Below are 121,896 nucleotides of genomic sequence, written 5' to 3'. Positions count from 1 at the left end.
GGGATGTAATTCACACTGGAGCGAGTATGATGATTTCAGATAACACTCATAGAAAATGAGTGGCAGCCTCATCAGTAATACTGTTTCTGGGCCATGGCAGCCATCTTGCAGTGGTAATGGAGTGAACAGAGATTGTAAGAAAACTGTCTCAACAATGTCGGGATCACCTACGCCTCCACGAAGCCTAGATCCCGCCCACGGGATTATGTTCAGCATACAACCAAAATTTAAAATGATATTAAGATTTTAGTTTGCAATATAAATAGGTTTGCCATCAATAAACATTTATATCAAAACATTCAAGCTATATTTTTGCTTTCAATAAAATAAAGGCACAAATTGTACATACATTATGATGAAGGGAAAATAAGTTGAGAACCAATGAGTAGGCAACCACTGGATTGCAAATGTGACATGCAACACCCGTGTTCTGATTTGAGAGCCCATTTACTACGAAGGCCTGACACTGTTAATTGGCAAGACAGTTCCAATTTAAGCAACAAACTGAATGAGTTGTCAATTTGTTTGGGTATAAATAGCAATAGTATATTATATATGTATTATATTTAAAAAATCTATTGGTCTAAATGCATCTCTTCTATTAACTAATTTATAACAAGCAAAATAAATCAAAACAGTATCTCCAGTTCTGAAAACGCATTAGTTTATTTAAAATATTTTTATGAAAATTTGGCTAATATCTGAGCACACCTCCTTCATATGTCTCGAAAACCATGTAGCGTGATTCCAAAATGATGGGCAAGACTTAATGTTTGTCTAGAATTAATGTCCTATACCAAGTGCATCAGATGCAAAAAGGGAAAAGCCTTTCTAAAAATATCTGTGGGGAAAATATTGGCAAATGTATTTAATTAAAATGTATGAATTTAAATCCGCAAACAAACCAGTTTAAATGGCAAAAGGATAAGATGTTCAGTATATCTATCCTCTGTAGAACATAGGGTTCTTTGTGAATTGTTTAATGCCAGTAGTGTTGCAATACCAATCAATTTGGCAATTAGCCTAGTCCTACTAAAAAAAAAAGACACGGCTTCAATACCCTGGTGGAGATTTAAAGCCCACAATTCAAGTGCTAATACAGTATCTCCATTCTTATTGAACACACACATACTGCGAAAGGCCAAATTCATACCATTTTCAAAGTTATTGCATGCTGTTGCGTATAAGGTGTTGCCGTACATCTAAAAACATGCTTGCTTTAGCTTTAGTCAATGCATTTAAGCTTTAGAGGTTAAAACCACATCAACATCGCAAGGCCACCTACTCTTTCTTTTATAAGGTACTCTGTAAGAGCGTTCAATTTATTATCAAGAGGCTGTAACTTTGTTGATTATTAATTGCACATACAGCCCGGGATACTTTGAAGCATTATGCGGTTTGTTCATTCCTCATCGTGAGTGCCCTGTGGTCCTGCCTTACAGTCGGAAAGAGGACAAAAACTAATAGCAGCATATATGCCCAAACACCGGCCACTCTCTCTGAAAATAATTACTAGATTTCTATTATCATTCAGTTATTAATTGAACAAACCTGGACCAGATTTAAGGGATAGAATTATAGATTAATGCTGGTCCTATTTTGGCAAATTCAAAGATCGGTAGATTGATATCCATAGCTGCGTGGACACACATCTCAATAGAATGGTCCTCTTCTTAACACAAAATTTAGAGGATGCTTCAGGAGCAGGTGTCAGAGCCCAGCCACCATGAGGGGCTGTCTATTGGTCAGTTTCCTGTGACTGCACTGGTCACATGTTCTCCATGGTAACTGTTGGATGTCAGGCTCCTCTTTGGCTTGTGAATGATGCATGACTCACCACCTTTGGCTCTGGAAGCCTACACTGAGGCTGCTTTGATGTTTATCTCGCTGTCATACCAAGGGCATGGCGGGTTTCATTTTACATTATTGGTGTCAGCTGACAACCAGCTCAGACCAACATACCTGATGAGTTGTCTCCCAAACCATTTACTTTTTTTTTTGTTTATTTTGAATTTTGTTAAAAGTCCCTTTTCATATCCAAAACCGATCTTTATCCCTTGAATTACTGGGCTCACAGAGAACATAAAATTGTTACAGAGGTGAGATGAGTTTTGACATTTCTTTCTTGTGTTTCATCGTCACTTCATCAGTACTGAATCTTTGGCGGACCTGGGAGAAATTAACACCTGTCAGGTCATGGGTGGCAAATATCTGTCAATGAGCCTATTGGAAGGAAATGTAAGGAAACATGAGGTGGAAGTTAAGATCAGACTGGTCCTGGCCTTAAGGCCTTAACAGTGTTTCTGAGGAACAGGGATTCAATCATGATGCTTATGTATGCCACACTCTTTCCTATGTGCCAAGTCTGTGGATGGAGTGTCAGGCAGTCTGTCAGGGCAAAGGGAGGTGGGTGGTTCTGTTGGCCTATTTCTGTCTGATGAGAGCTCTGTAGATACTGAAGCCCAAGACTGTCACCACAGCGGCCCCAAGCGTCACTCTCAGCCAGAAGGAGGTGCTGCTCATGTCTGCGCCATTCAGGTGTCTATCAAAGCAGAGAAAGAAGCAGAGGTATCCACGGATGAGCAGATAGCTAGACGTTAGGCTAGCATTTTACATTTTAGCCACTGAAAGATGGTATTGTGTACCAAAATATGAATTATCCATTACATTTCAACATGATGCTAAGAGAAGAAAGACAAACAAAATGCTTTCCATCCATCAATATGACCCTGTGATGGTTTCAGGAGTGTACACGGCATTAAATATTAAGCCTGACACGGGTCAAAAACATAAATAAACATAAGAAACAGCATGGCCATAATTATCTGCACGAGGGTTGATGGTAACCGAGGGACCTACGGGAACATGGCGGCCCAGGCCAGCTTGGAGTAGATCGACGTGCTGGAGGGGTGGAAACCGGTACAGGAGAAGGTGAAGGGGGGTGGCAGCCCATGCTTGTAGCAGAACTCTGAAGGGGAGATCCCGTGCTGTTGCCTCTGCTCAGGGAGGTCTGCCTTGGAGGCCACCACCACACAGGGAATGCTGCTGTCCATATAATGCTGCTGCAGGCAGAACGGGGGGAAAGCAAGGAAACCAGGCTTCAGACAGCTGGGTGGATTAATAATGCAAGGCGGTGGAATGTGTTCATTAATAGGCTGCTGGTCTGATTAAGCCTAGAGTCTCAGTATTCTCCCGTCATCCAAAGGGATGCTTAAATGCAATACTCTGCAAGCATTTTGCAAATTAATCTTTCATGTCTACTGCATGGCAGGTGGTAAAATAATTGACAAGCCTCTCCCTATGTAACGAAGGTCATGCTGTAGCAAGACCGGAGCATACCTGTGGTAAGTGTCTATCGCTCGTACTCTTTGCCTAAATGCTACTCGTTTTGTACTCCATGTCATACCACAGGTCAATTCACAGGAAACTGAAGAAAATAAAAGAACCCCGTCCCTTAATATATACACTATCCAAACTTATCTATATTTTGGTCAAAGTGCTTGGCTGCAATACTATGAATGGTCAGAAGCTACAGCAATATGAGGGAATGTGTGCCTTTTAGGTGTTATAAGCATATCAAAATCAACTCCTAAATTAAATAAAATGGTGAGTTTTATGAAATAAAGTGAAGGGGTCTGATCAGTCTATTTACGCATGTGTGCATATTGACACATTTCAATCATGATCAATGCCCACGTCTCATTGGCTTCAATTAACATCACATTTTCAAGGAACACATTATTGACATATGGATGGAGCTGCTTTTGGACCTAAACCCCCTTGCCGCATGGGCAGCCCTTCTCACTGTAGACCGTTCCCACCCTTAAAGGCTCACCTTGTAGGCGCTGGCACAGTAGCTGAAGGACGTGGGATCACTAACATCATACATGAGACAGGCCACATCGCATGCTGTACCAGAGACCTTGAGGAACTCTGTGTCCACGTCCACCTCGTAGAGCTGACGAGACAGACAGGGGGAGAGCCTGAGGTGATATCTGGGATTCCACATGGGCCAGGGAAGCCATCACACTTTACTATCATGCTGCACGACAATACTCACGATCAGAAACTTCTCCTGGTTGTTGACTTGAACAGTGTTTATGGCATAGTAGGACAAGGCACCAGAATGACTACGTGGTTCCTAAAATGATAACATGAAAATGAAGTCATTTCACTTTTCCGAGTTTGGTGCTGAGATAAGCATGCCTGGGTTTTAAAATTTTTTAAATTATTTATTTAACTCAGTTGTGATACCCAAGGCTATTCTTTGAAGGCAAGAGGCGTTTTGATATTTCTTGCCTTTTGTCATCACATCACCTGAACCTGGATGTGAACAGGCTTGGAGGTCTGCTTCCGATTTTTGCTGAAATGTTTTTGTGCCCAGCAAAACCAGGAAATGTGACTCAAAAAAGCAAAAGAATACCATGCCTCATAAATACATGAATACATTATCCAAAGTTTTACACTGTTGTGAAAACAAACCAACAAACAAACAAAGCATGGCACATTGCTGCCACCTACAGCTGAGCTAGAACGAAAACTAAGCTAAAGACATTGTGGACCTACAATATTTTTGTGCATTGCAATGATAAAGCTTCTCCAAATTTTATGGAGAAGAGGAATTCTCATAATTACCTAATTTAATTGTTTATCAAATTATACCTAGATCTCTGAAGATGGAGACATGTCGACTCATCAATATTCAGTAGATTCCCTTGATTGACAGTCTTTGTACAGAAACACTATAATAAATCTAGCGTCACTTCTGGTACCAATTATCAGGAAGAGACTAGATTTTCAACTATTGTGGATAGTTTTATATCCCCTTATCCCCAGAAAGTTAAAAACAATGAAGAGCCAGGGCAGTATATGGTTGGTGCCTTGCATGGCAGCCAATCGCCGTTGGTGTGAGTGTGTGTATGAATGGGTGAATGAGAAGCATCAATTGTACAGCTCTTTGGATAAAGGTGCTATATAAATGCCAACCATTTACTATGCAGAATGAACTGAGTAAATTACCGATAAAGTGTGGCCCAGGAAGTTCTGCAGGAAGGCAGTCTTGCCCGCGCCGTGAGGTCCAATCACATTACAGAGAAACACAGTGCGCTGGGTCTGCCTCTTCTCTAGGTCCGTGGCTTTCTCCCGTGTCACTGCAGAAAGCCACACCACAACATCCACTTTGAGCATAGCCACAGTATAAACGAGATTTAACAGTTGCGCAAAACGGGTTAACATAAAGGCTGAACCTGAACCATGCATCAACAACTGAGAGAAGAAAAAGCATCCCAAAAAGCAAACCTCATCCTTCTGGCCAAGTGTGCATTGTGCCTAATGAAACAAACAGTCCCACCCCTTCCTGTGCCTGGAGGACTACCAGCAAAACCTCTTCTTGGGTTATTGGTGAATGCGCGGAGCAAAAAAAAAAGAAATAACGAATTGAGGGTTCATTGAGGAAGGTCTCCCCCTACTGGCCCAACCACACCACTTGCTGCAGACCAGTGTGTAAAGATGCGGTGAAACACCAGGGCAAGTTAACCATGGTAACCAAAGTACAAATTCCAAATACATAAACCCATAACATATTGATAACAGTGTAGTTTGCACTAAAGGATAGGTAAAGATGTGACACTAGATGCGTTATCACTGGTTTGGTGCTTTTATAATTTTTTTCTTTAGCAAAGTATTAGAAATCCACTTCACTGGGGCTGCTATATTAGCACAGATAGCTACTTGCTTACTTTTCGAAGCAGCCTAATAAAAATAAAAACAGTTGTTGACTTGCTGATTTGAAGGACGCTGAGGTTTGCCTTATTTGCCAAGACACATTGTAATGAAATGAAAAATGCTTACAGGCTGCAAACAGTGCATCTTGCTTCTATAAGCCACTGTGCTTATGATATTACTATGTCGGTAGCTACAGTGCCCTCAATAATGTTTGAGACAAAGACTCATCATTTATTTATTTGCCTCTGTACTCCACAATTTGATATTTGTAAAAAAAAAAAAAAAAAAAAAACAGTGGTTACAGTGCACATTGTCGGATTTTAATACATTTCACCATGCCAAACTTCCCTGCTGCTGCCAGATATGCAGTAGATACAAAAATATTGTTTCTTGTGAACATTTTTTCCATTGAGTTCAACAGAAAAATATGTCAGGAGAGACAATTATTTTTATATCTACTGCATATCTGGCAGCAGCATGATGGTTTAAGGCTCATTTGATACCTTGGACCCTTGATGACTTAAAGCCATTTAGTCAACAAATGTGTTCCATACTGTATCCGCATAATTTACAGCTGAATCTTGTCCCACCTCCCAATTTGCATTGAGATCTGTTCAAATGCAAAGAGTTTTAGTATTGCTTGTAGGACAACCTGAAAATACGATATCCAGACACCAATGATGACGATGATAGGTCACAGACATCAGGAAGTCATTGCATGCAAAGGATATGCAACAAAATACTAAACTTGACTACTTTCATTTACACAACATTGCTGTGTCCCAAATATTATGGTGCCCTGAAATGGGGTGACTCCCATAATCACTGCTGTATTTCTACATGGTGAAACCAAAAGGTTTTTTGGTGAAACCAAAAACTGTGCACTTTAACCATGTGATTTTTTTTATGACAAACCTCAAATTGTGGAGTAATAAGTAAATGATGGGTCTTTGTCCCAAACATTATGGAGGGCACTGTATATAATGAATGCAAGAAGCAAGATCGTTACTTTACAAAGGTAAGCTATATAAGCTAGCATGATGCACATGTCTTCTGGACAGGCACATCACATCCCAGCCATTTCATGATGGCTAAGCAAAATAGTTTTATTTTTTAATTGAAATTAAAAAGCACTTATGAAACATAAGTTTCATTTATGAAACCGAAAGTACTGTTTGTTATTGAATCTTCTTGACAAAATTAGTTGCCGCCTAATTTTCTTAGAAACTCAAGTGATAAGTATTTTCGAATAGAAGCCTCAGAAAAAAGACAAGACCTTTACTGGTAAACCAGTATTACATCTTGGCCAAAAAAATTTTGGGCTGAGCCGTTTGGCTGCTGGCTACAGCAGGGATTTATGATTGGTCCACCGCTGAAGGTCGTCTCCGGGCCAGGATTACACATACTTACTCACAGGGGGATCAATGCCCTGCCGCCACCTCAGCACGTGTGTGTCTAACCCGCTCACCTGTGTCTAACCCGCTCACCTTTTCAATGCGGGTTTCTGCCTGCACATTCAGGGCATTAGCGCTGACGGGAGCTCTGCTACGTCACCTTCTCTCAATCCCCCCCAAGCGCTCAGCGCTGCAGCTTCCGTCTTAACCCAGAAACCCTGATCTGTGTCAGTGGCAGGGACTGATCTGCTCTCAAAGCCATTTTCCTGCTGCGAACACCAGCAGCACCGTGCAGGACATTGCAGAAAAACGCAGATCGTCTTACTCAATGGAACCTGCCCTTCGATGAGGATCAGTTCCTTTACTTCTTTTCATACCAGATAAGACTAGTTCTTCATCAGTGCTTTCAGTCTCAGCTTAGAAATCTCAAAATAAAGGAAACGCCACATTTCTGTATTGGCAGACCTACACGCACACACACACACACATACAGACACACATACATACGCACGCACGCACACATACATACATGCACGCAAGCACATACACACACACACACACACACACACACACACACAGACACACAGACACACAGACACACAGACACACAGACACACAGACACACAGACACAGACACACACATGCATGGCTTACCTGTTACTGCTGCAGTCTGAGACTCCTGCTCAGCAATGACAGGGTAGCCCAAGTAAGCCAAGAACTCTAGGCAGCGATGGATGTCCAGGTATGTGGTCAGTCTGCAGGACCATAATACAGACGGTCAAAAAGGAACAGCCCGTCACAATCGAACCCAAGATGGGGGGAGACCACAGTAGAGTCGGAAAGAGCACATGAAACAACGCATATGTTACAGTAGCGTGAGACGGGTGAGCGCGACTCATGCCCCAGTGGTCATACTCACGCCCAATGACACATGTATCCATGCAGCGTTATGAAGCCTTCCTCGTTGACGGGCACGGCCGTGTGCGCGTCCGCACCCAAGGGCATGTTGGGAAAGACACTGAAAAGATTCTTCAGCTCGGCGTGAGAGAGGGCTGAATCTTTGTCCTGGGGGAGACCGAGAGGGAAGAAAATTTTAAATTCAGCAACCCAACATAAAAGTGCTTCTATTTTCCCTAGCATTTTAATACATTTCACTGAGACTCCAGAGGATTCACACATGTGGCCCTACTCCAACACTGCAGCATTATTATGATAAAATAAGCCTGGGAGAAATTAAAATAAACCGTGTGGTTAAGCCACCGCCACTCACCTCGTCGTACTTTTCAAACAGCCTCTGAAGGAACTGGAAGCCCAGATGATTGAGCTCTGTGGAGCAGCCCACTGGAACATGCAGCCTGACAGACAAACACATGTAAATCACTCCAGCCACTGAAGGACAGCCACTGGATGCTGCTGGACTGCATCGGCTATTAGGCTTTTTAAATACATCAGACCACTGGACTTTCACATGGCATAAACGGCTGCACGTGAGCATGTGGTTGAAGCAGACGACTAAGGAGCAGTTTGCTGAAATGTAATTTCAGGACATTAGAAATAAGAATACTATAAAAGGGATAATTACAGAGTGCTGGTAAATGTAAGGAAGGTCTGCTGTGACGGCGTAATTAAGAGCACTGGAAACTATAAGAGAGGGCTCTGGTTTTTGGGACAGTCTACCCTCCTTCTGTATTTTTGGTTTATTCATACAGATAGAAAGCAGAGAGAGAAAACGACAGAGAAGGGACCACAGCTGAGAAATTGCCATTGCGTGGATTGGGGAATCACATATATAACTGAGTCGGCTGTGCTAAGCACTGCCCCACTGGTTGCACTAAAGAGGGCTTTTCTGACTGTACCATTAGAGAGCGCTGGTAACAGTTAGAGTAAAAGAGATCGGTTCTGACTGTGCAGACATACTGAGGGTGGAGGTAGTCATCTGTCAGCTCCAACGTGTCATCGTAGCCAAATTTCCTCAGGATGGTCCAGGTGGTCTCGTGTCGGCCCCGCTGAATGAACAGCGTGTTGAGGAACAGGAAGCCTGGGGAACAGGGAAAAGAGCTTCTAACACTCGTCACATATTAGCCCGGACAACATGCCCCAGACACACTGGTACTCACATCCAGTTAACATTAATATTATTATAAAGTTTTGGGCAATAGTGCCAGAGATATTTTCATTAACTAGATGTCCGTATTATCCCTGTGTTGTTCTTACCATTAAGTGTCAGGCCGTTGTCCTGCACTCCGTCACTAGTGTTCTTCCACACCACCGTTTTCACGTCCTCCAGAGCCTGCGGGGCCAGCGGGTTCCCAAAACACAATTTCTGAAGAAGGGCAAAGACCAGAGAAAAGCAAGAGAACATGCTGAATTTCATCTGCCCTTTGAGTGTGAAACTCACAATTCCATTAATCCAACAGCTACTCTGGTTAGTATCAGACACCTAAAGTATGAGAATTCTGCAGCTGAACAGCTTTTCACAGGTTTTTGAAATATGCTCTAATCCTGACAGCAGGTATGCATTCGTCGTCACCTGAAAGCAGTTGAGTTCGTTGTCACTGAGGATCCTGTCATTGTCTTGGTCGGAGATGGTGAAGATTCGACTGAGGGCTCGAACACACATGGGCCTCAGCTGAAATGTAAAAAATAACAACAGATGCAAATACCATACTGTGCAGTGAAGCTGTGAAATTACCACAGACATCAGCACCAGTAGTGGGATACCTTCCTCTAGTACCACAGTGAATGCTAAAGGATCTCCAATAGAGGCACCCTCTCAGCTCACCTGTTTGTCTTCAGGGTCGTAGAGTGGGGCAGTTGGATGCAGCACGGCTTTCTGAGCATAGTAGAACAGTTCGGAGATGTTTTTCAAGTTCTTGGCCGAACACTACAGAGGAGGAAGGACCTATGAGTTAGACAGTTGTGCCCATTATACAAAGAACTGGAGCATCAAAATGGAAACTCTACTATTTGTAAAGACCAACTACTTTCCTTTTCCCAACAGTAGCAGAGGCAAGGAACAGATTTCCACCAGAAGAGCGAGCCACAAATCTCATTTGCCAGAAAAAAGATAGGAGCGCCATTTGCTAAAAGTAGATTTCCAAAATAAAAATACGAAATCACAATCACCACATCTAGAAACATGATTGTGCAGGTCACTGTGGGATTCTAGGGTGGATTGGAAGTCTTTCAGGCAGCAGAAAGGGCGTTTCTCAGAAACGAAGGTGCCTATTGTACATCTTACAATGGGAGAAGGAGAAGCAGGTAGTTAATGGTGTGAGGGCAGGAGGTAGGCCTCACCTCCACACAGGTCTCGATCTCTGAGAACTGGTTCATTATGGGCAGGATGGACTCCATGGAGCTCCCACAGCGAAGGTCTGACTTGTTCCCCACCAGGATGATCGGGACCCTGCTGGACCACAGCACCCGGGGATACTCATTCACAGCGGCAAATTCTGACCTAACAGCTTCCATTCACCTAAAATCATTCACCTAATCCTCATCAAGAAAGCTTAGATGTTTAGAACCCCAGAAATCCAAATTACCAAGACAATCTTGAAGCAAGGTGCACTACCTTAATATTATTTAAAGTACTGTAAATGGTTCATTAGATTGTTGTTGGAGATAAAGTTTCAGAAAAAGAAAAAAAAAACTTTATGAAGTCTAAATGTTAAACCAAGCCTGCCACAATGTGACCCATCTCAATAATCAGCTACCATAAAGACAGGGACAATCACCCTTTATATGTAAAGCAAAGTAAATTCTCCAGGTACGTACTTGCTTCCCTTCTCTGCGCCACCATTCACTAAAGGGATCCATTTTGTTCGGATCTGGAAGTTCACACATTAAATTGATTTGCCAAGAATAAAACAAATAGCATCATTGCATAGGAAAGCACCGTATTAGTTGCCTTCATAAAAGTTCAGTCACTGTGTTCAATTGATAATATATGACAACCAAATTTTCATACCAGATAAGAGCAGTTAATGGGACATATGAACTGGATAGGCTGCATCCTGCCTGCAGTCAGGAGAGTGGGCAGTGGGAGATACCTTATCAATGCTTTCCTCTTGAGTGACGTCGTACACCACACACACCACGTTGGCCTGCAGGACAGAAAGGATTAACCTGCCGTTTTCCATTATTACATATTTACACGTGCTTCCTTTCAATGTTCCACACTGTCCAGCACAGTCACATAAGTATACAGTGGCTTCATAAAGAATTCAGACCACTTCACTTTTTATACCCTTTATTGTGTTGTAGATTTAATTTCAAATGAATAAAATAGCCGTTTTTGCCCATCAATCTACACTAAATAACGCATAATAACAAAGTAAAAACATGGTTTAGACATTTTTTCAAATGCATTAAAAATCAAAAACTATTTTTTAACTTAAGCAGACAGTAGCCACCAAGGTTACAAAGCTTGAGCGGGTGCGATATTTCAATGTCATAAATCTCTCAGTACAAGAAAATGAGTCTAAGGACTGCTAGTTCAAATGACCTTGTATTTTCACTAGGATAACCTGTACAAATAATGAAAAAATGGCTTCATTTTGTACTTGCAGAATTGTGTGATTTTACTCATTTAAATCTTCTACCTACATAGATACCTGCAGCCCTCATGATGTCTAAAGGTCACTGCTCAGTTTATCAAAGCTGACTGTGTCCTCCCACTTCACAGTTCATTTAAAGTCTTATCATGTTTCAGCGTATGAAAACGAGATGTAGTTTAGTCTGTTCCCTGTATCTCCCCTGCAGCCAGACACTGAATGCTGGGCCAATCGGCAGGTTCTAACATGGACAGGGAGTGATGGAGGCCACATGAGGGCCAGAGTAACTAGTGTACTGACATAACAGCAGCAGCTGGCCCACAAAGCCCACACTTAATCCCCTCTGACCAATCTCCAAAAATATTGTGCGATTCTAAATCTGGCACCATGAACAAATTCATAAATATGACCACACAGATTCAATGACTCAGAAATTACAATGCACAGCCATTAATATATACATAAAAACATGAGACTGCTCCCAACCTGTGTTGAGATTAATAAGCACAGATGCAGTATTAACATTGAGGATTTTGAGGGCAAAATGTGGGATTCCACAGTTCTACCGCCAATGCTACTTCACAGCACTCAGTGCACTTGGATGTGATTCACAGTGTAAAGCAAGACACATGAGACCATTAGAAATATGACCCTACTGTACGCACGCACATTGTGAAGCTGCTATTCACTGACAGGTGTAGGAACTCTTACCTTGACAATTTCTTGTTGCAGCACCTCATCGGTCTGCTCACTCTCTGTAAGGCAACAGCACACTTCTCAGGCTCAGCACAAACACACTGTCCCATACAACAGTTACACCCACAGTGTATACACTGCCACAGCTGCACAGACAGAGCACTGTAGACAGCGTGCAAATAGATCTTTATTTGAATTATGTGAATTAGGCCCGTGTGACAGCATGCCGATCAAGTGCTCATGTGAACACCCTCAGTTTCACTACAGTGCCCCTGTACACTCAGTGACCACTTTATTGCAAGCATTTAATCAGCCAATCATGTGGCCGCAATGCATAAAAGAATGCACATGTGGACAAGAGGTCCAGCTGTTTCAGACCAAATGTCAGTATGGGAAAGAAATGTGATCAAAGTGACTTTGTGGAATGATTGTTGGTGCCAGACAGGGTGGTTTGAGTATCTTAAAAAAAGCTGATCTCCTGGGATGGTCACACACAACAGACTATAGAGAAAAGGAAAAAAAAAACATCCAGTGAGCAGCAGTTCTGCAGATAGAAAGGCATTGTTAATGAGAGAGGTCAGAGGAGAGAGGCCAGACTGGTCAAAGCTGACAGGAAGGTGACAGTGATGCAAATAACCACACATTACAACAGGGGTATGCAGAAGAGCATCTCTGAACACTCAACGCGTCAAACCTGTAAGTGAATAGGCTACAGCAGCGGAAGACTTAAGTCTAAGAAAAATGTCTTATAAATACCTAATAAAGTGCTCAGTGAGTGCACCAGCACGCTCATGCTGTGTTTGCTGCGTGGTGAGCGGATCAGTCTGCCAAGCAATGCCTCACCTGAGTAGTCGACAATGTGTGTGGGCACCTTCTCGGGAGTGACGTCGGCAGGGATGGTGATTTCCTCAGCACGCGGGGGAACCTAGTTGCAACAGACGTGTTACAGACTGCAAGGTTACAGTGAAAAGCACAGCAATTGTGTACTACCAAGATGGGTGTGTACTTCCAGATGAGTGGAACATGACTGTGCAGTCATGTGCAGACTTGTGCATATTTATCAGATAGTTGAAAAATAGTTTCAAAGAGTTTATTTTTATGAATTGCTGCATTTATTTCACTTGCAACTGATGTGAACAGTAGGTAACAAAACACTTACTTCATGGAAAAGGATCTTAACAAATTGGATTGAAATAACGTAAATAGCATTGCTCAGATAACACCCATTGAAAATGAATTCAATTTTCCATCTGACAAGGATACAACTGGAAAATATCTTGTCCACGTGGGGGGGGGGGGGGATTTGTATATGGATTAACAGTTGGCTGCCCTACAGACTACGCCCTACATCCAGCTGCAAGTTGAGTAGCAGCATTTCTCAATTCAAGAGGAATACTGTAACCCATAAAAAGCATGTCATTCTTGAATTAAGTGATCCAGGCATAAAGTATACAGGCAATGTGATACAAACAGAGGGAAAAAGGCTTGGCTTGTTAAGGGAACAGTGTTAGTAATGTGGCTACTGACCTGTTCAGGAAACTCCTCCCCAACCAGAGACATTATCAATGATGTCTTTCCCACCTTGGCTAGAGTGAGACGGAGGAAAGGATGAAGGGCAGGGTTAAAATACATTGTAAAGGCAGGAGGTTTCTCTGGAGCTACATGCTACGTTTAACAATGACAACAGGGCTGGAAACAGCAATGAGGGGTGACCAACTTAACCGTTGTTGGGGACACAACATCCATTAACAGAAATCTGCATCAAAATGCATAATAGCCCACTTCTGCGTTAAAGCTACTGGTCACTAAATACACCGAAACTAAAGCTCTGTGGTTTCAACACAATTTAACCTGTTGCGAGAGAATTGATCCCACAACCAAAGCGCAATTAGCCATGAGGAAGAAGTAGCCTAACTAAGTTAACTTCACTAGTACAGACAGGTAGCTACAGCAAGAAAACTGGTTAAGAAACCACCCTTCCCAAGGCTATAATAGTAGCTGCCGTGTTATAATAACGCAAAACAGAATAACATTAATGTTGAAATGACCAACGGCGAGAATAACACACAATAAACGACTTGTCGATATCGCCACCTACTAGACATGATCTGCCCAATGTTACTCGCTAGCGAAAGTTCTTGCAATGAAACAAGTAACTTATCGCATTTACATTTTACATTTATATGATAGCATTTACACAACAATACATTATTTTGAAGCAAGTAACGTTATTTGAGAATGAGCCATCATAATACAAGGAAACTGGAGCAACACTACTCAGGTAGCTAGCTACCTAGCCTAGATCGATTGAATAGCTTGCTTGCGGACACTGACAGCCATTATATACTATATATCGATTATTCCCTCGCGTTAGCTAGCTAAAGTCACTAATCTATCAACAAGTTCGAGCGACCAAACTACTGATAACCGTCTGGAGATAAACAAAAATAACATTAAGTTAGCTAGCTAGGTAGAACAGTTAGTTTAACTCATCTGCCTGGTCACCGTTTCATAAAACTATGTAACAGTTAGCTAGCTAACCGCTACATAGCTGTAGCCTCTACAGTGTAACAGCTGGCTAGCGACAAGCTAACGTGCACATTGTCGTCAGAAGTTCACACAACCTTCAGGAACCTCTCCATCTTAGATATGCTCGACAAAACATTATAGACCAATTTAGCTAGCTTATCAACGTTTTAAATAACTTAAGTTAGCTAGCTCGTGATATTAACGTTAAGTTAACGGTACAGCACATGCGTTTAGCTAAAAGGGTTCAATTAACGTTAGGCTAGCTAATCGCGAAATAGCTCCCTAGCCACGAATCAAGTGTATGCAAAACGATAAGTATAATTATTTTTGAAATTAAAAATTATTGCATCTTTATTTTGTTTCAGCATCACTAGGCAGCTATAATCTTCGATGGCTGGTGTGGACCCAGTTGAAGTTTTGGCATAACATCACAGTTACGTTAGACTGCAAAAGACGATGCACTTACGTTCCCCCAATAACAATATCCTGACATCTCGCTTCATGTTTCGGACACCCAGGCTAAATGCCTACGTTCACTTGAGACTTTAAAGATTTTGATCCTGTAATACTGTCATTAATAAGTCCTGTGTTTATGCTTCTCATTGACCCATTCCGGCTCCAGCTGCTCACACCAAGGAGAAAAGCTCAAACCGCTTCCGGTGTCTATGGCTAGCGCCGTCTGCCGTCCACACACTTCATTTCAGTATAGCAACCGACATGTAGTCGCATGTAGCGCTGCAAAATCCGATTGGCAGATCGTGGAGTATTCCCTATATAGGCTTATTATTACTCATTATTCATGTTACAGATATGCCAATGCATATGGTCAGAAAATGACTATACATTGTGTAGAACAGGTAATCGACAGTCTGTATTCATTTAAAAAAAAAAAAACTTTAATAAAAACATCAGCACAACATTTCTACGATTGTGACCAAAACTGGTACATGTTCTTCTCCAGCTATAAGCAAACGTATACATACATTCATAATTAAAAGATTTATCCATCTCTCTGGTCAGAAAAGATATGAGTTTGGAAATGTGGAATCAATTTTGTCCCCAACACTGAAAACTACACTACACTCGAGTCCCAACACCAGTTCTATCTAATGTAAACTACAACAAATTCCAAGGAGGGGGCAGGTGTTGATAGTGATATGTCAGAGAAAGATTCTTAAGTAATAGTATAAGAACCATGGAGACAGAATGTTATCAAGACCCAAATATCTGGTGGATCAGGAGAAATAAAATTCATGACATAAAATTAAAAATATAAATAAAATGTGCAACAAATAATTGTAAAAAAATCCTTCACAGAACCCACAAAACGGGCATTTTCTTTGTCCAAACCTATAAACAAGAACTACATAAAAACTAGAAGTCTAAATTCAAATACATCCATATATTCACCAGCTTTAGCTCCACCATACAGATGAATGGCTGGGCAGTCTCACACATAGGATAAGGTGATTTAATATAGCTCAGATAAGATGCAGTTCTCCTGTGGTCTGGATGCTGCAGTCAGATGAGGCTCATTGGAGCTCTTTGCCTAAAGCCCATGCACCTCCCACAACAGGATCTCATTGTAGGCTGATGTGAAAAGGTACTTCCCTGACGGGGAGAACCGACACACTTGCAAAGAGTCACTGTGGGTGGAAAAGTCCTGGAACTTTCCACTAGTGGACTTGATAAGCTTCAACAGGCGTTCTGGGGAGAGAAGAGGGCATGAATGAGAACAAATATAGCACACGGTATAAACCAACACATCACTGAAAACAAATATAGCACACAGTATAAACCAACACATCACGGAAAGCAAATACAGCGCACTACAATCCAAAACATCACTGAGAAGAAATAAAGCACAAAGTATAAGCCAAAATATTACTGTGAACAAATGAAGCAGTGCATATTACACAAGACATTACTGAGAAGAAATGTAGTACACTGTACACAGCACATCACTGAGAACATAGTACATCTGTATGTAGAACACTAAATACACCAACATGTCACTGACCATGGGAAGAGGAAGTGGGCTTACCGTTAGAACCAACAGCAACAAGACAACCTACTGAGGAGAGGCCCAGGCATGTTGCCCAATGAGACAAAGCAATCTTCTTAATCACCTGTGGCAAGAAGAACTGTGAGTAAAATATTAACAGGGTACAGCGACAAATCTCAAAGGGCCAGATTTACGTACATGAAGCTCGCAGCGCAAAATGCAGCCTGATGAGAGTGTTGGTGCAGTTGCTGTCTGCTTGAAATTAACATCTTATTTACGAAGGCTACAGCTCATAACTCAATCAGCAAATGGGACGAAGCACATTTTGTGAATGAGGCAGATCTTAAACAGTGCAGTTAAAATGCGTGTTTAGTGCATTGAATATCTTCTTGTATATCCATGTAAAAGCATATCCAGCGCAGGACAAAATGTGTACGTATTCCAGCTGTGGTGGCTATTGTCTTTTCCATGACATATTATATTTCTCCCAGAGAAATGTGAATGGCTGGTTGTTTGTCACAGAAGTCTTTCCCCATTCCTTTTCTGTGGTTGTTTAGGAGGATAACTCATCAAAACAACTCCGTTTTTATTATTTTAGTATTGCCAGTCGAGAATGCTCTGTTTCTAACAATGTTCTATTAAAAGCAATGGTCTTTGTGCAATGGAAAAAAGTGATTCAAAAGAGCATATCAATGCATTCAGCCTACACATATAAGTGGCAATGCTTTTTTGAAACTTTACACACTTGTTACTGTCACTGTGCTTGAGCACGTAATTTCAGTAATTTCCCACAGCTTTGCATGAGATATTGGTTAATTGAATAAATTATTTTCTAAATATTTTCTATGACAAACATCCAGCCTTAAGTATTGCTTCGCTGCAATCAATAATTAATATTTAATATTAATAATCTGTTTGATGTCTTATTGGAGTTGAAATAGCGTGTTTTTTGTAAAAGATATTATTTTATTGCAAAATAATTTAAAGATTCTGAAAATCGTCGAAAAGGCCTAGTAAATCTGGCCCAAAGTATGGTCATTGGCCACTGCCCAATGTTATGACAGCTGCGAGAAACATCTGTAAGAACATCCAGTTTTACAGTCACAATATCATAGCTTGCAGTCAAAAGTATTAGCTTTTATACCTATCAATGGTCCTAATAGTTTAAAATGAATTCCATGACATGAATTTACAAGCTCAATTTGATAATTGTGAAACTGAGGCCCTGAAAACATGGTAGCTGACATACGTTCACACTGCTATTCCTGAAGTAAAACCTACAGTATTGCCCAAGGTTTTCTCTTAAGGGTGGGGGTGTTACGACCTCTGTTGTATATTTGTGCACATCTGTCTCTGCTGCAGTCTCATTTTCTTCCGGGTTGTCATCAGATTGGCCATGGATTGTGATTACTTATTTTTGACCATTGTCTCGTACAATTCAACCCCAATTCTCGTCTAGCCCTTCTTGGATTATTTGTTTGACCATTGTCTAGTTTGATTGGACGGATTCTCAACCAGCCCTTGCAGTTTGTTTGTCCAGTGGATTTTGTTTGACTCAATTCTACCCAAATTATCATTCTGCCCCTCTGCTTGCCATACAGTGACTCTATTAAGAGCATTCCTAGCTGAATTATTATTTTTGAAGGTGATTCTGGTTGTCATTTTAAATCTCTGTTGGGGGTATGCTACTCTTGGCCTGCAGATTAAGTGTCACACCCAGCAAGCCTTTGAAGACTAGCTAGGCTTCAGCTAGTTTTCTTTAGATAGTTAAGTACTGTTGTTGCTCGTTGGTAAGCGACAGTCATTACCATTACCCATTCTACACTCATTTCCCTCATTCCTTTTCCTGTTATGGTCTAACCTAGACATAACAACGACTCAGTTTCTCTGTAACAATGGACAATTGACAAGGATAAAAATATAAATAGTTAGTTATCAATTCTTACGGTGTTCATCCACTGTACCACTAAATATATTATCTGTGCTTCTGAGCAACCATATTATGGTTGCATATGCTCATGGGCATAAGTATGTAATGCGTGAAAACATGACCTTATAGCTAGTTAACAATAACATAGTTGTAAATTAGTTGTAAATTATAGTAAGTGCTCTGAGCAATCAAGCTGGGCTGTTATCAAAGATTTTCATCTAGCTATTCCTCAGGCAGTTTAGGTTTATCCATGTACCATGTACAACTAGCACAGCTATGAAGAGAGTAATTCTCATGAACACAATTCTATTCGCCATGCTTCCTTGAAGCTGAATGGAGAAGCGTGTGTAAAAAGAAACAGTTCCCCTGTGGAAAAGTTGCCCTGTTTTAATTCTGGCATCAATCAAAGGTCCGGGTTTCTTGCAGATTTCTGAAAGACCATTGTCACCGGCATTGCCACATTAAGAGTGGTCTCACACTACTTGCATTTATTGTGTCTGGGCTGATGCCACGTGTGAGACAAAGTTACATCTGTTGAAGAACAACCCAAATTACCTGTTTTTTGGACATGCTATAGAATGACATTTCCTTCTCTACTCCATATCCTGTGTACAGCAATATACTTGATTCACTGGGGTAGAAAGCAGCCAGGCTGGGTGGCAGGCTGTCCGGTGCCTTTCACAAAGAACAAAAGAGGTGTGCTGGGGAGATATACAGTCACTTCAAACTATCTCAATGAATAAATAAAACCTACGGCTTAAAATAGATAAATATGTAAAAGAGCTGTTAATAGTTGATTTTTTTCAGAGCTACCTCAGGGCTGGAAGGGGCTGGGAAGGTGAGCCAATCCAGAAGCTCACACTTGTCCTTCGTCCAATCAGACGCCCAGATACTGACACGTCTGTCTGCACTGGCTGCCAACCACATCTCATTTCCTTCAAGTCCAAATTCTATGCACTGCATCACAAAAAAAGAAAAAAAAGAAAGTGCAATTACTCCTGCTCGTTTAAATCATCCCATGCTTCAAAACGCAGGAGTGAGACAGTGGTCTAGGTCTGACCTTCTTCTTGACGCACTGAATGGTGCTGATGGGCACACCCTTGTGGTCGCTGATGATGCGAAGGGTCATCCCGGTGAGGGGGCTGCTGATGGCCATCAGGCCATCCTTACCCCCTGAGAGAAGCACCTGGCCTGTGGGAGAGGGGCCAGACAGTGCCCTTGTGAGGAGGCCAGCAGCAGCACATTTGTATCTGTGGGCATTGTGGTGCTCCCTTATGTAAAGCTCTCTCATTGTTTCTGCCTATGGCACATCAGCCTCACACACAATTTAACAGTCATGTGTTTTTCAATCTCGCATCGGCCAAAAATAAAAAAGGGATGCACAAACCAGTAGTCTCGACTACCATTTCCCTGTGTAAATTCTCTGGGCCATGGTTTACAAAAAAAATCTGATTGGCTCAGATTACAAGTAATGTCGGTTGGGTGACCTTCAGCTGGTTCTCCCTTGATTAGATAAGTAGGCAGGAGTTCCCACCTGTGCAAAGCACTAATTTGTAATCTTGCAGGAGATTAGAGCTAGAATTTCTGAAATTCTCAAGTGATGTTAGCACTGGCATGTCAGTAGTAGTCCATGCCAGCTAGCATTAAGGCAAGAAATAACTCACCACGTGAATATTTTGAAATCTTAAAATGAGTCTGCAAATTTGCACCACATATCCAGCTAAAGACCAACAGAAGCAAACAGTGCTCTCACCAGCTGCAGAGTACTGCACGGCCGTGACGGACACGGGGTGGGGGTGGAGCTTCAGCTCCATCTCAGAGGTGGCCAATCGGAAGATGCGCAGAGTCCCATCACTGTACCCAGCGGCGATAAACTGGCCTCCTTTGGAAGAGCCAAGCTCTGGGCTCCAGCAGATGCACTGGCAGCTCTGCACAGCACACAGAATTGTGATACACACAGAGTCCAGGGGGATATGTACATATCTACAGGACATCTAATATGTGTATCCATCTAATATGTATATCTATCTCATTGAGCACTTTATTAGGTATTTATTAGACCTATTTTTTTTGTTATTGGTCTTCTGCTGCTGTCGCCTATCCACTTACAGGTTTCATATCTTTGATGTTTGCTGTTGTCTGTTCAGAGATGCTTTTCTGCATACCACTGTTGTAAAGCATGGTTACTTGCATTACTGTCACCTTCCTTTGACTAGTCTGGCCCTTCTCCTCTGACCTCTCTTATTAACAGCGTGTTTTTGCCTGCAGAACTGCTACTGGATGTTTTTGGTTTTTCGCTCTAGAGACTGTTGTGTATGAAATACTCAATACTCAAACCACCCTGCCTGGCACCAACAATCATTCCACAGTCAGAGTCACTCGGATCACAATTCCTCCCCTTCTGACCTTTGGTCTGAAAAACAGCTGAACCTCTTGACCACATCTGCATGCTTTTATGCATTAGGTGCTGCCACATGAGGTTGTACTGGTATACAGGTCTACCTAATAAAGTGCACAGTGAGTGTATATGTAATACGTTCATATCTGATATGTAATATGTTCTGTGATATTGCCAGTGGCCACTGAGCGGTGGCTGCCCCTCACCTGGGTGAGAACCTGGAACTGCACCAGCAGCTCGTTGCTGGGTGCGGACCACACCCGCACACTGCCGTCCTCCCCACACGTGGCGAAGCTGCTCTCGTCTGGGCTGAAGAGGACATCGTTCACCTGGACATGCAGAGACACACAGCTATCAGAGGCGTGCTCAACATTTACATCCTCCTGAACTTCCATCCAGAAAATTTCAGACACACTATTACACCGTATTGTACAGCTATGGGCATGCAGAAATCCGTCATGATAATTCCCTAAGTCTCGCTCAGTAACAAACGTCAGCAGAGTCGAGCAGTGAGGGTCTCAGTGAATCAGTGGCCGTGTGTGCAGCAGTGCGTGTGGGGTGGTCTCACCCGTAGTGTTCAGCAGTGTGTGGGGTGGTCTCACCCGTAGAGTGTTCAGCAGTGTGTGTGGGGTGGTCTCACCCGTAGTGTGCAGCAGTGTGTGTGGGGTGGTCTCACCCGTAGTGTGCAGCAGTGCGTGTGGGGTGGTCTCACCCGTAGAGTGTTCAGCAGTGTGTGTGGGGTGGTCTCACTCGTAGTGTGCAGCAGTGTGTGTGGGGTGGTCTCACCTGTAGAGTGTGCAGCAGTGTGTGTGTGGGGTGGTCTCACCCGTAGTGTGCAGCAGTGTGTGGAGTGGTCTCACCTGTAGAGTGTGCAGCAGTGTGTGTGTGGGATGGTCTCACCCATAGAGAGTGCAGCAGTGTGTGGGGTGGTCTCACCCGTAGTGTGCAGCAGTGCGTGTGGAGTGGTCTCACCCGTAGAGTGTTCAGCAGGGTGTGTGGGGTGGTCTCACCCGTAGGGTGTGCAGCAGTGTGTGTGGGGTGGTCTCACCCGTAGTGTGCAGCAGTGTGTGTGGGGTACAGCTCACCTGGCTTTTGTGGCCGCTGATGAGGCGGATGCTGGTGTTCTCCACCCAGTTGATGTACCAGAGGGTGCCCGCGGTGGTGCCCACGATGCCCATGTCCATGACGTCATCGAAGGCTGCGCTCACCACCGTGCCATCCAGGGTTATCTCCTGCTCCAGCAGCACCAGAGCACTGCAGGCAGGAGAGGAGAAGACCAGAGGCTGGAGGACGTCTCCTACTTTACAATGGATACGGGTAATCCCCTACTGTTCACAAGGTTCAAAGGAAAATGTATACTTACTGACACAGGGATAGAAATTCTACTGAAGTACTCTCAGAACAAATTATGTTTTTATTAGCTAACCTCCCCAAAGAGCAGCAAAATAAGTGTATCAACCATGTCAATACAGGCAAACACTGACCAGTGAGAACGAAAATAGCAGATGCCACAGGAAGCACAAAAGCATGCAAACACAGTGAAAACTGAGATTTAGTGAAATTAATTAAGTAAAATCATCCTCCTGATTTTAACAGGCTCTTATAGGTGGAGTGTGGATGAGTACAGAGCGCTCCCTGAAAATATGAAAATGCTTTGTGCACCTGTCCTCTGAGCTCTGCACCCCAGGCCTCATGGCCTGCACCGCTGCCACTGCCCACAGTCGGATCCTCTTGGTGTTGCTGCCCGTGAGCAGGCGGTTGTCTCTGCACAACAGGATCCCTGAAACACACAAGCACTCGCACTGCCACAACAGGATCCCTGAAACACACGAGCACTCGCACTGCCACAACAGGATCCCTGAAACACACGAGCACTCGCACTGCCACAACAGGATCCCTGAAACACACGAGCACTCGCACTGCCACAACAGGATCCCTGAAACACACGAGCACTCGCACTGCCACAACAGGATCCCTGAAACACACGAGCACTCGCACTGCCACAACAGGATCCCTGAAACACACGAGCACTCGCACTGCCACAACAGGATCCCTGAAACACACGAGCACTCGCACTGCCACAACAGGATCCCTGAAACACACGAGCACTCGCACTGCCACAACAGGATCCCTGAAACACACGAGCACTCGCACTGCCACAACAGGATCCCTGAAACACACGAGCACTCGCACTGCCACAACAGGATCCCTGAAACACACGAGCACTAGCACTGCCACAACAGGATCCCTGAAACACACGAGCACTCGCACTGCCACAACAGGATCCCTGAAACACACGAGCACTCGCACTGCCACAACAGGATCCCTGAAACACACAAGCACTCGCACTGCCACAACAGGATCCCTGAAACACACGAGCACTCGCACTGCCACAACAGGATCCCTGAAACACACGAGCACTCGCACTGCCACAACAGGATCCCTGAAACACACTCGCACTCTCACTGCCACAACAGGATCCCTGAAACACACTCGCACTAGCACTGCCACAACAGGATCCCTGAAACACACGAGCACTCGCACTGCCACAACAGGATCCCTGAAACACACAAGCACTCGCACTGCCACAACAGGATCCCTGAAACACACGAGCACTCGCACTGCCACAACAGGATCCCTGAAACACACGAGCACTCGCACTGCCACAACAGGATCCCTGAAACACACTCGCACTCTCACTGCCACAACAGGATCCCTGAAACACACTCGCACTCTCACTGCCACAACAGGATCCCTGAAACACACTCGCACTCTCACTGCCACAACAGGATCCCTGAAACACACGAGCACTCGCACTGCCACAACAGCAACACCCGCAATACGCTGTGCCAGACCTGATTCAATGCGTAACTGTCTTGGATTCAGATGCGTTTCTATGCTTTACTGAGCTTGTCTTGTATTGGAGCCTATTAAATACTCTCAAAAAGTGCAAGCCCAGCCTTCTGGTCTTCTTGGTTGGTTCAAGTGCTCCAGGCAAGATCAATCGAGCACAGAAAAGTATTTGAATCAAAAACAATTACGTATTTGACCAACGTGTGCGCTGTGGGCAAACTTACATTACCACCACCTTACTGCACGCACGCTCAGCAAATGTAACTTGTCTTCTTGTCTCGTCTCTGTCCCTGGTTATAGGTTTGCACTTTGCACTTTGATGTGCATCGCTCTGGATAAGAGCGTCTGCCAAATGCCTATAATGTAATCTATTGTAATGTAATGTCTTCAAATGTAACTTATGTCTCATGTCTGTTGGACTACTGGTTTTACAGCTATGAAAACACTGTCCATATGGAAGAGGCCCAACTGACTAACAGTTGTCGTATGTGTTTAAAGCACCCATTGGTGGTATGGTCGGCGCGCACAGGGCGGTCTGACTGACCGATCTCGCCCTCGTCAGCCTCCCAGGTCATGAAGCAGCGCTGGGTGGGGCAGTCCCAGGCGCAGACACGCCCACTGTTGGTGCCCGTGAACAGGATGCCATTGGCGTTGTAGCACAGTGAGGTCAACTCTACCTCCCCCACCTCCTCCGGCACAGCTGCTGTCTGCACCTGCAGAGGAGACACGCCGTCCTCACAATCCCGCGCCTCCCAATCCCGTGCCTCACAACAGAAACTAGGGCTGAACTATTCATCCATTTCACATCGTAAAAGCAACGTTTTTTTTAAAGAATTACATTTGTATGGTTTTGCACTTTGTTGTACGTGGCTCTGGATAAGATATAGATGCCTATAATGTAATATAATGCTGTATTTAGGTTAATTCAGGAGTGCTTATTAAGTTGTCCATCTGGAGAAAAAGTGAGGTTAGCGACCCAATCGACAAGAATAACGCAAAATAAAACATAATGCTGTTGCTTTAGTGGCTAAGGTACATGACTGGGACCAGGAAGGTTGGTGGTTCAAGCCCTGGTGTCGCCACAAAAATATCTGCACAGCTGTTGAGCTGGGCCATAACCCCAAATTGCTCCAGGGGGGATTGTTCTAATCAACTGTAAGTCGCTTTAGATAAAAGCGTCAGATAAATAACTGTAATGTAATGTAATGTAATGTTGAATAATGAGCTGTTGGCACTGGTCACCCGTAGCTGCGCGTCCGGGCCTTTGGGCTCGATGAGGCAGAAGAGGGCTCCAGAGCTGCCCACGCAGGCCAGCTGGCTGGAGGAGACGGGGCTGAAGCCCAGGTCCTGGAGCGGCTGCTGGAGGCTGACGCTGGACAGCAGCTGGTACGTCCTGGTGCTCCACAGCGCCACCCCCGGGTCTGTGTAGTCTCCTGCGCCAAGACAAAAGACAACATTTCTTTTCAGCGCGTTAGAAGAAAAACCGTGCCGAAACTATAGAGGTTAAGAATAACGGTTTGGCCAACTCACCATGCAGCCCACAGGTGCTGGAGACATGCAAAAGCCGAAGATAAGACAAGAACTCCGCAAAACTGTGTCTCCTGCTGTGTTTGCAACAACAAAATGACATCTTTGTCCGTCGTCAGAGAGTCGAAAGTCTTTTTATTATTATTATTATTTTTTTATCAACGCAAGTTGTAAACACAGCAGGAGAAGCACTGTTGCCAAACTACAGGGGCAGCTGGAAGGCCGTCGACCAAAACTGACCAATAGAAAGGAAGAAGAGATCATCTCTGGAGAAGGCCAGGCCCTGCACCTCCCCCTTGTGGTGAGAGAGGGTCTTCTTGCAGGTGCCGTCGCGGACGCTCCAGATGCAGACGAGGCTGGCGGATTCGCCGCTGCCCGCCGACGCGGAGGCGACCGTCTGTGCAGAGAAGGAACACACAGAGAGGCATGAGAGCTGGCAGCCCCCCCCCCCCCCTCGCCCACAGACCGCACGGCGTCTCGCCACCGAGCTCTACCTGCGCGTCATTGGCCACGGCCAGGGTGGAGATCTCCTCTGTGTGGCCCAGCCAGTGTCTCTGAGAGCCCGTGTGCAGGTCCTCCACCACCACCACACAGCCGCAGGAGTACGCAAACAGCCCTACAAGAGACACAGCAGAGGCCTCATCAGGAGGAGCGAACCCAAATGTGGAAGAGTCGCGGTTCAGTTTGATAACGCTTTCAGTCCCACGCACAATATGCAGCTCAACCCAAATCTTGGCTTTGGGCTTTGGTTGAGAAAATGTAAAAACATTGAGTAGGGTTTTAATAGGGGCTCAAAACCAGTCATTTTGATATATGGCACTCTTGGGATTTTACGGCAGTTACGCTTGAGTACCATGCACCCTTGGGACTGAAAGAGTTCAGGGCTGTTTACAGTTTGGTGATGTATGATCGTTGCTACCGAAGATTATCAGTTGCAAATACTTTTTGTTCATACTAGAGCGACAGGCGATTTGTGATCTTCACAATCATATTTGTGCCACTCAATGGCAGTAAATTGGACTAAACTTTGACCCAGTAGCTGGCTCAGTTGTCATGACAACACTATAGAAGTTTCTCCTCAACCAAAAATGAATTATCTTTAGCGTAAGTATAAATGACTCCATTTCGGCGATGCGTTCTATTATCATTTATGTGCTTATACATTTTATGAGCAATAGTGTTCAATGTGAAAGGAATGTTGGTACCAATGTAGCGATACCCATCAGACAATCATACACCTCCGTACTGTAAACTGGCCTTTAGATACACTGGCAGGGCAGAAGGGCTAACACAATGTACCCGTGTCTGGATTCCAGACCATGTTCCCGCGCCCATTCCCGTTATATCCAATCACAGCCTTCAGCTTTAGGCCCTCCTCTCCAGGCCGGGGCGCCGCAGTACCCTGAGAGAGACACATAGGGAATTCTGGGAAATCATATTCACCATCGAGGACGATGAAAACATTACAGATGTTTGAGTGAGCGCAACAGCCACTGCACCTGATCCAGGACAGAGGTCTTGAAGCGCGGAGTGAAGTGCCTGTAGGAATCCGGACGGATTGGTGGCTTCTCCTGTGCCACTGAAAGGCAAAACAAGAATGAAATAATAAACGCTTCCCAGATGGAAAGCCTTGGTGAGAGACAGGTAAAAAGCTAAGTTGAGCGAGGGACTTGCCAGAGTGACTGGTGACTCCGTTCCTCTGGCTGGCTGCAGTCCCACTCCCTGCCATCTCTGTGACCCTGAGGAAGGAGCCCGACACTGGAGCGGACGGGACAGAGAGCGCTTCCTCTGTGTCCTCGCAAGCAGACAGGAAGCCGAGGGCTGCAAGGACACACACACACACACACATATATACCCACACACACACACACACACATACATACATACATACACCCAAACACACACACACACACACACACACACATACATACAGACATACATACACACACACATACATACATACATACATACACACACACACACACACACACACACACACACACACAAATATATACCCACACACACACACACACACATACACACACACATATATATATAAATATATATATACCCCCCCCCCCCCCCCCACACACACACACACACACACACACACATTTAATACAGAATACATTATGTACCAAGCTATAGTGTGTCATTGACTGTACTGAAAGGCCAGGTCAGTCTGTAAGAGCCCCACCCCACCTTCAGGGCTGTTTCTGTTCATAGGGCTGATGTCCAGACACGGCGGGGAGGCTGATGGGAGGGGCACAGTCTGTCGGGGCATCCCATTGGACAGCAACAACGGACTGATCCGCTCCAAATGATCTTCTGGAGCTGCACAGGTCAATATCCACAACTAAGAACAGTCCCTGTACAGGCTGCTTACTGGCCACAACATCAATACTTATTGCTTCAATTCAGCATCAAGTTTTATTCATCCAAATTACCAAAAGAAAATACCAAACTCTTAACAAGGTTGAATGCATAGCACATTACATAACGAGTTCAGCAAATCTGACTCAAATATGATCGACAGGAGCTTAAATGCACTTACCGGATTTAAAAGGAGAGGCAGACCGTACGACAGGAGACGGGCTAAAGCAGTAGATAGAAATGATGATGTTGTTAATTTATATATAGTGTACAGCCTGTGTATCTAAACGTGTGTAAGACTATGGAGTAGTCCTGGGTCAAATACAAAATTGTTTTAGTTTCAAATATTTTTCTGGGTTCGACTTGCCTGGTACAAATTGCCTTGGTGAGCCAACCAAAAGGACCAGGGTATACACTTTTTGAGAAAATTTTAGGTTTGAATACACCAGACAAGCTCAGTAAAGTGTATAAAAATATTTGAATCCAAAACAATTACGTATTTGACATAGTTCCGCTATGAAGGTTGACTCTTACCTCCTCCTCTTCACTGACTCTTCAGAATGGGCCAGGAAGTCCCAGTAAAAGATGGCTTCTCCCACACTGACCACACCAAGCTGGTCTGGAGTGAAGCTCACCTGCTGTATGGGCTGGGAATGGCCGATGAACACCTGGAACAGACAGACAAATACCAGCAGAAACTGTAAATGGAACTCAAGTATATGTCACAATTAACAAGACATCTTCATTATGTTAGCGAACGTGGGAGCCTCTTTCCATGAGGATCATTGTTATTATTATTTAACACTCTAAGAAGTATTATTAATATTAATATTATGATTATATAGTATTTGTATATCTTTTTTATAATGACAAAAGGGAACATTATATAAGTATTGTATAAATAACAGTATTGTTATTCTTATTAAAAGATGTATTTTCCACAGCATTAGATGAAGCCTCTCAGACACCCCGGCCCTCACCTGCATGGCAGCCAATCGCCATTGGTGTGTGAATGGGTGAATGAGAAGCATCAATTGTACAGCACTTTGGATAAAGGCGCTATATAAATGCCAACCATTTACCATTTACCATTTACCTGTGCGTTGACGTGGAGCTGCATCCTGTAGTCCCACACTTTCAGCACCCTGTGCCCCGCGCTCAGCAGGTAGAGGCCGTCCTCGCTCACCGCCAGAGACGTGCACTGCTGCTTGTGCACGTTGGACACCTGCAGGGGGCGAGAGAGAGTCAACACCTCAACACCAGTACAAATCAACACAGGCCCCACACAGAAAAAGAGTATTTTTACCCTACATTTAGAACATTTTACTCCAAGTGTGTGAAATTAAGATTGACAATTGTACTGCGGCATATTGGAGGGGTGATTTGGCTCTGAACAGTGTGAGCAGGGTGCTAATCCAAAGTAGCTCATCTCTCCATAGCAAAGCCAGTCACCAGGTATCTTCTGGATTGACATTCCCCCAGCGCACAAAACTCCAGTGGTTGCCAGAGGTATAGCAGCTTATTAAGCCTCTGGTGCCAAAAAGCTAATTTCCCCAGTGAAATCCATTAAAAACTATGGCTTTACCCTGCCAAATTTGTATTATTTTGGACAGTACTTTTTAATTATAAAATGTATTCACACTGAACCAGGGACACATTTTTTTACATTCATATTCATTCCTTCAGATTCAGGTTCAGAGTGTTCATGCACTGCGTCAAAAACAGCCCCAGTGCACATGGTCTGGTGCCATCTGGATCCACTTAGAGGTTTAACGCGTTGTGTGTTCAGAGATGCTCGTGTTGTAATGCATGGTTATTTGCGTTACTGTCACCTTCCTGACAGCTTTGACCAGTATATGGCCCTTCTCCTCTGGCCTCTCTAATTAACAATGTGTGTTTTCCCGCAGAACTGCGGTCAAAATCACTTGGATCACATTTTCCCTATTCTGACATTTGGTCTGGACCTCTTGAACATGTCTGCATGCTTTTATGCATTTAGTTTATGCATTACATCACATTATTACATGGCATTTAGCAGACGCTCTTATCCAGAGCGACGTACAACGAAGTGCAGATCAAACACAAGTACAAGTGCGAAGAGGACCTGAGAGGACATACAGATAATCAGAACCCTTGAAGATGTTTGGCTGATTAAATATTTGCATTAACAAGCTGGTGTACAGGTCTGCCGAATATCTAGAGAGCAGTCCGTGAGCATTTGGACAGTGGTACAATTTCTGTTCTATTGGCTCTGTACTCCAGCACATTAGATTAGAAATGAAATAATGAAGATGAGGTTTCTCACTGAGTGAGTGTATTTCAGTGATAAATGCTAAATGCTAAATGCTAAACTCCAGAAAGGCCCGGGGGGCTGGGTTACCTCTCTCAGCAGCCTCCCTGTTTTGGCGTAGAGCCAGAGGATCTTGTTGGCAGAGGTGGTGATCAGCAGGTGGCCGGTGGAGACGGGGGGGAAGCAGACCTTCACAGCCGAGTCCAGGCTGGTGCTCTCCACGTCCAGGATGCTGACGTCCACCCTCAGCAGCTGAGGGAGACAGAGGGAAGGTAGCTACCGTCACACGCCAGTCAAACTTCTCCTGTTGCTGGACCTTCATGTCTTGCGTTCAGGAGAAAAACGCTTGGGTACACTACAATGAGGTCGGACACTGCGATGGGTCTCAAAATTCCCAAGTAAAATGACTGTTTAGTGAATTAAAAAGAGCTCTTTTAGTTTATTCCCTGTCATTTTCAATCATTGCTTCTATGAGTTGACACACGGTTTAGTAGATCTTTAATAGATGCTTAAGAGATCAGTATTAGGTCTGCTAGGAGCCAATGATTTTCATTTGAACACGGTTTATCACCTTTACTGCTCCGGACCTTACTGCTGTCCTGATTTGTAAAATGTAGTCAGTGCACCGCACAGCATCAGCCGGGTAAGTGAGTCTCGGTGGGGAGATCGGTGTCAGTCCATTACCTCATCCAAGGAGCGAGCGTCCATGACAGTGACGATGTGCTCAGAGGGCCCAACAAACGCCAGGCAGCGACTGTCGCTGCTCACCGCCAGGGCATCGGGACTGCGCTCCACGCCGCGCGCCACCACGTTACCTGCACAGGGGACAGACCGCACGTCACCTGCCAGAGCGCCGGCGGCCAGGTCTCACAGGGGGGACGGCCTTCTCACCCGGCACCAACGAGCAGACAGCCTCACTTTGGCAGGTGACACTTTACACTAAGGTTACATGTAGTTGTTAAGTAACTACTGAGAAGTTAATCAGTACAGCTTTGTTTATGTATTTGTATCATTAATTCATCTTAACAACTACATTAATTAATGCCAGTGCATGTGCACTTGTTGTAAAGTGTGACCGTTTGGCATTTAGAGCTGAGTGGAAGAGACTCACCCAGGGCTCTGAGGATGTGGTAGTCATCCAGTGAGGCGTTATAGAGAACCAGAGAGCCCAGAGATCCAGCACTGTACATGAACTCTCCATCAGGGGAGAAGGCCAAGCCTATGACCTCTCCCCTATGCTGTCTGCAAAGACGAGCACAAACAAGCACAAACTAGCAGCCACACTCAGGACAGTTCCTCACATTCAGTTATCCAGGACATTCAGTTACCCAGGACATTCAGTTATCTTATCTAGAGCCACTTACAACACAGGAGAAGCATCGTTCTCCAAAGAATCCTCCTTCACTAACATGCCACATCACTAAGACACAAGTGCAAGATGAGGAGGATAACCAGGCTATATCATAACAAGCACTCAGAAGAGAAAAACAAACATATAAACTAAAACCACAAAACTACCATGACATGAATCAGTACGGTGAATAACTGCAGCTACATTTAATACTTTCCTTTCATTTAGTTTCAGTAAATGCTTTTATAGCCTCATGTTTCGACCAGCAGATGTCGACCTCGACCACCACAGAAATATACTCACCAACAGTCTTAATTGCCAAGAAGTAAGAATTTAAAATGCCAGTGCAGCACAAAATGCCAGTGCAGCACAAAAAGCTATACAATTCTGACACAACAGGAGGGCATTTAAGTGATGAACATCACCAACATTGCAGCCTCCCAAAACTGAGCACCATAGCAGACACAAACAATATAGGCGATAAAATCTTCTCACCCACACATTTGCATTAGTACTAAATTAAGAGCTGAAGACGGAGAAGACTGCAGCAGCTGAATAAAAACTCAACACACTATCCTTCCTTTCACCTCTTCATTTAGAGCGCAGGGTTTGAGCAATCAGCATGTCTAAGATCACGTCAACCAGTCCTGCTCTCTGCCTATCAATGGCAAGCAGGAAAGCCTCACTATTAAATCACCACTGTACACATTTTTACATATTTCTGTGCGCATATTTCTTAATAAACAGGGCTTTGAGCAGAGGGCCTGATGTGTACCGTTTGAGTCAGGCACACATTGTGGTTAGACGAGATCAGCGAACATATACGCTGCCAAACGCACACAAACGCAAGACGGCACTGCATGTCGTCATGAATACAAACCACCCCGGACACAAAGGGTCCGATTCACGGCCGACATAAAGCCCGTTTGAACAGGGATGCGCCCCGTCCTACATTCAAAACGCCATCGTTGATGAGAGGTCATTGAGAGTGAGAGAAACCATGAAGTGTGACTGCATTAAGGAAGCGGCTGCTTCACGGGGCATTGCCTCGAAAAAGCTAATTTATAACAGAATACTACAACAGTATACTCTATGGTCATCAATATGAATTTTTCATCAATATGGATTTTTACACAATGTGAATTATGAGGTTAAAGTGCAGACTGTCACTTTTAATTCTAAGGTATTCATATCAGGTAATCATAATCACTTCCTTGTCTGTCTTTGGCACAACTGTTGTCCTCATGTTGACAAATGGCCATAACAGACTCCAAAGGAAATCTAAATCTTGGAATCAAGACAAGACACTGAAAGGTTTCTTATACATGCACTAAAGAAGCGATTGAATACACCAGACTGATCAGAAACAGCTGAGAAACCAACTGTCCAATTACTTTTGAAGAGACTGTATAAATGGGGATGTAATTCAGACACAGATCACCCGATATGAAATGCTTGTAAATACCCTCAAAGGTGACAGTACACACTTTAACCTACTTTTCATTGTTGAACAAATCCAATGCGCTGGAGCACAGAGCCAAAAGAACAGAAACTTTACCACTGTCCAAATACTTATGGACTGCACTGTAATTACTGGGATAAACAAAAAAATGCCAACATGTGGAAAAACACTGTACTTTCTAAATGTTTCAATGGAGCCAATGGGTTGCAAATTGCTCTAAAACACACAAACTGTAAACGGTAGTTTTGAACACGTAGAGGAATGTTGTAAAAACACACACTAAACAATCGTACCAATGCGCAAATAACACAAACAAACAAACTGTAGCATAATACTGGTGTATGCTGGTGTAAGCAGTGCGAGGGCTCACTTGTGCTCTGCCAGCAGGCTGGAGCTGGCGATGTTGAAGACCCGGACCACCCCGGAGCTGGAGCCACAGGAGAACACCTGCTGACTGGGGTGGAAGGCCACGGAGCAGGGCACGTCCTCGGAGACAAAGTCATATAGCTGGGGCAACACAGGGAGGGCGCTGTTAACCGGATTCAAACATTTATGTTTCAGCTATGTTCATAATGAACCTACACGTACACACAGACACGTACACACAGACACAAACACACACACGCTTGCACACAGACAGACAGGCAGACACAAGTTTGCGCATGCATACACACAAACACGCACAGACAAGAGAGACACACAAATACAGACAAACAAACACACACACCCACACAGGCAGACAGACACTTGCGTGCACAATCGGACACAAATGCACACTGACAGACACACTTACACATGCACACACAGACAGACAGACAGACACATACAGTATACACACACACACACACACACACACACACAGACACACTTGCATGCGCACATACAGACATACAGACACACTTGCTTACACATACACACACAGACAGACAGACACAGACAGAGACTCGCTCACGTATACACACATACACAGGAAGTGCATTGCACACCTGCTGCAGGGAGTCCAGGTCCCAGATCCGGACACTGCCATCGCGGGAGGCAGTGGTGACGCGCCTCCGGATGCCGTCCACGCAGAAGCCCAGCACAGTGTCGGTGTGTGACCTCATCAGCGTGCTGTACTTGCGGCTCTGAACGTCCAGGTAGCCCAGGTTCCCTGTGCTGGTGGCCGCCAGCACGCTGAGCCCCTCCTCGCTGACCGACACCAGGCTGACTGGCCCCTCATGCACTGAAGACAGAGACACTTACACAGTCCTGCCACAAGGGGGAGCTTTGCATTGACCAATTTGGTGACGTGTGCACTAGTTGAGTGAGTGTGTGTGTGTGTGTGTGTGTGTGTGTGTGAGAGTGTGAGTGAGTGAGTGAGTGACCAGGTCTGTATGTTCAGAACATCCCAGACATACAGGCCCTGACAGAAAGACAAGCATAGGAGGGAGGTTCTGAAATGAAGAAAAGCAGAGAGCCCTGCGGTGCTCACCAGCCTCCAGAAAGACGCTGGAGAAGTCCAGGGGCCACAGGCGCAGGTAGCCGTCCTCAGAGCCCGTGGCACAGAAGGCAGGGGAGACGCTGATGCTGTTCACAGCGATGCCAGGGCCTGCCAGGGAGACGGCCCATTCAGAATCACAACCACCTCTTTATTTTAAAGTCAAGCACACCTACATTTCACAATGTCACTCAAATAATTAGGCAAACACGTAATTAAATGGTAAATGGTTGGAATATATATAGCGCCATTATCCAAAGCGCTGTACAATTGATGCTTCTCATTCACTCATTCGTACACACAGTCACACACCCATTCACACACCAACGGCGATTGGCTGCCATACAAAGCACCAACCAGCTCGTCGGGAACATTTAGGGATTAGGCCTTGCTCAGGGACACTTCGACACAGCCCGGGCAGGGGATCGAACCGGCAACCCTCCGACTGCCAGACAACTGCTCTTACTGCCTGAGCCCCTATATAATTATGCAATAAATCCAAACTAAGTTCAGTTCTAGAAGGTTCTAGAGGGTTTGCACTGGCGAGCTGCATCAAGGTCACATTTTTGTGGCACTTAAAGTGTATCTGGGCCGAGCCCTGAGACGCAGGCCGGCTCTGACTCACCGGTGCTGAAGGTCTGTTTCTCCCTGCGCTCCGAGTGGACCTGCTGGGCTGGGACCAGGCGCCTCACGTTCTTGATCGACACGCTCTTGTAATCAATCTCCAAGATGTGACCGCTTCTGCTACTCGCAAACCTGTGGGCACACACACGGCCAAGATGACAGCTCCCACGATTAAGTGTTTCTTCCAGTGAACATGTGCAACATGTCCCAATGTAGGCATTTAAAAGATTAATTAGGCAAATGAGGCAGCAGATGCTCTTTATACCCCCCTCCTGCTGCTGTAATTGGAAAATACAGGCTAGCAAGGCTGTTCATGCATGCTAACATCCGCTGTGGTGTATTCGGCATTAACCGAAACCTGTACTCCCAGGGCAACACTATGGGCAATTGTGTCTCACTGGAGTGTCAGCCACAGTCGACACACACAAGGCTAATATTACCGAAGGCTAATTCTGCACTCAGACCCAGTGTTACTCAACCAGCCGCTAGCATTCAGCACTGTGAGATAAGCGAGCGGTCGAGCAGGAAGGCGGGTGCGGAAGGCGAGCGAGGGCAGGCTCACAGTGTACGGTCCTCCGGCTCCTTGTCGGCGCAGTGGCCTTCCTCGAACGCCACGTCTGTGAAGTCCAGGGCGTGGTACTCGCCCAGGTTGACCGGGCAGGAGCGCAGCGAGCCTCCCCGCACGCGCCACAGACGGACGTTGTCCCTCCCGCACGACACCATCCTGAGGAGAGGAGAGGCAAACAATGAGCCCCTCACTCCTCTTTTTGCAGCTCAAAATTATTATTATTCTTTTTATTTTTGTTTTACAAAAGACAAAAGCACTTAATTCCTGAAGAAGCAGCTATCATAAATACACATGGGTTCATTCTAAGAGAACAAAGAATTGAGAAAATAAGCTTAATAAGGATTAATCTGGAGTTCATTCTTCCAGAATTATTTTTGCCCCATAAAACATCAAGTCCTATAAGATACACATTACTTGTATTCCCGGACAACACATCCGGATGCCTTTTAAAGTATGAGACATAAATGGACCTGCCGCGTACATGGCCCATGAAATATCTGAAGCACGGTAGGATCAGTGAATACACAGGCTGAATGGACACAGGGTGTTTATTTGGGGGTGGCACCTGGTGTCGTCGAAGAAAGCTATCTTCATGGTGTGCACGTCCACATCCGTGTGAGCCTTGGCCAGAACCACCACCTCTTTCCCTTTGGTCACCCGTCGCGTGTTCCACACAACCACCAGCTGGGGCACAGAGAAGAGGGTCAACCAAACAGGAACAGTGACACCAGTGTGAAGAGCACAATGTTACTGTATGGGATCACAGACAGACACATATGAGCACACTCATTACTCATTATGTAAAGCTAATTTAAGAACAGATGGATCATTTGACAAAGGCCGGGAACAGAAGCTTTGTGGCTGTTTGGTGGTTTTACTCACTGTTTTACTGTGGCTGTCCTTGCCGACCCCACACAGAACCCCACCGCTGTGGGAGAAGCTGAAACACAATGTCAAAGAGTAGTTGTCACCAATGCTTCAGCCATCCTGTTTCACAGACAACAGGGAACAGCTCTGAACCAACTGTGCAGAGACCATAATGCTGAATTATCTTTAGGTCTCTGTACTCTTCTGACTGTGTCATGTGCTGTAGGAGATGCCATCTTTTAGATTAGACGTTAGAGGCTCACAGCATTCACTGAACAATCATTAAATGTGTTTCTAAAAACGTATCGCTGAACAGGAGAATGGCCTGAGTTTTTTTATTAGCTAGGACCATCAAGTCTGACATGCAGTGGAGTCAGGCTTGTCCAACCAAATGTCGCAGGACTATTTTCTTGAAATAAAGGGCAAAACTGAATGACATTTAAAAAAAATCAATTGTAGGGGAGCCGCGGTGGCACAACAGGCTAAGACGCAGCAGACTCGCGGTTGCAGTTTGCAGTTCGATTCTCGGTTCTGCCAAAAAGCCAAGTTTGGCCGGAGCAAGTTTGGTGGAGCAGCAATAATTGGCTCGCTGCTCCAGAGGGAGGGACTTGGCAGGGTGAGTAGATAGCTGCACAAACAAGCACCTCGGGCGCCTCGGAATCACGGTTACAGCTTGGGAGGCGAGACGGCTTGAAGAAGGCGTGTCGCTCTCCCGTTGGCCGCCGAGGGACGGGGTGTGGGCGGCGTATCTAATACTAGCTCTAATTGAATCAGACGGGGTCCAATTGGCTACCAAATTGTGAGAAAAAGGGAAAAAAAATAAAAATAAAATCAATTGTAGCGCTTTTGTTATATAGGTTAAGAGAAAAATGTGTCAAGGCATAGGCTCTTACAGGCACACCGAGAAAAGACTTCAGATATAACTAATTCAGCACACTTCTCCCTTCCCGTGCTCCCGCCATTATACACATTGCCTCTCTTCTCTTCTTTGAGAGCAGCATAAATGTCATCCCCTTCTGTTCTATTTTTCTGATATCATGGATCTACAATCCAGTGACTCCCGACACTGACTCCACAATCGGCTGAGACCAGGGTTGAGTATCGTAGTTTACCCGGAGAGGACAGCCTGCACATAGTACCTGAGAGAGGACAGAGAGTGTGCGTGGGTTTTGAACATGGCCAGGCAGCCTCCATTCAGGTAGTTCCACACACGCACGATGCTCTGATTGCCCATCTGCGCAGACGCCAGGACAGTGCACCCGCCGTCGAACGCCAACGCAGACACCTGGCACAGGACAGGACCACACCATCACGCCTCACCCTCAAGCATTACTACCAACCCTTTGAAATTCTATTAACATGAACATTCAACTACGCAGGACAAAGCTCACATGTCTTTGTTAAATTCCTTTTGCAATTGCTATACTGTATATTTAAATTAGTCCTAGGTCATTTTACAGCTTGTAACTGTTCCCATTCGCTCGTCATGGAAAGACAGGACCCAGAGTACTCACCTTGTCTGTGTGCCCAATGAAAAATCGCTGTTGTCCAGAAACGATTTTCATTGAGACTATCACAGCATGACAGGGGTACACCACCGAATCTCCAGATTTATTCCACAAAGCCTAGGGACAGACAGCAGGCCACGGTTAGTCTGCCCTCTGTAAGGCACTTACATACAGTGACACGCTGCCACTTACACATTTGGTGGTGCATCCTCCAAAGCCAATGATTCTGTTCAGCTTCAGGATGGGGTCGGGCTGAAGTTTCTGAAGAAAAAGAAGGATGTAAAACAGAAGGAGACGTAGGAAGCGTATTAAATTCTCCATCTCCAGAACACAGGGCTCAACCCTTACCAGCCGCTCTGGTGCCTTCGTCGAGGGCAGGGAAACCGGCCGCGGGACCGTGGCAAATACCATCTGAAACATAAAAGATATTTAAGCCAGAGCTAAAACACACCCATACTGCATGTGCAAATATAAAAGATGCAGGTGAACTGTCGCTTGAAGAGGAGTGTTGAGTGAGGTGGGAAATTGCTGGGAGAAAGCCCACCTCCTCCTCTTCGCTGTCCTCTGCTTGCAGGGGGGTGACTCCGTCGTCTCTGTGTACGAAGACGTGCACACCCTCGTTTTCGACGCCCAGCATCCTCGTCGTGTCGTCCTCGTCCAGGCTCTCTAGCTCCTGCTGCTGACTCCCGTCCTCCCCCGGGTCCTGCCAGGAGTCCTGCGGCTCTCTGGTCCCTGGCGCGACGGGCCGAACGCCCAACTCGGGTACGCAGGTGGTCACCAAAGGGACACGATACCTGGAGCACTGAAGGGGGAGGAACTGGCTATGATGGAAGCATAAAACCATTCCCACAAAGACTGAGGGGGGCTGATCTAGCCGTCAGTTTTTACCATAGAAACACGATGAATGACAGCAACAGAAATCCTTTTAATTTGAGTTAGAACACTAAACTCCAACTCTAATGTTGAAGACCAAATTGATAGCACACATTAAAGATTTCTACAAAGGAATTCCACAGAGAAAAGCTGGTAGACACTCATGGGCGTATGACTCACGTGTTTGGGGGTGGTGATTTGCTGGATAAGAGAGACCCTGTCCTTCACAGGCTTGCTGATGGAAACACTGCGGGAATCCTCACGAACAGGGTCTTCAGACGCAGCTGAACCAACTGGAACAAGACAATATGAGAGCATATGTAGCGCAGTGTGGCAGGGTCCAAGAAGCAGCACATCTGATCAGAAGTAATTCACTCACTTCTGGGACTGGTACACCCTTTCTGAATTGAATCAAAAGGCATCTTGGCGCCATCAGAAGGAAACCTGAGGAATATATATTATGTGCCAGTCAAAAAATTTCATTTTTCATGTGATTAAACACGATGATCTGTACTCAGGTAGTTTGGAAGAATGTAGGACAGTCAGTTACCTGATCAAGTCATATAGATCATGCCAGCTTTCTCCCTTGGGCACAGGGTAGCACATCTCACGCGGCATTGGACTAGCGCCTTTCCCAGATCCAGTTCCTGCATGTTTGGCTTCATTGAAAGACAGCTCTGCAGAGGGCGTACAGGGCTTTTTATTAATTTTTTGTATTCTAGTTTTTTTTATGCTTCTCCCACCATTTTCTCTCCAGTTGCGAATGTCCACTTGTATTTTTCAGCGCAAATTACTGCAACCTCCACTATCAACTCAGGAGAGCCAACACAAGTTTGTGCTCCCCTCTGCTGTTTCTAGTAATATTAGCTGCAGCTTCTACTGATATTAGCTGCTGGTTCTCATGACACTGAAGTTGGCAAGTCTGGCGTGCACAGACATGAGTCAGAGGCAAACACTTGACAGGGCTTTTAGAGTTACAGCAGCCTCTGTGACAGTGCAGCTGGTAATGGTTCCTAAGGGCTACCAGAGAAACTGCTCCCCACCTGGGTCGCACAGCAAGTCGCTGGTGAACATGTTCTTCACGGACATGTTGGCGCACAGCTTCACGCTCTTCAGGTGGCTGTGGCGGCGGTTCAGGTAGACAGAGAGAACATACTGCAGGTCCATCAACAGGCAGGTCCAGCGCACCGTGGGAGGGGCCGGACCCACCAAATCTGCCCATGTGATTAAAAACACCACAGATTAACACAACTGCACTCCCTTTCCTAATAGGATTATCACAGCAAAACAACGTCTAATTACTAAGATTAATACCAGCAGCTTATCAGTTAATTTTATGGACACATGCGTTTAAGTCGAATCATCAATCCTAATGAATGATTCTTAGCAAAGAAAGGAGGAATGATTTTGACAGTGACAACTGTTGGCGTTTACCATGTCTGGCTGCTTTAGCCGTGCTCTCGTACACTGAGCCTTTAGCAGCTCCACACAGGAAGGGGAACTGAAGCCAGGTTGCTGTGGACTTAAACTCCTTGAACATGTTGGAGAAGGAGATACGGATCACCTGACTTTCCTGAAGGGTAAACAGCGTAAAAAAGGGATGTCAATGGATTGAGATGTTTTTGAAATAACCTTCTTTGATCATTATTATAAGGCATAGCAATCGTGAGCAATATATCACGATGTATATTTTGCACATCAGTACTATTGTCTGCTGTGCTACTGTACCTGAGAAGCCACATCCAAATGCACCACAAAGTGTTTGCTGGGGCTGGGCCTGAAGAGCAGGTAAAAGTAGCGTCCAGTAAGTCCAAGTGACTGAGTACTTGTCTTCGGAACCAGGATGTAGTTGCTGGCTGGAATTGATCCCCGTATGCGAAAAACTGAACATTTTAATGTTTTGTCCTGAGAACAAAAAATAAAATTAAAAAAGCTGAGTAACTATCTCCTCAAATTCAGTTAGAGGCACCGACATGGATATGCAGGCGACAGGAACAGTTACTTTACCATATAGGTGGTCACATCTCCTTCTCTGGTTGATTTCTTCCATTCCTCAATCTTCACGTGTTTAAAGATACTGACGTAAGGATGCTGCCAAGCTTGAAAGGACAGAAGAGCATAGCGCAAGTAATATAGCTACGAATAAAGGACAGCACACACCCGATTCAAATATGATTCAACAAGTCAATTTTAGTAATCAATGATTAATTTGAAAACGCTATAAACATGATACATGCTGTAAAATGGACGATATATCAAATTCATATAGCTGACTAACGTTCGACTAAATTACTCTGCTTGTTAGTTACTTGTTAGACAATCGAACTATCAATCTACATCATAAATTACTTTATTTGCTTTTTTGGCAAGTTAATGGATATGCAACCAGTGAACTCAGAGGTAATGTTAGCTAAGTTAGATAGCAAGCGAGTAGGTTAACACTAATAACATTATCTAAAATAAACAACGTTAACGTATTTAACGTCACGAAATAAAACTGGGACACAGTCAACTTAGGTATCTAGGTAGTTACGTTACCTCTAGAAGACATTGCAACGAAAATGATTCATTCACGAATATAGCTAGTTATCACTAGCCAACCTATGTAACCTAGCTAGGACAATTTCCCTTTGCTAGCGTTATGGCTAGCTAGCTAGCTAGCTAACCTATACAGGTAAGTTAGCGAAGTTACTGTGTAGTGTGTTATCTGCTCCTTAGCAGTAGTTAACGTTAACTAGCTAAGTATTCTTTTCACAGTGCTCTGACGTACAATCTGGCACCGGCTGAAGCATTTTTAAGTAGCTAGCTAACATAAGATCCGTCTTAATGAGAGACGATTTTATTTTGCCTATGTTCCTTCAGTGTGCTCAACTCTGCTCATCCAACTGTAAACATTCTTCATACTCCCGCGGCAGATACCGCCGTTTCCAATGACTAGCACGTAACCACGTTCAGTGGAAGATACCAGAAATGATTCTGGGAGATGCAGTTCTACGCAGAACGGCTCACTGTATATTATGAACCACTATTTACTGTAGGTCTAACTGCTATACGAAATGTCTGTTATGAAGTGAAATTAAGTGGTTATTTACAATAAAGAAAATGACAGTGTATTCTAGGCTGGTCAGTTGGTAGACCAGTTAAACCAGCTAGAAGTGTCAAAAACAGCTTAACCCAGGTTGACCAGCTTTTAAAGATCTGGCTACTTGAAGATCTAATATTCACCAGGGATGACAATGCGTTTTATATCAAGATGGTCAATTGTGTATATGTGGCTACTGTATATGAAAACACATGCATGCATGATGTTAATCAATTCTTACTTAAAAGCTTGGGGAAAGATGGATCACCTTTTTCAAGCCAAGACTGATACACTGTAAAGGGGACAGCAAATACCAGACTTTTCAGGGAGGCCATCTGGCCAGCAGTCACAGAGAAGATGTTTTGTTGTTTTGGCTCTGTCCTAGCACATTAGAGTTGAAATAAAACAATTTTTTAAAAGTAAGTGTGCAGACTGTCAGCTTTAATTTGAGGGTATTTCATCCATATCAAATGAACCATGTAACTACATAACTTTTCATACATTACCCCCCTATTTTAGGGGAGCAAAACCAATTGGACATAACATAATCTTAAATAAAGTAATTATATATTTTACTTGGTTGCACATTCTTCGCATTTATTGCTGAAAGTATGTGACGGTAGAAGATCAGAGAGGACACCCAGTGATAGATGTCTTCTGGTGATGCTCTGTCAGGACCTGCTTGTTTTGGAGGATAGTTGCTTTTGGCTTTCTCGTCAGCAGATGAAATGCATGTTTAATTTGATTCAGATGACTTGGCCAGTCAAGCATTTTCCAGTTTTTGTCTTTGAACAAACTCCTTTGTTGCTTTAGCAGATTTTGTATCACTGTAGGATGAAGTGCTGTCCAATGAGTTTGGTTTGATATGTAGGCCTATAAAATGGACTGTAATTCCAATCCAATGATCTCTCAAAATGGATGTGAATACCCTTTTTAAAGTTAAAGCTGACATTCTGCACCCCCTACTTTTCACTATATTCTCTGCCTGGGACTTTATGTTCGCAGAAACACAATTTGGTCTATCTCTATAAGAGGTTCTCCTCCATCCCTACCTGCAACCACCTGTCTTTTTTTGCCGATAACAATACTATGGAGGTGGTGTTCAGACGATGGCCATGCAGTATGAATTGGTCAAGATGGAATACTGTACTAGCTTTTGAATCACATATTATGCCACGTATTCTCTTCTGTGTCTTTACAGCGTTGGAGTTTGCCTATTACCGTTACGTTTGTCTTTTCCACGACGCCGTAGTTGTGGATTTGTTTTGGAGACCGAGAGCAAGCAACTCTATATTTAACGCGAATAGCTTGCATGCTATCGTCCGTGGAAACGCGAATAAACTCTGATCTAACTTAGCTGCTTTATCTAAAGGCTGATTGACAAACAGCACAACGGGCATATATTCCATTTACAGGTACGTTTAAGTAAACTAGCTAGCTTAGCTAACGTTACAACAATTAGGATAGCAACCCAGCTAGCTAGCTGCGTATCATTAGCTACCGTTATTCATTCTAGCTAGCTAACTTACATCAAAATGCTAAGCAACCTGATTAACCTGGCACAGCTTAGCTAGCTACTAGTGATAGCCATCAAGAAAATGTTTTAAGTTGTATGAAATGTTCCAACTTTTTAATAGTTAACATTAATGTTGTAGATATCCTAGTAGTAGTAGTAGGATTTGACCATAACATATTTTCAGTGTGTGGAATCCTAAGTAGCATTAAACTAAGCTGAACTCTCGAAGTCATTGTTTTCTGACATCAATTTTGTTCTTTCATCCGAAATACTTTCAGGTCGTCTGGACACTGTAAATGAAAGCGGAAACGGATCATCATGTCATTTAGAGATTTAAGGAGTGAGTATAGCTATGTTAAAGTAACTTAACGTTAAACGTTATTTTAACATGTATTCCTTGAAATTCAGTACATGTTATTCATGTCTTCTCACCTATTGCATTTTCATTTTGGACGCCTTATGTGTAGTATAGTAGTTCAGACCATTCACATCAGCTTGCCTTGTACATACCTAAAAATCTGGTTACAATCAGTTAGCAGGCGGTCTTACGCAGAGTGATTTACAATACCAATACAAGATAACGTGCGCCTATTCCATTAAATTAAGTTTTATTTGTATAGCGCTTTTCTCAAAGCCCCAAAGATGCTTTACGTGGTAAAATATGAGTTTTGTGATCAACACCAGTACTAAACGTAACCTAACTTTTGGTCACGAAAGTAATCATTTTAATAAAATTGTATGTATTTACGCATTGAGCACTTGAGGTTCTTTCATATTGCTTTCTGAAAGTGAATTAATGTCATGCTATGGAATATTGAACAGGTGCCACATCAGTTCAATTTTGTCCAGCAAAGATCTCATGTATAATTCCTCCCCTGGGTCAAAAGATTTCACCGAAATGATGCGGGCCCTGGGATATCCTCGACTGATATCCATGGAAAATTTTCGATCGCCCAACTTCACCCTGGTGGCTGAGATCCTGGTCTGGTTGGTGAAAAGGTTGGTGTCAGAATGTTACAAGACACGTTATTGGATACGAGAAAGATATACGTTTGGTCTTTACTGGAACATGAATAATATTAACATGTCTCTGCCATATCTGCAGATATGAGCCGCAGATGGATATTCCCAGTGATGTCGATTCAGAATCTGACCGGGTTTTCTTCATTAAAGCCGTTGCTCAATTCATGGTAAACACATTCTTCTATAGATATTTTGTGCAGCTTTTCTTCCTATAAAAAAAAGGCAGTGCATTTTAACTTCACCCACACTTTCCTGATGGAATAGTTTGTTGTGTGCATGTTATCACTTTTCCCCCTCACTTCCAGTAGTAACATACTGACAAATGCATGTCACTTTCTACAGTTTCTACTAGGCATTGCATATTTTCACCAGAACAATTTGGACATTGTCAATTGTAAGACATTGTTCTGTGAATTCAGTGCAATTCATACCAATGACATTGTACATCTTTTTTTCATATTTTAAGCTTCTGTGGGAGGTCATACATTTCTGAGTAAGGTTGGCAAACAAAAAGGAAACCACTAAGGGAGTTGGCCTCAAACTAGACAGGCTTCACTTCACTAAACTATCCCAGCTTTTTTAAACCGATACCTAATCTTGCATTGGGGTTGAATTGTTGACAGGCTACAAAAGCTCACATCAAGTTGAATACCAAGCGGCTGTACCAGGCAGATGGCTATGCAGTGAAGGAGATGCTGAAGATAACCTCTGTGTTGTACAGTGCCATGAAGACCAAGGAAATGGCCTCAGGGGACAAGCTTGAGGAGGACAGCAGCAAGTTCAAGTTTGACCTTGGATCTAAGGTGTGAGGGAGAATATAGAAAGTCATATTGAATGTGTTGAAACTGTAAAATAAATATATATTAACTAGATGAGGATAAGCAGCAAATGACAGCTTAGAAAGGGAAAATGGAATCAAAATATTGATATTGAATGAGAGAAAAGAAATAGCTCTGTGTGATGGGTGCACTGTGATTCAAGGAGTTAAATACTCCTGGAGAGAACAGGTTTATTGCATTCTGAGCTGTTTATTTCGGAGGTGAAAATTTCATGAATATAATGGACTAACAGTCTTGCCTTAGTTTCTGAACTTTCCTTCACCATTATATGCAAAAAAAAAATTTACCTGTGGAATTTATAGTCATTTTTAATGCAGTTGTAACATGTGGTGTTTATAGGTAATGAATTTGAAGATGCTTTCTTTTTCCCCTTCTGATAAGATGACTGTAACCTATATTACTGCTAATTGTGACAAAAACAGATTCATTTTTTAAAAGATCGATTTCTTTCAAACTCTTGTTTTACAGTACTTGTAACAGTTTAATGTGTATTAATTCATATTAGATGTGTCTCGGCTCATCACTCCTGCAAATATCAACTCATTCCAGAAAAGATTCCTGGTCCTTAATCGTAATTTGCATAGGCAAGCCTGTGTTCAGTAACTCTGTAAGTAAGGGAAAGTGGCTACTGGCATATATGTATTGCTCAATATGTCATGAAGAAATATCCTAGAGACCATTCAAAGTATATTTTCTTCTTGTCTGGGACTGTCTATCAGATTGCTGACTTGAAAGCAGCAAGACAGTTGGCATCAGAGATCACATCGAAAGGAGCCACACTATATGACCTGCTGGGGAAGGAGGTGGACCTTAGGGTGAGGAACAATACCCTTGTACATTTTAAGAATTAAAAGTAAGCATCTTACATTTAGCAATTTGTTCTCTGAAGTTTGAAGATTCTTTGAAGAGTTTTTGTAAAGTTCTCTTTGGGTATTATCTATACTCTTAAAATAGCAGGAGTCTTAATCACTTTAATAATACTCTGCTATTTAAAAACAAAAGGTTTTTGTGTGATACAAAGACTTTGTGAATGTACCGATTGCAGGCATTGCTAGTGTAAGATTAATATTTATATTTGTTTTTTTTCTCAGGAAATGAGGACCGCTGCCATCGCAAGACCCCTGGAGATCAATGAGACGGAGAAAGCTTTGAGAGCGGCCATCAAGGATGTCCTGGTGAGTATGGAAGCCAGTGTACTCTGCTTCCTAGCTTGAGTAGGCAGGTGAAAACCTTATGTTGAAGGTAGGTGTGTGAAAACATCAGTCAGATACATTTATATAAACAATAGGAAGAGGGCATGAGGTCCATTCTGATGTGAGAAACAAGCTTGCCAGGGAACGGGAACTGTCATTGGGTTGTTCATAAAATGTCATTTATCCATTGTTTTTTATTGTTTTTCATATATTACCACTGCCCAACAAAAGAGTTGAATTTTAACATTTATATGAAAATGTTGCAAGTAGCTGGATTTACACCCGGAACAGTGTTACAACATACAAGTTTACATGGTTTTAGTGGAGAACAAAGCAAATATTCTTCAGCCCTAGTTTCCATTGAAGCTCACAACTTTTTTCCCTTTCTTTTTTTTTTTTTTTAAACTAATTTTGGCTTTAGGAAAATGTCCAGAGGACAACTGATATGTTGAACAACGTGTCATTGGATGAATCCAGCCTCGAGGCTAAGATTGATAAGAAGAAGCAGGAGTTGGAGAGAAACCAGAAGCGCCTGCAGACACTACAGAGTGTGCGGTGAGTTCAGACCCGCAGGGAGCATCCGGTCCTGCCCCAAATCATTACTACCCTGTCGTGGAACGGGCAGTGAAGTGACATGCTCATATTTCTGTGAGCGGATCTACAAAGGTTTTAAGTAATTGTAATGTCAAATTATTTTGAGATGTAGAGAAAGGGCTCTGTATCCACTGTCACTGTTTCTGATTCACGCCACAGGCCTGCGTTCATGGACGAGTACGAGAAGATCGAGGAGGACCTGCAGAGGCAGTATGAGATCTATGTGGAGAAGTTCCGCAACCTGAGTTTCCTCGAGCAGCAGCTGGAGGACTACCACAGGCTGGAGCAGGAGAGGTTTGAGGTGAGAGGCTTCACTATGTGGCAGAATCTAGAGTCTAGAGTTTAGAGTCTGTTGGTATGGTAACACTAGCTGACCTGATTTTTTTTTTTTTTTTTTTTTCTCATCACAGGAAGCAGAGAACAGCCTGAGAATGATGCAGCACAAGCTGAGGGAGGAAGAGAGGTGCCTGGTGAAGAGTGGAGGTGAGACAGACATGCACCTTTACATATGTGCTTCCACAAAGACATACATACCTAATCATGCTTTACTTCTCTTTCCTCCCCATTGTCACTAAATGATTCAAGGTCAATAAAGTGTGATTATGGGTGAATTAAGGTTATTGGATCATTTTAAATGCCTTATTTTCCCTGAAACGCACTGCGTTCCATATCTATTTCGGCAGTTGGTACAATTTGTGTTCTTTCGGCTGTGTATTCCATCACATTGGACTGTCCCCTTTAATTTGAGGGTATTTACATCCATATTGGGTGATCCGTGTTAGGAATCACATTTTTATTCAGTCCCCCCATTTTTGGGGCCCAAGAGTTATTGGACAGTTGGCTTCTAAGCTGCTTCTGAATAGTCTGTGTATTCAATCGCTTCCTTGGTGAAGATATAAGAGAGCTTTCAATATCTAGGCTGTGTTTGTGAACATGAGGACCAGAGTTCTGCTAATGACAGTCAAGGAAGCCATTACGAGAAAAAAACTGTCCGAGACGTAGGCTGTCATGTTTTGGTTAATTTGGAGGTGTGTTTTGCATTATCATTGTGCTGACCAAGTTTGATGGAACCAAGTTTTCTGGCTTGTCTTGGTACTGGATATGATGTTATTTGGAGTGCAAATAATTGTTTGGAGAAAATAATAATAATAATGCTTGATGAACAAAATCATTTTCACCTAGCAATGGCATTGAGAGAGTGTAATAGTTCTTTTGTTTTTTTTGCATTACAGCTCATTACCTGCTTACTTTATGCAGCCTTTATGAAGGGTGTGCATGATTTCAGAGGGCACTGCATATAAACTGAGCACTTTATTAGGTATTTATTAGACTTTTTACTTATTGTTCTTCTGCTGCTGTAGCCTATCCACTTCAAGGTTTGACACATTGTGTGTTCAGAGATGCTCTTCTGCATACCACTGTTGTAATGTGTCACCTTCCTGTCAGCTTCGACCAGTCTGGCTCTTCTCCTCTGACCTCTCATTAACAATGTGTTATTACCCGCATAACTGCTGCTTTTTTGTTTTTCGTACCATTCTCTGCAAACTCTAGAGACTGTTGTGCATGAAAATCCCAGGAGATCGGCAGTTTCTCAGATACTCCTCTCTGGCACCAATAATCATTCCACGGTCAAAGTTACTTACTATCACATTTCTTGCCCATTCTGGGAATGGTCTGAAAAACAGTTGAACCTCTTGACCATGTCTGCTAATTTTTATGCATTTACTTGCGGTCACATGATTGACTGATTAAATATTTGCATTAACAAGCTGGTGTACAGGTCTACCTAATAAAGTGCTCACTGCGTGTACATACATTTGGGAGCAAACACAACAGTAGTCAAGCAACTCTCAATCATCATTCAAGCTTAACAGTTTTCACAGAGGTGCTTTGGAAGCTGGACACACACAATGGATTTTTTTTTAACAAAAAGAAAACCGATAAGAAAAAACAGAAATATTAATCAGGGTGAAGTTCCCCCTTAAAACACTTTTTTTACCGCAACAGTGGAGAAAAGTATTTGTGAATATTTTACTTGCAGAAAAAACATCTTTTGTTTTTGACAATACATAATTACTTTTAACTGTTTATACATCTAACAGTGCTAGCTTTGTGAGATTTGGTTATCTGATTCCTGTGGCTGCTGCTAATTCTGTCAAATTCTCAATAAACCCAGACAGGAAATAACGCTGTTGGAAAGATTAACATCCATCACTGCTGTAGCTCAAGTTCCGTGGTGCATTCTACCAATTAATTGTTGTTCATTATGATTCAAGTTACCCTTTCCATACATTTTCTAAATATTGTCTTAGAATTGAAGTTAGAGAATAGTATTGAAGTTATTGTCAAATCCAGGATGCCTAGTATATTATAGTGAGAGTATAATTTGTGTGAAAATATCAATTTTCTCCCACTCCTCCAACCTCACAGAATTTCTCCTTAGCTGTTATTTCGTTTTCTAAACTTGCAAACTTATCCCCTGTGCAATATTTCATTCATATAATATGTGCTTGGGTTGCTATGGCCGATGGCCACAGTGCATATTCAATTTGTCTTCAGGGTCAATCTCCCAGCAGGTTGTTTCTTATTTAAAGAACGCTTTGGTTCAGCTCCAACTACAGATACTAAGACCCCTGGGCACCTCAGAATCACGGGCACGAGTGTGAGACAAGATGGCTTGAAGAAGGCGTGTTGTTCTCCTTCGGGCCGCCGAGGGACGGGGTCTGAATTAACACTAATTGGATTAGATGGGGTACAATTGGCTACCAAACGAGGCATTATTAATAATAGGCATGAAAGACTAAGGGAAACTGTCCTAGTGAACAATTTGTGAGTACCTTCAAAAAAGGCTAGTGTTTATAATCTTGCTTGACATAACTCTTTTTCACTTTAGCCTCGCTTGTTTAGTGCCTTACAGTTCTTGAATTCAAGAATGGTGAATGGTCTGTGACATAATGAAAACTCAAAGCCACTTACAACTTGACTTGGTATATACAGAAACGGTGCACTGCATCACAAAAGGCACAGACACAACGGCAAAGACCTGTTATGTTCTTTGATTGACAGCGGCGAAAGATGAAGATTCAGACATGGACATCCCGGAGGATGAGGGCTCAGACAGTGACATTGAGGAACACAGACCCTCTAAACCACGACCAGGCAGGAACGGCCCCATGGCAGGTACTCTGCCTTTTATAACATAATGATGCACCTTTATAAATAACATGTATCAGCTTTATTACTCTATGTGCTAAAGGTTAGTAAAGTTAAAGTCATATTAAAGTGCAAAACCTTCTGCCCACACAGGAAGAGCTCGGTTTGTGGGTACAATGCATGGAGACAGTGAAGAGGTAAGTATAACATGTTTACCTCAACTCAAAACTGTGCAAAAAAGTGCAGTCAATGGATTGATTACTGAGTGTCACAGGTTTTGTCATCCATGCTGAAAGCCTAGATTGTTCCTGATTTTAAGGCCTGTAGTAGTAAAGAGCAGTAATGGTAATTATAATAAGTTGCATATTGAGCTGTACTTCAGCTGCAAGATGTCTGCTTGGTTGAATCTGGTCTGAAGAAAGTTTAATTAATAAAGGCCATAGAATGAAAATATAAATGATGAAGCTTGGGTCCAACTGCTGATTTTGGTTTAGTTTCACCCACAAGGATATAGCCACGCCTGCTTGTTGCTGTTGAGGAGCAATAGAAGTCAACCTCTGACCCGAGTCTCTCTCTCTCTCTCTCTCTCTCTCTCTCTCTCTCTCTCTCTCTCTCTCTCTCTCTCTCTCTCTCTCTCTCTCTCTCTCTCTCTCTCTCTCTCTCTCTCTCTCTCTCTCTCTCTCTCTCTCTCTCTCTCTCTCTCTCTCTCTCTCTCTACAGGAGGATTCTGAGGACAGCGAAATAGATGTGGATGAGGATGACGAGGATGAGGAAGGGGAGGAGGAAGAGAACGAGGATTTGGAGGGTAACGACAGTCTGGAGGTGCCAGCACCAAAGCCCTCCCGGCCACCCCGTGGAGGCCACCGCCCTGAACCGCTGGAGGAGAGTGACAATGACTTCTGAGACTTCTCTACTTTATCCTCAAGCACGCGAACACGAACACTGCAAAACAGTCATTTAACTACTGTCGAGTCAACACAAACGTTCAATACAAATGTATGCTCTGACGAAAACTCCTTTTGACTGTGAGAAGCTTGCATCAATAGAACATAAATTGAAGCACATTATGTGAACATGCTTGCATATGTATGCGTATGTTCACTTCAGATACAATAAAGGTTTACAGTTCTTCCATGCTGTGAGGCTGTAGGGCACAACTTATCAAGAGATCACACCTATGTGCATAAGGGAGTGGACCAAGTATGACAAAGTGACACAAGTGTCATACAAATCTAAACGTTAAATGTAGTGGTCTCGTGAGCCCTGATACAGTGTAGTCCGTACTGTATAAATGAAAAGACAATGGGGGCATAGTGAGTTTGGCGATACAATTGCCTTTATTTTTGTGTTGGATTTAAGGGTTGCATCCAGATGTACTCTCTGTAATGCAGTTATGCAGTTATTGCATTAAAAATGTTACTGCTTTGTGTAGTGTCGGTTGTCTAAAAATGTAGCACATTAGAAGCAAACCACCTGGTGTTACTTCTAAATGTTTTGAAGTAAATATCCTGGCAGATCCCCCACATTTCACCCTCAAGAATTTCATAGGAGACTTGTTATTTTAGCAAAACTAGGGAGGAAGTGTACTATTCTTTTCAAACAATGTTTGACTGGCACTTCATGGAATCGGATGTCTTTTATTGCATTGTTCCTGTGCGTGGCTTTCATTTGAAATATTAACCGCAAATGCACCCCTTTGTGACTCATTTGCTGTTACCAATCTGGCCACTGCATTGCAAGGGTAGAGTGAATGTAATTGGTAGATACTGTACTGAATGCATCCTTGCACAGTTACAGCTGTATGAAATGAACTTGTGAGAAGACCACTTTAAATGGCAATGTAGATGGCACTGCCTCTGTAGATGCCACTTCCAATGCTCTCGGAACTAGTCGAATAGTTTTCAGAAGCAAAGGAATGCTTTGTTGAGTAGCTGGAAAGAGCGTATCTGAGTTTGGATTGCTTTGCAGCACCTGGTGTCCCGTAATCTCGTGCATCACAGGTCATCAAAACCTGCAATGTCTCATCCTTTCAAAGTGTTTTTTGTTAAGAGCAGGGAAAATGATAACGGCGCTCTACTTCCATTTATCTTTGTACCACACAAGCTTTCAACTTTGAAAATGGGATCAATGAGCTTTTCCAACACATTTTACAGAATCCATACTGTGCACCTTTTAGCTACAAGTAAATGTTAGTTTCTCATTGTTAAATATTTGTTGTGTGTAATGGGGGATAAAATAATTTACGTTATTGTAATGTCACTCAGATATTGTTTATTGTTTTGAACATAATCGAATGACAAAATAATCAGACAATTCTTGGCAGTATATATATATATATATGTATATATATATATAAGCGATAACATTTTTCATGAAAAGTTTTCTTCTATAAGACTTCTATAATATCTATGCTTTCATTGGCTCCATGTTTGCCTTTGTATTAGCAATGAACAGTTCACATGGACCTACACTAGGAAGTACTGATATTAAATAGGCATACAAAACAATAAGTTAATTCATGTATCAACTTTTCTTTAGGCCACATATTAAATGTAAAAGTTCTGTTAAAGAATTTTAGCAAACGAGAGAAGGAAATACAAGGACAGTGGGTGGCTGGAGTTTAAAAATGGTTATCCTTCATTAAGCGTATTCATAAATAAATAAAAGTAATGATACAAATTAAACAAAGAACTTCCCTTGGGCTGGTATTATTCCGTGTTTCCATGGCTGATAATAGTCCCTCTACCGAGTTGGAAATTATTAAAAGGCAGTAAGCGATATATTTCATCCATGAAGAAGAGAGCAAACAAATTTTCTTGCCACTGGCAGGCTGAATGAGGCAGTCCAACAGTCACTGAGGTGGTGTTCTTATGTCCATGCAAACATGATAACGTAATGTCCCCTTGCGAGTCAGTTTGCAGTGGGAGAATCAGCATAACACGCTGGTGAAGGCTGATGTTTCTTGTGCTTAATCCCTGATTTCATCAGAAGTGAGCCAATATTGACTGCTGTTTGTCCATGAACAGTCGTGTGCTTGCTTAGATCTTCACCACGCAGTTGGGAGAATTTGTTTTGATGGCATCAGAGATGACCTTTGCACCCGATTCTCCAATGCGGTTTCCTTGGAGGCTGCAAGAAAGCAAAGAGACCTGCCCGTTAATCTTTGTGTCTCCTAGGTAGACATCAGTTACCATGACTCAACCCACTGGGATGAAACATTTCAATGTCAAATTCATTCAGATGGTAACATGGGCATCAGAGTATGGTACCATTTTTCATGAGACCTCAGCAGTGTACTGGGTTGCGAATATGTAGGATTGAAAGGACCAGGCTGATGAAGAGTGAAGTGAAGATACTTGCTTGATATAAGTGAGTTTATGGTTTCCTGTGAGGGCCGTGGCAATAAAAATGGCTCCATCCATTCCTAAGGAGTTCTCCTGCAAACTGAAAAACCAAAGTGAAAACTGGCAGAGCAATAAAAAAAAAAGCTTCACCCTGAAACTTTGATCATCTTATGACTCAGCATAAAATCCACATGTTGGTCTAATATTAAATAATGAGGTGCATTGAACATGTATGTACAGTAGAACCTCAGATATAATGCACCAGGAATTCATGTTGTTTGAAAATTTGTAATTCTTTTGTAATTTTCAGAGTGATGTGAAATATATATATATATTTGAAGATATGTTTCAAGAATTTGTATCCCATTGATTTGCATTATATAATCACTGTAGTATCTTTAAATAGATTCTCATTTTAAAGCTATAAACCATGATTTAAGTTAATAGCCACAATAAGTTAATAGCCAAGATACTACTTTCTCTAATTCTGATGAGTTGTTCTTTCATCAATAAAAGTACTGGCCCATTTTCCCCAATATATGTAAATGTATCCACCATTTTACAGAAGTTCAGCATGATCACTGGTATTTTGGTTATTACCCCCTCTGAATAATGTTGATTGTGAAGCATATATAAAGATAAAGATTTAGTTATTTTGACTAATATTAACTACTGAAATGAGAGGGAGCAAACATGGCAGCATACTTTAAAACTCGCAGACTTTTGTTTGTCTTCAGTGCATTGGACATGGCTTTCGCTCCTTCCATTCCAATTGAATTCCCACGGAGACTTGAATGAAACAGAATTACATTAAAATGAAGAAAGCAATTGTATTTGCCAGCAAGCTAAATTAAAACAGAGAAACTTAGCAACAGTATAACTTATTTATTTGAAAAGCATACCCATTTTGTTCTTGAAATAAACATTTTATATAGAACCTTTCTATAAGTATAGTTATGTGTACTAGTAACACTTCTTGATGTTAAGTTTTGTAATAAAGTGTGGTCAGGCAAGAAAAATGTGAAAGAGCACAAGACTTACTCAAGAGTATGCAGGGTTTGGTTGGACACAAGAGCTTCTGCCAGTGCAATGGCACCACTCTGGCCGACAGACACACCCTGGAGGCTAGAGAACGCAAGAAATAATAGCTGAGTCACCAACTCTACTCCACCGCCCAAATCCACTACTAGAAAATGGGTTAAAAAAACATTCCCTTATAGGAAAATCTGTCTCAAGCAATAGTAAATTAAGTCTTGGTTTTTAAAATGAAGAAGAATGTTACTATGAAAAAAATCATTTTTAAAGAATTCTGTCAAATTTATAATAGTACAACCTATGCATATGCATGAGTGGAGGTGATTTTTTTCCACTTGTTCCGCACTAAAAGACACATTCAACTCTGTGGGCTGTGGAAAATGTATGATGGTTCTCTTTTTTGAGAAAGATGTTTTAGATTGTGTTTGAGCTAGTGATTAAAGTAGGGCTCACAACAATGTAGTGAGAGCTGTGTTTCTCCTCAGGGCTTCTGCTAGAGCGATCATCCCCTCATCCCCAATGGCATTTTCCTGGAGACTGCATGGAAATCATGCACCCACAGAGAGAGGGGGAGAGAGAGACACACACACACACAAAGTTATATTACTGAGAGGGCTGATAAATTTTTAGATTTTTGACAGCACGCGTAAACAGAGACGGTCAATCCTAATTAATATTTTTTTTGCATCTGCTTCTTCATTGATCCACCAAAAAAGTAATATGCTTTTCTGCACTGTGTTTCATTTCAACTACATATAGGAGAAAACTCAATCTCCGTACTTGAATCAATCAATTAGACCAATTTTGTTCACAGAAAATAATACAAGCTTATAAGCAGGAAACCAATTAATATAAAGTGCGATCACTATAGAGGAAAGTAAATGTAGTCACAAATGAATGAAAACATTTATTGAACATGACGAGGAAAGAGCAGGTATTGAAAGGGAGGGGGAAGAGATGGCAGAGATACATACTCCAGCTGCTGCAGGGTGCTGTTAGACTGCAGAGCCTTGCCCAGGGCCTTGGCAGCTTTGGACTTGATGAAATTCCACTGGAGGCTGTAGGAGATAGAGCTCTATCATTCTCATTCTCATTCTTTCTGGGCAAATGCAGGATACAGGAGCTGCTTAGCCAACTGAAACAGTTACTTACTGCAAGGAAGTGAGCGCTTGGTTGACCTTCACTGCACCAGCTATGGCCTTTGCCCCTTCATCATGCAACAGGTTTGCTGTGAGACTGACAGACAGACAGATACACATACACATGAATGAAGGGTAACTGGCTTCATATTCAATATTTAGTATTTAGATTACCATATAAATTCTTATTACCTGTGCGCTCCACATCTTTAAAAAAAGATAAGAGCATAGGACTACCATTTTGATAGAACTTTTCACTTTCTTGACTCAATATGATAAAGTGCTCTCCAAATGTATTCACACTTATGAAAAAGATGAGGAAAAAGGTGGTATAAAATAAGTCAGGAAATTAACAATGCCCATCCATCCATCCATCCATTATCTGAACCCACTTATCCTGATGAGGGTCGCAGGGGGGCTGGAGCCTATCCCAGCATACATTGGGCGAAAGGCAGGAATACACCCTGGACAGGTCGCCAGTCTATCGCAGGGCACACACACCATTCACTCACACACTCATACCTACGGGCAATTTAGACTCTCCAATCAGCCTAACGTGCATGTCTTTGGACTGTGGGAGGAAACCGGAGTACCCGGAGGAAACCCACGCAGACACGGGGAGAACATGCAAACTCCACACAGAGAGGCCCCGGTAACAATGCCCAAAAAAGGTACAATTATATCCTATACTTTCAATATGTAATTCACACCCCTAATAATTATATGAAAAAAAACCAAAATAAATCTTCATGACCGCATTACAAATCAGCTAGTTTAATTAAAATAATTAAAATATAGCAAAGTAATTGTATTATTCCATACAGACTTAAAAAAAAAAATTTATCAAGAGTGTGAATAATTGTAGAGGGTACTGCACGCCTGCTATTAAATGAGGCCAGTCAGACTCACTCCAAATTTCTCAGAGTGTTGTTCTCCTGCAGGGCTTTGGCGATGTCCTTAGCTCCTTCCACTCCAATGGAGTTCTCACGAAGGCTGAAATACAAAGACACCAAAGCATGGCAACGTTTAAACTCTCCCAAACTCACCAGACTACACTACTGAATATAACTTGAGGTAACTTGGACTTGTATTTTCATTTTTGGAATTTAACAATTTAATCAAACAATTTAATTTTCCGAATTTGGGTTTCAATTTTTTCGCTAAAACGTTACACAATTACCTCGCAAAATCTTAAAGTAACTTTTCCCCAACTACACAGCCTTCATGTCAACATTGTCAATAATAACAGGATTAAGTAATAAAGAAATAAGCTATTAAAAACACCCACATAAGAGGCACAAATAAAACATGAAATAATACCAGCCCAAGGCATACCCATTTGATACAAAGTAAAACATGTCATATCTATTTTTCTGGCTGACCATATTTTTTCACAGCAAATCATGACTTTTTCTTGGGAGAGGCTATTGTGTGCTGAGATGACAGGATGGAGGTACATGGCTGTGGGTGGAGATGCTCGAGGGCAGCACAGCAGTGTAAGAGAGCAGTTTACAGTGGTCACTCACTTAAGATGCATGAGTCCCCGGTTCAGCCGCAGGGACTTGGTCAGCACAGTCACCCCCTTGTTGCTGATGGAGTTACTTTGAAGGCTGCAATCAGAAACACACAGCTGAGCCAAAGAAGATTGTACAGAAAAATACAAGCAAGGGCTCCCTTCCTGAAGCTGAGTATTACTGGGCTGAATAGCCTGTTCTTGTCATTATGTTATGTAATGTTATGTTTGGTCTGTTTTCTGTTTTTCATGCAATGGCTGTACTTCTTGACCCATAAAGTTGACTAAAATCTGATATGCCCCATGTACAGGAGAGAGGAAACCAGGAATGCACATGCCTTTACTTTAAATTCAGTTTATAAGTGCATAGTGTGATCTTCATCTTTAGTTCTTTAATATATTTCAAAATAAATCTATTGGAGAAAATCTCAAATGAAAATGGACCTGAACATATACATGCATACATTCAAATTAAACAGACCCCTAATTGTCATACACCATAAAGGCTGGTGGTACTAAAGCATCCTGAAAACCCCTCCCTCTAAAATCTGAATATCAGCTCTGAAAATGATAATTGTTTGAAGCACTAACTGAAGGGCGACGAGGCTGTGATTGACTGTCAGAGCCTGGGCCAGTGCTGCCACACCCTTGTCCCCCAACTGGTTACTGGACAAACTGCAGAGATACAGGAAAAACAAGACTCATCATGCATGAAAATGACAAATATATTTCTGATCAATAAATGCATGACTCCACTCCACTATAACTATCTGTAATGTCACAATGCAACTCTGATGCCACTGTGTGAAATATTATATAGTTCTTCTCTTACATCAGTTCCTTCAGAGTCTGGTTCTTCTTCAGGGCCTCAGCGATTCTCTGGGCTCCCTCTGTGCTGATGGAGTTCTTCTGTAAACTGGAATAGAAAGAGGACATGAGCTGAACTGCACATCTGTGGTGAATAGCTAGTTGGAGAGATGCCAATGGTCTTCAGACAAGCAAGAAAACACTCACTTCAAGGTGACTAGCTTGCGATTCGACACCAATACTTCTGCAATGTATTTGGCTCCCTCCTCCTCAATGAAGTTATTCTGGAGGCTGGAATAGGGATATAAGGGTGACAGGATATAAGGTCCACAGCAAAGCATAATTTTGTAAACTGTAACTAATCTTTAGAATTGGCAATTATGGATTGAGCTACGTTGAAAGCAATTGAATATCTGTGTTTCAGTTGTCAATAGATAAGCCATATATCATGTAGTGCTCAGAAGGCTCATAGCTATATGCATGTAAATGTGATTTCTTTTGTGGGAAATCAACACACCTGAGAGACACCAGGACTTGGTTTCTCTTGAGGGCATCTGCTAGAGCTTTCGCTCCTTTGGGGCCAATGTTGTTGCTGCGAAAACTAACAGCAAACAATACGTATTACACCACAACAGATCAGGCATGCCTTTTTAAAAGGAGCTATTTAGACATATCTGGAAACACAAATTGATATACACTGACACTCTGCACTAATGCTGCTTCATTAGTGAAATGAGGACAGGCTCTGGGCTGAAGACTATTCAGACACAAACAGGCAATTAGTTCACATAATGACTCACTCGAGTGAGGTCAGACTCCTGTTGACCATCAAAGACCTGCTGATGGCCTTGGCTCCTTTGTTACTGATAGCATTCTCCGCCAAGCTGATGGATTGGAGAACACAGATTAAGCCAGTCAGGGCACTAGACTGCTTAGCTTACTGTACATTGTAGGTTGGTCTCATCATGCTCACAAATGTCAAAATAACCCTGTGACATGATTTAATAAAAACAAGGTCATCTACATATTATTTATTTTCCATTTCAGTAAGCACACTCCACCCATGTACTCAACAATACAGCAAATCAGTAAATTTGTTGTCAAAGTTTGTTGCAATTTAATTCATTTTATGCTCAAACCTTATTTTCTGGAGGTGACAATCCTTGGCACTCAGTAAGCTGCCCAATAACTCCATGACATCATCTTTGAAATTATTATTTTCCAGTCTGCAAATTGAAAACATTAATAACCATTGGATGCTAACACTGAAAACATCTTTGACCTACCAGATAATATAAGCACAGTAGCTGCACCTACTGTATGACGAAACTTGTACATTCAATCATACTGTGCACTTCGTAATTTTACATATTGCATTCAACTCACTGTTTAAATACAATTTTACATGTTGCATTTAAACGTCCCTCTGGATAAGAGCATCTGCTAAATGCCTGTAATGTAATTTCATGTAACTCATTTAAATATTGTTTGTCCAGACACTCATCATATCACTACTGTTTAAATACTCTGTAGGTAAGAACTAACCAATTCATTAACTGGAAAGCTACATGTCTACATGGCTTTATGCTGCTAACTTCCTTTTCTCAATTAAAATCTAAACAGTAAATTTTTTCTTTGATTGACAATTCTCGGTTAACGGGAGCACAGCTGTGAACATAAGGTGATTAATACTTTTGTTGTCCTTTGAGACAGTTACATTACTCTCATCTTGTTTTTGTATGGGTTTAATATTTCTAAATATAGCTAAAGTGCATAACATTCATAAGCCACCCTCATCTCATTCAGGTAGTTTGTGCCCTCAAAGAGGAAAATTACTGATGCTTTGCTAGCTAACAATTGATAACGCTGCATTGACTTAACAAATGATAACTCTGCATTGACTTAACAAATGATAAACTAATTAGCAAGTTAAGCTCTTAATATGCATCATATTACTTTTAACCCACAAGGTCCATTTGACCAATTCCCAAGAAATAGATTGATTTCAAATTATTTTCAGTGCCAAAACCTGATAAATGAAGCAGTTTCTAGTCCATTTTAAAGTGACATATCACAGACAAGCACTTGATAAAATGCCCTGCCTTCCCCTCCCATTTCTACTTTCTGACCTGATACTGGTGCAATAGAGGAGCTGTGGCAAAAGACTCTTGACGATGCCATAGTTGAGGCAGTTGCAGAGGTTAGTCTCCTCGGCGCACTCCTCAGACACCTGTAGCAGGTAAGCCAGTACCGAACAGTTGATTGGTGTCAGCTTTCCAGCCAAGTTGTTATTACGTAGGCCCTCCTCCAAGGTCCGTGTTAGCTCCGTGTGCTGCAGCTCCTGCAGACAGTGCACCATGTTGACAGCTCGCAAGGAGACAGTGGATCCTGAGTTTAAGACACCCTGCATGAAAGATGCAGCAGGGACCCTGAAACCACTGTTTTCATCTCGAGCCAATGGCAGTAGCCCGGAAAGAGGCCTGACCACCAGCGGTGAGAGCAAACCAGACAGAAAGCGCACAAACATGTCAAGCTGTCCGTCTTCTGAGTTCTGTGACCTCTGCAGGGCATTCTTGAAGTGGTTCTGGAATCCAATCTTAGGCCATGACATGCCACTCTCTGTGAAGAGGTCAAAGATGGCCCGTTTGGAGGCAGTGTAGTAGTAAGTCGCAGCTAGGAACTCCTGGATGCTCAGGTGGATGAAGCGGTAGACTGTGCTTGCTGCAGACTCCTCCCTGAGAAGGATATAGCTGCTGAAGCTGCTCTGGAGGGAGGGCAGGTCAATGCCATTGGCTTTCATGTCCTGTTCATGGAAGCTATACTTCCGTTTGATCAGCCCATAGAATGCCAGCCGCCCTAGACTACCTATCATCTTCCGGCTGCTTCCATAGGCCTGCTCTATCTTCAGGGGTTCCTTTAAATCTCCCTCCACTATCATTTTAAAAAAGTAAGAGTAGAGCTCTGTCCAAGTTCTGGGTAAGAAGTCTTGTGAGCCATTCTTTATGATGAACCCAATGGTGGAAGCCAGAATTGAGCAAATACAAGGCACATAAGACATCACAAGGAAAATCTTGTTGGATTTTAAGTGGGACCATATCTGGCTCACAAGGTCTTCATCCTGAAACATACTACACAAAAAAGCATCTATTTCTTTGTATCCAAATCCTGGTATCTCAGTCATCCTGTCGACCAGACCTCCAGGTATCTGGGCAGCTACAGTGGGTCTAGAAGTAATCCAGATGGATGCATCAGGGAGTAGGTTCCCACGCACAATATTAGTAATCAGGTTGTCAACTGGAACCTCCTTTTTGGGGTCTGTGCAAGTCATAGCATCTGAGAAGTCCAGAGGGCATTTGAACTCGTCCAGCCCGTCGAAGATCAGTAGGACCCGAGAGGACCCATTGATGACATGGCTGAGATTAGTCACATAGGGATAGGCCTGCTTCACTAGCCGCTCTGCTGACAGCTTCTCAAAGTTGTTGAGCTCCCAGAAGGCAAAAGGGAAGATGAAGCTCACCTCCTGACAGATCTCCCCTTTGGACCAGAGCTGGACAAAGTGTCGTACCAAGGTACTCTTGCCAATGCCAGCAACTCCAACTGTGAGAAGGATGCGTGGAGGTATGCTGACACGGGTGAGAGGCTGCAGTAGTTTGTCCAGTGCCAGCTGTCTGGCGTGATGCCTCCCCATGCCTTTTGTAGCCTCAATTTGCAAGGCATCATGCTCCTTCTGCTGCAAGTCCGAGAGTCCCTCCACCAGCAGCAGGTTAGCGAAGCTGTCTAGGGATGTTCCTCTGGGCATCAAGCCTCCGTAGCGAGACTGCAAGACCTCTGTGTGCTTCTGTACAATCAGGTCTACAGATAGGGAAATAAGGTAGCACATTAAATTATCAGGCATATAAAATGATGTATGGCTGTCAGTAGATAATTCAACTAATGTGGGGAAAGAATTGTTAATATACACTCAGTAACCAATTTATTAGGTAGACCTGTACAGCTTGTTAATGCAAACATTTAATCAGCATGCAGACATGGTCAGGAGGTTCAGCTGTTTTTCAGACCAAATATTACAATGGGGAATAAATGTGATCTTTGTCCATGGAATGATTGTTGGTGCCAGACAGAGTGGAAATCTCCTGGGATTTTCACGCACAACAGTCTCGAGAGTTGGCAGAGAATTGTGCGAAAAACAAAAATATCCAGTGAGCAGCCGTGCTGCAGGCAAAAACGCCATGTTAATGACAGAGGTCAGATGAGAAGGGCCAGACTGTTCAAAGCTGACAGGAATGCGACAGTAACGTAAATAACCACGGATTACAACAGTGGTATGCAGAAGAGCATCTCTGAACACACAACGTATCAAACCTCTAAGTGGATAGGCTACAGCAGCAGAAGACCAATAAGTCTAAAAATAAGTCTAATAAATACGTAGTAAAATGCTCACTGAGTGTATTTGTTTTGCCTTAATCATGGAAGCTTGGGGATGACTATATCCAATTCATGCCATAATTGTCCAATTATCTGCAACCTTGCTGACAATTTGAGAGGATGTATAGACACACAAACGCAACTTCTCATACAATCATTGATAATCCCACAAAACATGATAGAGGTATGTTCAAATTGGCTGGTGGGTCCCTAACTCACCCTGAAGAGTGATGAGTTGGTACAGCTTCCCATTGGTGTTCTCAATGAAGGTCTGGAGTGATTCAGAGGCCTGTGGGCCCTTGTTGGCCAGGGTGTCAATGACAGCAAGCACCTTCTCCGGTAGATGCACCATAGCCTGGATCGCCAAAGTCTCATCCAGGCTCAGCAGCTCTTTTTTCCGCATGTGGCTCACAATACTCTCCAGGAAGGGGCCAGAGATGGACTGCACTAGCTGCTTGCGGTACTTTTGTATCCAAATAACTTGAACACAGAAGGTCAAGTGAAAATGTGGAGAGATCAGTACCAGTGCAAATAGTAGGTGAGCATATATTAAAATACTTCCATTAACATTGGTATACAGTAGTTGTGAAGAATTGTGCCCAATTCAACTATTTAAATAATCTCACCTTCGGTTTTCATCTTTGTGTGTGGGCTGCTGGCATCAGACTGAAGATCGACATAACAGTCCTCTTGCCATGCTATTCGCCTATTGGAATCCAGGACGAAGCTGCTTTGGGCCTCGCTCTCCATTAAAGGAATGTGTCAGAGCTCACCCATCAGCCTTTATCCATCACTCTGAAAACAGTGAAAACGAGATTCAAGTATTCATAAAGCCCAGTGATAGATTAAGCAAGGCACAGCTGGTAAATATGAGGAAATTAGTAAAAAAAAACAAAAAAAAAACACCACCAATATTCAAAATTCAAAGTATCAAGTTAAAAAATAACATCTACAAATTCAGAAATGAGTGAAATATATAGTTTGTTTTATGGATGGTTTGAATGTTCATAATCACATCTGTTATTGTGCTGGGACATGCTTGTAAGTTTGATAAAAATGTGGGCAATGCTTGAGCTAAATGTGCATTGCACTGTGTGGCAACTGACCACAGCCTGTACAGCAAGATTTGGCTAATACCAGACTGGGAAGTCCAACCATGCACAAGAAGAGGTCTTTAACAGCATGAGGAATAATGCACCACTCATTCAGCAAACTGTTAAACTTGAAAAGGTAATTTGAGTATATAGCTGACAAGCATAATCCAGGATGTGGCCATGGTGCATTTGACGTAATACGTTTCTTCATGGTACGGCTGCGCCAAACCCCTTTTGCTTCACTTTAAGTTTTATTACTTATCAATTTTCTTCTTTCTAATGAGCCCCTTAAGGGATCTTATAAAAATGGTTAAATTGTGGACATTAATTACTAAATCATGCCCAAAGTGTGTATAATTTAGTCATGTGTTGCTTAAACAGCAACTTTATCTGGGGATTTTTGATCAACTTTCCCTTCACTATTCTTTCAATAAAGTCCAGTTTATAGTTCAGCGACAGAGTGTCACTCAGCTGAAATTGCAGAATGTTTGTATATTTCCCCAACGTAGACTGTGATCATTGTCTTTAGCAAAAATTAGAAACACACTCCAGTCAAGCAGAGTATGGACCAAATGTCGCTGCAACCAGCAAGATCCATTGCACGTCGTCGATCGCAGCAATGCTCTGTCACTGGATTATGTAAACTGGCCTTGTAAAGTTGTGCTTGCCTGTGATGACTCAGGGTCTGAGGATGGACCAGACAACTGGCCTAAAAACGTAAACGTTTGTGCATCCGGAGCCTGAAAAACAAAGCTATACTACAGAACTAAATTGGGTAACACACATAACCCAGCCTAGCCTAAGGCATGTGGTGAAGCTAGTGATCATCAGCGGCCATTTCCTAAATTATATGCAAATTATATGCATTTTATGACAACGATTTTATGGATTAACCATATATACCTGTTACCGTTCATATATAAAGTTAATCTCCCTTGAATTTTTAAATATTTGTTACATTTCTGTTACACCTTACAATTTTAATGCATTGAAATATTCTTCTTCTTTCACCAATGCTATAAATTAAATACATTTATGATGCAATCAATATTTTTTATGGAGCATTTTATTATTTTTTTTAATGAAAGAAATATATTTCTGTTTTTACAAAATGAGGACACTAGCTTCCCTGTCTCTCCTGCTGAAAAGCAATCATGCTTGATGGTGAGAATGTATCACCAGGTGATGGTCTGGGTTTGGCTTTGCTTTCAGGCCAAAGAAGTTTGGTTTCCTCAGACCATATTCAGGTTTTCCCCATTTTGTTACAGTATACTTAAAAGCTCAACCTTATAAAGGTTCAACCATTTGCCAATGTGGTAAGACATAAGGTGAATGGGAGACTTTGTCATACAGGCAAGATTGCTTTAAGATCCAGAAACCTGGAGTATGTTGGTTGTGAATTGGTCTACTGCCATGGCAACACACATAGCAACGGACACTGTTGAGAAGAAACAAATGAAACAAACAGAAATGGAAGGCTGGAAGCAGGCTGCATCAATGCACCAGAGACAAACCACAAAACCTGCAACCTGCAGTAGTCACGGCTTGAACAGCAAACTACAGAGGATCCCCAATACATCTCTTCACTGAGGGGTGGGGGGAGAAGGGAGGTGCAGGGGTTTATATGGTATGAGGAAAAACTTAAAGCAGAGTTGCAGGTTTGCAAACAGAAAGAATGAGGGTATACCAAAACAGGACTACTTCAATTTGCTCCTCCGCACAGATGATAATATTGTAGTCTTAGATATCTCATCTCTCATTGCTGAAAACAGGACAGCACACTCATTCAAGCTAAAATGATACAGTTGACAAATTTCTTCTTACAATCTTCATTTTGAGAAATAACTTTGCGTTTACAGCTGCCTGTGCAACACAGAGCTGAGTCAATTTTCTGGCAGCAGTGCTCTAAACCACACTGGTCCTATAAACCTGTATCTCTACAGTCAGCATTTATCTGTGACATGGCCTGTGTACGGCTTCGATGACATACAGTTTTTATTATAACTTACTTACAGTAAGTCAGAATTTAATTGGAATATAACATAAATTTGACATAACAGACTAAACCGAAATTTAAAAGCAACTTCAATTAAATCAATTCACAGCATACATAAATATGGCGTAAAGTGACATGGTGTATTTACAGAAAGTCTTCAATACGTCATATAGTATTGGTGTGAAAATGTGTTTCTGAAATTAATCAGATACTAGCCACACATACAAAAAAAAGGCAACTGTCCATACAGAGTTTGTGTGACATTGCATTTTATATTTCTGTTTTTCCATTTAGATTAACCCCTTAAGTGGGCCGGTGAGGGTATTTTTGCACTAGTTCCTTATTTTGTGGGGGGGCCTCACCTTCTCTGCATTTTGGAAATCCACATACTACAAGACATACATGTTGAGCAGGCCAAATGCATCATAGTTTCTCATTGTAAAAATGTGCTAACTTGGAGAAACGTTGATAGAATGTCCATTGTTTACTATTTCCCTGGAGGAATTAACATTGCTGTCCGTTTCGCCATTGTCCACTTCTACAAAATAAATTCTATTATCTCTATTTCTATAATTCTATTATTCTATTATCTATGTTGTATAGGCTCTCTCGAACATGATGAGCTCAAGAACTGTCTCTGATCAGTATTTGTAACGTAGTTGCAGAGAAAATGCGTTACCCCCATCCAAGTAAAAGAAAATTCTGTATAATTTCATCTCATCAAAGAACCGACTACAGGCATGTTATTGAAGTGATGACAAAAAAGCATTTTAGCTAATGACAAAACGTTTCCAATGGTGTATAATTTCTAACGCTTGCATAAAGCAATATATTGCCTGCCCAACAAAACTAGTCTGTATAGTTTGGTAAGCAAAAGGCAGTATTTTACACTTTTGGAGTCTCCAAATATATATTTTTGAAAACTGCCTGGACATAAATTAGAAAAAACAATGCAGAATGATAATTTTTGGTGATATTGTCCTGTAATTTGAAAGGGGATTTGTCCAGTCTTGTGACTTGGCTCCATTGTGTTTCTAAGTGCACCAGCCACAGCTACAATAATCTGTATCCAGACAAATACATTAAATCTTTTCAGTGAGAAAAAAGGCTTCCAATTTCACTGTTTTTGAGCTTCTGCAACTTTATTTTAGTAATATTTCGTGTAATTCCTAAAGGGTTACCTTTCAGAGACCAGGGTTATGCCTATAGTCAAAATGGTTCAAGAATAGTAACCACTTAATTTTTCAGAGAAAAACTGCATGGCGATAGTATACTACATGTTTTATCACATACGTAGATCATACAGTATTTTGTAAAACATTATTTGGTGGTTTATTTTATGTTATGTCTATGAGTAGATACACTAAAACTGATATGTATACAATTAGAGTGGAATATTAAGACTTACTGATGCCTTTATTTATGTGATGGATTGAAAACAAACTGCATTAAATGACAACTGCATGCTCCGTCTCTAAATGAAGAAGAAGCAACCTTACTCACCCAGGGTAATTAACTAAGTCGTGTTCCCCTTCAGAGAGTCTGCAGGTGCATCTCCTCGAGGGTTACTCCTCACGCTAGTTCTTTCAAGATGAGGAAGAAAAAACACCATCAGTAACTCTGTAGTCCACACATTTGGAGAGATGGAGAAAGAAAGATGAACACAGGTTTTTATTTTATATTACGATGGCTATTTGGAACACTCCTGCTCAGAACAAAATGACTGTTTGATTAGCATTCTATATAGCTGCACCTCTTCCTGTCTAAGTTGTTTCTCTCTTCCTGTGTTACAGTCCACAGATTTCACTTTGAAACACAACGCTTGAGCATACCATGTCGTAAGGCTGCCTGCAGTCAAAAACAAAACCACAGAGTCAGAGGCTGAGGAGCTGATGACTGAGGAACACAGTGAAACAATATCAGATGAATGGCTTTCAGCAGCAAAACAGAGAACAAACTATGCCGCGTCAAGAAAGTGCAATAAAATTGCTTAAAAACAAATAAAATATAAGGAATGAATAACATTGTTAATGTCAATACATCATTTTAATACTTCCTCTAAACAATCCCAGGGCTGAATTCACTTTTAAATATAGATACCACGTGATTGGCTGATTTGATATTTGCATTACAAGCTGGTGTACAGGTGTACCTACTGAGTGTAGTATATTTTCCATTACTTTGAAACAACATGACACTTATAATCAGGCAAATGTGAATACACTTTAATGTGCATCATTTCTCAAAAAATCTGCACAAACATACATTTGAAGACATTGCACAACTTTGATTACTTTTAGCAGTGGATACACTGTACAAGCCACCAAGTTGGCCAATTTGTTAACATGTTCCATTATACTATGTTCAACAAAAGGACAGCACCGAGCATAGATCACCTTGCAAACCCCATAGGAAGAACAGGGAAACCAACTATCCCACAGCTTCGAAAAGAATTGGTCTGATTTCTCCAAAATCCCTTATTTACAGTATGATATGTAAAAGGCCAGGATTGTCAAAGAAGTATCAGTACTGTTATTCTTATGCAAGTGTTTTAATACAACTCATTACATCTTTTCAATTAAAAAACTGAAAAGGATGTTAAAGAAGAATACAGGAGACCGTGGGCAGGAAGTAGTGGTATTAAACCACGCAACAGATAAAGCAGTAAATTAAATGGTTCATATGAAAGAGAAAGAAAGAGAAAGAGCTCCCCTTGGAATGAATATACTGTAAATAAAACACCCTGAGGTTAAACTACCTCGAAAAATCTGATAGGTAATGAAAACCGAAGAAGGCTACAGCATGGCCAAAGAAAAGATTGATAGAGAACATACACAAAAGACAACAATTTTGGGAAATATCATTTTATTTGAAAAATAAAATCTTTCTTCATGATTATGTAATAAGAGAACATCGCTAAGAAATTGCATTTCATTTCAATGAATAAATCATTCTTGTATGGCCTTGTGTGGTGGTATGAACATATATGATCTCAGTCAGTAAAAAATACCATCTCTACTAGAGAACATAACTAGTGACTTAAAACAGCTCCATAAGCTAGAATTACCGTTGTTTTACTCTTGCTAAAACATTTTAAGTTCCTCATTCAATAGACAGTACAGTTCCAGAATAATGAAATAACATATGTTTATCTAAATTCTAAACAAGGCATATAATCTCCAACTGTATCTTTCATATGAATTCATCAATATGTAACATTTTTTTCAAATTCAGATTGTTTTTCAATTCTGTGTGCAAAGAATTACATATTAAAAAGAAAAATATGTTCTGACTACAATAAGTCAGGAGAAATTCCCGAGTTTGCAGGTCATGGAACATACCATGAAGGACTATGAGGGACTTGGCTAAAGGTTTGTACAGCTACCAACCTGCACAAGTGGCTGGTATACCCAATGAAAATAGGGTATACCTATCCTTCACACCAGAATAGTACAAGATAATTGTGTACACAAGGCCTAAATACCTTTAGCAAAACCTTTTAGCATATGCAAAACCAGGAACAAGACCAATGATTCATCATGCTAAATGGTTGTAGTAAGGTCTTAGTAAATCAGGCCCATAGTGTATAGTACACAGCAATGATATTTAAGGAATGTATAGTGCTTATGAGTAGTTATTGTAACAGCACACAGCTACAGCTGAAATGGTTTGCAGAAGCAACACTGTAAATAAATTCAACTATGCTTCGTGGGAGAGAAATGTCTTACAGGGTTAAATACAACACATTAACTCGTTGTTTAAAAAAAATCTGAAAAGGAGAAAATTGTGTTCCCAATGTATCTTTTTTTAAATTTCTGCTCCCAGTTCATCCAGGAATAGGCTCAATCTACCACAAAAATAGGAATGCATACATATGGTGCTTCACACTGGAATGCAGTTAAGGGCGTTGGTTCATAGTGCACAAAGTAAATGTCTCAAAAGGATAACCTCTGCTTTAATCATTACAGGTTAAGCCTTGTGGGTGGCCAGGGCTAATGACCAAGACTCATGATTCAGCTGCCCTGTTATTAGCACCTCTTACTCACTCTTATTCTGTATTAGCAACACAAACACTTGCTGATGCTGAAGATGCGTTAGTAAGGGTGAAAAAATGATAGTTTATGATTGTTTACTGCACATGCAGTTTGAGATCTGCCAGGCGTGTCTTATTTTGTGTGAAAAGAGCCAGGGCAGGTGCTTGTTTTTGTTTTAGACCAGGACGGAATCATCTGAAATCATCAGACTCATCTCAACTAATGAAGTAATTCTTGACTGAAGACGATGATTACTTGAATCAGGTGTTTTAGTACTGGGATAGAACAAAAGCACACAGTTCAGTCCAAAAGGGGAAGATACCACATCTGAAGTAAATGGTAAAGTTCATAACAAGTGTGTCACACTTATTAAAAAATGATTAAATTAAGGTACCTTTAGTTTACATCCTTACAATGGACTGCAATTTGTGTATTGTTAAAGCAGCATATTATGGTTAAGGCACTGGCCTTGCAGGTTTGATTCCCAGAGAGGACACTGCCGTTGTACCGTTGAGCAAGGTACTTATCCTGCATTGTTTCAGTACGAATCCAGCTGTATAAATTAATACTATGCAAAAACAAATCTGTTGCTCTGGATAAGCCTCAGGAAAAGGTCTGTAATATAATGTGTATTGTATATGAGTTTCAATAGGAGGATTTGTCATTTCAAAATACTGTAGTTCTTTTACCAATCATAAAATGTAATGCTGTCAAACTGCAACAATGCAGAAAACCTTATCACAGTGCATTTATGAGAGCCCTTTAAAAATAAGAAATCTATGTACAATATTCACTTTACAAAAAATACATACCCTTCAATGAACATTTAATTTTGAACCTGCTCTTCTTTTCACTTCTATACAAAACCCATATCTAAGCTTCTAAATAACAAGATGGGAGTTAGATTACAACTGAACTGAATTTTAAACAGTAACAGTACCTGATTGTTTACCGAATGCGTCAAATACCAAAGAGAGATGAACGTTTCCACAAAAATACAAAATAAAATAGTACCAGCTTTAAAGCAGCATCTTCAGCATCTTTAAAAACACGACGACACTACGCGGAGTGCAACACTGACTGTGACATAAGAGGAGACGAAAGCGGGGTTGCAGTTGCACAGGGAAAAGCCATGACCACCATCTTCCCTCTCCATCCTCCTCTGCCAGTAGGACTACTCCATGCCCAGTGCCCACTGGCCAAAGAACCACTGCAGAAGGGCTGTAGGCCTGGAACAGAGCAGGTACTCAGGCAGGGCTAGATTTCCCCAGGCCCCTCTGTGTGTTCACTCAGCTCCATTGAGAAATAGTTCTGTGGACGCCTAAGTTCAAAATAAAAGAGAAGTCACACACGCGCACACATCCAAAAACATATACACACACACACACACACACACAGACAGACACACACAAGATGGCACACAGCACTCACTGGAAATGTAATGCCGTGTATTATAAATAAACACTAGGTGCTTGTAGGTGGAGTCAGATCGTTGGTGTTGATTTTGAGGAATACTTTTGAGTTCCCGTCCTTCCAGTATGTAGGCCAAGTAGGCTGGAAATTCCCACATCCTGTGTATGTGTCACAGATAATTTTTCTTCCACTTTGACAAAAGTCAGATGGTTTCGTTTGAAACGGGCAACTTTACAATTAAAGTTAGTGGTGTTAGTGCCTGTGCCTTTTTCAATCAAAGTCAACAATATACCCACTGACTCTAATTCATTTTAATGCATTGCCATAAGAAATTAAAGCATTCAACTAAACTTTAATAAAAATAAAACTTGAACAATCAATGGTTCACAATGTATCTATGAGTCTTGTTAGAAGTCAGGGAAAAGCTGTCTTTGAAAAAGGCACTGTCAAGTTATCATGCCCAGAGGGGCAGTCTTAGCTCCCAAATAAATTTTATGCACACACATGCGCACACACTTACACATCACATACACACACACACACATATCAGCTTGGCCCAACAACTGTAAGACTACTCAGTTGAATATGAGCTTTGGAGTTTCTGGACACTGTTTTGTGCTCTACGACCCCAGCAGGTGAAGGGGGTCTTACCTCCGTCTGTAGAAGTACGTTAACAGGGCCAAGCCCAACACCAACAGCAACAGCACAACCACTGCCAGACCGATTTGCCAGACCAATCCAGACTCTGAGGGAAACAAACGCACGAGACACTTATTTTTGTAAGCACTCAAGAACAGTGACACAAACACCTACAGATCAAAGTCCTTGACACTCTGAGTAATGTAAAGGTCTACTGTACCTTGAGGACAAATAGAAAAACAGTCATGTACTTCACAGAGCATGAGTTAATGTAATGTTCCTTCTGGTAAACAACTCGAAACAGCCTAATTGAAGATGGCAATATTCTTGTACATGCTTTAGCTCATTGTGTTTGTGGGCTGGGCTGTGCTTTAGCTCATTGTGTTTGTGGGCGGAGCTGTGCTGTGCTTTGTTTTAGCTCATTGTGTTTGTGGGCTGGGCTGTGCTGTAGCTCATTGTGTTTGTGGGCTGGGCTGTGCTTTAGCTCATAGTGTTTGTGGGCTGGGCTGTGCTTTAGCTCATTGTGTTTGTGGGTGGGGCTGTGCTTTAGCTCATTGTGTTTGTGGGCGGAGCTGTGCTTTAGCTTATTGTGTTTGTGGGCTGGGCTGTGCTTTAGCTCATTGTGTTTGTGGGTGGGGCTGTGCTTTAGCTCATAGTGTTTGTGGGCTGGGCTGTGCTTTAGCTCATTGTGTTTGTGGGTGGGGCTGTGCTTTAGCTCATAGTGTTTGTGGGCTGGGCTGTGCTTTAGCTCATTGTGTTTGTGGGCTGGGCTGTGCTGTAGCTCATTGTGTTTGTGGGCTGGGCTGTGCTGTGCTTTAGCTCATTGTGTTTGTGGGCTGGGCTGTGCTTTAGCTCATTGTGTTTGTGGGTGGGGCTGTGCTGTGCTTTAGCTCATTGTGTTTGTGGGCTGGGCTGTGCTGTGTGTGCTTTAGCTCATTGTGTTTGTGGGCGGGGCTGTGCTGTGCTTTAGCTCATTGTGTTTGTGGGCTGGGCTGTGCTTTAGCTCATTGTGTTTGTGGGCTGGGCTGTGCTTTAGCTCATTGTGTTTGTGGGCTGTGCTGTGCTTTAGCTCATTGTGTTTGTGGGCTGGGCTGTGCTTTAGCTCATTGTGTTTGTGGGCTGTGCTGTGCTTTAGCTCATTGTGTTTGTGGGCTGTGCTGTGCTTTAGCTCATTGTGTTTGTGGGCTGTGCTGTGCTGTAGCTCATTGTGTTTGTGGGCTGGGCTGTGCTTTAGCTCATTGTGTTTGTGGGCTGCGCTGTGCTGTGCTGTAGCTCATTGTGTTTGTGGGCTGCGCTGTGCTGTGCTGTAGCTCATTGTGTTTGTGGGCTGCGCTGGGCTGTGCTGTAGCTCATTGTGTTTGTGGGCTGCGCTGTGCTGTAGCTCATAGTGTTTGTGGGCTGCGCTGTGCTGTAGCTCATAGTGTTTGTGGGCTGTGCTGTGCTGTAGCTCATAGTGTTTGTGGGCTGTGCTGGGCTGTGCTGTAGCTCATAGTGTTTGTGGGCTGGGCTGTGCTTTAGCTCATAGTGTTTGTGGGCTGGGCTGTGCTGTAGCTCATAGTGTTTGTGGGCTGGGCTGTGCGTGCCAACAGAACGTACTCGTGCCCACAGACTTGCCAGACATGGAACTGGAGCAGGAGCCTGCCAGCATGCGGGTGCTCTGCGTGTGGGACGTCTGCTCGATCAGATCCCGCTGGTGGTTGGACAGAGCCCGGATGATTCCGTACACTCGCAGCCAGCCAGCCACGCAGGAGAAGTTCGCCCCTGTAGCACACAGAGAGGAAAGTTGTGCAACAGTGCAAGAAAGGTCAGTCTTAACAAGTGTTTAGTCTTGTAATGAGCCTTAAAATCATGTAGAAAATATTATCGTGTTTTAAGTTGATAAGTTAACCGTCTCATCTCACTGGCAATCTTTCTGTCTTATTTACTAAAAAAGTAAGATAAATAAGATCAAGTCAGAATAACTCTAAATATTACAAAAGCAAGGTCACAGAAGTCCAAACACAGTGAAAGAGGAAGCTTTTATTCTCACTTACAGGCAGTTTTCCAAAAACGACATTCTCTAAAAGACTCTAAAAGGAAGGGCACATGAAAACCAGATGATACTATGGGTCCTATGAGGTGTAAAATACTTGCTTACTAAACTATACAACATTGTATATTCTGAAAATACTTAGCACTTAATACCCCGCCTGTCACCCTCCGCCTACCTCTCTGTCTCAAGCAACAGGTCAAGAAGATCATAAAAGATAAGTACAATATTGACAATAATAACATCGTGTATACTAATATATTCACTGAGATCCATTGACTGAAGTAATGGTATCTTGAAAAAAGGAATGAATGCAAAATAAAACAGTGGTAGACTAAATACAGCACAGCCAAAACCTCCTGAATTTGCCATGTTCACAGCTTCTCTGCACATTAAAATGCCTTCCATTTCCGATTTCTGTAGTAATGTTTCATATTTAGCAAGTAGCTATGTAAAAATCTGTTAACAAAATGGAGACCCATCTTGCTGATGGTGGACTTGATAGTAAGTACACTGGTGGATGACGTGCACTTGTCTGTGACCCTGTGAAGTTTCACACTGAAGGCCTGACGAAGGAGTGACAAAGCAGTCTTGACCGGATGTAGCTCAGTGGCTTACCTACTAGGTTAAGGGCAGATATCCCGCAGTGACACTGATCCTCCAGGTACAGTGCTACCTCCATCTCCTGCCTGCTGCCAGCTCCCTGCCTCCATCCACTACAGTCTGAAGACAAGGAGAGAAGAAGGCCGACACTGACACACAGACCTGCTTTCCTCAACAACGGAGCCAGTGAGCTCCACTGGGATTGACATACAAATGAAAACCCTCCATTCAATGGACGAATATGAATGAAATAATAGTTCTTATGGCTAAATTAAACTTGAAGCTAACTAATAATGAACTAATAGTCCTTGTAGCTAACTTAAACCTAACTAATACTGATCTAATAGTTCTTCTAGCTAACTAATAATGAACGTGTGCTAGTACTTGGCAGGCGCTGCTCGGTGTCGCTGGTGGGGGGCCCAAGGCAGAGGTCGACGTTGCTGGAGAAGGTGGCGCTGGGGCAGAGGTTGGGGTGCCGTGGAGTCTGGCTGGAGGTGGTCCAGGCCTGGGGACTCCTCTGGTCACAGCAGGCACAGCGGCTGAGGGACGCTGGCCCCATCACCGACCTACACAGGAAGTGAGAGAGAAGATAAAGATCCGAGCAGAGGCCACGCGGCCGAAAACCCGACGTCAGCTGACTCAGCGATGATTCACACCGCTTCTACCTCGCGCGTGTCACACACTGTGCGCCGGCCTCACCTGAGACCGGGCGTGACTTGCTGCCCTCTGCTGGCCGCCAACGTGCTTAGCAGGCGCGAGTCCTCGCTGAACACCACGGTGTCTATGAAAGCGCGGCTCGACGGCGCCCTCTCGGCTGCGCAGGACCCAGCGGTGCCGTGACACAGCGCCACCGCTCCGCGGGCCGGCACTCCTGTGCCGCTGAACCCCAGTGGTAAGGCCTGGTCTGGAGCAAACAGGCACGGGGGAACAATATCAGTGGAAAAAAATGCTGCACACACTTCGGTTTCATTGGTGTGAAATATACACAAACCCAGGCTCAAACACATTTAGTTCAAACAGACATGCTTCATTAAAGGTTTAGGTGTAGATACAGTAAAGAAGGCCCATGAAGGACTTTGACAGGAACAAATTAAATTAGGTTAAATAAAGTTATCTCGAAGACTTTAGCTCTCCAGTACCCACCAGCTCCAGTGATGTTCCCGATGACATAGTATCCATCTTGGTCAGTCTTCCCTGTCAGAGGAAGTGCCATGGTGGCCCTGCTGTACCCCTGCTCAAAAACAACCAACACCAGGCTCTGTAGCCCAGTAAGCGGTGCAGCAAACAGCTCAACAAAGCTCTCCTGCCGACTGCCATTGGTCCACTGGGCACTGCCCACCTCGTTGATGACGACACCTTCGGGGGGAGGGGCCAGCGTGGGAGGCTGGGGACAGACATTCTTCCTCAGGGGGGTTGGTGATGTCACCTAGGCAACAGGTGAGGAAAAATTAAACCAGCATTCCATTTAACAGGAACACAAAGGAAATGAGTCCGGTCCCTTTACTGATGCAAAAGAAAATTCCAGCACAATGGGAGAAGCTTAAAATCGAACCAGCAAAGCAGGAATGTGCCAGGCGTACACACAGACACGGCTGCCCGTGCCTGTGTGAGCGACCGGAGCCAGGGAGCCTCACCACGAAAGCCGACATGTTGGCGGGCTGTAGGCTGTTGCACCGGCTGAGGGTCTCGTCCCCTTGGAGGAAGGTGGGGTCCTCCAGCAGGGGGATCTGGCCAGGGATGAAGGCGTTGCTCAGGTCCGGCGCCTCCTTGTCGGAGCCCAGTTGGCGGTAAACGATGGCGTCCAGCAGGCCTCGGGTGGGGATTGTGGCCTCCGTGGCTAAGGGGGACCCATAGGGGCTGCGGTAAAGGGCCACGGCGTCGGGCCCGTTCTGAACGGTGTTGGGGGGCAGCGATATGGAGGGGGTGGGGGTGACCTTATCACTGCCCAGGAGGAAGTAGCCCTGAGCGTTGGTGAAGTGGCCGGTGAGGCTGGTCTTCCAGTAGGGCTTGCTGTTGTGGCCGTTAAAGAGCAGCAGCCACACTCCCTCCAGAGACATGCGCCTCCCTGAAGGGTGCCAGATCTCGATGAACTCCATGTCCTCTCCTGCACCAGGAGTGTCCGCGTTCACCTCGCTCAGCACAAAGTCGTTCTGGATGTACGGGTCCCAGTCAGGGGGGTAGAGAGGCGTGGCAGTGGCCTCCGGAATGACTAGAACGATAATCAGATCAACCTTTAATTCCCGGAAGACACATTGAGGGAATGAGCCCTCATTTACAATAGTGCCAAGATTACAAAATACATAAAAAGAGCAATAATAAAATGTCTAATCATTTAAAATAATTAAATTAAATATAATATAATTAAAGTAAGTAAGCAAAGCTCTAAACATTAATTGGGTTTGGTTTTATAGTTTTGAATCCATAGTAGAGCCTGAAACTACTACTAGTGAATGTTGGATGGGAAATATATTTTCACAGCATTAGCTCACATGAGATTCATACACAATCTTCTACACAATCATAATCTGGGATAAACAAAAGTAAGAAACACCAAAGCAAAGTGAAATGACTCCAACCCACAACTGTTCAAATACTCACAAACATTATGAGGGCAAGTTGCTGGCCACGAGCACTGATTGGGCCGTCCTGGAGTCTGCTGAACTTCAATGAAAACCCCAGGGTCTCTGTTCCAGTCGGCAGTGCCACAACGGCTAAGGGTCAAACCCCCTTCCTCCAACCTAAAAATGTCAAGGGGTGAACAGTTCATGCATGCACATCAATACAAATACGTCAAAACTGACTTATGTCTCAAGTTTCAATGGGACTAAAATCCTTATGCAGTAGATGGGCAGTAGAACTAAAATTAGAAAAAAGCAGAGCTTCTCCATCCATTTTGGAAAGCAAACCCGGAGACAGTCTTTCTTATAATAAGTATGGTGTATTATAAATAATTGAATGGTATACTCTCCACTAGGCCTGGCAGTAATTACAGTGACTCAGCAGGCTTGCCTGGGGTGGAGACGGAAGGCCCCTCTGCCAGGGATGAGAGCCTCCGTGAGGTTGTCGCTGGCCACGGCGTCAGGGCTGGAGTACACAAAGGCGTCGAGTGGCTGCTGGGGACTGAGTGGGCTGCCCACAGGGAAGTCGTCAGTGTTTCTGCTGTACAACACCACGGCACCCGAGGACGTGGCCCGTGGTGCCAACACCGAGTGGTCACCAGGCGTTAACACAACGTCGCCTGGAGGGGAGGGAAAAAAACCGTCACCCCAGCTCCAGGGCCTTTCCCGCACTTCCACTGAAAACATGCACTGCAGAAAGTGACTGTCTTAACAAGCATTTTAGTCTTGCAATAAGACTAAAGATAATATTTTTTCTCTCTGGTTCTTGTTTTAAGTTAATGTTTGCTTGATAAGTGAAATTTTATTATTTCATTGGCAAACCTTGAAATTAGTCAAACGGTCTGACATCATTGGCAATATTTTTGTGATATAAGATTTTAAGTCTCAATATAAGACAAAAAGTTATTTTCTCAGGCATTGGCGCAGCATTACAGTACAAAGCACCACAATCGACTTCAAGCACCACAATCCCTCCGGGAGGCCTGGAAGCTCACCTCCGCTCTTTCCAGAAGAGATGAGGACCAGCCCATCCTTGGCCGGTTTGATCTCCATGCTGAAGCTGACCGTGTCCGTCCGCCCGTCCAGCAGCACCAGCACCAGCGGGTCAGTCGACTGGGGAACAGTCAGCTCCACGAAGACCTCCGACGGCTCCCCTCCGAGCCGCAGCTCGCTGATGCGTGGGTCCGGGCCCCTGGGCGGGGAGCAGCGGTTGCGCTGGCCAGGGGACGGCGGAGCCACCTGGAAGGTCCAGGTGGCCACAGACAGCCAGCAGCGCTCGATCGACTCGTCGCCCTCATGGATAGACTCGTCCTCCACAAAGGCCGGGGACCCCGGGGTCAGGGTCCTCGCCAGAAACTCTGCGTCCCCCGAGCGGCGCGTTGTGTACACGATGGCGTCCACCAAGCCGGCGGCCGTCACGTCCATCTTCTCGTTGTACTTCCCGTTGTCCTCACTGGAGTGGTAGAGCACGATGGCGTCCGGGCCATTCTGGATCGTGTTGGGGGGCAAGAGGATGGCAGGCTTGGGCTGAACGTCAATGGAGCCCACCAGAAAGTAGCCCCTGTCATCTGTGGTGTAGCCTTTAAGGTCCAACACTTTGTAGGCAATGTTTCCATTACCGTTGTAGAAGACCAAGGTGTAGCCATCTAAAGAAGTTCTCTGGCCACTTGTGTGGTACAGTTCTACAAACTCTGTGGTGTCAAGTCTGGGGTTATCCGCGTTTACCTCACTGATCATAAGGCAAGCCTCACTCATTACAGATGTTACTACAACCAGAATAAAGAAGGCAGCTAGCCTTACAGTCAGATTTATTAGTCTCAATAGCATGCTGGCCCCTTTCTGAAATCTTAATTTCCTTTCCTGATCTTAATTCTTACTCTCAAACACACACAATGGGGCTGCTCCTGCAATAAAAAGGATAATGCCAGTAAGCTCAGAGTTCATTAAAAGCACAGTACAAGATGTAAAATTAAGCAGTTTCGATTGAAAGTAAAATATGTAATGGATTGTTTTCATGTGGAATTAAATTTGTGTGCAATGAAAACAAACTATAAACATATTTCCTGTTCACAAGTCTTGTGAGTGCATTAAAATAAATCCTATGCCTAGCGTTTGATCCAGCAAAGTAGTACTCTCGTCGCATACGTGACCAGTTGTGACATAAGGAATCGGCAATCATAGCCATTGCACTCAACATTCTATCAGCATCAACAAGTTGGTTTGGAGGGGAAAAAGACAAAATAACATGGCTCACGTTGTCAAGCAGAATACGTACAGTCAAAATACCGTCACATACCCATCTACTGTGTAAAAAACGAAGTCACCTGAGCCTCGGGAACTGAGACATCACGAATGATTCCCTCAGAAGAACGTGTGCAATTCTGTTACTGGAATAGGTGCCCGATACAGTACAAACTCCTCAAATTGAGTAGCTATGACGGATACGAATTGTTGTGACGCCGAAAAGCTAACTGGTGAGTCATCACATGGGATGTACTACCATCTGCACATTTCTGGGAAGTTGTCTCTTGCTCAATCGGGAACATCGCACAACTTGCGGCGCTCGTCTCTCACTTGAATGCTGGTGGCAATTTCTCATTGTTGCAGCAACCCGTCATTTTCTCCAATTCATGTTAGTCAAGGCCCTTTTCTAAGGAATGCACTTTCATTCAGCGAACTGGTAAACAGTGTGTCAAGTCAAAATTCCTGGTATGCAGATGCACTTATCCAATGTTACCACCAATGCCGACCTTGCAAGTAATCATTCTGAATTTCAGATAGAAGGCTTAAAAAGAAAGCATGGTAGATACGGTTTGCTAACGTTAGCGATTTTAAAGTGGTCTACTCTACTCACTGCTTGCTTAACGATGACATGTCAATTTGAACGAGGAACTATATCTTTCTCTCCCTAACCCTAGTGATCGTTGCATTAGCTATGGTACTGTAGTTTAAAGATTTGTAAAAGTAAAAATGTAGGTACATAAAATTTAAATTATCTCTAAAACAAATTCTAAATTTGCTTTAACATAACGCATGCAACTGGCTTACGAAATGAACAATATACACGTTTGAAATACAGGCTGGCTGAAAACGTATTTTAGCGAGGCCAGTCTATTGAATCGGTTATAGCTTAAAAAAGTTTAGCTAACGTTTAACTGCTAACTTTACTCGTTTGTGGTTGGCTTACTTTACTACGACGTTACCAGCTTCTTGCCATGTTTCTTGCCATGATAATGATGACGTTTGACAACTTACCGTGTAAAACCAAATGCAATATGGACACGATTCACTACTATATGCCTAAGTAAAATAATAACATGTATGTAATCTATGCACCGGTCAACAAAAAATGCAAACGTTGGCTACGTTAGCGAGCTAACTTAGCAAGCTAGCCATATTCAATCAAATACATGTTCAAACGCCTCGTTAAAAAAATGTACTTACCGGTGCTTTAAATGTTTAGAAAATTCTCAAGACAGTGCAAACGTAATGTATTTCTGCCACGGGAATTGTATTGTAGATGCTTCTATCTCCCTAGAGGTTGATTTGAATTTACAATTTTTATCTGTCCTGTTTTCTTGCTCTCCCTCTCTCCTCTCACTGATCCAGCACGTTTCCTCCTCCGCCTGTGTGGGCGATAGAATAAACTGATGCTCAGTCATGGAATCGAGTGTCCACATCCATGTGTGACTTGCCAAAACCTCCAATGTGCTAATACTTTCACTCGTCCGGTGGCAGTATACGCACTAGACACAATATGTACAAGCTCTACATACCGACTATCACGCCCACGACCTTTTTTTAAATTGTCATTTAGTAAACGATTTACTGTAACTGTCAACGAGTCATATAACACCCCAAAGCCCTTCACACTGCCAAATGCAAAATGTAAATCAGTGAAAAAATGACAGCCTACATACAACACCACGGCTGTTGTACATCTGCGTCAACCTTTAATGAACACTTATTCCCTTTTCTGCAGCGCACATATTTGCTGTCCGAGGTTAGAGCTTTCTAAAGATTTAAAACGTGATCGCCTACACATGGGAGGTCTTTTTACTTTATCCAAAAAATATAAATATATAAAAAAGTCTCAGAAAGGTTTGAAGGAATTCGAAAGTCGGAAATGAAAAACTAAATGCATCTAAATCGATACCTATTCATTTCAATGTTAACTGTTTATTTAGCCTATGGACGTGCATTAGGCCCATAGCTAATCCACATTTTAAGCATTTCATTTTTCATGTTGTGTCGTTAGTCTACTCCAAACAACGCCAACCATAACATTACATTTAAGTTATGTTTAGCACAGCTATAAATGTGAAAATATTAGCTATAGAAATAGGCATAAAACGAGTAGCGACGATAGTAGGAATCACATTTATTCACTATCATTATAAGAAAAGAAAAAAACCTACATTCTTGGGGCAGAACTGTTCATTTGATTTTTTGTGATTTTGGGAAAAGCTTACTATTTATTGTATGTAGCCTAATAAGAAATTTCCAAATAATTATTACGCTACTAGTAACACAAATTTGACCATTCACAAAATATTCGAAAATGATTTCTGTCATCATGCAAACACGTGATTTACCTCTGGCACAGAGCCTTTTGCTCAACATTCATGCCAAGGATATTGGGGAAACAACTACTACATCTTGCACAAGCTCTCTGGATGATGTGGTCCACTGAAAACGAGGAAGCTTCCTTTGTTCAAGAGGAACAGCATGAATAAGATGCATTTAAACAGCTGACTGAGGTTGTACGTCTGCTTCTAAAAAATGCAATCTGCAGTCTGGCTTTTTAAAATCAGTCATGCTGATATATAGGCATTATGAATGACCTCCTGCAGACCTCTCTTCATTGGATAGGCTGGTTCTAGTCATGAGTGAACATACTTTGTGTTAGGAATTTGGATTTTTGGAGCAGAAGGAATCCTTTTCACTTTGGTGGTGGTTCCTTGGCTGTGTGTTTACTACATATTTTCTAGCTGTTTACTTTGTTCCTCTGGCAAGGTCTGGCTTATCGGTCTCTCTCTCTCTCTCTCTCTCTCTCTCTCTCTCTCTCTCTCTCTCTCTCTCTCTCTCTCTCTCTCTCAAATTAGAATTAGAATTTAAAAATTATGATTTCGATTTATTATTCTAATTGACTGTTTCTTAATAAAATTATACCTGATATAGTTTTACCTTGTTGGTTGATTCTACCAGTTTACTGTAGATTGACCTATCAAATAATTTGCCAATTTAATTTATCATTGACATTTTTAATCAGAATTATTCATTTAAATCATATACAATATATTCAATATGTAGGTTAAGTGAGGGGTTCTAGCACGCAATACCACTTGTGTTCAGTATTCAGAGTGCTGAACATCTTAGCATTGATGGTTGGAACCACTGGATTCAGATAATAAACATATTTTGCGTAATCCTTGCTTGCCTGACAGCATGTATGATAATGAACAATAATACTTAACACCTTCAATGGTGAACAGGAAGACCATGTTTTTCACTAATACAGTGCCCACCTCAAATGTGTGATTGAGTTTAGAATATCAAAATATATTGACATGGACCAAAGTGAATTGCCTGCCAATATCCTACTTGATACAGTGTTGCACTGTGTGCTTGAACAAATGCACTTCCATTAATAAAAGGCACAATGACACCAGGTTGACACAGTAAATGGTGCTACGATACAGATGCCTGGTACAAAAAGTCAGTTAAAGCCAGTTTTCCAAGAGTATTTCTCAAGTATAAAACTATAGTCACACATACCTGAATACAATGGATAGCACATCAAGTAAAGACAGCACAATGTTTGGAGACAGCAAATGGAAATGCCTTTTAATGTGGCGCAGGCAAAAAATACAGGTGGACACCTATCTTTGTCAGACTAACAGATGCCTCAACAACGAACAGGATCTACTGAACAGACATTGCTGAACTGGTCATGTGAAACCCAGCAAAGTATTTGAAGGTGAAAGTATTTGTGAGTAAGTCATCCCTTTCAGGAACAAAATCACAACTATGTAATTAGAATGTTCCAATCTGAACATTCTGATGTTGTTATAAGAAAGGTTATTGAAAGCAATGCCATTCTAGAACAATGGGCCTCACGCAAAAATCAGTCATACGAACAGATTTGTTCTTCAATCGCTTGTATGATTTAAGAGAACTTGGCGCAGTCACCAATTTTCTTGTGTTATAATTGTTTCTTAGGTAGGAACAAAATTTATTCACTATGGAGAGGGGTGCAATACATGTTGGGTGCAGTCCAGCGAGTGCTGTGATATGTTTGAAGGTTCTGTATTTGCACAAATGCAAATTAAATGTGTCCAGCCCAGCTCACCTGGCTCACAGAACTCTGATCAAACTTTCAAACTCGGCGTTCAAATATGAATGAAGATTGAGCAACTACATCCTCGTAAAGTACTGTTCTAGTGTTTGGAAGAGCCTTATGGTCTAGTATTGCCAGCGCTGACTGTGATGCACTGCCACAAATCTGTCAAGTTGTTCTGTTGTGTCAGTCTAAAAGATCTTCACAGTGGGAGATGTGTGTGAGAGGGGTCATTTTTCTTAACCAAAACTTAGGACTTAACTGAAAAACAGTTTTTTGAGAGAATTTTGAAAAAGTTATGTTATTACATACAAATATGAATCAAGTTATATTTGGTCATTGGTAGATCAATACCACATTAAACATAGTTAACAACATACAGATTGAATTGAGTTTAGTGAAGCCTCTCTTGAATTGTCCTCTCTGAAGTACTTACCAACAGACCCAGGGGTCTCCATCAGCCCTGGCAGCCATGTGTGCGAAGTTTGTATGAGTAGGCAAAACTCTCACCACACCGCTCACAGTGGTATGGCCTCTCCCCTGTGTGAGTGCGTTGATGAGTCTTAAGGGCAGCCAACCAGCCAAAGTTCTTCCCACAGTCCTTGCACTGGAATGGGGTCTCCCCTGTGTGGATCCGGTAGTGGGCCTTGAGGTTTCCTTTGTTCTTGAAGCCCTTACCACACACTGAGCAGGAGAATGGCGTCTCTCCTGTGTGTATACGGAGGTGAGCCTTCAGGTTGCCTAGCTGGCTGAAGCTCTTGCCGCATTCTGCACAGGGGTATGGAGTCTCTCCGGTATGAGTGCGGCGGTGTCTCTTCAGGTTCTGCAGCTGGCTAAAGCTCTTGTCACAGAAGGAACACTGGTATGGGGTCTCACCAGTGTGACTGCGCAAGTGCAGCTTGAGGGAACCCATCTGGCTGAAACCTTTGTTGCAATCTTTGCAGTGATAGGGCATTTCTCCCGTGTGGATGCTCTGGTGCCGCTGCAGGTTGCGTGACTGTCGAAAGCTCTTTCCACAGTCCGTGCAGATGTACAGAGTTCTCCCATGGTGTGTCTTCTCATGATCACGTAGACTGCAGAGCTGGTGAAACACCATACCACACTCACTACAAGAGTTAACAGCACATGGCTCACTGGTCCCCTTCACCATGTTCTGCTTCAAAGTCTCTTCAAAGTGGCTTCTGCTGTGCAGTTTCAGAGAGTCAAATTGCGGAAAGGTCTTACCACAGTCTGTACAGGAATAAGGCCTGGCTTCTATGTGTGTGAGCTGGTGTACCTTCAGTACCTCCTTGCGCTGGAACATTTCCCCACATTTCATACAGTGAAATATTGTTTCTGCAACCCCTTCTAGGTCCTCCTTGATGCCAGACTGTACTCTTGACAGGTACACAGTTTTCTGTGTAAAAATGTTCAGGCACTGGTAACTCTGGTGACATTCCGGGCAGTGGTGGAAAGTCAGAACATGCTCCCCTGTCCACAAGGCCCCAGGAAGGACAGTGGTGCTCACAATAGACAGGCTTGTCTCTTGCTGCTTGTTAACCTGCAATGGCCCCTGCATCACTTCCTCCTTTACAAAACTAGACCAGTGTTTCTCAAGCAAGTGTTTGTCCAGTGCTTGCTGGCCTCTACAGGATCTTCTACAGGATAAGTTTTGGATATTATCTGAATACACCAAAAATAAAAGACAAAAAAGGAAGAATGTTACAGGATATGTTCTAGTAAATAGTAACAAGAACACAAGAAAGAACACTACCAATCCTGTGTATCGTTTGTGTTGAGTACATAAAGGCATACTATGCAGGATTTTTTGCCTTGTTGTGGCCCTATCTTGGTAATCAAAGAAGGCTCCTCCTCTGTCCTCAAACCCACCCACACCTCCAGTGATAAGCAAAATATCAAGTGAAGATGTGAGGTGATCAGAGATATTTTGAAAATAACTATTTTAGTAACATGCATGCCAATGTTATAACGATCTTTAGACTACACAGTTGTGTTCAAGAAAATAGCAGTACAACATCTGTAACCTGATGAACCACTGTTATTAGTAGTAGTGATATTTCTGCATGGCAAAACTTTACTTGTAGATGTAGTAGTGTAATAGCAAAACAACAGACCCAACTGTCATGACATGCACGCTGCTTGTTCTGAGTAATTGACTCATTCATTGAAAAGGGCGTGTTCAAAATAATAGCAGTGTTTCCTTCTGAATTGCTAAGTAAATTGGGCCGTCCCAAACATTGTTTGGAGGAACAACTCATTTGATTAAATAGTTGATTGGAGAGGGGAAAACGTATAAAGAAGTGCAGCAAATTATAGGATGCTCAGCTAAAATGATCTCAAATGCTTTAAAATGGCAACAAAAACCTGAAACAAGCGGAAGAAAATGAGAAACTACTGTTAAAATGGATCGAAGAATAGTCAGAATGGCAAGGATTCAGCCATTTATCAGCTCCAGAAAGATCAAAGATGATCTACAATTACCTGTAAGTGCTGTTACAGTCAGAAGATGTTTGATCTAATCCAAGGCTTCAGCAAGAAGCCCCCATAAAGCACCATTGTTGAAAAAAGGGGCATGTGCAGAATCGGTAAAAATTTGCCAAGGAACACAATGATTGGCCCAAAGAGAAATGGCATAACATTCTATGGACTGATGAGAGTAAAATTGTTCTTTTCGGGTCTAGTGGTCGTCGATAGTACGTCAGACGACCCCCGGGTACTGAATTCAAGCTACAATACACTCTGAAGATAGTGAAGCATGGTGGCGCAAAAATCTTGGTTTGGGGATGTTTTTCATACCACGGTGTTGGGTTCGTACCCCATTGAAAACTTGTGGGGTGACATTAAAAATACAGTTTCTGAAGAAAACCCCAAATATTCAATTGTTCATCCTGGGCTGAAATACCTGTTTCTAGGTGCTGGTTGACTTGATACAATGCAGATGCGCACCAGTTATCAAAAACAATGGTTTTGCAGCTAAATATTAGTTCAGTAATTTAAAGTGAAGTTATATCTTGAAAAATGTATTCAGTTTATAGAGTTTGAAGAGAAAAATGTCAACACTGCCATTTTTTGGAACAGATTAATATTCCTTTTCTTTGCTTCCTGTAAAAGAATGACACAGACTTGATCAAATTTGCTAATGCTTTGATTTGCAATTGAATGTAAATTTGAAATATTGAACTAAAAGCTAATAAAAAATATTTTCACTTTTTTTAACGCACTGCTATTTATTTGAACACAATTGTAAGTGCACCCCTTAGCATGCAGTAACATAGTTATAACAGTAGCTACTCCCTAGTGCATCCATTTTGTGTTTCTTTCTGTATTGAGCTATTCTACACATTTATTTAGAACTGGGATGTAAAGATGGTATCATCTAATTATACCCAGCTAATCATGCTAGCAACTTTGTTATTCAAGCTGGCTACATGTATGCTGCATCAAATTCCATTCCTCTGTCGAGATGTGTTCCCCCGACTGAAATAAATGCAGGTGAATTATACTATGAACTATAACTATATAAGTATAACATATACGTATATGTTATAAGTATAAACAGCAACAGTAGTCCCCATATGGGGGAACACATCTTTATGGGAGAGCAGAATATGATACGAAAGGCTGGGTAATGTGCAAGTGGCCATAACCGGTAGCTCACTAGCCCCAGTGTGGTTGGCTCCAATACAGGTGTTTCTACCACCAGCAAGTCTCACTATGTCAGTGTTTTTTTTCCCCCACAAGAAAATGTAGATGCAATAGGTGTTTTTTCTTTGCCTTGTGTATCCCCATGTGCCGATTTGGTATTGTATCATTTGTCATATACACTAACTGAGCACTTTATTAGGAACACTATACTAATACTGGGTAGGGTCTCCCTTTGCTCTCAAAACAGCCTCAATTCTTGGTATGGATTCCACAAAATGTTGAAACATTCCTTTGATATTCTGTTCCATGCTGACAATATTACATCATGAAATTACTGCAGGTTTGTCTGTTGCACATTCATGCTGCAAATCTCTCATTCTACAATATCCCAAAGGTATTCTATTGGATTCAGATCCGGTGACTGGGAGGCCACTGAAGAACGTTGAACTCATTGTCATGTTCATGAAACCAGTTTGAGACAACTTTTGCTTTGGAACATGGTGCATTATCATGCTGGAATTAGCCATTAGAAGATGGGTCCATTGTGGCCATGAAGGGATGCACATGGTCAGCAACAATACTCAAGTAGGCTGTGGCATTCAATGATTGATTGGTATTAGCGGGACCAATGTGTGCCAAGAACTGAGTTACCATAGCCTTTTGGTCAGATTGTTGACCTCTCTCATCAACAAGGGGTTTCTGCCTGCAGAACTACCGCTCAATGGATGTTTTTTGTTTTTCACACCATTCTGAGTAAACTCTAGAGACTGTTTTGCGTGAAAATCCCAGGAGATCAGCAGTTACAGAAATACTCAAACCAGTCCGTCTGGCACCAACAATCATGCCACAATTGAAATCACTGAGATAACATTTTTCCCCCCGTTCTGAAGATTGATGTGAAGATTAACTAGAGCTCCTGAGCCGTAGGTTTAGACCTAATAAAGTGCACAGTGAGTGTAGATATATTTTGTGGATGAAGTAGGAGCAGTTTGCATCACTGGAGAGTCACACTCTTAGTGGATGACTGATTCATCAGAACTTCATGTTCATGTATGGGTCCCCCTTCTCCCTACTGCGCTGTCTCTGGCTCCAATTTCTACAACATGGTGGTGCCTGGAAACTTAACTTCCGCAGTGTCAAAACAGTTTTCACAAAAGCCCGTGGAAATTAACTGCGTGACATCACAGACACTTGGCTTTTCTACAGTCGATGGTAACGTAGCTAGCTGGATAGCTAGAAGGAACATTCATTACAGGCCCACCAGAAAACACACCAACTACATGTCACTTCTCATCTCCTTGACGAGCTTCAGCTCTTGCCACCAAGAAAAAAGCAATTCCATGGTTAACTCAATTTCACTGTCGGCTTGTCTTTTTGCTTCGCAGTATGCCGCCTTCTTCGCCTCTGCCATTGCAGCCGATAGCTAGCGACAAACACGGATCCCAAACCACAGACTCTATAGCCACACCTACCCCTCCCCACACATAAAAGAGAGCCTCACCCAAATACATTTTAAAATAACAAATACAGGTGCACAAATTTGGCAGCAAGTCAGCAAAGACAGAGATTGGCAGTGCATCATAGACATGCCTTAACATGGTTCATTTGTAATATTTACAAGGTACAAATCCTGCATAGTGTGCCTTTAAGTCAAAGGGCACTCTTGCAAAGAAACAAGTAAAGAACACTGTAAAAATGAACCCAATGGAAATATTATTCAGGAGAAACAACCCTTGAAGTGATCCATCCATATCTTCTGCATATCTGACAACAGCATGATGGTTTGAGGCTCATTTGATATTATTTGATATTATTATGGACCCTTGATGACTTAAATCCATTTAGCCAAAAAATGTGTTCTATACTGTATCAGCATAATTTACAGCTGAATATAGGCCCACCTCCCAATTCCCGTAGAGATCCATTCAAATGCAAAGAGTTTTAGTCTCGCTTGTAGGACAACCTGAAAATAAGATATCCAGACTGATGATGTTGATAGGTCAAGGACATCGGGAAGTCATCGCGTGCAAAGGATATGCAACCAAGTAATAAAAAATAACAATTCATCTATGATCATGTTAATTTGTCCAATTATTTTTGAGCCCCTAAAATAGGGGGACTATAACAATGGATGCAATTTCTAAACCGTTCACCTGATTTAGATGTGAATACACTCAAATTAAAGCTGAAAGTCTGCATATTCATTATTTACTTCCAACTCCAATATCCTGTAGTAGACAGCTAAAATAACAATAACTTCGTAAATGTCCAAATATTTATGGACCTGATTGTAAATAGACAACAACAAACTAAGCTGCTTTATCCCTGTCTGTTGGACATATGGGATGATTTGGTTTTACATTATTAGGCAACACGTTCTCTGAATCATCCTTGGGTACTAAGCACTCATTCTTGGTGTTGTCCAACTCACTATATTTGCCACTGAAGTCTTTGTCTTCCAGAAGGCATTGCTCCAAGATTTCCGCTGAAATATCATCCTCTACAGTTTCCTCTTTTATCGTGACTGTCTCCATTTCATCCCTGGCCTCTTCTTCAGCATTGGCCATCATAATCACCAAAGCCTGTTATGCGGAAGAAACAGTGACAATTATTAAGTTCATTGTAAAAACATGATGAAGAAGTCTCCAAGACAAATGAATGACTTATCTGACCTCTTTGATACAAATTAAGAAGAGTTCTTTCTACCATGGACAGATGATTCTTACACCCAAACTTCTTATACCCAATTCTTTAAACCCAAAAGCTGTTGAATTCTTTGTCAAATATGTTTTATGAATAGCTGTACCAATACTACAGCACTAGCTGCAAAAAGCCCATTTCTGAACGATTTAATGAACAGATTTACTGCTGGTAACATCGTGGTGTTCTTCAACCTTTGAGTTGCTACCAAGCAAACAGCCTGGTTCTTCAGGTACTCTCAGCTACAGTAAAATTAAACATTAAGTTCAGTGTTAAATCAACTGAGAACATATGTTGCTAACCTATATGTACTCAATTAGAGTTGAATTAATACTGGGAACTATTTGATTTCAGTGAGTTCGTCTGTGGCATGATTGTTGGTGCCAGACTGACACACTGGTTTGAGTATTTCTGTAACTGCTGACCTCATATGAATGCACAGTTGACAAATCTGCAGAAATTGCGTGATGCAATCATGTAAACATGGAAAAGAATATCAAATTAATCCTTTCAACATCTTGTGGAATCCGTGCCATGAAGAATTTAGGCTGTTTTGAGAGCAACGGGAGGCCCTACTCAGAATTAATTCCTAATAATTAATTAATAATTCCTAATTTATTGTTCCTAATAAAGTGCTCAGTGAGTGTATATCGTCCAAATGATACAATAGCAAATCGGGGGATACATTAGTGAGTGTAATGCGGGGGAAAGGGACATTCCAGCCCTATATTTTATTTACCTTATCAAAAATGTAGCAGATACTACGCGTGACAACACATCCCAAACAACATTGGCTATAGGCATGTGCAGCGAGGGCAAGATCTTTGAGGGATGTTTAGCTAACGATCTTAACCGTTTACATTACCGCTTGGTTATCAAATGTGTTTATATAGTTACCAGACTTTGAAGCTTACGGTTTGTTGGAATAGTCACGTGGGAACAGCGCTACAGTCTAACGCTTAAATCGAAAAAGAGACGATCGAGGGGGCAATGCAGGCTTGTTTGCTATGTAAAGTTAGAACGTTAGCTAAATGGGACCATTGGTAGGCAGGCCCCACACGACCTGACTGCCAAATGCGATGATAAGTGCAAAGAGCGGTCGGTGCAAATGCAAGCTGTAAGTACAAAATGATCGTAGTGCAAACTAATAAACTTCACCGATAAGCAAAAATATACGTAATATAACATTAGCAAGCTAGTAGGCTATCACTTTGCATTCCTTTTACAAGAGTATCGTTATGGGAAATTCTGTGCAAAACAGTAATAATTAGCTAACTGCTCTTGTGTCAAAGTGACTAACAACGTCAGTTAATATATCGGAAACACGTAACGTTAGCTACAGGATGTAAAAACGGAGGCACATTTTACTAGCAAGCTAAACAACGGCTAGCTAAACTTACGTATCTTTTGACTTTATCCCTGTCTGTTCGACATTTAGGAACTCGCTTGTGCCATGTGTTTTACTTATGGTGAACATTTTGCTGGTTATCTAGTAGCGTGCAATGTATATAAAAAATAATAAGATCAACATCGTTCGGTCTACCGCAAAACATCCATGCATCTCAACTATGTGGCTTTTAGAAATCAAACGTGCTCTCCCCCAGGTTCTGATCTTCGTTTTTTGCAACCCTTGTCTACTTTAGTCTAAGTTTTTTTTTATTTTGTCATTACCTTGCGACTTTTCGGAGTTGTATTAATGGCATTTATTTCCAGCAAAAATAAGTCTTCAGTTGGCGGAACGTTTACACCTTCTCACAATTTTATTCTTTCCAAATTGTAATGGCTGAATTAACGTTAGCGACTTAAAGCTATACATTTGGGTTGCACTGCCATCTACTGTTGTCACATTTTAGGTAGGCTAACGCTTTGTTTCGCGTGGAGGACGTTTGTTGTCCAACTTCGTTTTGAAATTAGTTCTTTTCATGTTGCGAAGTTAATTGGCAGTTAACATTAAACCTTTTTTATACCTTTGAATAATGAAATAATGTTATTTATATAATTAAATATATTGATAGTGTATATTGAACGCTTAAACAAAATGTTGAATTATGTTTACAATATGTGCCCGGCTAGCTCAGTCGGTAGAGCATGAGACTCTTAATCTCAGGGTCGTGGGTTCGAGCCCCACGTTGGGCGAAAACTTTTATTTTTTTTATGCCTGTTTACAGTCCTGCTTTGTATACAGTATTATCCATTAATAATTCTCCACCAATCATTGAAATTATGTGATTAGCAAAGATCAACCAACGTGCCAGGGAACTTACAGGGAATCGCTCTCTTGCGCTCCCAAAACAGAAAGAATCGAATCTGTGTTCGAATACCGCGGAGGACTGTTTTTAAATTACATGACTAAATACTTAATTGCTAAACATCTCTTTTTCATCTTTAACTTTTGTAAGATCACGTTCTTTGGTACGTTCTTTGAAATTATATTTTTCACAATTCCAGTGTTCTGTAAGTATATAGCCTTAAGTTACTAGTGGCGATTGTTATATCATCATTATAATGTTCACCTAAGAACTTGTAATCATATAAAGTTATCTATATCAGATCATAGATTCTAGTTATACTGTATACTCTATTTAGTTAATAGCCAAAGATGGCTACAGTTGTCAAGCAATAACACTTCTTACACTTGATGTTGTCATAATTAAGCCAGCTAGGTAATCAATTATTGTGTTTTTATAATGGTTTTTATTGTTAGAAATCATTACATAAAACTACTGTTTGAGAACATTACTAAAGCTCTAATAATAGCAAACCACAAATCAGGGTTCTATGTTTTTATCCAGTTATGAATTTTGAAACTGGTCAATAATGGGAACATTTTTTCTTAAGAATGAAATACAACAGATTGCATTTGTAATGCCTTGCAACAGCATCTTTTATACACTGCTATAACAGTCTAAAATACTTTATATATGAACAAAAAACAACAACAAAAGAATATTCATTTAACAGAACATTAATAAATAAAGACTAGATTCAGTGGATACCATCTATTATGATATTCACTTTTTATACAGTGCGCTGCAACAGCAGTCTAACAGTATAAAAATTAATCAAAGAATAACAATAAATAAAAGATTCAAGGTTAAATGGAACAAAGATGTAAAATTAATGTTGAGAAAGGACTCCTTAATGAACTGGGGCAATGAAAACAAGCACAATCACAATATCAATGTTTCCAAACCTCGATTGGAAATCAACTACTCCACCGATCAGGTTTAAAACCAGACCTCTCATCCATTGAGTGTGTGTGTTGACTACATTTTGTGCAAATATATTACCTTCAGTTTGCTTTAAATGTGGCGTCGTGGTTTTCTGGTCAATTAAAGGGACAAAAATAAATAGAAACAGTATCGGATGACGTTGATGACCGTGAACAGTTAGCTTCCTAGCGTTACCTTGCTTCAAGGTATCGCTTGAAGCAGACAGATATTATTAATTGAGGTAACTTAATACCTAGCTAGCTAAAATATTGTTAAACTTATATTTCTTTACAGTTGGTAACGTCACGGTATTTATCCATAACAAGCTACCAAGCTGGCTGGAAAGGTAAATTCGCTTGTCCAAACTCATTTCCAGGTTATTCAATGAACTTTGCTATTATCCCAAGCTTTTCTTGCGCTGTAAGGGGAAGAAATATCCTCATAAAGCGGGAGACACTACCCCAGTTAAGATTCGTGGTTCTCTCTCCGACTGGCTTATTATTAGTACTGTTCTGGGTGGGGATACGTGCCCTGATTGACCGCATCCTTCAATTATTGGTAAATTATTCGTACCGATACGCGCTCTGATTGGCTGCCTCTTTCAATTCTTGGTAGATTCTTGGTAGGGAACGGGGATTTGATTGGTTTTTGATTTCACTACCAAGAATTAGAGAGACTCGTGGGGATTTAACCGAGCAATTTCCCATTGACTTTCCCCCCTTTAATTACATCACGTATCAATATCTTCATCTGTAGCTGCAAACATAAGGTGACCAAGATTAATTCATGGTTCGCAATTTAGGGGCATGTTTCCGAATATTAACCATTGATAAATTAAGAAAACGGTTATTTTATTATATCTTTAGGCCTATTTCATGTTATCTATCAGTAAAATAAACTATGAAAATAAACCCAATTTCTAAACAGAAGCATAATATAAATTAATCACTTGTTGCAGTATCATAAACTATGGAAATAACCTTCTATAAACACAAACAGCAAATGGCAATTCAAGCAGTAGCAGACAAAATTAACATACATCAATGGAGTGTAAAATATATTTTCATTTCCTGTGTGCATGTCAACACTGCAGTCTTTGATTTGTTAACATTGCTTAGTCATTTCAGACAAAGAAAATAACTATGCAAAAAAATGAATCTAGTGTAATCAGCTTCCAACATTGTCTGTAGAATGTCCTCTCTTTGGACCCCAAAAGATGTGACCTACAAAAATGGGTTTGGTTTTACTATGCTGTTTAAAATGTGACTAAACTAACAGTGAACCATATCACTTTCTTCTCAGTTCCCCCACAAATGGGCACACTAAATATGAGTAGACTCCATTTAATCTGGCCTGATTAGATAAATGTCATTTATATCTCATTACACAAGAGTGAAGAATGTAGGAATTTGGAAGTAAAAGCAACCATAGCTTACACAAGTCAATTTAGCTTTATTACCCTTACTGTATTAATTGTAGCATTCAATTAATAGTTTATACACTAGTAGTTCTATTGATGCTGGTTAACTACAAAATTAAGAAACATGATGTAAAAAATTTAGCAGATAGGAACAGAGAATTCACCATTTTTATGTGTCTTTTGTGAATTGTAAAACAAGCTGTGGTACTACAGTTTTAATCCAAAGGGTGGCAGTAGTTTCAAGATGTATTCGAGCTGTGCCAACTGCACAGTAAAAAGGATTAGCATTATGACCTACAGAAAAACATGTACCATGGCTTTGTTAAAAACAAATTTTCTAAAATATGAGTAAGCTGCTTTTTTGGCGAATACACAACTTTGAGATTGGCACAATTTGATTTTGTATTCCTCCACATAACATACGCCCACACATATTTATGACTTAACATTCTGCTGCTATGAATAGCTCAGAAGTCTCAACTGTTTATTCACAGTGAAAGGCTATTTTAACAAGTGAAGGGACTCATTACCACAGTAGGGTTTCTACCACATGCTCTGATATATGCACTCAACTATCTGTGCCTAGGCATCAGTGTTAATCTTTATAGTTTCCATTTAATTTAAAGAAAGCATTTCTAGCATTCTTCAGCATTTCCAGTGTCTTTCTTTATGTCCTCTTCAATGGCTCAATGTGTGCATACTCTATCTGGGCCCGCTGCCTCAGCCTCTCCCTTTCTGTACCACACAGGTGTCCTGTCATCCAAGGCAACACACAGGCACATCCAGAACAGTGTCCCACTGAGGATATCAAGCAAGACTGTATCTGTTAATAATAGTAGACCTTCAGAAAAATGTCAGTAATATACCTGTGACAGATGATTTCTCAGGATTTATATCCCTGTGTTTTTCTTCAGGTTGCATTCATTGACTGCTTGGGGATTATTTGTAAATTATAATTAGTATTCTGATGCAGTGGCTAGCACTGCCGCCTCACAGCAAGGAGGTCCTGGGTTCGAATCCTGGTCAGGTTAGGATAATGAATGAATGAATGAATGAATGAATAACACTAATTGCCCACCATTATTAGTCTGAGCTTGCCCTCTGTGTTTTTCTTTAAAAAGCGGATTATTTCTAAATAGTATTATTTCTAAATAGTTGGAAAAGGTCTTTAATATTGAATGAATGTCTCTGCTGATTTTTACCAGACAAAGAACCTTGTAAACTTTGAGGTACAAAGTGTTCAATCATAGCCCAGTAATAAAAATACAAGCTCATGAAGATTTGAAGCTGCATGATTTACTGAGTGAGAAACAAGTAAAAAATGACTCACCAAAAAAGCTGCAGGAATCCTCAAGGAAACTGCAGTTTTTCTGCATAGCGTGCATGGAGGGATGCGTTTCATAGAAACTATAGTTTGAGTTTAATTGTGGTGGCATATACTTTTCTTGTTTCTATGTATTTGGTATGGTTAGATGGCACAGTTGTACACTCTGTAGAGTTGAGATGGCAGAGTTGTACCTTCTCTGGATTAGTGCACTCTGGAGGCAAATAAAAAATAATGTCCTATATTTGGCATCGACTAAAGCTTACATCTTGATTTATCCTTAATTATTCACATCTCAAATTACCCACATATTACCCAGAATGTGTATTAAGGTAAATCTATCGCAGAGTATTTTTATTTGAATTGGCATGGACTCATGTCTTGCTTAAACTACTTGCTCCTGGTCAGTTAAAAGATTTCTGTAAAAAAAATGACCACATTTGACCCCCCAGAACCCAGTCTTCAATTACCCGAGAGTTGGATCTGCATCTGCAGGGATTATCTTCAGGTTTTTTTCCACTGAGAGTAACGTGATCCACCAGCAGACAAATGGCAAGGAAACATACATAATAAACCACAACATATATTCTTTCTGGAAAGGGCCAGCATTTACTGAGAACTTGCTGTGCTGCTTGCATGTAGATATTAAAGGCTCTGAATTGCAGGTCTGAGGAGACAAATGGTAGCTCATTGAAGCCAGAGATGCTGCTGATTTGACAATAATAAAAATGTACAACATTTTGTGGCTAGTCTGTCACCTTGCTGGCAGACCACACACACACACACACACACACCCTTATTTCTGCTCATTCCATTAACAAGACTGACAGCTGCCTCTCTGGCACTCACTCTTTGTAGTTTGTAGCTGTTAGTGCATATCTGTCTCCTGCATATGCTAAACATGATCATTACCAGACACACGTCATTAATAAGATGGCCAAATAAATATACTGTACCTCTGGGTGAGTTTCATGCAATTACCATTCCCTGTGAGGAGGCAAAAGAAGCCTTACAAATGTGCAGTCTGAAGCTGTTAGACCCATTCAGTGCACATTCATTGTTACATGAGTAAGAGGTGAATTGCACTGTCAAGCTGGAAATATGTTAGAACATTTCCAAGGTACAACTGAGAGAGAACCATTTTATTGCCGTGACCCTAACTTACACCTGAGTCAAAATGTTATAGTCATTGAATGTTGTCAAAAAGTAATGGAATCTCCAGATTTAAACACATAAGGAAATACTTGTTCTGCCTGCAAGGTAAATAATGCACAACGATTTCTCAGGAACAGTCCCATGGAAACCCTTGAACAGTACAATTCAGATTCTGTCATCACGCTTTCTCAGAGTAACAAGGTTGGAAATGAACCTAAATGCGCACAAGATAAATGTTTTCTGTCAGCATGTTCCACTTGTCTGCCATATTTCTGGAGCAGAGAAAGTTATTCTAGTCCCTCAGGCTCAAGACAAACTGTGCTCTGGAACAGAGTAGGCCTTTAGTGGACTTTAGAACTGCAACAACACAGCTTCTGCCTTGAGTTCATCTTGTATGCAAAACCTCATTAGAGAAAATGCTGGAACATTTGGTTGGTCATATGGTTCAGAGATATGCCATTCATTAACACTGCGGTTCATGTGGGGAACCTCTGCTGTCTGTCATTGTGCCTCTGGCTACTACCTCAGCGTTGTGACTTTTACGGCATAATGGGGCTCATTCTGTAGAAAATGGTCCATAAAAACATATACTTCACAGATTCACTCTCAGCCTTAGTTCAGCTACTATACAAATGCGCTTATGTGAACTTAACCAGAGTCGCAGTCCTGCTCTCTTTTGACCTTCAGCCACAGTAGATAATTTGCATCTAGAATATTCTGCACATCTGCCCTTCCAAGGGTCCCATTCTCTCACCTACACTGCTGCAAAAAGGTTTTCATTGGACAACCAAGCATCAGTGATGGATATGCAGATTCAAACTGACGGAGTGTGACAGGGAGTTGGGGGGGAGGGGAGGGCCTGGTCATCAGGTTTTGATGCCAAGCTGAGACAGACAGTTCTGTGGATCAGACATACTGTAAGTGGAAATGATTAACAGACCAACAAGGAGGAGGTGATTCACTCCTGAAATATCAATAAATCCCCCCCTGTGTCGGGAACCTGTGGGAAGAGAGCGTCACGGCGGTTGTGCTGCTATGCTTCGGTCTAGTTCTCTGCCTCATTAGTGTTTGGTGGGAGGGGGTGGGGGGGTGTGAGGCACCAAATGCTCTGTACACAGCTGCTATTCTCTTCATTCAGACAAGGAGACGGGAGGTCTGGCAAGGGTCTCTGTCAAACAATCAAAGGGTTTACAGTGGGACACCTAACTGCTCTCAGCAATCACTGATGGGATACCTACTGATGGGAATGGAAGCTATTGGACCCCCCCCCCCCCCCCCCAGAACAGGCAGCAGAGTAGTAAACACAGTAGAAAGAGCCCCTATAGAGCACCCCTCCCTCTTCCAATCCCATGTCTCCTCTGGAGAAGGACACAGATAATGCTGTTGTCTGTCTAAGATAAATTGGTATTCTGCCAAACATGTAGACACTGAGCTCTGTGAGTCACACGTGTTCCTGTAAGCCTCATATGCATTCACCAAGCATTTCCCATTAATGCACCCTTTTTTGTGCGTGTGTGTGTTTGTGTGTATGTGTGCTTGCATGTGACTAGGTATGAATCTATGTGTGTGATTTAGTAGTTTAACCAGGAGCTGACGAGTATACTGCTTTTGTACTAATTCAGAATTAATATATAATCAAGGTCTCCGTCCCTGAAACACAAGGGAGCTCTCTGCACACACAGGCTCTCGCTGTGCAAACTAATTCCGTGTTTTTCACTTCGTCTTACTTCACTCCATTTCGCTCTGACCTCGTTCACTTTGGAAACCTGTCACCTTGCATTTTTACACAAACACAGAACAAAAAACAGCAGCATTGTTTTTGTCGGTGTCTGACACCTCAGAGAGTCCTCCTCAATGAGGTCAGCCTTCACAACTGCATGCTGATGAGGCCTGCATGTCTCTGGGGTCTGATGCTACTCTCACATTGCCAGAGACCGGGGGAACAACCTCCAGGCTCCAAACTGACACTTTACTGTACCACTGGCCTGGTAAACATCTGGAGGGTACCGGTCCATGGTAACAGTGACTGAGAGAGAGAAGTTGAAGGGGAATAATCCGGAAAAGTATTAAATTTACAAAATTGGTAAAATTGCAGTGCTCAAAACAAATTTGTCACATAAACATGTCCATGCCATTGATGCCAATCTAGGTATAGCCAGGTCTAGGAAATGCACACATATGTCATGATTTCAGAATTAACATGTACCTGTAAGCACCATCTGAACTAAAGATTTGAGTATGGATCTTTCTTGAATGCAATTACGGAATTCTTGGACATTATATAATTAGATATTCCCACCTCTGTAATCCAAATGGCTGAAATAAGAGCACAGTCCATTTCAATAATTTGAGAATGTAAATTTGTTTAGCTTGAATCATAAAAGTGAGCTTCAAAGGTCAATAAAATAATCTGTATGAGCCAGGAAGGGGTTAAACCGACTGCGTAGAGATAATGGTAATGAGCTCCTCATTGAGAGCTGAGTATTGAGAGAGAAAGATTGCTTGGCTGGTGTGGTCTTGTAGATGTCTTTGAATTCTGGTTCCCATGGCAACTATGAACCATACTGCACCTGACCTATATAGTGTACTACACATGCACACATATATTTGCCCACCATCTGTCATTATATCTGTCTGCTATATAAAGGTAGTCTGGAAGCTAGACCAATAAAAATCTATTTAAGCTTTGTTGCAATTTTTTCTTTTTGGTGGAATTTATTTAGCTTGTGTGATTCCTTGCTTGCTGTGGAAAAGTCTGAAACATTTCATATATGTATATTGTAAAGCCCCAGAATGGACAGTGATACTTATAACTCAGAAAGGAAGGTCAATGATGCCTGGAGAAAAAGAGCAAAGGCTAGCACATGGTGATAGTCTGCTTGGCACTTCCCTATTTGTTGCATTGTCAATTTGTCTGCTGTAAGATTCAATACCGTAGCATGTGTGCATGTAATATGTACACATCCATATTGCCGACAACAGTTTCATAGTACTGTAGGTATGGACTGCCAGGTTGTTCATCCTACTAATACATATTTTACTGACCATGGCAGCTAGTGAAAATAAATGTAAAAATATTCAATGCCACACTGTGACCATGACACACCCCTCAGAGGGAGATGCAACAATTTGCCAGTTGGAGAGAGAGAGAGTGCACCCACACCAACACACACACAACTTTACCTTTCCCCCTCCTGGGTACTGGGCAAAAACAATAATCACAACAAACTAAAATAACAAAGACAAACGAAAGCAAAACCCAGCTATTCAGTTGCCATCTTTTCCTTTGTTTTCTCTGTTGACAAAGAAATTCACTCTCAGCATGTGCTCCCATTCACAGCACGGTCCTGTGGAGACAAGCACCCCTTAAAGCACCTGGGCTGATTAGTTAACTCAAGCCAGGTGCGTTCTCTAGTCCCACCAGTAGGCGTGGCCGAGACAAATCCACTTCTCCACTGAGTCTAATGCTACACAAACATTAACAAAAGAATTTATCTAGAATTTCTAGATATTTGCTAGAATCCATTATTTTTTCCAATCACACAATATTTCCTGTGTCCCCAGATCCCACACAACCCCAAAGCATAATAGATCCACCTCCATGCTTCACAGTTGCCAAGGTGTTTTTCCCTGCAAAGGCTTCGCCCTTTTTTTCCAAACGTACCTTCTTTGGTGGTGGCCAAAAAGTTCCATTTTGGTTTTGTCAGTCCAAAGCACATTGTTCCAAAAGGCTCCAGGCTTCTTGTGTTTTCTTTTGCATACTTCAGACACTTAATTTTGTGTTGGGGTTGTTCTTTCTGGCAACTCTGCCATGTAGGTCTTTGTTGTTTAAATAATGTTGAATTGTTGTCCTGTGAATAGCTAGACCTGTGTCTGCTACTCTTTTTTGCAGGTCTTTGGCACATTTTACACAAGGTCTAGGGCCATTCTATCTGAAATCTTTCCTGGTCTTCCAGACCTTGCCTTAAACTGTTCCATTTATCTTCCATTTTCTAATTATTTCTGACAGTGGAAATAGGTTGAGACATTGAGAGAGTTTTTGTAGCCTTCTCCTTGGTGGAAAAGAACCATCTTCATTCTGACATAAAAACCTATGGCTGTTAACACCAGACAGAACAGCCACTGCAGTTGGATACTTTAGAAGGCAAGGAGTTACTTCAGGACTTACTTACTTCACCCCACTGCATGCTGATCTTCAGTGGAGCATACCTGTTAAAGAAAAGTGAAAATGTTTTGTCTCAACTCATTATTTAGTTCAAATGTATATTGCACACAGCAAGCTGCATTACAATATTATACAATCAGATCAGACTTCTCAAAGTAACAACTTGCATTCTTGAACTAAGGCTACAGACAAAAGCATCAGCTTCCACAAATATCTTGATGCCTGAAGCTAAATAGTGATAAGTATAAATATAGGGTAAACTACCTTGGAGCATGAATGTAGTAAAGATCAAAAACTCACTCCCTCGCCCATGATCTAGAATTTATGGGAGAACTATGGAATTGTGCAAGTACGAGCTTTGATTTCCAACTCACTTCCTGTCTCTGATCTATTCATAAGGTAAGATGCATCCCATCAAATGACGATCTTCCATTGAACCTAACCTATGCTTTGCTCGACACTCATCCACCACAGCTAAAAGGAGTGCAGCTTAGATGGCAAAGCCAGGTAAGACCATTGAAGCTTCACCCGATTGCAGCACATTGAAAATATGAATGCTTTCACTGTCACAAGGGCATAAAACATAAGGCAAGAGAAGGCATACATTTTTTATATCAGTGGAAAGTGCATTTTTGAGATTTCTAAATAAAGAATTGTCTTCATTCCACCATTACCATTAAAACAGTGGTTGATTTCAGGCACAAATTGGATTCACAATTCACCCGCAGTTTAAGATACCCCCTCCTGTTTGCTTTCCTAGTTGCATACATTATCACTTGGGAATGAGAAATGTTGTGTTTGGCTGTAATGAAAGCCGAGGTGACATTTTCAGGCACCGATATTCCATTACTAGCTTAATTTTGCTGGTGATTTTCAGGGGAAAGGGAGGATAAAAAGGAAATGTGCTCAGTCACATGGAAAATTTTCCTACCTCATTGTACTCCCATTACATCAATAATAAAGGCACTGGCATACTTAAAATAGATGACTCCTCTATTTAAACATGTTGAACGCGATTAAATGTAATAACCCTGTGGAGGCTTGCCCTTTGTGAGGTAGTCTTCGATGATAAAATAGACCCAGATTTAGCCTTAGTGGAGCACAGAAACCAGGACAAGTGAAGTTCTCTTGGGGCAGCCTTGGTAGTCTTGCATACACAGAAAAATAACGAGACTTATACTCTGAGACAATGAACTGGTTTTGATCGAGACTGCATCAGAACCGTGGCTTGTCGTGTTACCTTTTTGTCTGAACCTGATATTGTTGCATTTGTAATTATCTGTAAAGATCCAAAAGCACTTTGTTTGAAACTGTATCTGAATTTCTATTGTTTTCACATAAGATGTAAGAACATGTAAGACTGCATGTGTACCATGCTAATCTAGGGATGGAGAGGGAGAGAACACCTTTTTAGACAATTATACTGGGGAGTGGGTGATTATATGGCAGGTTGAGAAAGCCAGGACATCTGGGAACCGGGGAATAAGTGTTGGGGGATCTTTAATGACCGCAGTAAGTCAGAAACTGAGTTTAGTATCTTATCCAAAAAATAGCAGGCGTGTCCAAGTACCAAAAAAATGTATCCTCCTTTCCTCCACTCGACTCCATCCCCCATCCCCCTGTGTGGAGGAACCCAGTATATTTTTTTCAGTATTGAGATGCACCCGGTGTCTCCTACAGCACTGCATCCCCATCACTGCACGGGGACATTGGAGCTTATATGACCAGTGGGAAGATTGCGCCCTACTGGCCACTTCCAGCAGCAACATAGTTTCCCCAGGAGGTTGTCCAAGAACTAACAAAACCCAAACCTGCTTAGCTTCAGTCATTCAGATGGAGCAAGGTACATGGTATGGCTCCTGGCATTAAAATGACAAAAAGCAGTGAACACAGTGAAGAACCCCAACATGAAAGGAACGGCCTAACAGCATTATTTGATGAGGCATGGGCAAAACAAGTCCAAAGATGCAGAATTGAAGGACTGTCTTCATCAAACCGTATTTATAGATTGAACATGCTGTTCAGTACTTATTCAGTTCCCATGTATACCTCCCACGCAGGTCAAGGAAACTGTCTTTGGATGTTCTGTATGGTGTATTCCTGGCCTTCCTGCTGGTACAACAGCTAACCAAACAGGTGTGGAAGGCCCTTTATCTCTGAAAGATAACATGAAAATGAACAAAGATGCTAAAATCACAGAAGGAGTACAGCAGACACTTCTCTAATGAGCTTAGTCTCCTTTTCACTGCTCCTGTCGGAGTAGTCTGTGGGAGTAATCTGGATACTGTCAGAGTACTGTTGGGCCTGCTTGAGTGTGTGCTCATGCTTTAATATTTGCAATCCTTTGGGATCTGAAATCCCTTTTTGACTGTCCTCTCTTTTAGTACAAAAACAGCCTGACATCTTCAGTTTGAAATATCCTGATTCCTTGGTGCTGGCTTGGCCATTGTCTCCAGAGCTGGGAGAAGGAAAACATGCAATGAAATGTCCCTGTAGTTTGCATATCTCACTACATTCCAGTTCAAATGTATTTAAAGGTCCGGGAAACTGGATTCAGTTATATTCCCAGGAAGTGATGGTTGGTTGTGTTCCTAGTATTTCTTTTAACTTTTTAACCCAATTATAACCATTATATTTTCAGAAATGCCAGATTACCACAACCTGTTCAGCATTCCAGGACAGGGTGGGAGTGTATCCTACATTAATTAATAGGCTATTAATCTCTGTAATGCATGTCATATGTAAACTATTCCTCCTCGCTCCTCCTCACTCTTGGTTAGAACAGGTTGTTCCGTGCAGTCAGCACTGTTTGCCCTCTTGGACGCCAAATTATGAAAAAAGAAAAAATAATTCAGGGCACCATATTGTTTGGGACACAGCAATGTTATGTAAATGAAAGTAGTCTTATTTTGTATTTTGCTGCATATCCTGCATGCCATGAATTCCTGATTGTGTCTGTGACCTATCAACATCATCAGAGTCTGGATATCTTATTTTCAGGTTGTCCTACAAGTGATACTAAATCTCTTTGCTTTGAATGGATCTCCATGGGATATTGGGGGGTGGGTCTAGATTCAGCTGTAAATTATGCTGTACATAGTTTGGATGTGGGTGAATCAGAAGTGACAACATAAATATCTTTTTGATATTGTAGTCATACGGCAGATACATGGACCTAGGGTAGCTATGACAGCAATGAATTCACTCCCTGATCTCTAAGCACCATTAGCATAAATGGAGGACCATTCATGCATAAGTACTGCCATCTCACATGGGACCTTGCACGCAGTGTTCAGGTTCACTGACCCTTCCGTTGCATTTGAACCTCAACTGTAAAATGATCTGGTCAAAGCTATAGCAATTACCGTGTAATCACATCGTGTGCAATCCATTTGAAGTCATGCTTCTGCTCAAGGGCTGATCCCCCCTCCTTTACAGGATTTACTTACTATCTTTGTTTTGCTTTCATAAACTCTGAATTACTCACTGTACAGAGTTGTTGTAGCAAATGGAGTTTCTATTTTTTCCCCAAAATTATTATATGTGACACATCCACTGAAATTCTAGTCACTTTTTAAACTCCAGACAGCTCAGGAAACATTGCACATTACCATACATTTTTTATTAATTCGATCCATTATCTTTACCACATTTTTTTATCAATGCTAATTTGGAGAGTCGGTCACGACTGCTGTCTGTTCTGGCTCCACGGTGGTGGAATGACCTTCCTGTGGATGTCAGAACAGCAGAGTCTCTGACCACTTTCAAGTGCAGACTGAAGACTCATCTCTTCACGCTGCACCTTTCCCTCCTTACCTCACCACCATGATTAGCCTTGTGCATGCTATAGATTGTTATGGCACTTAAATATAGTTATATATATACAGTGCTGTGCAAAGATTTTAAGCAGGTGTGAAAAAATGCTGTAAAATGAGAATGTTTAAAAAAATAGAAATGTTAATTTATTTTTTATCAATTAACCAAATGCATGAACAGAAGAAGGGAATGAACATAAGAAAAATCTAAATCAAATCAATATTTGGTGTGACCACCCTTTGCCTTCAAAACAGCATCAATTCTTCTAGGTATACTTGCACACAGTTTTTGAAGGAACTCAGCAGGTAGGTTGTTCCAAACATCTTGGAGAACTAGCCACAGTTCTTCTGTGGATGTAGGCAGCCTCAAATGCTTCTGTCTCATCATGTAATCCTAGACAGACTCGATGATGTTGCGATCAGGGCTCTGTGGGGGCCATGCCATCACTTCCAGGACTCCTTGTCCTTCTTTATGCTGAAGATAATTCTTAATGACATTGGCTGTATGTTTAGGGTCATTATTCTGCTGCAGAATTTTGGGACCAATCAGATGCCTGCCTGATGGTATTGCATAATGGATAAGTATCTGCCTGTACTTCTCAGCATTGAGAAGACCATTAACTCTGACCAAATCCCCAACTCCATTTGCAGAAATGCAGCCCCAAACTTGCAAGGAATCTCCACCATGCACTGTTGCCTGCAGACACTCATTCTTGTACCGCTCTCCAACCCTTCGGCGAACAAACTGCCTTCTGCTACAGCCAAATATTTCAAATCAATCCAGAGAATCTGCTGCCATTTTTCTGCACCCCAGTTCCTGTGTTTTTGTGCATAGTTCAGTTGTTTGGCCTTGTTTCCACGTCGGAGGTATGACTTTTTGGCCACAATTCTTCCATGAAGACCACTTCTGACTAGACTTCTCTGCACAGTAGATGGGTGTACCTGGGTCCCACTGGTTTCTGCCAATTCTGAGCTGATGGCACTGCTGGCCAATCTTCTGATTGCGAAGGGAAGTAAGCATGATGTGTCTTTCATTGTTTCCTTGGCCGACCACTGCGTCTACGGTCCCCAACGTTGCCCGTTTCTTTGTGCTTCTGTAACAGAGCTTGGACAGCACATCTGGAAACCCCTGTCTGCCTTGAAATTTCTGCCTGGGAGAGACCTTGCTGATGCAGTATAACTTCTGTCTTGTTGCTGTGCTCAGTCTGTGCTCAGTCTTGCCATGGTGTATGACATTAAACTGTCTTCAGCAACCTCACCTTGGAAGCAGAGTTTGGCTGTTCCTCACCCAGTTTTAACTCCTACACAGCTGTTTCAGTTAATGATTGTGTTTCAACCTACATATTAAATTGATTATCATTAGCTCCTGTTTGGTATAATTGGTTAATCACACACCTGACTATATGCCTACAAAATCCCTGAATTTACGCAAGTGTACCTAGAATAATTGATGCTGGTTTGAAGGCAAAGAGTGGTCACACCAAATATTGATTTGATTTACATTTTTGTTCTGTTCACTCACTTTACATTTTGTTAATTGATAAAAATAAACTATAAACATTTCTATTTTGGAAAGCATTCTTGCTTTACAGCAGTTTTTCACAACTGCCTAAAACTTTTGCACAGTGCTGTACTATTGTTGTACTCAGGGTATTGCTGGTAGGTTGATGTATTCTTCAAGGGTTAAAATTGTATCTATACGGTCATGCTACCGTATCGTACTTTCCTCTAGGGTCCCCATTGCACTTATCCCTGTGTTCGATTTGCACTTCGTGGTACATCGCTCTGGATAAGAGTGTCTGCTAAATGCCTGTAATGTAATGTAATGTAATGTAATGGAGATATCCTGTATTACATAAGATTTTGGGCAGTTGTTGTTTTCAGCTGGCTGTTGCCAATTGTTGTGTTTGTTCTGAAACATTTTGCATGCTCCTAACAAGCAAGTGCATCTTGAAGTGAATCATACTCTGATGAATGGAATACTCTATAAGACAGCTTTATTTGTATGCAAATTTACCGTCTCATTTAAACCTTTACAGATATGCTTTTCCTTCAGAACTACTTTTTACCCAGTTACTTTTCATGTATTTCTTGCCATTTTAGTTTTCTCTGTATTTTTTAAAATCACTTTATTTAAATGTTATCTTACTGCTATTTTGTATCTAATGTGCTCTATAAATAAAGTTTATTATTTAATTTTATGAACCTGGCATAAATGGTCTTTCTAAATAATAAATTTAAATAAAACAATTTTCAGTTAAAATATGTTCCATTGTTCTGTGGTAATTAGACCTTGGAGGACAGATCAATAATGGAGGAATGATACAAAAGTCATAAATGTCTCACACAGCAATACTAAACTAAAACATTAAATGAGTGGAAGCTGCATCTTATTGATTTTTGTGTGAAATTGATTCCTCCATACAAACTCATTCCCATTGGATGTTTTTGAGCAACAAAACAAAAAATGTATTGGATGAGGCCAGAGGCCAACCTTGAAACCTTAAGACTAGCGTGGCAAATCAAAGAAATAATGAAAAACTAGCTTTACATTTTTATTAAAATGAAAGATTGTAATGCTCACATTTTGAGCATAATATTTAGCTCATTGCTTATGCTAGGGTTTCCCAATCTTGAAAACCTACTACTCTAGGTTTCCAGGTACAGAAATGGGCACCCCTGACAAATGCCATTTATTTTCTACAGCCTTTTTGGCTCATCCTTATCAAGAGTACCAATCATTTTGGAGGTAAAAGAAGCCAAGCCGATACATTTTACTTTTTTATTTCTCGGAAACGTAAAGCCTCCACAAGAGATTTTCAGCTGGCAAAGTTGTTCTGGAAATGAAAGGGTACCTCAGGTAAGATTACACGCTTGTTCCTTCCTTTCAGTTTCCATGTTTTCTCTGGCTACACCTAAAATGTGTTCTGCAGTCTATATCTTGGGACACTAGAGGTCATATTCATGCTGTAATACACTTAGCCCAAAATGCACTTCTGATTCATTTCTTCTTCTAGTATTGTTGTGAGGTTTAGGATGAGTGGAACTTTATTGCATTGTATTTTCTCCACAGCTAAATGGAAGCATGGCTCCGTTAACAAATTATGCTGCACCAGAGATACCTAATCGATATGTTTGTATGCATAATGAATGGTAGGAATTTCAACAGGCGATGATAACCATTGGAGTAGTATAGACATTAGACAATCTTACATGTGAATGATCAGTCCATGATGGCCTTTTTTGTTGCATTTTGCAGGACCCATAAATTCTTCACATGCAAGCATGGCTTTTTCCCTAATATATACATATGTACTGTATATTCTATACTTTGTACATCAAACTGAATCCCAACAAATCTGCACGGTAGTTTCATATTAAAATAACTAACAAGACTGGATGGTAAATATACACTCACTGAGCACTTTATTAAGAATTTATTAAGTTATGGAGCTGGAACTGCAGCTCACTTCTGGTTTTTGTTTTTATTTTAATATCAGCAAACAATTCAGACCAAAGAAACCAGGTGAGGTGAGTTAACTGCGTAATTAACACATTTAATTGATCAATTAAGTGCTGAGTGACAACAAAAGCCAGCACACCCTATGGCACTCCAGGACCAGCAAGGATGATGCACGCTCTTTGCATTAATTTCTTTCTTCTAGTCAGATTTCACTGAGCAGGGCTCAAGGCTCATGCTGGTCATTGTTCAACTCCGGCTGCTGCAGAGATGGATAGGTATAGAGCACATATATCCAGAGGAACCATCTGTCCTAAACTCTCACAATGGTTTAACTCTCTCAGATATCCTATAACTCTCTCAGTTGCATGGCAACAACATGGTTTGTTATGTATTTTCCCCACTGTGCATATGTGTGCATTATATTTTAACTTTCTACCTGAGAATTCTGTCAAAACATGAAATCTCAGGTTAAAGATTATCGTGAAAAAGAAGAAATGAGACCAGGTGTCTCATATTTTTCTCCTCACCTGTTTTGCCTTGTGAAGCATTTGTCTTGGAATCCCTGTGAATCTGTGACTATGTCCCTGGAGATTTTTCCTGCTTTCATTTCTCATCCCTACCTCATGCTCAAGAGCCAAATTAAGTGCAGAGCAGGAATGGTGGAACTTACCAAAAAGGCTACTTCCCACAACTACCATACCACATATTTACATACTCACTCAACAGACTTATATTACAGGTCCTTGATTTCTTTTTAGCCGAAATAGGATGTTTAAGATCACTGCACTCCTCTATGCATGGTAACTGAGGTACTCGGGTACTACACACATTCTCAAAACATTTTTTAATTTAGGATATTTTTGTGAAGGTCTTTTCAGTCATGAATGCTAAAGCTAAAGTACAGATAAGCCGTGTAGCCTACTTACTTATATTTGTGCTATTAAGGTGCCCAGTGTCTTTTTTAATGACCTGTTAAATGAAGTCAACATGGATTCTCCTTTATCCTGCCGCCCCAGTTTGCACCACACATGATGCAAGGCTCTGATGTTTTTGCTGCATCAACATTGAGGGTCGGAGGGTTATTTTCTTATTTAGGTTTTTCCCTGCTGATTTCGGTATGGGTTTTGTCCTTATTGATACTGCAGGTTCCACATCTTACCAACAGACACCAGAACGAAATTCCTAATAAGCAATAACAGTTTCTTTGCAACTCCGACAACTGCTGAACAATGGCATTCAAATTCAGACTGATGCTGTTTCAGGTTTAGTTTGTCTCTGTTAAACCAGCTTTGCGACAGGACTACTTCTCTCTCTGCCACATTTTGTATGTGAAACATACAAAAATTAAGTCAGAGCCAGATTCAGAGCCAAAGTGAGATTCTATTCACACAGACACACAGACATATCCAAACCAGCTGGCTCTGTAGCTTTTGACAAGTTAGTTTTACAGCTGAATCCAAATGCAATGGGCCATGAATGCCTTTGTCTATTGCTCAGCCTGGTGTACAATTGGAAACATGCTGCAAGGGCACTTTCTATGGCACTGCTTTCTTGTTTTTGAATGCCAGCATCTATGGCCATTTTTCCGTCAATGAGAAGTATTACTAGGAGGCCTGCGGCTGAAGGCTAGCGCCCACACACTCTGTGTCTCTCTATCACTCCAGTGTCTGCTACTTAGTTCTGTAAATACATGGTTTTACTGAATATCACAGGTCACAGTGCAGTATACTCTCAAGGAAGTAAAACTCTTCTGAGCTCTACTGCTCACTCTTCAACTATTAGAGACACCCAGCACTTGCACAGTGCTAATTCCTCACGGCAGCAACCCGTCTACATTTGGTTGAGATTTTCTTGCCGATTAGGATGAAGCCAGGCTATATCCGGGGAAAACCTGAGCTATATTGAGGCTGACCTGGTCCGTTTATGTCAAAACTGGGATATAGTGGCACCTCATGCAAATGTTAGCTCAGGAAAGTGGGTCTGATGCTGACGTACATAGAGAAAGAAGGAGGAACTCAAAGGAAATACAATTTTCGTTAAACAAAGCAACATTATCAAAACATGCAAAAAAGCCTTTCTAAACAATCCAGTACTTAAGTGCTTGTCTTGCTGGTACACCTATTATGCCTCTAGATCTCAAATTAAAAGTAGATTTATTATTAATAAAACCAGTTGATTTGATCCAGGATGCTGATTGGCTGAGACTGCATTCTACAGTGATTGCAAACTCGATACAGTAACCGTTATTCAAACAGCTTGTAAACAGTATCACTCTGCACACAAACCATTACTTACAAATAACATTACAGAATACACAATTATGTCACACTCTATAATTTCGTATAATAATTGATGGCCTGTAGCATAGTGGTTAAGGTAAATGACTGGGACACGCAAGGTCGGTGGTTTAATTCCCGGTGTAGCCACAATAACATCCACACAGCTGTTTACCCTGCATTGCTTCAGGGGAGGATTGTCTCCTGCTAAGTCTAATCAACTGTACATTGCTCTGGATAAGAGCATATGCCAAATGACATTAATGTAATATAATTTTAAAACAAGGATGCTATCAATTTGGAACAGCAACAAACATGCAGTTCAGTTCAGTTCTGATAATGAAAACACAAAAAGCTTGTGAAGCAAAAGGCCTGTAATAGGCCTTTGAATGATGGCATTACTCTTTATTATTCTTTATAATACTTCCAAAATCCAAAATCAACTACAAACTGGGATGCATGTCAGTTATTCCAGAAAGGACAAGCATTGTCACACATTTCCAAACAAATGCCCCATATGTTGAGCTTTTTATAGAGATGGAGTTCAACTGTTAAAAATAACTGGTTATTTGGGGCTTGGTTTGGGGTGCCAGGCATTGTTGGACCAGATGGCTTTTCTACATAAGCCTCAGGATTTTCACAAGAAAGAATGAAAGAGAGAGATAGAGAGAGAGAGAGAGAGAAAGAGAAAGAGAAAGAGAGAGAGAGAGATCCATCTGCCAGAAGCCAGTACTACAACATTCTTCCTTTGATATATTTTCTTGGATGTAAGGACACCATGCAAGGACCTGTCTGTCTGTAAAAATACACTATACTATTGTGTTAGTCAATAGAAATCAATTGGCAAAAAGGATGTAATGATTCAGACAGAAGAAGCACTATAAAAGGTAACAGAGATACTTTATTTTCCTCTGGAGATTTCAGCTTATATTACCACATCTTTGACAGTAATGTCATTAAGGAGAAACTAAAAGCATAGCTGGGGTAAGAGGGTTTCATTCATTTGAAATGGATAAATAAAGATTTGCCCAAAGGCTCTCTGAATACCTGAATGGTATTTTTGGCGTTTGAAATGTACCTGGATACCGGCATCAAAATAAAATTTCACATCTGTTAATGAACAATGGAGCATCAATATAAAATTTGGGATTTAAGACATTTTGAAACGCATCAATAAATTGATATTTAAATATATGAAAGGGCTTTTAATGACAATTATACCATGACCTGGGTGAGTACTCGATTCTGATTGGATGTTAGGTGTTGATTAAGACTGTATAATCAAACTTCTCTCAGGTAGTCCAGGTCAATTTTAATCACCGTTGTAATTTCATAAGCTGCCTGCGGTTTGCTGCAAGGAGAGGCCCAAAGCTGGAGGAGTTGTTCTTCCATGATGAAATGCTGTTCTATGGCTGTGTGATGTGAGTCAAAAGGTTTTTTATTGACCACAAGTCTGTCAATAAAAAAATTGCAGGGATCTCGGTTGTCCCAGAAGGTCCAGTAGTCTCCCGGAATTTGTCATCTGTGAGTGGTCAGAAATCTCCCACAAATTAGCAATCTGCATCACAGCTGGAAATGATATGTGGATATGTGGGGTGATACATAATTATTAATGTTTGTCCAAAAGTAATTTGTCCAAAAGTAATTGACAAATTAAATAAAGTCATTCCAGCCTGGTCTCACACTAATTTGACGACCAGTGACCGAATGTTCTGACCACTGAAATTGGCCTGTGTGCCAAAATCTGAACATCCGCCCCTACCGGTTGAAGTTAACAGTACGTTTGATTTCCCCAACCAAAACTGAGGCACTGAACTGAGGGGTGTGTACATTTTATTTTTTGCTAATGTCACATCTTAACACTAACCCTAACCCTAACCATAACCTCTGTTGCTACAATTGTTTTGCCGTTTGCCCAAAAAAATATATTATGTGTAAATACATCTACTTTATATCTATTATATTTCTCTTTGCAATTTCAGAATGTCATTGTGGGGTGGAGCTTATCCAGGATTCGATATATGTGAACCGATGGGTATGAAAAGGCATGAAAAATTGATGTGAAATCTTGTTGGTGCAGTCACAGTCACTCAATAATGGTATCACCCACAAATCGCTTTACGGTCGCTTCACAAATTGCACTATATACAATTTGTCTTGTCTCTGTTATATTTATCAAATAATAATCTGCGGCCTGGTTAATGCTGAGTAAGTAATGGGGCATAAATTAAAATCTTGTTCTGCACAAACAGAATACAGTCGCCACCAAAAGTATTGGAAGAGCGGCATCAATTCCAATTCCACAATTGATGTACTAGAGATGACAGATCTCTTTTATTTCTTGGTATTTTTGTATTGATTTGTTAAACAACTTAGAACATATCACCTTTTGTATCAGACCACCCCATTTTTAGGTGTGCAAAAGTATTGAAATATGTGACTGACGGGTGTTTCTTGTTGCCTAGATGTGTCCTGTTAGATTGATTGGTTAAACAATAAATCGTTTTGAATGTCTACTCTTGGTTTTAGCCTTGGATTTTGCCTGTGAAGACTGCATTTATGTTAGAAGCCATTTTGAAGCTTAGAAAAGAGGGGAAATCGGCATTGCACAAGCATTGGGGATAGCTTATACAACATGCCCTTTCGACCCGGAGCATTAAGATCGATAACCAGGCAGTTTGGGTGCACGACCCCACAAGCCTATTTCTAAAAAGTGCCCAGTGAGCGGGACCACCATGTGTCGTCTGTGTAGCTCCAGCACTTGATTTTCTGTCTACCCCATTTGAGCCCTGTCAAGGATGGATCTCAACGGTTGTCACCCAAGATGATTTTCCCCCTGCTATTATTGCTGCTAAGCGTGTCTGCAAACCCCATGCCTTATGGGGAACCCAAGGTGGTTGAGGTGGATTCCTGAGGGTTCAGGACTGACACTCTGGCCCCACCCGGCATTCCTTCTGAAGGTTTTATCGGATAGCCATGTCAATCAGGCTAATGAGATAGCAACTCACTGCCCTCCTCCATTATATAACACTGATGATGAAATAGTTTATCATACCATTAAGCACTCAAGTGCTGCATCGATACAACTGCTGACCTACAGAAGGTTGACCAGCCTTTCCTCTACTATGATGGATACGGAGAGGGCCTCCAAACACTAACGTTCCTACTGAATAGTGGAAGTGATCTCTCAAATGTAAAGGAGCAAAGATTTCCCTTGCCTTAGGTGTGAAGGAGCACACATTCACATCATAGGCCATCTCCAAAAGGGCCCTACTGGGTTACACGTGCTGTGGCTACTTGGCTGTGATCATGCTTGTTCCCCAGATGCTAGAAGGTCAACATTGCTGCTCCACATGCTGTTGGGGCTGCAATTCTGCCGGCCTTATCTCTTTACTTCTGAAGGGGTGTGCTGCTTCCTCCTGACCTTGCTGGTATGAGTCATCCAGTAGTTCAGATTGCCGGTGGCAGTCTGGAAGAATAAAAGAGAATGCATGTTACAGATATAACTATGGTTCTCTGAATTCTGGATGGGGTTGAGGGGGGTGGCGTCATCATTACCAAAGACAATCTTTGCCATTATGTGGCTTTATTTGAAATGTACCCTTTATACATTACTTTCTAATATTGCTATTTTGTTCATTTGGAATTCATTATTTGGAACATTAAAGATGTCTTTATGAAAAGACGACTTTAATGTTCCTCATAATATAGCCTAACCATGGAAAACACGCAGGGTATCTGTAAATGCAATACATAAATCTCCATACTTAATACACCGGGGGTGACCAATCCTGTTCCTGGAGATCTACTGTCCTGAAGGTTTTCACTTCAACCATAATTTGGCACACCTGACTCTACTAATTAGCAGCTCAATGAGATCTGAATCTGTTGAATGAGGCGCACTTTATTAGGGTTGAAGTGAAAACCTATAGGACGGTAGATCTCCAGGAACAGGGTTGGTGACCACTGCCATACATCATACACCGTACGAAATATGCCCATGTAGTCTCCATAATGCAGCACCTAGCCTACTGTGCATTGTTTATCATGCCTTGACTTTATTTCACTGGCCAGTCCAAATAAATTTGGACACCACACAATCATGAGCACTAATTTCTGTCCCCCTGTCCTTCCCGCAATGCAAATGCAGTGAAAATGCAAACGCACAGGTCAAGCCTATGTGAAACTAAGGTTTATTTTACCGTAGCATAGAATTATAGATTTTCAAGAGAATTAACTGTAACTCTCCGGATGGCAAGAAAAGAAACAAAGCAAGCTAGACAAAAAGGAACGATAAAGATAGCCTAGCTTTAATGTATGCTCCCAGTCTGTAGGCTGGTGTTTACAAAGCAAAAATTCAGAAGCTTTACATTTTGCTGCCACAATAAGTTTGTAGCCTATTTTTATAGTCCCCAGCATTTTTGTCTTTTGTTACCCTCTGTGCTTTCTGTAGTCTGTCTGTCTCTCCATTCATTCCCCTTCATTCGTTTCACCTGTTTTCACTTCCTTGTTATCACTTTCTTGGATTATCTATTACAAACTGTCTGATCTTCATTACACCTGGTTTCTGGTTCTCGACCCTCGCCTGTCAACTCTGCACTTATGTTAATAAAGACTTTAACTTCTGTGGTCTCGCAATTGGGTTTGCTGTTAAGCCTGACACTTAAAATTAAATTAATGTTCCATTACACAACAATAGGGATCATTTAATGGGAGCTGAATAATCGATTCCATCTATTCTGAACATTGCAATCAAGAGTCAGAGTTGACACCAAAAATCCCAGAGTCGCCCATCCCTAACTATAACTAGTTAACTAGCTGGCAATAACACTGTAACTGAACTGTAACTTCAGTGTAACTTAGACTAGCTAGAGCTAGCTAGCTGGCTAGTGAACTCATTTTAACAAACACCTCATCGTGGATCATTCCTTACATAACCCACAATTACAGTAACATTCTAAACAATGCAGTAAGAATATGCATTCTGTCTTTTTATCAGTTTCACTATCATTCATGTGTAGGCCTATTTTTCATAATTTTTTTATGATGATTTGTACAATGGACTTTCTGCAAGAGGCAAAATGTTGTTTCCTTTCTTTCTCAACCGCATGCGTTCCTATGTTCCCTTTTTTCCTTCTCTGCTTCTGCTTATCACTCTCCCCCTCCCTTCCAGATGCTAAGCTGTGTGCTCTACTTACACTGTGTGCGGCTAGAGGACAACCCAAGGACACTCATTCAGTCCCCCCAGTCCTTGGTGACGCAAGGCTGTGGACGCAGTGACACCAGCATGTGCAGGGGTGTGCTCTCAGGAGGGAAACTGGGAACCTGAAGGTAAGGGAGGGTAAAGGGACTGACCCAGGGTACATGCCCCCCAGCAGGGTGGCCCAGGTTATTGCAGCAGAGGGAGTGTGGTCGGCCGTTACTTCTTAGTCTTCTCAACTCTCCACAAAGATAAAAATGGAAATCTAGGCATGCTTCACTTGAGGCTAGTGTTTGACACTGTGCTAGATAAGGATAAAACAAACAGCAAAAGCCGACCAATAATAAACCCTCTACTGGGAATAGGGCAAAGATAGCCAGAACACCGCGACCTGGCTCAGACAGATGGTTGTTTTTGTAATAAATCCAGTTCGTCCCATTTTTTCACTTCATCCCAAGGCCTCTACTTCATCTGAATGATTTTTACATCCCATCAGATACTTATCTTCTCCTGAATGTTCATTTTTGTAACTGTAATGAATTTACATGACATTACGCATGATTTTCTTGCATTAACATTTTTTAAAATAGTTTTTCTCATCTCAAGCATCAGTCTTCTCTGTGGCAACATGGCACTTTGTTCTGTGTGTTCAGCCTGAGCTTCCTATTCCAAATGTGCTAACTCCCATCGGGACTTCTGAGTATTTAACTCAATCAGCTCAATCTTCTCCATTAATTGCTCTTGGCTGAGCCCTTGGTGCAGACTGAATTGCTGGCGCAGGGTTGTTTTGAATGAGTGGTTTCATTGGAGATTAATGAGGGGGAAGGCAGTATGGCCCAGCTCAGTAGATGCCAGTGGTGGGGCTGCTAATGGCAATAACAGGCAGGTCATCCTGCCTCATGCAATCTCTCCGTGCCAGACCGCCGTCCCCAGCAACATCACATTAATGGCCCATCCATTTTCTGTATCTCTGCTGTATGTTGAGACAGTTCACTGCCTCAGATTTGGCTCTCAGTAATGGCCCATTCACTCTCTAGGCCCAGTTCGAGAGAGGCAGTAGAACTCACGGACGACTGTGGCGCTTCTGAAAAATGATGCGTGTTGATGTGGATGTGTGTTGAACGCAATTGTGGAAGACCTAGCAGGGATATGGAAAGGATATCCAGAGTGCATGTTCTGTTCTGATGTTATCATATAATAATATACACTCACTAAAGACTAGAAACACCTGTACCCCTACTTATTGTGTGGCAGCAGTGCAATGCATAAAATCATGCAGCTACGGGTCAGGAGCTTCAGATAATGTTCTCATCAACCATCAGAATGTGGATAAAATGAGATCTCAGTGATTTTGACTGTGGAATGATTGATGGTGTCAGACAGGCTGGCATGAGTATTTTTGTAACTGCTGATCTCCTGGGATTTTCACCCACAACAGTCTGTTGAGTTTACTCAGAGTGGAGCTCAGTGTGAAAAACAAAAAACATCCAGTGAGCGCCAGTTCTGCAGACGGAAACGGCTTGTTGATGAGAGAGGCCATCGGAGAATGGCCAGACTGGTTTTAGCTGACAGAAAGGCTATGATAACTCAGATAACCACTCTGTATAATTGTGGTGAGCAGAAAAGTATCTCAGAATATACAACATGTCAAACCTTGAGGTGGATTAGCTACAACAGCAGAAGACCACGTCGGGTTCCACTTCTGTCAGCAAAGAACAGAAAGCTGAGGCTGCAGTGGGCACAGGCTCACCAGTTGAAGACTGGGAAAACATAGCCTGGTCTGATGAATCTCAATTTCTGCTGAGGCATACAGATGGTAGGGTCAGAATTTGGTGCCAACAGCATGAATCCATGGACCCGACCTGTCTTATGTCAACAATCCAGGCTGGTGGCAGTGGTGTGCAGGTACTGGCAAATAAAGTGTCACTTGTTGGACCTGCTGAGCTGGATTGTATTGGCTTCCCTTAGCTCTTTATTGTATTTCTCTGAACATAAGGGACATTCAATTCATTCATTCATTCATTATCCGAACCTGCTTATCCTGAACAGGGTCGCGGGGGGCTGGAGCCTATCCCAGCATACATTGGGTGAAAGGCAGGAATACACCCTGGACAGGTCGCCAGTCCATCGCAGGGCACACACCATTTACTCACACACTCATACCTATGGGCAATTTAGACTCTCCAATCTGCCTAACCTGCATGTCTTTGGACTGTGGGAGGAAACCGGAGTACCCGGAGGAAACCCACGCAAACACGGGGAGAACATGCAAACTCCACACAGAGAGGCCCCTCTGATTCATTAAGTCATTCATTCTGTTGCTATAGCCTATCCACTTAGATATCTCACGCATTGTGTGTTCAGAGATGCTCTGCAACAACTGGTTATTTGCGTTACTGTCACCTTCCTGTCAGCTTTGACCAGTCTCGCAATTCCCCTCTGACCTCTCTCTTTAACAAGATGTTTCTGTCCGCAGAACTGCTGCTCATTGGATGTTTTTTGTTTCTCACACCATTCTCTGCAAACTCTGCAAAATCCCAGGAGAGCAGCAGTTTCTGAGATACTCAAACCACCCTGTCTGCCACCAACAGACGTTATATGGTCACTGAGATCAAATTTTTTCCCCATTCAGATGGTTGATGTGAACATTAACTGAAGCATCTGACCCGCGTCTGCCTGATTCTATGCATTGCACTGCTGCCACACAATCGACTGATGAGATAATTGCATGAATAAGTAGGTGTACAGGTGGTCCTAATAAAGTGCCAAGTGAGCGTATTTATACACAAATCTGTGCAAAACCTGATGACTCATGTTGTCCCAACATAATTTTGTGCTGTTACTGAATGCTTTTGTCAGTCTTCGAGTGTCCCCATAAATATTCAATGGGGTTGAGGTCAGGTGATTGTGGATTGTGATTACATGACTTTTGGACCCCACTGTGTATTGAAAATATTTTCCCTGCAACATGTTTCTGTCATTCAAGACACTTGTATTATGTCAAAAAAAAGAAAATATTTTCTCCTGGGTGGCACAGGAGGCTAACAGTGAGGATGGCCTCAATGGATTCATAGTACAGGAGTACCCTCTCATCCCCCTTTCCTTAATAACAGAAACTTAAAAAATACTGAGCAAATCAGTTGCACCTGGGTTACAATTAAATCAATTAACCAATTCAATTAAATGAATTCACCAACAGTGGTGGCTGGTGAAGGGCCACTCATTCACTGAGAGCATGCGACAGTGTCAAAAGCTTTGGACAAATCTCTATGGCAAAAAACATTTACAACTTCCAATTTCCCACAGGAAATGTTATTAATATTACTATACCCTTAAAATATGCGGTAAGGCAGATGTGGAAGGAAACTTCTGTGATTTCTCCCCTCTGCCAGAACCGCAGTTGCTTTCTGGAAGAATGACATCGCTAACATTGCTGCACTACAGGGTCTCAAATAGCACTCAGAGAGGTAGGATACTGTCAAAGCTTCAGCTTAAATGATGCATTTAATGCAAGGGCTAGTTGATTTAATGGAGGTTCTAGTCAACATATCACAATCATTCCATTTTTATTCTTTCAATTCATTCAGTAAATCAATATATCGGTTTTATGTGTCAGTGCTCTTCAAAAGGGTCACAGAGTAGAGTAGAATAGAATAGAACATTTGTTGTGTCCACAATGTATAAAGTAAATTTTCAATATTAAAACAATCCGCATTTATCAACTGGCAAACATAATAAAATAATCAGGAGCATTCATTACAGGATATTAATAGAAACTGCATTGTACAAAGTACAAATAATAAAATATGGGTAATTTAATATGCTTTTTCTAGTAGCCAGTGGCATTGTTAGACCGAGATGGTTGCCTCACCCCTTCTAGTATAAATAAATATACTAGAATCATATTCTATTATCATAATATTGTATCATATTCCTAACCCTCAGAAATCATCCTTCTTATTTGATCTCACTTATGGAAAAATTCTGCTTTAGTGATTGGAAAGGAAACATTGGCTTTGTTTAAATCATACAGATATGTCTATTATGAGATATTAGTGTGCAACTAACTGAATAAGACCTTTCCCCACAACCTGGGCCCTGTTCCACAAAGCAGGATTACGAAGTTAGCTTGATAACTTCACTGAGTAAAAGCTGGAATGCTCTCAAATCTGGATCATGGACTGAAATAAAAAGTTGCTGTTCCAGGTTTTACTCGGTGCAATTATCCAGTTAACTCAGTAATCTTGCTTTGTGTAACAGGCCCCTGGTATCACTAGTAACTCCGTAGTCTCAGCGATGTCCAAATGAGAATGTCAGTGTAGCCATTTGTCCTGCCAGCTAAGCAGCCAGGTGAAAAGTCACAATTATGGAAAAGATGAGCAGCCTACTCATGCGTGATAAAAAGTTTGTATTTAGAAAGTCAATTACATTTCTTTGTCTAAGAGTAAGGAAAGCAAGGGATTGTGTACTCTAAGGGGTCATAGTGAGCCACATCAATCCATCCGTGTCTCAGCTGGATATTGCAATTACATGCATGCATCACAAACCAGTAGCTCTCAACAGGAAGCCGAACTGGATGTACAGTACACTTGCATTTTCTGTTTTTTTGTTTATTTTCATGCTTGAAAAAATGCAGAATGCAACCTCTGAAGCAGCACTATATTGAAAACTTTGACAGTTTTGTCACCATCACTGTTCTTGACGTAAACATTCTTTTCATCAATAGCATAGCCCACCGCCGTAAAAATCTATTTCACACATCTGGAGCAGCTAGGTTTAATGTGATGTCACTTTGCTATAGGCCTAACTTAGATATTATTGACATGATTTACTGAGCAGGGTGGTATGGCTTTTTCTCAGAGCACTCGACAAAAAGGTGTCAGGTGTTTCCATTCAGGAACTGGTCATTCATGGATGTTAACAACAGTTAATGACTAAGTGATTGGTACTCAGATAATGTCCGGGCTTCAAATTGCTCTCCTACAAAGATACCCCTGTGGTGCAGATATTTTTAATGTATGTTTCAGCAGAAGTCAGACACTGATCTGCCTTTGCAGGAATATTTGCCTGGCTGAAGTGTCAAAATCTCTTCAAATGAGGAAGCCTTTGACCTGGTAGATAATGGTTTGAAATGCACTTCCATTCATTTGTGGAAAATTCTGCCAGTGGTGATTATTATGATTTTTTAAATTTATTTTATAAGACAACACTAATTAAGTCTAAGCACATAAAGTTATTTTCAGTTTTACATATACTGTTAGAACAATTATAACATAAATAGCTGGTACAAAGTTTTTTGTAGTCGAATGTTGATTCAAAGTGAAGGTTTGATTGAATCCTCAACAGCCTGTGTAGCGGTGAGGGCATAAAATGGTAATTAAATTTGGCCTCATGCTGTGTTTTCCTGTAATGGAGTCCCTCAAACTGAGAAGTTGATATTTGCCACCCTTTAACACTCCTTAGTCTGTTGTCCTTAATATAGAATGATTTCCCAGTTAATTAATTAATTATCACATGCATTAGACTATAGAGTCAAAGGCTTTCATTTTGCATTTGCTTCCTGGCTAAAAGTTTTTCCCCTTAAAAAGTAATATTGAAGAGTATTATAAAGATTAGTGTGTTACTTTGAAGAGTAAACCAAGCTTTTAAATTTAGCTACGTCTACATTTGAGGCATATAGTAACATCCCCTGCTTAATGCTCAGTCTACAGTAAATGTGGTAAATTAAAAGTCTTTAAATCAACCAATGATTATTTGATGTGCAGTTTTGGCTCAGGACACACTGCCATGAGATGAGGGGACACAAAATGGCATTCTATCCTAACTTTAAGAGACCTGTAGTGAAGACAGAGAGTCCTCTTCAGTTTCGGGTTGCATCTTTTACTCTCCCCTAACAAACCATTCAAGAGGGGTTCAGGCCTGAAGCAGCTAAAGTGGAACATCTTTTCAGCTGCCTTTTTGTTATATTCCCAGCGGCCTCCAGAGTCTGAGCCAGCTGAATAATGAAGTGACTCACTTGGCAGTACGAGTTGTGGCTGTAAAACAAAAATAACTCAGTTGATGGAGCTCCTACGTCAGGAACACTGTGTG

General features: G+C 41.9%; 6 protein-coding genes and 1 non-coding gene across 16 annotated transcripts; 2 read left to right on the top strand and 5 right to left on the bottom strand.

Moving 5' to 3' along the window:
• Window positions 1-642: 642 nt before the first annotated feature.
• rhot2 (ras homolog family member T2) lies at window positions 643-15,598 on the bottom strand. Of its 6 annotated transcripts, none has more exons than XM_061230709.1 (19): window positions 15,363-15,598; window positions 13,895-13,953; window positions 13,211-13,292; window positions 12,383-12,426; window positions 11,168-11,221; window positions 10,893-10,945; window positions 10,416-10,527; window positions 9,901-10,002; window positions 9,649-9,747; window positions 9,333-9,441; window positions 9,036-9,156; window positions 8,389-8,473; window positions 8,038-8,183; window positions 7,773-7,873; window positions 5,020-5,150; window positions 4,061-4,141; window positions 3,836-3,958; window positions 2,860-3,062; window positions 643-2,542 (listed from the first exon to the last, which is right to left on the bottom strand). In XM_061230709.1, the coding sequence occupies exons 1-19, from the start codon at window positions 15,397-15,399 to the stop codon at window positions 2,425-2,427; spliced, it is 1,860 nt and encodes a 619-aa protein (XP_061086693.1). In that variant the 5' UTR covers window positions 15,400-15,598; the 3' UTR covers window positions 643-2,424. The 6 variants fall into 6 exon arrangements, with proteins under 6 accessions (XP_061086693.1, XP_061086694.1, XP_061086697.1 ...); XM_061230710.1 differs by having other exon boundaries at window positions 10,416-10,524; XM_061230713.1 differs by lacking the exon at window positions 15,363-15,598 and adding an exon at window positions 14,992-15,056.
• Window positions 15,599-15,774: 176 nt separating this feature from the next.
• Window positions 15,775-41,913, bottom strand: wdr90 (WD repeat domain 90). Of its 2 annotated transcripts, XM_061225528.1 has the most exons (43): window positions 41,541-41,913; window positions 41,010-41,101; window positions 40,731-40,907; window positions 40,437-40,575; window positions 40,046-40,216; window positions 39,553-39,679; window positions 39,382-39,446; window positions 39,183-39,295; window positions 38,674-38,931; window positions 38,478-38,540; window positions 38,322-38,390; window positions 38,136-38,246; window positions 37,761-37,906; window positions 36,637-36,694; window positions 36,320-36,438; window positions 35,749-35,910; window positions 35,188-35,318; window positions 34,557-34,673; window positions 34,072-34,307; window positions 33,456-33,592; window positions 31,384-31,514; window positions 30,957-31,087; window positions 30,363-30,524; window positions 29,079-29,207; window positions 28,517-28,650; window positions 28,164-28,204; window positions 27,812-27,943; window positions 27,284-27,430; window positions 27,109-27,188; window positions 26,909-27,011; window positions 26,104-26,225; window positions 25,850-26,006; window positions 25,325-25,515; window positions 24,627-24,795; window positions 22,892-23,009; window positions 22,315-22,483; window positions 21,436-21,558; window positions 20,585-20,759; window positions 19,892-20,022; window positions 19,645-19,788; window positions 19,387-19,506; window positions 16,941-17,025; window positions 15,775-16,603 (listed from the first exon to the last, which is right to left on the bottom strand). In XM_061225528.1, exons 1-43 carry the CDS (start codon window positions 41,551-41,553, stop codon window positions 16,446-16,448), a joined length of 5,556 nt encoding a protein of 1,851 aa, XP_061081512.1. In that variant the 5' UTR covers window positions 41,554-41,913; the 3' UTR covers window positions 15,775-16,445. The 2 variants fall into 2 exon arrangements, with proteins under 2 accessions (XP_061081512.1, XP_061081520.1); XM_061225536.1 differs by lacking the exons at window positions 15,775-16,603; window positions 16,941-17,025; window positions 19,387-19,506; ... (3 more) ...; window positions 21,436-21,558; window positions 22,315-22,483 and adding an exon at window positions 22,514-22,554.
• Window positions 41,914-43,276: 1,363 nt separating this feature from the next.
• On the top strand, window positions 43,277-51,828 carry cluap1 (clusterin associated protein 1). 2 transcript variants are annotated; one of them, XM_061225571.1, is made up of 13 exons: window positions 43,277-43,499; window positions 43,879-43,940; window positions 44,488-44,599; window positions 44,706-44,790; window positions 45,247-45,426; window positions 46,182-46,277; window positions 46,554-46,637; window positions 47,077-47,210; window positions 47,409-47,550; window positions 47,660-47,732; window positions 50,316-50,429; window positions 50,560-50,599; window positions 51,123-51,287. In XM_061225571.1, the coding sequence occupies exons 2-13, from the start codon at window positions 43,919-43,921 to the stop codon at window positions 51,145-51,147; spliced, it is 1,107 nt and encodes a 368-aa protein (XP_061081555.1). In that variant the 5' UTR covers window positions 43,277-43,499; window positions 43,879-43,918; the 3' UTR covers window positions 51,148-51,287. The 2 variants fall into 2 exon arrangements, with proteins under 2 accessions (XP_061081555.1, XP_061081546.1); XM_061225562.1 differs by having other exon boundaries at window positions 43,283-43,499; window positions 50,556-50,599; window positions 51,123-51,828.
• Window positions 51,829-52,647: 819 nt separating this feature from the next.
• On the bottom strand, window positions 52,648-67,497 carry nlrc3 (NLR family, CARD domain containing 3). Its single transcript, XM_061225550.1, has 19 exons — window positions 67,259-67,497; window positions 63,292-63,460; window positions 62,885-63,145; window positions 60,370-62,092; window positions 59,380-59,466; window positions 59,041-59,124; window positions 58,758-58,841; window positions 58,448-58,531; window positions 58,266-58,349; window positions 58,025-58,108; window positions 57,447-57,530; window positions 56,830-56,913; window positions 55,934-56,017; window positions 55,756-55,839; window positions 55,235-55,318; window positions 54,788-54,871; window positions 54,452-54,535; window positions 53,763-53,846; window positions 52,648-53,531 (listed from the first exon to the last, which is right to left on the bottom strand). The coding sequence occupies exons 2-19, from the start codon at window positions 63,413-63,415 to the stop codon at window positions 53,441-53,443; spliced, it is 3,378 nt and encodes a 1,125-aa protein (XP_061081534.1). The 5' UTR covers window positions 63,416-63,460; window positions 67,259-67,497; the 3' UTR covers window positions 52,648-53,440.
• A 1,106-nt stretch (window positions 67,498-68,603) lies between these two features.
• On the bottom strand, window positions 68,604-80,839 carry si:ch211-183d21.1 (uncharacterized). 3 transcript variants are annotated; one of them, XM_061231212.1, is made up of 12 exons: window positions 80,536-80,839; window positions 78,087-78,995; window positions 77,483-77,711; window positions 77,072-77,211; window positions 76,108-76,682; window positions 75,617-75,899; window positions 75,173-75,377; window positions 74,858-75,039; window positions 74,489-74,593; window positions 73,456-73,602; window positions 71,854-71,947; window positions 68,604-71,110 (listed from the first exon to the last, which is right to left on the bottom strand). In XM_061231212.1, exons 2-12 carry the CDS (start codon window positions 78,916-78,918, stop codon window positions 71,047-71,049), a joined length of 2,856 nt encoding a protein of 951 aa, XP_061087196.1. In that variant the 5' UTR covers window positions 78,919-78,995; window positions 80,536-80,839; the 3' UTR covers window positions 68,604-71,046. The 3 variants fall into 3 exon arrangements, with proteins under 3 accessions (XP_061087196.1, XP_061087194.1, XP_061087195.1); XM_061231210.1 differs by having other exon boundaries at window positions 73,438-73,602; window positions 80,536-80,838; XM_061231211.1 differs by lacking the exon at window positions 80,536-80,839 and adding an exon at window positions 79,416-79,528 and having other exon boundaries at window positions 73,438-73,602.
• A 2,078-nt stretch (window positions 80,840-82,917) lies between these two features.
• On the bottom strand, window positions 82,918-91,569 carry LOC133122567 (zinc finger protein OZF-like). Its single transcript, XM_061232602.1, has 3 exons — window positions 91,448-91,569; window positions 89,508-89,658; window positions 82,918-85,093 (listed from the first exon to the last, which is right to left on the bottom strand). The coding sequence occupies exons 2-3, from the start codon at window positions 89,644-89,646 to the stop codon at window positions 83,889-83,891; spliced, it is 1,344 nt and encodes a 447-aa protein (XP_061088586.1). The 5' UTR covers window positions 89,647-89,658; window positions 91,448-91,569; the 3' UTR covers window positions 82,918-83,888.
• A 270-nt stretch (window positions 91,570-91,839) lies between these two features.
• On the top strand, window positions 91,840-91,912 carry trnak-cuu (transfer RNA lysine (anticodon CUU)). The gene has a single exon. It is a non-coding gene; the product is annotated as a tRNA-Lys (tRNA).
• The last annotated feature ends 29,984 nt before the right edge of the window (window positions 91,913-121,896 follow it).

The sequence above is a fragment of the Conger conger genome, chromosome 2 (assembly GCF_963514075.1).
Source record: "Conger conger chromosome 2, fConCon1.1, whole genome shotgun sequence".
In the NCBI taxonomy this organism is placed as follows: Eukaryota; Metazoa; Chordata; class Actinopteri; order Anguilliformes; family Congridae; genus Conger; species Conger conger.
This window is presented reverse-complemented; position numbering and strand designations above follow the sequence as displayed.

Excerpts from the sequence above, each read along its gene's own strand:
- rhot2 (XM_061230709.1), bottom strand. The coding sequence starts at position 15,399 with ATGAAGCGAGATGTCAGGATATTGTTATTGGGGGAAC. Across the intron at positions 10,528-10,892 it reads GGCGCAGAGAAGGGAAGCAA|CAGGGTCCCGATCATCCTGG; the intron begins GTACGTACCTGG and ends GCTGTGGTCCAG. Across the intron at positions 8,184-8,388 it reads TGTTTGAAAAGTACGACGAG|GACAAAGATTCAGCCCTCTC; the intron begins GTGAGTGGCGGT and ends GGTCTCCCCCAG.
- wdr90 (XM_061225528.1), bottom strand. Across the intron at positions 35,911-36,319 it reads GCTTTCTTCGACGACACCAG|GATGGTGTCGTGCGGGAGGG; the intron begins GTGCCACCCCCA and ends TCCTCTCCTCAG. Across the intron at positions 20,760-21,435 it reads AGTTCCAGGTTCTCACCCAG|AGCTGCCAGTGCATCTGCTG; the intron begins GTGAGGGGCAGC and ends TGTGCTGTGCAG.
- cluap1 (XM_061225562.1), top strand. The coding sequence starts at position 43,919 with ATGTCATTTAGAGATTTAAGGA. Across the intron at positions 43,941-44,487 it reads GTCATTTAGAGATTTAAGGA|ATTTCACCGAAATGATGCGG; the intron begins GTGAGTATAGCT and ends CTGGGTCAAAAG. Across the intron at positions 44,600-44,705 it reads CTGGTCTGGTTGGTGAAAAG|ATATGAGCCGCAGATGGATA; the intron begins GTTGGTGTCAGA and ends CCATATCTGCAG.
- nlrc3 (XM_061225550.1), bottom strand. The coding sequence starts at position 63,415 with ATGGAGAGCGAGGCCCAAAGCAGCTTCGTCCTGGATTCCAATAGGCGA. Across the intron at positions 58,532-58,757 it reads CAAGTCCTGGTGTCTCTCAG|CCTCCAGAATAACTTCATTG; the intron begins GTGTGTTGATTT and ends TCCCTATTCCAG. Across the intron at positions 53,847-54,451 it reads AAAAGTCTGCGAGTTTTAAA|TTTGCAGGAGAACTCCTTAG; the intron begins GTATGCTGCCAT and ends TTGGTTTTTCAG.
- si:ch211-183d21.1 (XM_061231210.1), bottom strand. The coding sequence starts at position 78,918 with ATGCTATTGAGACTAATAAATCTGACTGTAAGGCTAGCTGCCTTCTTT. Across the intron at positions 75,378-75,616 it reads CGGGAACATCACTGGAGCTG|ACCAGGCCTTACCACTGGGG; the intron begins GTGGGTACTGGA and ends TGTTTGCTCCAG. Across the intron at positions 74,594-74,857 it reads CACCGAGCAGCGCCTGCCAA|ACTGTAGTGGATGGAGGCAG; the intron begins GTACTAGCACAC and ends CCTTGTCTTCAG.
- LOC133122567 (XM_061232602.1), bottom strand. The coding sequence starts at position 89,646 with ATGATGGCCAATGCTGAAGAAGAGGCCAGGGATGAAATGGAGACAGTC. Across the intron at positions 85,094-89,507 it reads AGACTTCAGTGGCAAATATA|ATAATATCCAAAACTTATCC; the intron begins GTGAGTTGGACA and ends TGGTGTATTCAG.